This window comes from Acartia tonsa, chromosome 11 (genome assembly GCF_053477335.1).
Source record: "Acartia tonsa isolate MP-2025a chromosome 11, ASM5347733v1, whole genome shotgun sequence".
In the NCBI taxonomy this organism is placed as follows: Eukaryota; Metazoa; Arthropoda; class Copepoda; order Calanoida; family Acartiidae; genus Acartia; species Acartia tonsa.
In genome coordinates, this window is record NC_137270.1 from 37,188,504 (window position 1) to 37,330,990 (window position 142,487).

General features: G+C 34.3%; 7 protein-coding genes and 1 long non-coding RNA gene across 8 annotated transcripts; 5 read left to right on the plus strand and 3 right to left on the minus strand.

The window, feature by feature from the left end:
* Positions 1–7,209: 7,209 nt before the first annotated feature.
* Positions 7,210–42,497, minus strand: LOC145331773 (pleckstrin homology domain-containing family H member 1-like). Its single transcript, XM_080176611.1, has 15 exons — positions 42,302–42,497; positions 39,411–39,479; positions 39,017–39,149; positions 37,621–37,727; positions 36,837–36,886; positions 36,144–36,264; positions 35,404–35,515; positions 34,847–34,906; positions 33,093–33,251; positions 32,156–32,255; positions 30,949–31,050; positions 27,499–27,610; positions 25,618–25,751; positions 8,756–8,838; positions 7,210–7,885 (listed from the first exon to the last, which is right to left on the minus strand). Exons 1-15 carry the CDS (start codon positions 42,313–42,315, stop codon positions 7,832–7,834), a joined length of 1,410 nt encoding a protein of 469 aa, XP_080032737.1. The 5' UTR covers positions 42,316–42,497; the 3' UTR covers positions 7,210–7,831.
* On the plus strand, positions 16,486–18,243 carry LOC145331767 (uncharacterized). Its single transcript, XM_080176608.1, has 2 exons — positions 16,486–16,611; positions 17,306–18,243. The coding sequence occupies exons 1-2, from the start codon at positions 16,515–16,517 to the stop codon at positions 18,226–18,228; spliced, it is 1,020 nt and encodes a 339-aa protein (XP_080032734.1). The 5' UTR covers positions 16,486–16,514; the 3' UTR covers positions 18,229–18,243.
* Positions 18,361–19,410, plus strand: LOC145331768 (uncharacterized). The gene is made up of 2 exons (XM_080176609.1): positions 18,361–18,762; positions 19,210–19,410. The coding sequence occupies exons 1-2, from the start codon at positions 18,361–18,363 to the stop codon at positions 19,408–19,410; spliced, it is 603 nt and encodes a 200-aa protein (XP_080032735.1).
* Positions 19,922–22,629, plus strand: LOC145331766 (uncharacterized). Its single transcript, XM_080176607.1, has 4 exons — positions 19,922–20,116; positions 20,422–20,524; positions 20,716–21,821; positions 22,005–22,629. Exons 1-4 carry the CDS (start codon positions 19,927–19,929, stop codon positions 22,529–22,531), a joined length of 1,926 nt encoding a protein of 641 aa, XP_080032733.1. The 5' UTR covers positions 19,922–19,926; the 3' UTR covers positions 22,532–22,629.
* LOC145332199 (uncharacterized) lies at positions 22,767–25,249 on the plus strand. Its single transcript, XM_080177159.1, has 2 exons — positions 22,767–23,487; positions 23,707–25,249. The coding sequence occupies exons 1-2, from the start codon at positions 23,282–23,284 to the stop codon at positions 24,818–24,820; spliced, it is 1,320 nt and encodes a 439-aa protein (XP_080033285.1). The 5' UTR covers positions 22,767–23,281; the 3' UTR covers positions 24,821–25,249.
* A 595-nt stretch (positions 42,498–43,092) lies between the features above and the next one.
* LOC145331772 (uncharacterized) lies at positions 43,093–82,252 on the minus strand. Its single transcript, XM_080176610.1, has 32 exons — positions 82,152–82,252; positions 81,686–81,802; positions 80,121–80,176; positions 78,871–79,007; positions 77,384–77,473; positions 76,952–77,008; positions 76,504–76,542; positions 76,059–76,119; positions 74,516–74,613; positions 73,643–73,672; positions 71,339–71,405; positions 70,182–70,360; positions 68,641–68,700; positions 66,791–66,987; positions 65,953–66,025; positions 61,458–61,541; positions 61,062–61,124; positions 60,585–60,695; positions 59,313–59,387; positions 58,422–58,550; positions 57,722–57,911; positions 56,402–56,474; positions 53,564–53,704; positions 51,597–51,668; positions 50,386–50,513; positions 48,805–48,884; positions 48,397–48,515; positions 47,277–47,418; positions 46,410–46,517; positions 45,260–45,383; positions 44,310–44,388; positions 43,093–43,279 (listed from the first exon to the last, which is right to left on the minus strand). Exons 1-32 carry the CDS (start codon positions 82,244–82,246, stop codon positions 43,108–43,110), a joined length of 3,246 nt encoding a protein of 1,081 aa, XP_080032736.1. The 5' UTR covers positions 82,247–82,252; the 3' UTR covers positions 43,093–43,107.
* Positions 82,253–82,431: 179 nt separating this feature from the next.
* LOC145331273 (myosin-I heavy chain-like) lies at positions 82,432–108,076 on the minus strand. Its single transcript, XM_080175892.1, has 26 exons — positions 107,981–108,076; positions 106,170–106,258; positions 100,637–100,740; positions 100,355–100,464; positions 99,724–99,781; positions 99,143–99,187; positions 98,363–98,470; positions 97,559–97,622; positions 97,180–97,251; positions 96,790–96,837; positions 93,264–93,386; positions 92,845–92,909; positions 92,101–92,215; positions 91,732–91,797; positions 91,151–91,241; positions 90,018–90,163; positions 89,008–89,066; positions 87,404–87,476; positions 86,986–87,051; positions 86,101–86,169; positions 85,848–85,952; positions 84,853–84,892; positions 84,277–84,384; positions 83,605–83,698; positions 82,944–83,009; positions 82,432–82,543 (listed from the first exon to the last, which is right to left on the minus strand). Exons 1-26 carry the CDS (start codon positions 107,994–107,996, stop codon positions 82,432–82,434), a joined length of 2,112 nt encoding a protein of 703 aa, XP_080032018.1. The 5' UTR covers positions 107,997–108,076.
* Positions 108,077–135,668: 27,592 nt separating this feature from the next.
* Positions 135,669–137,615, plus strand: LOC145332218 (uncharacterized). Its single transcript, XR_013884086.1, has 3 exons — positions 135,669–135,734; positions 136,068–136,146; positions 136,691–137,615. It is a non-coding gene; the product is annotated as an uncharacterized LOC145332218 (long non-coding RNA).
* Positions 137,616–142,487: the final 4,872 nt, after the last annotated feature.

The following is a 142,487-nucleotide window of genomic DNA, read 5'->3' on the forward strand; positions in this document are numbered from 1 at the left end:
ACAATCCTAGATAGAGAGTAGCTGCGTTGCTATAAGTGTAAACTTCAGAGAGGGAGGGGACATTGGGATGTTTATTACACTAGTCCCCAAAGTTTGAAGATGATTAAAGTCTCTCCACAGATTATGACGTCATACGATAAAATAACCAATGACAGGCCAGCATAAATTTTCTATTGGACAATTATAGTATATACTGGACTCTCATTGGCTTTCTATCGTATGACGTCATAATCTGTGGAGGGACTTTAATCATATTCCAAAGTTTTTTGACTTTTTCTTATTCGTTGGAAACTTTGGGGTCTTTTATTGAATTTGTATTGGTTGGCTTGATAAGTTGAGTGTCCAAACGTTTCAACCACTAACTTTAATCTACAGAGCTGGATCTTTGAATCATTTTATTGTTGAGCCAGATCGGGGTGAGCCGAATTTCAGCAAATCACAGCGCGGCATTTCATAAAATGCTGTGCTCTCATTGGTGGAAAGTGATTTAAAGATCCAGCTCTGAAGAGATAATTTTGTTTGTCATCATTTAGGATGTGCATCAATTTATCAGTCATTATCTTATTCCTTTAGATCTCTAAAAAATACCAGAATAGTAATGGTGCATTGCAGAATTGATATATTAGATATTAGATGGTCATACTGGCCCCATAATCCGTCAAACTTACAAAGAAATTCTAGCATTGAACACGTATGTTATTTGTTGGTTATGTGCAATTATTCTAATAATACGACGAAATTTTTGATGATTTAATTTACCGAAAGCTAACTTTATTATAATAAATTCAACTAATAGCTCACTCATTACATATGTTTTGTCATAATCTTCACATTATACGAGCAGTTAAATTTTTCAACTTACCTAAACAAATTGCTTTATCATAAACGCGAATTAGATCCTGGAAAGAAAAAGAAGTAGCGGGTTTCATCGCATTTTCACAGGAGCTTTTCTCCTATTTCTCCTGAGGGGCTAATTTCCCAACCCTACTGGGGCAATCATTAACATTTACCTAACCTAAAATAACCTATCAAAAGCTACTGTCAAAATACGACGAAACCCGCTACTTCGTTTTCTTTCCATGATCCTACGAATACAAGGAAGTATTGTGTTGACGTTATATTTTAAAGGTTTATATCGTCAAAGTGGCATTAAATGTAAGTGGCATGGCAATGACTGAAATAGACGTCCAAGGATTTTATTTTAATAGTTGACCAAATAATGCCATTTCTCTCGGTCATGTGGGAAGGATGACGCAAATTTCAGATCTGAGACTTATCATAAAATCTACTAGGAGGACCCGGAGGGATTAGTAACGTGCGAAGTGCACCGAAAACCTAATTTTAATTATTCATTTTTACAGTTTTCGATATTGAAATGGGGGTGATAGAAAAGACCTAAAATCGCATTTCTTGCAATGGAAAACTTAATCGGCCAAGCCGTTTGTGAGATTGTAAAGGAAATATCCACAGAAACTAAATTACATTCAGATACTTTTAATCTTTTTTTTCTCTTGTTCTTTTAAAAGAAATCCTCGAACCATTAAAAATTGAATAAACATGATAGGATAAAAATAATGTTTGAAAAACATGTTTATTGACGTCTTTTTTTATATAAAATTGCTCTTAACCATAAAAGGATCAAATTGCCCCCCTCCCCCTTATCAAGCCCATGAACTATTTTTAACCTTACCTAAAGAAAATATGTTAGACTGGCTGGTTTTTGGCTATTTTCATATTTCCCCATATCTTTGGTGTTTAAGGTTCGATTTTCAAACTGTTTTGGGATGACAGTAACAAAACAATTTTTTTCCATTGTTCTGAGCATCCAGTATGTAATTTACTTTGACCGTCGGTCTGTCAGTCACCATACAAAATAAATTAACGTTTCGTGTTGATTTTCTCAAATAAATGTATTCTTGATTTTAACAAATTCTCTTTAAATCTTTATGGATGTTGTCATCCTTGTTGATTTTTTGAATGAAATGATTCAAGTTGCACTTGAATTTACTTATCAAGGATCAAAAAGGATAAGACAATGGCAGATAAATTGATGTACATCCACAATTTTGTTACCCAAAGTTTTGGACCAACGGATAAGAAAACGTTATTAAACATTTTGTGGACTAGTGCCCATTGTCCCCTATCTCTAGATATTTATACAGACCATTTGAGAGTTCCAAACCAAAGTAATGGGAAATTGCCTTTTTTTTATTGGTTGAAAAACATCTTACGAAAAGCGTTTTGTGTTTATTTACATGTTATCCCCTCCTTAATTGCCAGGGAAAGTATAATGAGCGATAAATAATATTCTCCTCAAAGAATTATGTGACAAATTATCCTGTAGGTAGCTCATAAACTTTAGAGGGCATTTTCATGTTCTCAAATAAAGTGAAACACGCAGCGGGCTAAAATAACGCGTCCGCCCTTTACCTCATCCTCTGGATGAACGAACTGATTTTCGTAGTACTGATTCCTATTACAACAAGGTACAAAAATACGAGCGAAGCATCCCTATTATCAAGTCCTAAAAATGTAAGTATGTCCTTAAGCAGTATTCTGTATTTAAGAATTTTTGCAATATATTTATGTACAATTTTGTCAAAATTTGCACATTTATATTTTGCTTATTTAGTTCTGACACTCTACCCAGGGACAAGGGAATGGTATTCTGACACTCTACCCAGGGACAAGGGAATGGTATTCTGACACTCTACCCAGGGACAAGGGAATGGTATTCTGACACTCTACCCAGGGACAAGGGAATGGTATTCTGACACTCTACCCAGGGACAAGGGAATGATATTCTGACACTCTACCCAGGGACAAGGGAACGATATTCTGACACTCTACCCAGGGACAAGGGAATGATATTCTGACACTCTACCCAGGGACAAGGGAATGGTATTCTGACACTCTACCCAGGGACAAGGGAATGGTATTCTGACACTCTACCCAGGGACAAGGGAATGGTATTCTGACACTCTACCCAGGGACAAGGGAATGGTATTCTGACACTCTACCCAGGGACAAGGGAATGGTATTCTGACACTCTACCCAGGGACAACGGAATGATATTCTGACACTCTACCCAGGGACAAGGGAATTATATTCTGACACTCTACCCAGGGACAAGGGAATGATATTCTGACACTCTACCCAGGGACAAGGGAATGATATTCTGACACTACCCAGGGACAAGGGAATGATATTCTGACAAACAACTCTAAAGAAAAATTTCCCCACAACCCCCTTCCCCTTTTTTTCCCACACCTCTTCACTTACATGACAAAAACAAACTATATCACCAGATACCCCATAAGGTTTCGTGATTTTTTTTATAGAATTGTTGGTTAGACTGGACACCCCTGCATGACTCAACCGGTCCAAGAGTTAATGCTCGTTTGTCCTACCGTATCAGAGCTTCGCTTTTTATGGATTTTGTCATCCTTGTCATTTAGTTCCTGTTACAAACGGACAGTATACCAAAGAAGGTGGGTTGTCAAAATGTATCCAAATTATTAAATAATAATAAAAAATATAGGATAAGCATTTTTTATTTATCTATATTAAATAATACCAGAACAAAACGAGATAAAAATTACATAACATAATTATTTAAGTCAGATTTTAGTGAAAAATCGTATAATTAAGTAAATTACTATTATTAACCCTGTTGTCAAAAAATCATAATAAGATGAAGCTATGAAAAAAAAACACTATACAAAATATTCAAAATGACTAAAAATACAATAGTTAATAATAATTGAAAAAAAAACTTAATAAAAATAGGTTTATTTACAATAGATTATAATACACAAGATTTTATCATTTTTAGGGAAACATTTTTGTGTTTTGATATAATATCTAGTTTTATCTAGAATAAAATGTAGAAATCGATTAATGAAATTAAAAAGTTACAACATGGTTGAAAACTAAAAGTATATCTACATTTTATATACTATACTAATGTCAGAAAATAAGATTAAAAATAATGATAAAAATCCAAAAAATGTATCACGTAATATTCGATTATTTGTAAAACAATTTTGTGCTTTTGATTTTAAATTAAAAGCTTGCTTTTTAAATACAGGGATTTTAAGTTAAAATCACATAGAAAATTTAAAATACAATAACATGCTAGGTAGTCAAATAAAACATACAAAAAAATACATAAAAAAATAACCAACAAAAAATAATTTTGAGATCAAAACTAATAACCAGGCAAGAGTCAATTTTAAGCTTTTATGTTAAACTAAAAAAGGCAAAAAATCTAATTTTGATTTTATTAAGTCAAAAATTGCTTGACAAGTGATGCATTGATTATATTAATGATTAAGGAGATCGAACTCAAGTACTTAGGGTTTAAAAATATAATGCATAATGTTTCTTTTTATGTTAGTTCTAAAAATCTATTAATATTTCTTTAATAAGTACAATCAAATGTGTATAAAACGCTTAAAACAGAATATAATATCTTAAAACATGAAATTTTGAATACTGTTTCGTAAAAAATTAAAAATAATTTCTTATGCTTAAAAATGTTTAAAAAGGAGAAAAACAGATTTCCAAGATTTTTAAAAGCGAAGCTTTTCTATAATTAGGGTCGGTCCGTCCGTCCGTCCGTCCGAGATAGATAGCTTTTATTCGTTAATTTAGGCATGTTAGAATTGTCCTATCGATTTCAAACTTTGCATGATTATTCCTGTAGTAGTTAGGTACGATTTAGAAAGCGTAGCAACTCTATAATCATTACCAGAATGTCCGTACGTCCATTTAAAACATGTTGATTTTTCTAATTTTTTAACAGCAAATTTTTATGTAATCTAATTATCCGTTTGATCTGATTTTTGGTATATTGATTCCTGGGACAACAAAGAACAATATTTTAAGCGAAGCAACTCTATAATCAAATCCTAAAAATGTAAGTATGTCCATAAACTCAATAAACATTATCCTGTATCAAGAAGTTTTTCAACAAATTTACTTACAATTTTGCTTCGACTCTTATACTTTTATATTCTGATAATTCAGTTTAGACATTATGCAAGTGTTAATGTCCGTTTGTCCTAACGTTTCAGTGCTTCGCTTTTATGGATGTTGTCATCCTTGTTTTACAAAAATTTTAGATTTTATTTATAAAAATGACAATTAATTTCTAACAGTCTTATGACTATAATACTACAATGATTTAACTGTTTTTAAATTACTTTATTAAGTACAAAGTTGAAAAATTAAAAATGGTTTCAAAATCTTAAAAATGTATTATTAATTAGCAAAAGTTTTAAATATTTAGCTCATTATAATTCTATTACAAAAGCAAGCATTTTGAATATTTTACTCACGTTAATTTAAATTTGATTATATTTCATTGATAGGATGAAGTTATAAAATTGGGTAACAATCTAAATATGATCATATATTACTGAAATAAATCAAATGCTCAAATAAGGTCCAAAAATAAGTAAATACATATGTGCGCAAAAATGCGAACATTTTAAAAATTCAACCTGCGCGGCTTGTGTTAATAGTTAAAAGTAGAAAAATGATTTGCATACCGTTAAAATCATCATAAACTCTAGTATTTGGAAATATAAGTATCATTTTTGTGCTTTTTATAGTTTAGGAGATACGTTGAAAAAAGTGAGAAAGGATGAAAAGTTTTAAGTCAGTTGGCACATTTTACCACATAGTTCCTATACTATAAGTAGCACAGGAATGGTTCTTATATTCCCTTAAACTAGAGTTTATTTGAGCATTTACTCTACTTCAGGAATATATGCATGATCATACTGAAATAATTTCTTAATAAAAATTATTCCCGTGTCACATGAATAAAATTAAAATGCAGCACGTTTTAATTTTGATGGAATTTTTTGTACTATCTAACCTTTTAAAATTTTATATTAAATCTACATATTCATAAAAATGTTGAGCTATTTTTGGTTAAGAAATTCTAAGAATGTGGTGAACACCGCACCCAACCTCCATTTTCTAACCAGGCAGCGAATTGGTCATTTAACAGAAAGTTCCTTTGAGCGCTTTTTCTCTATTGCACGCCCTCTTTGGATATTTATTTCTTGGTTATTAAGGATATTATTATTTGTGGGACTTATTAACCTTCCCGGTTCTAATATGATGTATAAGCAAGGTGGCTAGTCGTTTTGCCGTAAACATTCTTGAATTAATTAAAGTTAATTAAAGGTGTTTTTTTAGGGGGTAGGGCAATAAGCGTTTTACTTGCAAAAAAAGGTTATTTTATTAAAAATCAATGAATTAATTAGTATATAGATTACAGAAAATTGAAAATTAAAGGCAATTTCATTTCAAGTCTTACAAACTTTTTAATCTAAAGATTATTTTACAATTCACAGTTTTGGCAGTTTAAATTTTTTTTTTTAAGAGATAGAATTGTTTGATTGCTTTAAAACTTTATATTGCAACTCTTATTATCTTTTAAAGCACTATTCTAGTCATCCAAGCATTTTTTTAAAAAATGGTTTAAAAAAGCTTTAAAAAAATGTATGAAGCAAATATTTTTTTTTCTTTAAAAGTTGATTATGATGGGGTAACAAGGTTCGAGTATAAAATATTAGTGACAGAAATTAAACGATTTTACCCATACCAAATTCCCTTTATTCCAAAAAAAACTTTTTCAGAAGAAAATAAAAACATGAAATGGCTAAAATCGCTCAATGTCAATGTCACTAAATGTATATTTTAAATAATGCTCGTATTAAAAATTCTATTATTGATAATTACACAAATATAAAGATATCAAATCGTGTCAATATGCCAAACAAAAGTTGCAGGAAAAGAACAATGGAAAATAATTAATATGCCAACGTCCTCTTCCTGCTAAAAACGTCACTCAGTATTAATTGCATCGCTTGTTAACATTTCTAAATTGCACTCGGGTAGATAATTACACTTTTTGGAGATTGAGTTTCTTGTTTTTTAAGCCTTTTAACACCATATTTTTCGCCAACTAAAGGGAACTATACATGAACAAGAGCAAGAGATGAGAAATAATAGTTTTTAAAAACTTTTCACTTTTTTCGACTTAAGGTTTGTAACATTATTTTTTTCGTTAATAAAGCAATGATTAAAAGAAAAAAGTATATTCTGAAAGAAAATACTTCGCTTCTTTGCTAGAAGGTACTAAAAATCACTTGCTCTCATTCATGCATAGTCCCCTTCAACAGATTTATGATTTAGAACAGTTTTAATGAAAAATGAAAAATTTATGTAATTTGACTCTGGGAAAAGTTAGAGGCATGACATATTTAATTCCTTTTAAGATTGATTCATTCAAGATCTAAATTTCCAACAGGGCATTAACTTTTGAACATTTCAAATATGTAAAAATTGCTTTTAAAGAAGCTATAAAGTAATATTACTTATTTCAAATACCTTTATCAATTCTAAATCGAACTACACATTAAGATCTTATTTTACAATGGTTTAACAAAGTTTTTTTTTATTCTTAAGAAATGTAAAATCTTGTTCTTATTAAAAGATATGAAAGGATTTTAAACCTAATTCGTTGGAAATTTTTTTATATTTATGTGAGAAGACATGATTACAATATTTTTAATTAGTTTTCTATTCACCATTTCAACAGACAAATATTTTTAAAATTTTTCAGTTTTTAATTGGGTTTATTTTTCGGCATAATATGTAGGTATGTATTTCATCAAAGTAATCCGTAGAGCATTTTAGAGTATTGTAAATTCATTTTTTTTCTTTTTTGGTAGCGAAGCTACTCAGCAAGTTGTATGCGTGTGTGTTGTTAATGGTAATTACTAACTCCCATTAACATTTTCTTGCCATGTTATTGGTCCGGCATTGCAGAGTCTGGAACTGGGAACCTGTTGCTCACAACAACCTGAAATAAAACAAGAATAGTTTTCGTGAAAACTGATGCCTTTTTGATTTGAAAAAAAAAAGATTACTGTCCTTTTACATAAAGACATACAAACCTTAGAAACGTAACGAACTCACACACACATTTTGGGTAACATCATAAAAGAAGTCCCCATTGCCAGAGAAATGACAATAAAGCATTGAATATTTGTTTGAATTAGTGGAAGAAGTGAACACTAGATGCCTTTTTTTTTTACAAAAATGCATAAAAAATATTTGTATCGTTTTGAAGTTGACTGTGTGTACATCAAGATCTCCCAAATGTCAAGACTGTGCCATTTTCAGGAAAACTGTGAAAGTTTAAGATTATTTGTAACTGGGTGGATAAATCGTATTGTGAGAAATGACAAAAAAGTACGATACGAGATATTTTTCTAATGCCCAAATCTAGGTAGACATCAAGCGACTATAATGATAAAAACAACTCTTTTCATCGCACTATTTAAAAGGAAATTTCATTCTTTATTTTCAAACATTTAAATATCCAAAAATATAACTTTTCCGGTTTCCCTTAAACAAGCATTCGATGTCGATAATATATACAAGATTTAATTAAAAGAAAAAAAATTGAAAAGGGGACTATGCACGAACAAGAGCAAAGGATTTTAAGCACAATTCCAGCAGCGTATTTTTGTGTGAATATACTGTGAGTATCTATAAAAAAAATTATGGTGAACTTTATTTTTTTAGTCGATATAATTTCCTATATTAAACATAAACCTAGTTAAATTCAATAAAAAATTACATAGTTTCGCTGCTGGAAGGTACTTAAAAGTCACTTGCTCTCGTTCGTACACAGTCCCTTTTCTCATAATTCTAGAAGCCATTATACCTGGTTATATTCTCTGATAAGGTTGGCTATTTGGAACGCTTGTGTTGTATTTAATATTACTTTACTTTGTTTCTTGTCATTTCCTAAAATAAAAAAAGTTTTCTATGTGCTAAAACAGTAGGGTAAGTTTGTATTCACGGAGACTTTTTAAAAATTAGCTAGGTACCCCAAAAAGTTTAATTTAAGGGATTTAAAGGAATTAAAAAATGGATAATAAATTGACGTACAGTACATCCCAAAAGTACAGTGCAGTTTAATGAAAAGCTAAGAATTCTTTTACTAAATCGTGAGATTCTTGTATGTTTAAAACTAGCCAAATATGAATATTTAATTATAAATGAATGAATCGTCTATTCAATTTAAAACTTAACTATTCCTAGTCAAAAACATACACAATGCACATAGGGGCAACAAGGGGCATCAATTCACCACCCCCAAATCAAGTTTTAATCCTTCTATGAGCATTATCATACCCAATGTACATCAGATTTCAAAGGAATCGTAAAAATACGCTTTTTAAGTAAGCTTTCTAAAGCCTGAAAGTCAAGAAATGCAAAAATTTTCTTACAGAAAAAGGCATATATTTTGTGTTTCACCAACAATTTTAAAAGTATTATAAAATCTCTTAGAATCAACGTAATTAGACAAAATAACTTCTGGTGAGTCATATATTACATGTATTTTGACAATATAAAAGAAAAAAACACAAATTAAAGATATTAGTCCTAAATAATTCTAGTTGAAGTCAAGATTTTAGTTTATTTTTGTTTGTTTTAAAATCAACATTTAAGTAGACAGTATCAGGAAACATGTTTTCACCGGGTGCCACCGGCTAAAAAAGCGATATTTGATTACCAAAAGACATATTATAATCGCCAGTACTGGTTTCATTTACCCCCCCGCGCCCCCGTAGGGGTTTTTTGCCTGTTTTCTGAAGGTGGGTGCACAAAAACTTTGTAAGAAAATGCTTTTAAAGGCGCTTTTAAAGTCAAAATTTAATAACATAGTTGTTTTATTTCATTAAATCCCTGCTTTATTTTACCTCTAAAATATATGGTTTTTTTCAAGTTTGATATTGCTGCGCTAATTTATTAGATAATTCTTCCTGTCAATATTGTAACAACCCGAAATTAGAATTTTAATAAGGGATATATAATTACTTGCATGTTGCACCATATTTTCCCCAACTAAAATGAAATGGTCTTTCCAGCATGCTAATATAACGATATCCCCTCCCCTCATACTGGACGTAAGAACTGACCAATAAATGAGGACTAAATTAGCAACCTAAATTGACAACAAAATTTACCCAGTTATAATATCCACGTATATTATGTCTATTATTTTAGAGTGTTTAGATAAATTGGAAACACTATAAAAGCTATTCAGTATGTAATTTACTATTAAATTTAAGCCTTTGCTCTTTAATGGACCATATTCGCAATTTATCACAGTAGATTTTTTGTGCTTCGTTACTTATGAATTGTATCATCCTTATTGTTTTCCTTAGAGGTTGAGATAGATAGATAGTTGGATGATGGATAGATGGATAGATAGATAGATGGATTGATAGATGGATAAATAAATGGATAGATAGATAGATATATAAATGAATAGATAGATGGATAGATAGATTGATAGATAGATGGATTTTGCAATTTACCACACTAGATAGATGGATAGATGATAGATATTGCACTAAATGGTGGGGATTGCACTTAGGGAGGGGCTAAGCCTAAATCAACACCTCTTTATGTTCGAAGTTTTAATGTAACTAAATAATTGTTTCTAAGGATTATTACCATTATCAATGATCTAAAGGGATAAGACAAAGGTCAATATAATTGATGTACATTCCCAATTATAAAACACAAAATTACCTCTTGTATAGATAAAAATTAGTATTCAAAACATTTTAACACACAACTGTAAATCTTTGGCGACTAGTGTTATAAACAGCCAAATGTCCTAAAGGCTAAGTTAATATCCAAATAACGTGGTGTTCTTATAATTAATTGAAATTTGAATTAGCAAGTGTTATGTGTCTGTCTATTGGTAATGCTTTGTTTTTAAATTATGTAATTACTTGGTCTTCATTTTAAAATCTGCAGTTTTATTTAGGAAGGGAGGGGACATTGGGCTGTTTATTACACTAGTCCCCAAAGTTTTAAAATAAAATTTTTATATTTTTTGGCCTAAAAACTTTAGGAAGTTTTATTGATTTTTTATTGCTTGGTTCATTAAGTAGAGTGTTGAAATATTTTAATCACTAATTGTCATCTACAGTAATCAATTTTGTAATATAATTTGATGTATCAATATTATGTAGTAGGTATATACAATATACAATGATACATATATTAATCGGTCATTGTTTTTTCCCTTAGATCCCTGTTTGTTAATTAACCCTTAACAGTTGGGCCCCTTGTCGCACATTTATCGGTCGGGGGGGAGGGAGGGGGTTCTTTTTGCAGGTCCCCTGATTGATAATGAATTTCCGACTACAAGTGATTTAAAGTCAATTTTCGCTTACTTCGCTCTTTTATTCAACAACCTTTGTTTTTAGGTCCTTTTTTACTTAAAAATTTCAAAAAGCTGTTATTTTCTTTTTTTTGAAGCTACAAATACAATTTTTTTCAGAAAATGTTTATCTTTATGTAAATTTTATATTATTAATCTCAAAACATAAATTTTGGCGGCTGCAGCTGTACCTGGCAGTTGCCAGGCGCCGCAGTCGGCGGGTGGCGGGAAAACGGCGGCGGATCTTTAGGAAATTTTAATACGTTATGTAGACATACAAGAAAAGCTTAAATTTAAAATTTGAAGTCTCTAAGTCAAAAACTGCGGTCACAGGAGGCTTTTAAAGATTTCTAGAGACCTGGAGGATCAGGACCTTCAAGATCATACCTGGAACCTAAAATTGACTTGAATACCTATATTTTACATAGGGGTTTATGATATTTTAGTAAGATAAAAGGCTTTGTTTAAGTCAGAAAAAATGTTTTGCTTTTTATCTGGATGAACCTGTCAGGTTTGCTGGCATGCAGTGCCCGCCAGGCTGGAGATATTCAAAAATTCCAACTCTCAGTTATAGTTAAGCCATAGTTAAGAAGTCACTCATTTATAGCCCTCTATCTTCACACACAGAAAATATGATAGAAAAAAACGGAGGGGAGGAGGGGGGGGGGGGAAACGACCCCCTCCCCCTAACTGTTAAGGGTTAATATACAGATAAACAGTAAACAAGAATCATAATTTCATTATAAATATAGATATTAGTTTATAAAAATTGATGTCAATCATGCCTACATTTATAATGGATTAATTATCACTGAACAAACTTGTAGCTGACTAAAATAAGGATTTCCCATCCACCCCCTTTACACCATCCCCTCCCCTTCTACCGAAATGAATTCCCAGGCCCAAACAACCCCTAATTTGACACTTTGAACACTAAAATCGGACTACAATTGACATAGATACACTTTAAAGGGCCCATAAAGCTAGTGATAGAGTAGCTGCGCTACTGAAAAATTTTCATACTACTCTGATAAGTTAAGAAATGCATTCCCTGACCTCAAACATTCTAATTTGACATTTTGAACAAGAAATTCGGGCTCTAAATAATTAAATCCCCTTTTTGGCTGATATGCCCCAATGTGCAATGTTTTGAAGTTGTTTACAGATTACTGATTTGTTATGACATCCCCTCTACTTACAATCATTAGAGGAAGCGCGGTTATACCGCAGTTTGATCTATGGCACAACCCTGTTAAGGTCCATTAAGTCCATTTGTTTCCCTCTTCAATTATTTAATTAAGAGGATGCGCAGTTTTCTGCAGTTCGGTAAAAAATACTATATATTCCGGACGGTAACGTCCGAGAGTCCGAAGATTGAATTTATTACGTTCATACACGAAACCGGACATTTTCTCTCTCCGTTTTTCGTAACGGGAGAGAGGATTATTATACCCCTAGGGGAAGGCTTCATATTCTCCCTTAGGGAAGGCAATTTACTTTGCGTTCCCCCCACACCTTGGCACAAAGGGGACGAGGGGAAAATACACTCGAGGAGACGGAGTGAGCGCCCACGGACTTACATATACACACGCACACATATACTCTACGGACAGACGTACATCACAGAGGGTCGGTTTACTGATTACATATCCGCGGGAAAGCACAGAGCGAGGGTTGTGAATTAAGGCCACGGGACACTCAACTGAAGGGAAGGGGGGGAACACACACATACTCTCGCACGGACACTCACACACACACACATACACACACACACACCCACTTACATACATCTCTCGGACTCGCTTAGTCATACATTTGAAGAACTAGTGAACGCATAACTGCTCTACAAGCGATATGGCCTTTCGGCGACAATTAAATCGCGAATTCCAGTTTTTATGTAATTAAGTTAATATGTTATAGTAAAGGATATGACTATTCCTTTATAACGTTTGTTATGACGTCCTATTTTTGTCATGTTTATGTAGATTATATCCAGTGCATGTGATATAACGATTTCAGCCAGAATATTCGGCGGTCTTTTATAATGAAAACGTTTTTTATTTGATTTTTGAGATTTTTTGTTTTCCCAGGTGGTCGGTTCGAGCATTAAGATCCCCCCCCCCCAGAGGACTGTCACAATTTTTCGGGGCGGTACTTCGAAAAGATTAAGGATCATAGGACCACCAGAAAACAATAAATCTTGTCATACTTGGGTTGAATTAAAATGTTAGTGAAATAATCCTCTGCTTTAATTCATCCCTGTTTAAATCATTTCATATGCAACTTGGAAAACTTCTTTCTAAATACGTAGTATTATCGATAATCCTTGATAAAGGTCGTCATATCAATATGCTATATTAGTGTTTCTTCTCTAATGACCCCTCTATGGGGATAGAGCTCACAAATCCTATTTTTTATGACATTGCAAATAAAGTAAAAAATTACTGATTTGTTATGACATCCCCTCTACTTACAATCATTAGAGGAAGCGCGGTTATACCGCAGTTTGATCTATGGCACAACCCTGTTAAGGTCCATTAAGTCCATTTGTTTCCCTCTTCAATTATTTAATTAAGAGGATGCGCAGTTTTCTGCAGTTCGGTAAAAAATACTATATATTCCGGACGGTAACGTCCGAGAGTCCGAAGATTGAATTTATTACGTTCATACACGAAACCGGACATTTTCTCTCTCCGTTTTTCGTAACGGGAGAGAGGATTATTATACCCCTAGGGGAAGGCTTCATATTCTCCCTTAGGGAAGGCAATTTACTTTGCGTTCCCCCCACACCTTGGCACAAAGGGGACGAGGGGAAAATACACTCGAGGAGACGGAGTGAGCGCCCACGGACTTACATATACACACGCACACATATACTCTACGGACAGACGTACATCACAGAGGGTCGGTTTACTGATTACATATCCGCGGGAAAGCACAGAGCGAGGGTTGTGAATTAAGGCCACGGGACACTCAACTGAAGGGAAGGGGGGGAACACACACATACTCTCGCACGGACACTCACACACACACACATACACACACACACACCCACTTACATACATCTCTCGGACTCGCTTAGTCATACATTTGAAGAACTAGTGAACGCATAACTGCTCTACAAGCGATATGGCCTTTCGGCGACAATTAAATCGCGAATTCCAGTTTTTATGTAATTAAGTTAATATGTTATAGTAAAGGATATGACTATTCCTTTATAACGTTTGTTATGACGTCCTATTTTTGTCATGTTTATGTAGATTATATCCAGTGCATGTGATATAACGATTTCAGCCAGAATATTCGGCGGTCTTTTATAATGAAAACGTTTTTTATTTGATTTTTGAGATTTTTTGTTTTCCCAGGTGGTCGGTTCGAGCATTAAGATCCCCCCCCCCCAGAGGACTGTCACAATTTTTCGGGGCGGTACTTCGAAAAGATTAAGGATCATAGGACCACCAGAAAACAATAAATCTTGTCATACTTGGGTTGAATTAAAATGTTAGTGAAATAATCCTCTGCTTTAATTCATCCCTGTTTAAATCATTTCATATGCAACTTGGAAAACTTCTTTCTAAATACGTAGTATTATCGATAATCCTTGATAAAGGTCGTCATATCAATATGCTATATTAGTGTTTCTTCTCTAATGACCCCTCTATGGGGATAGAGCTCACAAATCCTATTTTTTATGACATTGCAAATAAAGTAAAAAATTACTGATTTGTTATGACATCCCCTCTACTTACAATCATTAGAGGAAGCGCGGTTATACCGCAGTTTGATCTATGGCACAACCCTGTTAAGGTCCATTAAGTCCATTTGTTTCCCTCTTCAATTATTTAATTAAGAGGATGCGCAGTTTTCTGCAGTTCGGTAAAAAATACTATATATTCCGGACGGTAACGTCCGAGAGTCCGAAGATTGAATTTATTACGTTCATACACGAAACCGGACATTTTCTCTCTCCGTTTTTCGTAACGGGAGAGAGGATTATTATACCCCTAGGGGAAGGCTTCATATTCTCCCTTAGGGAAGGCAATTTACTTTGCGTTCCCCCCACACCTTGGCACAAAGGGGACGAGGGGAAAATACACTCGAGGAGACGGAGTGAGCGCCCACGGACTTACATATACACACGCACACATATACTCTACGGACAGACGTACATCACAGAGGGTCGGTTTACTGATTACATATCCGCGGGAAAGCACAGAGCGAGGGTTGTGAATTAAGGCCACGGGACACTCAACTGAAGGGAAGGGGGGGAACACACACATACTCTCGCACGGACACTCACACACACACACATACACACACACACACCCACTTACATACATCTCTCGGACTCGCTTAGTCATACATTTGAAGAACTAGTGAACGCATAACTGCTCTACAAGCGATATGGCCTTTCGGCGACAATTAAATCGCGAATTCCAGTTTTTATGTAATTAAGTTAATATGTTATAGTAAAGGATATGACTATTCCTTTATAACGTTTGTTATGACGTCCTATTTTTGTCATGTTTATGTAGATTATATCCAGTGCATGTGATATAACGATTTCAGCCAGAATATTCGGCGGTTTTTTATAATGAAAACGTTTTTTATTTGCCTTCCCACCCTCCCTACTAGCTACATAATTCCTTCTTTGTTATTTTTAAGCCTTTTTCCACGCTTGGTTTTAATTTACGTCAAGTTATAATATTATACCACGTGGTAATATCTCCTTCGAATTTACGCGGCTTTTTATTCCACACGTTTTTTAAATAAAACGTTTGCAAATTACGTCGAACCATCATTTTATTCTTTCTTATTTATATATTAAACAACTAAAATTAAGAATTATTTATGCTATAGATTTACAAATGTTTTTTCGACCATATTGGAATTTTCCACGTGCTTTTTTATTCGAAACGCAGTTAAGAAAGAATGCCGCGTTTTCGATTTTAAAAAATTTTTTCCCCAGCTATCGGGGCTTAATATACAGACTTAGTAACATAATCGCCCCTTCAGAGGCGCTTACACATTCGCCCACGATTTCTTTTGGCTAACAGCACTATATAAAGAATTCTTTATTTTACTTTGTTGGCATGTTTTTAGCCAGTATTCTAACAGACGTAGTTTTTTATTCAATACAATTATTCTTTTTTACGCTCAGCGCCTTTTTTACGTCATTCGCCTTGTTTTTATGTCTTTTATTTCAGAATTAATTCATACTTTCGGATTGTAATTGACTATGGCTGATCCCCAACTGCCTGCCAACTTTTTGGATCAAGGAGAGACCGAGAATGACGACGTAACAGACGCCGCTCTGAATGCTCTTCGCAATATGGGTAAAATATTTTTCTTATTTTATCTTTCAGCCAAGGATTTATGGCTCAGCTTGTCTAAAAAATCCTTTAATTATTGCCAGTTTTCTGTTTCGATTTCTGGTATGTTATTTCTGTTAACACGACTTTTACTGTAAATGTTTCAATGTTGCTACTTTTAGTCGGAGTTATTTTTCCAATTTTTTAAAAGAATTTAAAGAATTTTTACATACGCCCTTTAATCTTCTTCTATTTTTTATCGGGCCGTCTCATTTTCTTATCGCACGACCGCGCTAGCTTTACAGAATTTCCATAAGTTTTTGCTACGGCCACGTGTATACAAGATATTTTAAAGCCATTTTATATAGAACTCTTTATTTTAGTTCTTTTTACGTCGTTAAAATCATAGATAGTTTTTTATAATATATTATATACGCCCCCAATGAGCAAGCTTTCATTTGTTGGCGGCGCCAGCTATTTAATGTTCTGTTTTTTCATTTTTTCGAACAGATATTTTACGGTTTACATTTTTATTCACCCTTTTTTCGGCGGTACAGCCAGTCAATCCGGCTAGGATTTCAAACCCTCAGGGTGAGATGTTACACACGTTTCTCCTTTGCAAGGTTTAAGATATTTTTAATTTGCAGTAGGTTAAGAAATATTTTTCCTGTCTGCTGGATATCTATGATTTCTCTAATCTATTTATATTTCTTTTTAGAGATTCCCGCCAATATCAATGATCCGACGGGGAACGGCGGTAATAACGGCACGGCTACGACTCAGAATCCTTCTGACACCCCCCCAGCCAATCCACGCAAATCAAGATCCCCGGAGAAAACTCCTCCAAAGAAAAGATCTAGGCGTGAGTCAGAATCGTCTAGGCGTTCACATAAATCCAATGCTTCCAAGAAGCCTAAAGCCAACGGGGAAAAGCCGTCAGCCACATCTGCTCCAGACGAGGACAAGATCCAGATGCTACAGGCACAAATGGATTCTATCCAAGAATTAATACAGAAGATGGCTGCATCTAATGATCCCTCCACTTCTAAACGGAAAGCCGAGGAACAAGCTTATGTACCCAACAAGAAAAGGAGACAAGAATTTATCCCTCCCGAATCTGAGGATGACTCTGAGAAAGATGTCGAGTCTTCGGACGAGACAATTGACTGGGGCGGCGCCGCCCAGCCGACATCTCTGCGGAAAGAGACGGCGGCACCCGCGTCCAAGATGGCAACCAAGCCCTGGCTGAGGGATGCATCCGATTCAGAAGAGGACTCCCAGGACTATTTTAATCGCCGGCCACAGTTCGAACCTGGCACAAAGGCTAGATCCAATCAAATCCACCCACAGTACAACGCCAGATATGATCCAGCATACGTGATGATGGGTTGTCCCCGCATGCGAAATATTCAAGGTTCGCTGGTTAAATATCGTGCCCCGGATTTTTGCACCATTTCTTACCAGGGAAAATATGTTTGTATAAAATATTTCTCTTCGGATTTTTATTTCCTTTCTTACTTCTACACTAATTTTTATAAGTATAATACTATAGGGCAGCCTCTTTCTTTCGTGGTCGGCCCCTTTGCTCCCTACAAGTCCTATTTTAAGCAAAGGCTTTTACATAGGTACGATTTTAAATAATTTTTCTTACATCTCATACATGTCAGATTCGCGTCGGTTTTAATTTCTTGTTAACGAAAGTTTATGTACTTTATTTTGACAGGCGTTTATATTTAACTTATTCTGTTTTTACCTAACGCCTAAGCCTTTTTTATGTTATTGTATATAAGACATATTTTATCGCTGCAGGGGCTTCAACAGGAAAGGATTAGTAAATACGGGATGTATCACAATTTACCCGTCGCAGGCCGGAGTGAACTAGTGTTTTTGCAATCCTGTCTCGTCGAGTCTTTAAATATTGAGCAAGCATTACAAGAAAATGCTCGACGCCTATATTCTCTGATGGCCCCTGTCAAAATGAGGCCTGAAATTCATTCAGCTCTCGATGATTCCTTAAACGCGATAGATGCTTTGCGCAAGCTACAACGAAACATGAACATCATGTTCCAGCCAAACGCAAGATTCTCTACGGCAACACAATTTGCAAGCCAAGCTGGTTTTGGAGGAATGCAAATGAACAGCAAAGAGATTAAGCTTTGGGAGTCACTCTGCAAGGTATCTTAAAAAATTTTTTATCTTTGCCCGCAGACCATAGGTCACGCCACGCAAAAAATTTTTTCCTCAAACAAGAAATATCTTTTGCCTGACTATCAATTTTGTTCGGTTAAACTTAATAATTTTTATTTCCGATTTTTCGCGCCCTGGGCCACGCGTCCGTTTATCTTTTTAGTACGGCTACAATAATTTTTTTACTTTCTACTAGCTAAGCCTTCTCATTCTTTCGTTTTATATTAGCTAAGCCTTTTCTTTCATGCATCTGGATCAATTTCCAAACTAGATAGTCGCGTAAAGAATTCATGCCTATCATTTTTTCTTACAGTGTCTTTTGTTGTCAACACAGGAATTACGATTTTGTCACACCCTCTCCTTCCTTTTCCTCTCTTTTTATATTCTTCCTTGGCGGCGATTATATGCATTTAACGCTATTATTCATATTTATAGGAGTCAAAAGAGAGGGAAGAAGAAGAAAAAAGAAGCAAACAGTCTACCAGTAACTCCAACTTCAAAGGCAAAGGCAACGGTAAACGTCAATACAAGAAGTTCTATTGTGACTATTGTCAAGAAACTTCGCATACGATCGAGAGGTGCCGCCACAGAATAAAGGAGGAGCGTGCCGCCAAGCCCCGGTCGGATAAAAAATGACTAGTTCAGCCTTCCGAACAAATTTCTAAGCCTTCCACCTCATTTTCTGCTACAAACCAAAACAAAATCTCTCCTCCCGTTCACGCTGATTCTCGCCAGGAAATCTCTGCCATTTTACAAATTCAGCCTGCAACAAACAATTTTGAAAATAAAACTTTATCCGAACCACCATTTATACCGTTGGCCACCCCACCAAGTACTTCCTTCTCTCACTCGGCCAAAGCCGAAAAAAGATTTCAGTCCAGTTCACTTCTTGCCCAGACACAGAAACCGTCTACTATTTCAGACTCCGATCAGGTTCTCCCTAGTTCTGCTACCACTTCTACAGCGCCCGACGTCATTCAAGACCATTCCGATCAAGATTTCGAGGATTTCATAGACGCGAAAATTAAAGAAATCACAGACAAAGGGTTTTCCCCTCTTCCCAGGGGCATCGGCCAGCCTCAAGCCGTCGAATTTTACAAAACCATTTTGTCAGCCAACAATGAAGTCCTCTCCATCCTAAAACACGGCTATATGCCCCGATGGAAACATTCTCCACCACCTCCATCGTCCATGGCCAACAATAAGTCAGCAGCGTCCGAGATGCCTTTCGTCAGGGATACTGTGCAGGAATGGCTAGAGAAAGGATATGTGATGAAACTATCCGAACCTGCCACAGTCAACGCTCCCTTATCTGTCGCCTCGAAATATGACGTTATGACAGGTACTTTTTTAGTACAGATTAATCCTATATTTCCGCCCGTACGGTTTTTCTTAGCAAGACTATAGCTTTAGTAAGCATAAATGATTTTTTCCTCTAAATCGGTTTTTATTTAAAATTACACGAACAAATAACAGCTATTTTCACAATTACAACTACCTTTTTCCGGCTCCGTCTAAATTTCATTCTTTTAAGCGCCTTTATTGCTATCCGACATCGTTTGACGCTCCTTAACTTTCATCTATAGGGTTGCTTCACAATTGTTCCAGGTTTCACTACTTTCGTTATATCCTTATTTAATTTTACAGGCCAACACAAGAAACGTCTCTGCATAGATCTAAGCAGGAGCACAAACTTGTATGTGGAAACAAAATCGTGTCCTCTCAGCGACCTGTCGACATTTTTACCCAGGTGTGTTACAAATTTTTTCGGGCAACCGGGTATTTTACACAGCTGTCTTTTTATATAAGGCTTAGTCCGGCCGACGTCATTCGCAATCTTTTGTATTCGTTTACCCATATTTTTAACTCGAATATTCGTACAGACATGTCGTGCGTTGCAATGAACCTGTTCCTTATGATTTTCAGTTTATATTTGTTTAGGATCGAGAGGGGCAGTTTCATTGCAACGCACGACATTAGAGCGATGTATCTCCACGTTTCCTTACATGAGGAAGCGTGGAGATACTTCGGTTTTTCAATCACCAATGTTGCCGGCATCGTCGAGCATTACTGTTTCATTGTAGTACCCTTTGGGTACTGCAATGCGACAGCAATCATGGCCAGCTTGCTCCGACCTATCGAGATACATCTACACTCAGTGAGTGTGGATGTGTCTTGGTATGTCGACGACGGCGGCAACATCGGTGTGTCGATAAGACGTTGCTCGAAATACCTGCAATACACTTTTTTCGTGATGTCATGCAGTGCGTGGGAGATCGCCGAGGACAAGACAGTGCTACCTTCACAAAGAGTCAGATACCTAGGCTTTGTCATTGACACTCTCAGCATGAGAATTTGGGCACCTGCCCGCAAGATATCCAAGCTCTTATCCGATATCGACGACATTGTTTCAGCAGGACAATCCGGCACAGCTATTCCGTGTCGGCAAACAGCCAGCCTGCTTGGTACCAACGCCCACTTACTACAATCCCACGGAGAAATACTGAAAATTGTTTCCAGAGAGTCACAACACCAGCTGGGAAAAGTCGTCATTGCGTCAGGGTGGAACGCCGTTATGAATGTCTCCCCCAGAATGATCGAAGAATTGTCTTTGTGCAAGATTTACTTGAATTCATATAACGGCAAACCTATCAGATACGAGTCCAAACATACCACCATCGTAAAACCTGCCCACAAGACCTATCTACTAGAGAACTGGGATCCTAACAACGATGCCAGAGAGCTCATAACCATGGTTAGCGACGCTAGCGACAAATCTGCATATATCTTTCAAGCAGACACTTTTCAAATTGTCGCGGAGTTTCCGTTCAACGACAACGAAGCGCAAGCGTCCTCGACTCTACGCGAGTTAAGCGCTATATACAAGCTGCTTACCGTCAACGAGGATTTTCTAAGAAACAACAAAGGACGTTTAATCCTATGGTTAACAGACTCCCAGTCCTTGTGCCATATCATGAGACGCGGGTCCAGAGTGCGCCAGCTCCAAGGAATGGTTTTAAAAATCTTTGAGCTCCAACACAAATGGGGTAAGATTCACATCTTTTTCTAGGCGCGCTCCCGTGTTCGTCTTTTCTAGCGGTTTTTTACATTAATATATAAATAGGCTATTATTAAATTTAGATTCTTCTAAGTCAGACACAATATTCGAGTTTTCTCCTAGCTATCTTTAACCCTATTTTTCTATATTATAATTATTTCTGTTTTTTCAGACGTACGGATTTTCTGCTTCTGGTCTGAACGGTCCGACGACAATCTATCTATCGCGGACATGGGCTCCAAGAAGTCTAACACCGACGAGTGGTCTCTGGACGACGCTTCTTATGCTCAAGTCCTGTCAAAATTTGGCCTGACACCGACGCTTGACGCCTTTGCGTCACAAAGCAATACAAAGTGTGCTCGTTACTTTAGCAAGTTACCTGAAACTAATACAGCAGGCGTCAATTTCTTTAACCAGACAATCAACATTAGTGATATTTTATATGTTTGTCCTCCTATTAGTTGTATTTCTAGAGCTTGGCGCGTGCTAACTAAACTCTCAGGTCTTACATCTATAATAGTTGTACCTTATTGGAGGTCACACGCTTTCTTTGCGGACTTTTTGGAGAAAGACCAGTTTAAGCCTTGTATAAAATCCCATTTTATTTTTGACGCTTCTTTTATTTCTAAGTCAGATTCATGTATGTTTAACGGATCCACTAAATTCGCCACTTTGGCCATGTTAGTAATAGTGGATTAATATATTTCATAGGCTAGTAACGGAAAATCACGCTGGTTTGTTTCTGTGATACTTTAGCAATTTACATTCTATATTTTGCTACATATAAGTTTTTTGTTTTATTCTTATTCTACGAGCTTCTTCTCCGCGTGCTTAATTCCGTTATTCTCCTATGATTCTAATTTTTATTTGTGTTATTTTTATATTCACATACTATGCCAGTTACTGTACAGGATATTATTCTCGACCAGTTTATTTATTTTTCATTTGCCATACGGTTTTTTTCGGAAATACCCAGTTATATACAGCTTTGCTGTCCATGGCCCCTTTTTTCGAGACTGATATTTTCTATATGCCAGTGTTATATCTCTGTTTAATGTTTATAAGAATATTATGTTTCTTTAAGTTTTATTTCGACCCAGCCGTTTCAGGCCGCGTATATACACCCCGAGTTTTTCGACAGGCCCGTAATTTTCAACGTTTCACTGCCATTCTTTTACTTTTAAAATAACAGTACTTCACTGGTTATAATTCCTAATTAGAATCATACGAATTTTTACATTATTTTTACTTTTCTTCCAAACGACCTTTATCGGTCAAATCTTTACGTTTCTGCATAGATTATTTGACGCTTTTTTATTTCTTTTTAGCTATTATAACCATTATTTTTCTTTACTAAATTACGTAATTAATACTCGGTTTTATTTCCACGAATATTTCTTTTTCGTTTGGGTCTTTTTATCTTTTGTTATCTTTCATATATTCATATATATGCATTTAATTTTCTTTTTTCAGAAAATGGGTCTAGCCGCAAAAACTAAAAATGTACCCACTGATAAAGGCAGATATTCTCGGCTGCTTCAGAAAAAAGTCTCAGGTTCCAGCCACACACAAATTCCAAGCGCTTCGAAACCGGTCCGAACAATGACTGCTCTTCAAGAATTAGGCTTGGCCGGAAAGAAGGAATTACAAGCAAGGTACAGGCCGTTTTTTATTTTCGCTCTAACTTTTCGGCCAGTCATTTTTTATTATCGTTCGCCTTTACCGACAACATTAAACCATATGCACGTTATTGTCGCACCACAATTTTAGTTACAGCGTTTCTTACCATTTAAAAAATTACAATCCCATAAGCGATCCTAGCCATTCACTTTTTACAAAAACTGATTACATTCTACCTCCCATTCTGTTTTCAGGTTAGCCGGCGCCGCTAGGGCCGAAGGCACCAGAAAGAGCCACAACAGGATCATCAAGGATCTGACGTCGTTCATCGCAGAACAAGGCCTGGAACCACTCGATTTGGACGAAGCCGCCGTCATGAGCTTCCTAATGAAGGTATATCAGGACGAGAGACCCTTTGGATACACGTCTGCCGTGAAGGGGGCCATATACGCCTATTTGGCAGCTATGGGATTGTCCGCAGAAATCTGGTCTCTCGCCACGGACCGCGTATACCAGGGCGTCGTGCGCTTAGCCGCTTCGCGCAGGAAACGCCGCCCCCGCGTTCAACAGTTGCCAGGCTATATCATCAGAAGAACGATTGAATGGGTCATTCCCTGCTGGCCAAGAACCACGCAAGAATTGGACAGGATCCCTCTACGAAATTTTCGCACGGTAATACTTCTCCTGTTGCAGTTCTATACCCTCAGCCGCATAAGCGATGCGAGAAAGCTGAGGGCTTGTGACTTGAAATTAGTCGAACTGGACGGCGTCCCTGCCATCGAAATCCTTTTCCGTTCGATGAAAAATGACCAACTCCACATTGGCAGCACGGCTCACATCGTCAAAGAAGGCGGCGCAGCTTGCCCTTATACATTATTCAAACTGTACTATGCCAGGACTGCTTATTATTTTCGAGATAATAAAATAGAGGACCTCAATTTTCTCTTCCCAAGATTAAGAATGGCTAAAATCACCCGGGTACTCATTCCCGACGGCCGACACGCTGTCTCTCAGAACACGTTAGTCACCAACATCAAAGCGTTGGCCAAGAAGATCGGCTTCTCCGGGGTTGTGTCTGGGAAGTCCGCCAAGATTGGCGGTACTTCCGCGGCCTTTGCCAGCGGATTGTCCGACGCGGACGTCCGCGACAAGGGCCGCTGGCGCAGCCTCGAGTCAGCCCAACACTACAGACGAGTCAGCGATTCTCACAAATTGAAGTTGGCCAAGGCTTTTTCTATTCAACGCAGCACAGTCATGGATACCCGCAACCCGAGAGTCTTTGATCCGGACGTCCACTTCGTGTTCGGTGACGATGAAGCTGCGGACGAAGACGTGCTACTCGACCAACGCCTTTTTCCAAATTTATAATCTTGTGTTTAATAATAGATTTGGTTAATCATGCAATATTTGTTTATTATTTCTGCTACTCTACAAGTTTTGTCGATGATATTACAATACTTTGAACAGGGATGTATTAAGTATGGGATTTTTTCCTACATTTCTGGTACTTCGAAAAGATTAAGGATCATAGGACCACCAGAAAACAATAAATCTTGTCATACTTGGGTTGAATTAAAATGTTAGTGAAATAATCCTCTGCTTTAATTCATCCCTGTTTAAATCATTTCATATGCAACTTGGAAAACTTCTTTCTAAATACGTAGTATTATCGATAATCCTTGATAAAGGTCGTCATATCAATATGCTATATTAGTGTTTCTTCTCTAATGACCCCTCTATGGGGATAGAGCTCACAAATCCTATTTTTTATGACATTGCAAATAAAGTAAAAAAATTGACAACACATAGGTTTTTATCATTTCGGCGGAGAGGAAATTAACATTTGCACTTTTTTTTGCATCTATTCACTCAACTATACAACAAGTTCCCAGAGATCTAAAGGGATAAGACAATGGATGATAAATTGATGTATAATATATGTTCAATCATGATAAACAAAGCCACCATTCTGAAGCTTACATTTAGTTGTTGAAACGTTATGAACTTAAACAATCAAAATTAAGTAAAAGTAAAAGAGACAACGAATGAGAAATGTTATTAGGGGAACTAGTGTAATAAACAACTCAATGTCCCCTCCCTCCCTGATAATTTACAGTCCAATATCCATAGTAACTGAGCTCATTTGTGTCTAAAAGTATTCATACCTGTGATTAATAGCAGATGGTTAATGCTAGGTGTATAGTCTATAACAGTATCATATTCATAGCTTGTCAGAACGTTTCTAGTTCTTGCTTCTAGTAAGTGCACTCCACGTTGGTCTACTCCCAACCAAAGGCTCCTTAAATAAATAGCGAAATTAGAGAATTATATATTAATAGTTATTTATCATATCATTAATCGTAGAAAGCTTTTCGCAGATATCAAAAGAAAAAAATTTAAAATTGTCTGGTTCTAATCCAGCGGATATTAATCGGTTTCGAAGCCATCCTAAAAATAAATATTATTCTTGGTTGAGATAAAAATTAGTACAGCAACAACAAGCGGTGTAAAGCCGCCGTTTTATATGCAGTTCCGCTACGGCTCCATTATATAAGATTTTAACAAAAAAAACAAATCCTTTTATAAAAGTTACAGGATGTCTGTCTGTTATACAAGTTATACTTAGGATAAAGTCACAATATAACCAAAATTGAAAAATTTATTTTAGTGAAGCCATCTAGCAAATAAACAATAATTTATTAGTTGTTGTGATATACTTATTATATCCTAGTAATAATGTAACAAGGATGTAAATTTAAATTTCACTAATGCGAAGCCATTTAACGAATTATCACTATTTATCAAGGAGCTGATTCTGAATTAAAATGAAAATAACATAGGACAAGCTTTCTAATCAAGTTAACTTAAGATTTCTAGACTTACGACGAACGTAAATACATAGAATAACAAGGATGACAACATCCATAAAAAGCCCTGAAATGGTAGAAAAAACGAACATTAACATTTGAAATGTCAAAATTGTATAAGCAGAATATAAATGTATAAATCGAAACAAAATTGTAAGTAAATTTCTTAAATACAGGATAATGTTTATAACATTGTACTATATTTTAATCGGCATGTTTTAAATGGACTTTCTGATAAAGACTGTAGAGCTGCTACACTTCCTAAATGGTACCTAAGTGTTAAAGAAATCATAATGCAAAGTTTGAAATCGATAAGACAATTCCGACATGTCTACATTAACGAAAAGAGCTAACTGTCCCGGACGGACGGACGAACTTACATACCTACCTTAATTATAAAAAATCTTCGCTTTTAACAATGCTTTTAATCCTAGTGTTTATGTTCTAGAAAACAAGTTTATAGAAGCTTAAAGAATATCTATAATTACATCCTGATCTATCACAAGTAATTATCGGAATAACAGATTAAAGCATGGATACAGTAATAGCACAAGGACAATGTAAGATTTTAAATTGTACCCTGACCCCAATATCAATGAAGAAATTCCCATAAAAAGTTGTAGAAGGAAGAAAGTAAGATGGATATTTTCTAGCATGGCTTTGAAACCATAATTAATATCCGCTGAATTAGAACCGAATCTAAGCCTTAGGCATCTCAGGGCTAACAAACCTGGTTTTAATTTTATCAATGAACATTTTTTTATCCGTGGAAGGCTGTTTATAAAACGATGATTTCATGTTCAAATGTTTACAATTTTAATACCTATCATTTTTAAAATTAAAATCCTAAGAACCAGCCAAACCCTTAAAACTTGACAAATGAGGTCATTCTTTTCGTGTATTTTACGTAGTTAGGTGTAATCGTTTAGTCAAATGCTCTTATTAAGAACAGTTTGACTTGATAAGAGCATATGACTAAAAGGACCCAACTTTACGGAATACACGAGAAAAAATTACCCTCATCGTGCGCAAACAACAAAACAGCTGATCAAAAAAGGTGACTCTGTGCAAGTTCAAACGAGATAAAATGTCGTCGTTTTTATTTTACGCGAAATGTTTTCTATCAAACATATTTTCAGCTATTAAAAACCCCCCTCGGATAAAAAAAATGTGGCTTACCTCGGCCAATTGGAGGTAAATGTTTGGTTCACATCAAAAAGGGTGGCTCTGTGCAGGGGCCAACATTGTATCAGGTTCAGGAAAGCTTGTTTAGCCTCTTCAACGCTCATACCTAAAATTAAACAATTTACATAATTTTTAAATATGTTTGAAATTTAAGTTCTAATGGAGTATAGGGGTCATTTTTTCACGTAGCGCATCCCCCAATCTCGGCCCGACACCGCTTCGTAACTTTAAAAAATTCCTACTGATAACATGTCGTCAGGTGCGTGACATAAATAGTTAGAATAGGAGTAATGCCTTGGCCCATAAAAGGAGCAACTAAATAAACTTCAAGTAAATATGAATGGGGAAAAAGGTTATAAAAATGCCATAGTTAATATTTTAATTTGTAACAAATTAAAATATAAAACATTAATTAATCTTCATTGAATGTACTAAAAGTTTAAATTCCAATTATACCAGGATTCTCAGAAAATCCAAAGATTTAATCTTAAATTTAAACCAAGTTACTGGTGTCTCTCAAAATCCGCGAAAAATTTAGAAAGTGTATTAGATATTTAGGCAGAGTTGTCGATCCGGATCCGCACTTTTTTGAGTCCAAGGATCCGGATCCGCAAAAAAATGCGGATCCGGATCCATGGACTAAAAAAAATGCGGAAAAAATGGAAAAATCTACCTAAATTTATATAAAATAGTCACTTACAAAGACATTCTCGTGATGAGAGCCAATCTTTAAGGTTTAGGTTCAGACTTAAAAATTAAAAGTATTTTTGACTTCGAGATTTTGATCCGGATCCGCATACAATCAATGCGGATCCGCAACACTGTATTTAGGGATAGGATCTTGCCCGTATATTCTTCTATTCTATATTCTACAGCTGAATTTAGGAGGGATGTAAGGATTGCAAATTAACTAAACCTGAGGTACTCTTCATTCCTAATTAATTAAAGGGGGGAGGCGGATGTGCCACTTTTTGAAACCAGAAGTAGAACGTGCATCATCTCAGCCCATAAAAGAGTTACAGCCTTAAAATTCGGCACAGCAGTTGCTTTTGTGGAGAACAATATAGAACTGTAAAGAAACGGCGGCGGAACCATCGCTCCTGCCGAAAACCGCCGTTTCCCGCCGATTTTTTTTTGCCTTTTTTCGCCAAATTAGACAGTTCTCAATCATCTGAGATAGACTTTTTTCACATAAAATTTTCCCTTATATTTTCACTTGACACTTGAAATATTTCAAACATGTCAATATTAAAAAAAAATAGTTTATCTGAGATGAAAATTGTCTATTATGGAGAGAAAAGGCAAACAAAATTTTGGCGGGAAACAGCGGTTTTCGCGGCAGTTTCGCCGCCGTTTTTTCACAGTTCCATATTGTTTTTCACAAAAGCAACTGCTGTGCCGAATTTTAAAGCTGTAACTCTTTTATGGGCTGAGATCATGAACGTTTTACTTATGGTTTCAAAAAAACTAAAACACATCAAAGTGAATTTCATCAGTAATTTTATTTGGTTGATTATTACACTAGTCCTGAAAGTTTAATTTAACAACCTGGGGACACTAATGAATTTTGATTGGTTTGTTCATTAGGTTAAGTGTCCAAACGTTTCAACCACTGCACTAATTGCAATCTACAGAAAGGGTAATTTTGTGGCACATCCGCCTCTCTCCTTTTTATATGAAGCTGTATATAAATTTTAAGGATGTTTTTATTGAATATACACTTGGAGGAGGAGGAGACTTCTCATTTTTAATTTAAGTTTAAATAAGAAAAGTTAAAGAACTTGAGGGGAGTGGTTTTTTATTTCTAGGGGTTATTTTTCTTGGAAGGGTGGTGAAACCCTCCCTTAATATAGTAATAAACCCTCCAAAGACCTAAGAGAAGCTATATTGTACAGGATAGTTATTCTTCAATATGAGTTTAAATTAGAGGAAACAGATATAAGTCTGTAAACATTATTATTCTTGTACAATTAAAACTTTTAATCGATAAGAAATCGTTCTTGTTTAGTTATAAAAGTGTAATCTCAACTTACTGTCACAAAAATTGGTCGCAATTTTTAAAATTATTTTATAAACGTGATTTATTAATTAATAGCAAAATTTCTAGGTAATTAATTACCAAAAAATCTTCGTATTTTATTTTTTCCATTTGATAATTTCTAATCTGGTATATACCAGCAGCAAAAAACTAAAAATTTGTTGATATGTTTGATAGGATTAATTCAATGAAAACTAATGCCTTTTTTGAACAAAAATAGATAAACTTCTATCCTTTTATAAGCCTCTAAAAACGTACTGAAATTTTTTTATGAAACTATTAAGCAAAAATAATTGTTAATCCGAAAACAGGCGAAGATACGTTTTCATTTAGTACCTAACATACTTTCTAAAAATTTAGCAGATGGACATCCAAGTACTGCACATGAAATTGTTTTTAATGTCGAAAAAAATTAAAATCCGATGAAAAAGTAACGTTTATAAATAGGTAGGTAGGTAAAGATCTTTGATCAACGAAAATATCAATAAATATGGATGACGAAGGTGTCATTTGTTCAACTGTCCATCTAAATATTTATCCATGTAAGTTACATAACCTCTAACGGTACTCATCATAATTCTTTAAAAACTTTGTAACAAATAATCTGGTTATTACCAGCTGCATAGTTAATTAAAATTCGCAGAATAAAAGTTTTAAGATATAAAGAAAGAATGAGAACTAAATTCTAATTTGGTAAAGCTTAAGGAAGAAAAAATTTAACTCATGAACAATAAAAAAGTATCTATTAAACTAAATACCTACCCGTTTCTGTTTTCATTTAAAATTTTCGAGGATAATTATTTAGGGATTTAAAGGGACAATGGCCGATAAATTGATTCCCACTGAATTTACACAAAATAACTCTTTCTGTAGATTACAATTAGTGAAACGTTTGGACACTCAACTTAATGAACCAACTATTAAAAGTTCAATGAAAGTCCACAAGGTTGTTAAGCCAAGGAATAAGGAGACGTTATTATGTAACTTTGAAGACTAGTGTAATAAACAGCCCCATGCCCCCCCCCTCCCCCTTCCTGCTATCTAAGACTGTTAATGATAAATTGCTGCGTCGTCTTTGTATATACAAATTTACAACCTGTCCTATTAGTCCATTATTATTATTTCAAGCCTATCAGTAAATTGAACCAGAGAGAGAGGGAGGGGACAATGGGCTATTAATTATACTAGTTTCCAAAGTTTTATAGAAACGCTTTCTTATTCGTTGGCTTTCCAACTTAGGACTTTAGAAAAATTTGATTGGTATATTGATAAAATTGATTTTTTTGAAGCGTTTCAACCTCTAGTTTTAATCTTCTCGGTAATTTTGTGTATCATTGGGGTTGTACATCAATTTATCGGCCAATGTGTCTTATCCCTTAAGATATCTGAAACGTTACAAAAATTACCTATTAAAGACTGATGATGCATTGCAACATGATCTTTATGTATATTGACCAACATTCTTGGTGGTAGGCAATGCTGCATTACTTGTCTGTAATCACCTTCTCCTAAACAATTCATTCTTGTTTTATTCAACAATTTTAAAGAACTAGTGATTGCTTCCCTAGCATCTAGGGGCTTTGTATTCAAAAGGTTAGATAGAGGGAATCAAAGACTGAAACCTTACAAGGGTTAAGTCTAAATTAAAATAGCCTAAAAATATCCCAGGACCTATGTGAAGCTTTCCTAAAAAAGAGAACTTAATCATTTTAGTAGTTATAGAAATCAAACAAAAAACCTTAGTACTTTATATAATAAGACTACCAGCTTAGCCCCCTGAGGCCTCTAGTGGCACATTAAATATTTTTTAAAAAATAACATGTCTATGTTGCGTTCAAGTCAACGTAAAAAAAATCGATTTGGTATTCGTGTCACCCTCCCCCAAAATAGTTTTAAACCTTCCCGGAACCTACGATAAACTACGCTGTTAAGGAGAACCCGATCGGTTCAGTGGTTAGCAAGATCCTTCAGTACAGACAAACAGACATCCTATTACTTTATTATAAGGATTTCTTAGTATTTTAAACTTTACAAGGTACAAATATTAAAGTTTATTAAAATTTGTTTTCTTGGTAATAATAACCATTTAGAAAGAATAAAATAATTAATTAATGTTAGTTTGATATAAACAAGGCATTTGACAACTAGAAAACTTCGTTTCCAGATTGGCTTCGAAACCGAATAATATCCGTTGGATAAGGACCGGTTATCTGCCATTCTGAAAAATCATGTATTGTATCGTATTAAAGACAATTTTCTACGAATATTGAGAAAAAAAATTACTACCAGTTTGGATAGCCCGGGCCTTCGGTTACTCGGAAACCTGTTTATAATACGATGCGATAAATAACTACTCTAGTTTAACATACGGGAGAATTATATAATAAAACAGAAAATCTATAAATCCACTATCTATTAAAGCAAGTAATGTAATAGTTACTTAGTTTTGCAAGCCCAGGTTTGATTTTAATAGTTTTTCTTTAAATAGTCGTGAAAAAATGTCTGTAATACGATGCTATTTTTAGGTATGTCCGAGAACCAGTTCTTATCCACCGGATATTATTCGGTTTCAAAGCAATACTGAAAACACTCAAAGACCTAGACATGGCCTACCTGTAAAATCTGAGAGCTCAATCTGGGCTCTAAGTGCACAGAGCATAACAGCCTCCATGTCAGTCACTGGAAACCTGTCGGAACGAAGGTCACACAAGGCCTGAACAAAAAAGATTATATTACGGGTGGCCACCAAGATTTTTTAACATTTACTTAATCTAACCTAAAATAACCTATCAAAAGCTACTGTGAAAAATAAAATACGACGAAACCCGATACTTCCTTTTCTTTCCATGATCCCAAAATCGAATACCACCAAATCAAAATTCAAGAATTGAATTAATGTATAAAACCTAACCAACTTATAAGATTAAAACCAGATTGTTAGTCCCGAGATGCCGAAGGCACGGACTAACAAAACTGGTTTTAATACTATGAATGTACAATTGTATATGGATATAATACGATACGATACATGATTTTAGATGGCTTAGAACTGGTTCTAATCCAGCGGATAATAGTCAGTTTCGAAGCCATACTGGTATAAAGTAGGGTTGTCAATCCGGAATCCGCCCAATTTTTGGGCCAATTTTGGAATCCGAATCCGGATCCGGAATCCGTTTTTTATTAGCGGATTCCGGATTCTTAATTGGTATGCTAAAATTAGCGTCTTGAGTTTTTTCTTTCAACTATCGCTTTTTGAAGGCAAAGATTATCATCATTACATATAAAATTTTTCAAAATCTGGTTCGATTCTCGGAAGTGAATTATAGAGAACACCAAGAACATTAATTTTTAGGACATATGTAGCACTTAATTTTTTAAATTTTTAAAAAAAGCCTTTAAAAATACTGCTAGAATCCGGAATCCGAATCCGGAATCCGTAAAAAATAAGAATCCGGAATCCGCCACTTTTTTTGACGGATTCTTTTAAGAATCCGGAATCCGAATCCGGCCCAAAAATTCGACGGATTGCCATCACTAGTATAAAGTTTACCTGATAATACAATAATTCCTTTTCCACGGGATCTCTGATGTCAATATATTCATCCAGGAACAAATGTTTCTTGAACAAGAACATGTGATGTTTGCTCTGGCGGGACAGGGTACCTCCGGCCGCCTGGTATTTGTCCCATTTAGACATCACATCTGCAACCTGGATTAGTTAACACATATTAGTTTTAACAGGGATGACAACATCCATAAAAGGAAGCTCAATAAAATAATATGTGGTGAGTTATTTATATATCAGAACAACTAAATTATAAAGTAGTTACTCAATGATTTAGGGACACCCATACATTAGCTGATTCACCAATTAGGATACACAAAGAAGTAAAAAAAAGTGTAGATTTTCTTTACTAAGAAATTGTTTTAACTGATATTTACAAACTTAAGAAAGTGAGTGTCTAAAACCATAATATAAAAATTAAGTGAAGCATGAGAGATCTAATTAATTTTAATCGCTTGATTAAACATGTTAGAGACGCATTAAATTATCCTTTATCAATTTAGTATAAAAAAGAATATAACAATTGCAATCCAAGAATTTATCAAAATAGAATAAAACGCAAATTCTAACAAGAGTCAAGACTAGTTTAGACAATTTTCCACGAATACTAAAAAAATCATAATTAATATCAATACCAGTTTTTTAACCCGCGCCTTCAACTCTTTGGGTCTAACAAAACTGGTTTAATCTCATATTTTTTTCTAAATAGTTAGAATGTGAGAAATATTATGGCTGAAAACAGACGTAACTCATTAACATGCACAATTAGGACTTCAAGACTAAGGTGGTGTAATAAAAGGATAGGTTGTCTAAAGGGTGTTTGACTATCAAATCATGCACATCATTAAGCAAGATTAGGTTGAGATATACAACAAAACAAGATCTTGTGGACTATCCTGTCCTCATATCATATACTAACCGAGCCTATAAATTCAATGGAAGGGTGTGTCCGCACCCCCCACACGCTACCATGGTGCCCATGCCCCTAAATGGTAGGGACGAACCAATAGTCAAACAAATGAAATTGAAACATCATCGTTAAACAAAAAATCCTATTTTTTGCGATTAGTACATACACTCTCAAAATATTTGTACAATGACGTAATAGTAAATTGCACCTAGTATTTGACAGAAAAGTTTTTGTTTTCGTGTAGGTTCTTATCTAATTTATTACAAAAGTTGTGTATTTATTTTACTTGCATTCACTAGCAGACGCCAAATTTATAAACTAAAATACATCCTAGTGAATTTCATCAGTAATTTTATTTGGTTGATTATTACACTAGTCCTTAAAGTTTTATTTAACAACTTTGGGGACTTTAATGACTTTTGACTGGTTTGTTCATTAGGTTAAGTGTCTAAACGTTTCAACCACTAATTATAATACAGAAAGGGTAATTTTGTGTTTTATCATTAGAGATGGACATCAATTTATCGGCCAATGTTTTATTCCTTAAGATTCCTGGAATTTCATAATTGAGAGAGAGAGGAGACAATGGGCTGTTTATTACACTAGTCCCCAAAGTTTTATAATAATGTTGTCTTATTCGTTGTTTTAACAACTTTGGGGACTTGAGTGAATTTTGATTAGTCGATCCATTAAGTTGAGATATCAAACGTTTCAACCTTTAATTTTAATCTACAGAAGAGGTCATTTTGTGTGTCATCATTGGGGATGTACATCAATCTATCGGCCATAGTCTTATCCCTTTACATCCTCTACAACTAATGATACTAACCTTTTCATCTCCTAAAAGTGATCTTTCTTGCTGTCCCAACACTTCATAAATAGCGTAACCCTAAAATATTTTATCAATTAATTCTTTATTTAATCCTAGCGGATTCGAACCTAGAGGCCTCTAAGAGCACTATATATTCATTAAAAATGCCTTATATAAGAAAAAATTATTTGTTAATTACTGGTAATCATGTTTTAAACTCAAAGCCTGTTGTTCTAAATCCATTGCAAACATTAGATTATATCAGATTTATTATTTTTGGGTGTACTTTACGTACATTTCATACAGGCCATTGATATAAGTAAGACAAAAAATTGAAAATAAAAAACAATTGGTATTAAACTATATATAAAACTCGAGACATTGGGCTGTTTATTACACTAGTCCCTAAAGTTTTATAAGGAGTCCAAACGTTTCAGCCAATAATTGTATTATACAGAAGGGGTAATTTTATATATTATCATTATTGGAGATGTACATCAATTTATCAGCCATTGTCTTATCCTTTTTGATCCCTGTAAAAATCATATTGAAGTCCAATCCTTAAAAAAGGTTACCTGAGCTCCTTCCCTGAGTCCGATCCTTTGGATAACAAGTTTAAGTACTTCATCCGCTGTGGATGAAGGATCGAACTCTACTGTGTGAAATTGACCGTCCATAAAGTGAAACCTTAAAAGATAACAGAATTAAATGCAAGCAAGTAAAACCTTTAAATAAAAGTTCTATATTTAGACTGTCCTAAAAAAAAACTTTAGGGTATCTAAAATGTTATCCTATTTAACAAAGTAATAAGGTTTTTAGTCTGTAGCTTAAGAGCTTAATTTCTACCTAACTGATTGTTTTTTTTAGTTAAACTTCTATGAGGTCCCGTGATTGTTTTAGGATATCTCATTTAAGTCTTGGGATGATATTAAACTATTTGTAGACCCTTTGAATACAGAGCACCTACATACATACTAGAGGCAAAGCCGCAAGTTAATCTGAAAAATAGCATTAGCATCAAATTACAATATTAAACCAAAAATGTATATATTGGTTGTTAATTTAAAATGATCCCATCCAACAGGGTGTGAGTTGCATGAAAACTTTTAGCGTTTCCCTAAAAGTGCCTTTTTGAACACATCACGCCCCCCCCCCCCCCCAAATGTAAAAAATACCTAGCATTCATAAGTCTCGTGCTCATTGTGCATAAAATGTTTTCTTTCAATTTTTTAACACTATTAATAAAAGGGAGAGGAGGAGGGGGGGGGGTATTGCTCCAAAGGCAATTCGAGGGAACGCACTCATAAGATTTTACCTGGCATAAATAAGTCGTCTGTTGATTGTGCATAAAATTTCTTGTTTTGAGGGTGGCCATTGTCGCCTCCGTGTGCCCAGAGTTTTGTGTAAACACTTCTCTGCAAAGCGTGCGTATTTTCCCTGAGTTTTAAAATTGTTGATTTTTTAAAATCAAATATTTATAAACAAAGAAGCTTTCAAATTTTTAAGGCTAAAGTTCAAGGGGTTTAAAGAAGTAAATGGAAAAGTAGAGAATAGTTGTACCAAAGAAAAAAAATCTAATGGCCGAAAATGATAAAAAAAAAGTACCTAACTAGGAAAACAGCTGGTTTGGTAGCACCAATACCTATCGCCCCTTCTTTATTTTGAATTTAGAGTGCCACCATGGGAGCTAGGATTGATATATCAACTTCTAGTCTTGACTACCCTCTCACTAAGACATCTGACTCATACACATTCGCTTTAGAGGTGCCTATCTCTTATACAGTCTATCTGAGCCAAGATCTAGTAGCACCCTATCTCTAGTGAACTCTACCAGATCTCACTTCAGCGTAAGCGTACTTGAGATTGGCGCTTATCAAGCTAGTATATGATAGTCAGATGCTTTAGTTAGAGGATAGTCAAGACCAGGGGGGGGGGGGCGGTGTTACCAAACCAAACCAACTTAACTATAGCCGGAACACATTGTATGCTGTGTTTAAATCAACATTTTCCTCTTCAGTGACAAAATCAGCGGAACATTTCTTTAAATGTGACAGCAAATATTTCCTGAATTTATTATTACATTCAACCTTTATTTACCTATGAATGTGAGTTAATGTAAATTAAATCTTTAATTATAGCATGTAGTTCAGTTGTCTCAATATCAAGACTTGAAATTCATTCCAGAGTTATGAATTTATTTTTTTAGCAAATCACAAATTTGGTTAATAATTTTTTTCATTGTTACATGCAATTTTTCTGAAATAGTATCTAAAAAAATCGCAACTTTTTTTTGTATTTTTGGGGTTACTTAAACACGAGTAGTAATTATTTCCTTCTCATTTGTTACTCACATTTGACATATAATATTATACGCTCGAGTTAATTGGTTGAAATCTTTGACCGTAGCTAAACACTTGGCACATCTGCTTGTCGTCGGGGATGTGATAGGTTCGAAACTTTGCAGTCAAAAACTATAGTCTTAGAGACGTTAAAAATGGTCCCTACTTTTACTATGTCCGATGCGCGACATTAATAAGTTGAGTAGGGGGAATGCTATGCAAAGTTAAAACTTCTCAAACAAAGGTCGTGCAATCAAAGGGTTGGTTGTTCTTTGGATGTTACTTAACCTTATATCCTTAGGTTAGGTTAGAGTATCGCATCCCATTACAAGTAGATGATGCTTGGATTCTCTAGATAATAGCTTAAAAACCGAAGGAGAATTTACGAGGTTAAGTATTGATCACAATTATAATTCAAATTTTAGTCGCTAGGGGTTTGTAATTGGTTGAATGTATTTCCTGACAAGCTTGTCCACAGGAAGAATGATACTACAGGCCAGGGCTAGCAGGGACCAGTGACGCAGATTTACTCGACTATTTGGTTCTGGGTGATCTGTTGTCTACAAAGGAAAAGATTAATTAACAGGAGCATTTGTTAAATTAAAGAATAGATTTATTGGAAAAAAATCAAAAACCTTTTTCCCGTGTTTTTTATTTTTTATGGTATTTATATTTCGTATGATGACTGAAAGAATGACGCTCAAAGTAAACTACATACTGGATGCTCAAAACAACGGGAAATTTAATTTTGATATTTATATCTAAAATACTTTAATAACGAACCAAAAATACCAAAGATATATGGAAATTTGTAAGAATTTTATAAGCTCCTTAATGATGGGAATGTTGACAAAAAGTTTCAGCTGTGTATCTTGAATAGGAACCGAGAAAATGACGTTTCCCTCACTTTGTCTTTTACAGACGGACATTTGGAATTATAGAGTAACATCGCTACTAAGGAACGTTGAATTATTTCAAAGAACCTGTTTTCATAACAAAGTATTTTAAATCCCTTAAAATTTTAGCTACCGAGAAATGGTTCAAATTAAAATTTTCAAATAAAGGTTTTCCCCAAACAAATTAAAATTTGAATTTAATATTTTTCTAGTAACAAAATATTTTTTTACATCTAACGGTTTTTGAATAAAATTGTGAACAAAGAATGTTTCCTATTTGCGTTTTAGTAAGAATTTATATTTAGATTTTTATTAGGATTAAGGTATAACCAACAAGCGAAATAAATCTAAAACAAGGATGACAACATCCATAAGTAGCGAAGCTCAAAAAAATATGAATTTAATAAACAAATCTTTATAAAACTTGGTGAACATATGTAGAATGTAAAATTAACTAATCCCTGAAAATTTCAGAACTTTATCTTGAAAAGGACTTGAGAAAATCACGTTTCCCCCAATTCATTAATTACGGAGAGACGGACGGACATTCAGAATTATAGAGTAGCTTCGCTACTAATAAGGACATTCGGAGTCATAGAGTAGCTTCGCTACTAATAATATTTGGAGGCAAATAAAAAGTGTTGCCCCCAACGACAGTTGAAAAATACGAATAGATTTCATGATTTTATCCCGAATTAATATCGTTTTTTTGCATAAGCTGGATTTTTGTTAGCAGAGCTACTATAAAATTTGTAAATGACCAACATACCGAAAGCCATGCTACCATTAGAAACTTTTACTGAATTTTGATTCGTTAGTTATTACATTGAGTGTTCAAGCGTTTCAACCACTAATTTTAATCTACAAAAGGGGTAATTTTGTGTGTCATCATTGGGGATATACATAAATTTATCGGCAATTATCTAATCCCTTTAGATCCCTTGTATCAATACCTGTTTTATAAGCTGAAGAAAGACTTCATTGACTAGGCAGTCCTTCTTCATAGCTCTATCAAGAACAGTTTGAATCAAAACAACATGGCTGTCATCCTCATCCTTAACGCGAGGTCCACCTCCATTCTCCTCCCTAGAATAGTTATTTATCGCATCGTATTAAAGACAGCTATCCGCGGATATTAAAATGGAAAATTATAAGATGGAGCCGCTAGGGTCCGAAACTTAGGGTAACAAAAATAGTTTTAATATTATGATAGTAGGTACATTTTATATTAGTAGAAAACTCGATAGAATACGATACGATACATGATTATTCAGTATGGCTTAAAACCGGTTATAAACAAGCGGATATTAATCGGTTTGGAAGCCATACTACTGGATAATGGATTACCTGTTTGCAGCTACAACCAGACCAGCATAGGTTAATATCAAGTTGAATATTTGTAAAGCTGATTGTTCATCCTATTTTTATATTAGATGATAAAATCTTTGTATATTGCTATTAATATTGCTAACCGCTGGACCGATGTGGTTCTACTTTATAGTATTGCTCTTTTCTAGGTTCAGGTAAGGTTTATAACTAGTTCAGGGGGGATGTCACCTTTACCCTTCAAAGAGGAATGACCCCTGGAAAAATATGTTGTATGCTTTGAAAAAAACTCTAAAATTAAGAGTGGGGGGTCTTCTTAATTGAAACCGAGGGAAGGAGCGGAAATTATGCTGCTTATTAAACAATAATCCCCAAAGTCTTATAATAACTTTTTCATATTCGTTAGCTTAACAACCTAGGTAACTTTTAGTGAATTCTGATTGGTTAGTTCATTTAGATAAGTGTCCAAACGTTTCAATCACTAATTGTAATCTATAGAAGGAGTAATTTTGGGTATCATCATTGGAGATGCACATCAATTTATCGGCCATTGTCTTATCCCCTTAGATCCCTGGGAGGGTCTACTTAAATTGCGCCAATTAATTGAAAATCAACGAATAGAACGTTAAATTGCTTGTTTATTTATGTTAAGTAAATGTTAAATAAGGACACTTTTATTTTAAAACTGTACATTGCAATTAGATGATAAACTTTGTTGTTAATAATTTGGAGTAATATTATAGTGGTGTGTGGGAGGAGTAATATTCATATTTCTTTTAATAGCAAATATAAAAAAGCAAAAACAAGAATGACAACATCCAAAAGTAGCAAAGCTATTTTTTTGAACTATAAAGCATTGTCATAAAAAAAACATTAAACTTTAAAAAATTAATCACAAAACCTTCTAAAAATGTCTAATGCTCTTTGCTAAAGCATTATGATTGCTAATATGGAAAACGTGAAAAACTAGGAATTGATCTAGCACCCCAACCAAGTTATTTATTCCCTAAAAATTTCAACCGTCTTTTCAAATTTCAAACTTATAGAAGCTGCACTCTTTTCTTTGCTTAATTCGTTTTAGTATATTCTTATACTACTAATTAGGGAAAGTTTTTAAATTTATGTAAATTAATCCAAGATTAAAAGCAAGGAATAGTTAATATGATAATGGATGATAAATTAATCTTTGCAATATTATGGGGTGCTAATTCGACCTCAAAAGCTTGCAAACAATTTTGAGCATATTGGAATGTTGTTTCCAGTATGGCTGAGAACCGATTAATCGGTTTCGAAGCAATACTGAAAAATCATTCCCATATAAACAACCCCTTAAATAGTGGATGTAAATATTCATTTATTTCCCGGAGGTAGTCATTTTTAGAAGATTTTCAATTTTTTTTGGAAGATTTTTGAATTTTTATTAATTATTAAAAGAAACTTGATATCAGGGATATAAATGATCATAGCCGGGAAATAAATGAAAATTAAAAACCAAAATTAAACCAAATTTTAGCATAAAAAATGAGTTTTTTGTCTAAATGAGAATGATATTCCTGTCCAGTTTTTTGTTTAGGAATGAATATTTCTTACCCGAGGGAATAAATGATGGACCGATAGGTCATCATTTATTCCCTCGGGTAAGAAATATTCATTCCTAAACAAAAAACTTGTGAATAAATGATGAACTCGTGAATAAATGATGACCTATCGGTCCATCATTTATTCCCTCGGGTAAGAAATATTCATTCCTAAACAAAAAACTGGACAGGAATACCCCATTTATAGCATCGAATTACAGACAATTTTCCACGAATATTAAAATAAAAATCATTACTACCGGTTTTGTTAACGAAGCCTTTGGTCCCTCAGTGCTAACAAAGATGGTTTTAAGCTTATAATTTTTTTATTTTAATATCCGCGGAAAGCTGGATATAAATCAATTACTCCCTCCCTGGATTTATATATTACTTATTCAAGGTTTCACAGCTTATCATAACTTATATTCATGAGGGTTCTAAAGGGATAAGACAATCCTTATACTAAAGTAACAGGATGTTTGTCTGTGTATCTGTGTGTCTCGAAGGATCTCGCTAACCGCTGAACCGATCGGGTTCTCCTTAACAGGGTAGCTTCTCATAAGTCCCGGGAAGGTTTATAACTATTTTTTTGGGGGGTGGGACACCGCCAACCCCCCCAAAAATGAAAAATAACCCCCCCCCCAAAAAAAAATCTTTTTTTTACATTTCTAAACTAAAATTAAAAATGATGGGGGGGGGGGCACCCCCCCCTAAAAAAAAATTTCCACCCCCCAAAATATTTTTTTTACTTTTTCTTTTAAAATCTAAAATATGAAATTGGGTTATCAAATTCGACTCCCCCCTCCTCAAGTGCCCCTAGAGGCCTCTAGGGGCGTAGCCACTAGTGGCCGATAAATTGATTTGGTTATCAATAAAGCTCATGAGTGTATATTATCCATAATTCAAAAAAGGAAAATATTTCTTATTCTTACTATATATAAATAAGGAAAAAAATTATATAGAGGATTAGAGTAAAACACTAGAGGAGAAAGGGTCAAATAACTGTATTTGTCCATCGCAACCACCTTGTGCAATCTTTCTATTTGGCCATTGAAAATCAACTAATGGTGTCGCTTATATCAATACAGCCAAGTAGCAGAAAATAGAAACAGACGAGGGAAGGTAGTTGTCTGTAAATACATCTATACCATAGATATGTTTATAGAGGGATAGGGAAAACGAAATTTAACTGTGTTGGAAAAGCTTCGAAAAGGAGAAAATATTAGTCTTAGAGATCTTTGTCAGTTAGTCTTTTGTTTAAAGGTCAATGGCTACAATTAAGCAATTATAATATACAGGCTTTAAGAAAATATTTTAAAAAAATTTAATCATCTTTCCTGATCCGTCATAGTAGAAAGTGTTTGTGTGAGAGTGCTTTTACTAAAAGCCCAGAAAGTGTGAGGGAAGCCTTTGTACACTTCGCCCTGTTCGTTTGTTAACGCTTCTGACCGCAATTTCTCCAATTTTCTGGCGTTCAGCTTACGTAGCGTATTCTAGTAATTGATCAAATACAAAGTTATACCAAATATTGTTTTTATTTCAGCGGCTAACAAACAAGGTGGATCTGTCTGTTAGTTTGAAACTTAAAGGTTAAAGGTCGACTGTCTTATAACCATAACATTTGACTCAACCAGAGTTATCCTATCATATAAAGTAGTAAGTTGTTTTGTCTGTAGCGAAGGATCTCGCTAATCGCTTCATGATTGTTATAGGCTATTTCATTTTTATACCTATATAAGTCTGGGTATGATGATTTTATGCTATTTTTTAAAAATCTTCCATATTCCTACGAATATAGAGACCCTAGATGCTCTATCGCAGTCACTATTATATAGGTAAACTAATCTAAATATTGGGTTTAGTTTTTGCTGCAGTTCATAATAAAGAATCGTCGTTGTTTTTGAAAAGAAAAAAAGGACAATAATGATAACCTCCTAGTTTTATTAAACCATAACAATTATATAACTTTCAGAAAAATTGTTTAATTTAGCTATAAAATAATATTTAAAATTCCCAAAAATAGTTTAAAACCTACATGAAAAATAAATTAGATTTTTGGTTCAGTGGTTAGCAAGATACTTCAGGACAGACATGCACACAGACAGACAGACATATAATATCCTGCTACTTTTATATAAGGATTAACGTAAGTCATAATACTTTGATTTTAATGTCGTATTTGATCCCTTAATAAATCCTTTGCCCTCGTCAATAGGTTTCTTAAGAAGATTGCTCTGAATGAGGGCACGCCTACAGTTGACCAGCTGGCTGTTCAGTCGGGTACGATCCTCGTTGGTTATCTGCTTTACTTTCCTAAAAAAAAAGTTCACATACAGTGATCCAACACAATGGATAAGACAATGGCCAATAAATTGATGTAAATCCCTGATAATGACATACAAAATTACCCTTTCTGTAGATGAAATTAATGATTGAAATGTTGGGGCACTCAATTAAATGAACCAACCGGTATTATCCTCTTAGGATTTTTTTAGATTTTGAAAATTTTGTTAAGGAAACTGAAATAGGGGGGGGGGGAGGAAACAGAAAAAAGAGTAGGGTTAGGTATTTAAAATTGGGCTTTTAAAAGTACACCTTATTTCTTAAATAACACAAAAATGTCAAAAGAATGTTTAAATAGTAAAGGTTTATATATCTTCCACTACAAACTGTATTTGAAAAAAGTTATACTTTCAAAGCAAAAATTGTTTACCTACAGAATTAAAGTTCGAAAAAGTTTTATTGCAGAAAACTTTTTTGTTTGTTCAATTTAAATCCTACAAAAAATGTACTAAAATATTTTAATCAATATCTTTTGATAAAATTTTTAAAAACAATTTTAATCTAGCTGAAGCATTTGTACTTATTCTAATCTACTAATAACAATTTTTTTTCTGTAAATATTTTAATCCTTGTTTAACTACATTACAATATAATAGCTAGCGACTACGTCCAAGGTCCAAAAAGGGCTCTAGGGGTATTTTAGGTAGGGGATAGAAGTCGCCCTCACCTTCCAATTAAATTTTCACAAGTATTTTTTTGAGGCGATTCTCTTCGAAGGGTAAATGTACCCTATCCAACAATAATTATAACCCTTTCTGGACCCATGAGAAGCTTCACTGTAAATGAAAAACATATCAATATAGACACACATAAAAACGAGCAGACATCGTGTTACTTTTATATAAGGATATAATTTAACAAATAATGACCTGAGCAAAATCAAATTCTTAATGATCCTATTAATGAAATGTCCTACTCTATGACTACTTAGATTCAAACACTAAGAAACAATGGCTACACACACAGACACGCACACACACACAGGGAATGTTTTTTATACCTGTTAAGCGGAGCATCTGCTTCTCTGATCCAATTTGCCAGAGCTGGATAGTAGCTAGCAACCAAGCTTCCAATCTCACCTAAATACAAACTCTTTAAGGTTTTCCCGATAATGCGAAAAATCTGAAAGGGAATTAAAGATTCTTATTGGCTGATATAGATAGTGTAGATTATTTTTAGTGCAGTTTAGTGTCTCTATTAGCGTAACACACACAAAAACGGACAAAAATACATTTTAGGTACCGTAAATTGAGAAGTCCCCAGGCCATAGAAATGACGAGAAAGCATAAATTTTTTAATTAGTGGAAGAAGTAAACACCAGATGCTTTTTTGCAAAAAGATATAAAAGGTTTATAATCATTATACCTACCTAACATTTCCTATTAATTTAAGTAGTAAAGTTATTTTTTTTGTAAATACAAATCTCGGAACTGAATAAGCTATATTTTAAAGGCCAGGATAGATTTAGGCTTTTTTGGTTTTAGATTTATTCTTGGGATGGTTTAAAGCCTTTTTTCCCCTGCTCCTTCACCCCTCGAATATAGAACCCATGGTTACTATTGATGAAGACACTAAATATTTATTCATACTATTATACTAAACAACTGTTGAATGAAGAATAGTAGCTTATAATTTCAATTAATCCTGCAAAATTGCTGATAAAAACAAACAAACATGGATGACAACACCCATAAGTAGCAAAGCTTAAAAATTATGAATTGACATCGTGAAAAAGTAGTCGAGAAAATCACAAAAACAAAAAAATCTAGGAATCGATCTAGCACGCCGGCCAATATGTGAATATTAATGAAACTTGGTGGAAATTTGTATAATGTGAACTTATTCAATCCCTGAAAATTTCAGCTGTCTATCTTTATAAAAATAACACTTTCCCATTACTTACTAACGTACAGACAAAGTAATTATAGAGAACAAATTAAAATTACTTACCTTTACTAGATGTCTCCAGAGTGAAAACCCTCTGCCTATCTTTATCAGTTACATTGTGAAGGCTAATGGTGATGAAATTTTCACTCGGGTCCAACAAGATCGACTCTATGTCGTTGTAGGGGAACTAGAAAGTTTTTAATATGCAAAATTAAATAGTTTAACACCATTTAATATAAAAATACTAAAAAAGTATTTTAAGTATTATATCCTAATAATAAAGTAACAGGATGTCTTTTTGTCTATACCGACGGATCACGCTAACCGCTGAATTGTAATGGTTCTCCTTATCAGGGAAGCTACTGATGGGTCCCGGGAAGGTTTATATCTAATTAAGGGGAGAGAACCAATACTCTCCTAAGAGTAATCGCCCCTAGAAATTAATTTTTAAAATTAACATAAAGAATTGGGTTTACTAATTCAACTTCTCTCTCCGCAAGTGCCCCAAAAGGCCTTTAGGAGCCTAGCAACTAGTAATAATATTGAAATGTACGAGGCTTAGAAACCAATAACCATAATTCGTAAGAAATATCTATATTAAAATTGATTATTGAGAAATATTCGTTTGAAAACTAAATAAAGTGTGATATTAAAAACATATTATCTAAAATTAAACGTATATACCTAGCAGTTCTATAACAATCAATATAAACTTAATTAAGACAATCCAAAGTTGCGAAATAATTCCCAAATGTTTGTCAATGAAAAGAATCGGGCTAATAGATACGTTATTTCTTTCATACAAACAAAAAATATTGATAAGTAGGTGTCTGATTTTCCTTCCATATTGAAGCATAGTTTCGGACCCTTTTAATTATTAAACGTATATGTACAATACACATATATCAGGAGGGACAAGACATTGGGCTGTCTATTACACTAGATCAAAAAGTTTTTAATAATGTTATCTTATTGGTTAGCTTAACAAATTTAGGGGCTTTGATAGAATTTTTATTGGTTGGTTTATTAAGTTGAGTGTCCAAACGTTTAAACCACTAATTGTAATCTACAGAAAGGAAAATGTTGTAAATAATCATTGAGAATATACATAAATTTATTGGCCATTGTCTTATCCATTTAGATTCCTGATTGTTTGTGGACCCTTTCAATTATTAAACAAATGGGATTATCAATGATATATTGCATATTATCCCTGGAAAAGCACGGTAGCACTGGCGTCCTGTTTCAGCAACAAGATACTCTTTGCATTGATACCAAGAACAAGGTTTGTGCCATGTGTCCAGTAACCACGATATTGTACCTAAATAGATAGATATATGCGTTCAGTAATCACGATATGATACCTAAACAAACAAGATATATGTAGTTAGTTTGACCGAAAAGTATCGCTACGAAACTGATTAATATACGCTGGATTAGAACCAGTTCTCAGCCACACGGAAAAATAATGTATAGCATCAATATTATAATAAAAATCATAAAATTAATTCCAGTTTTGTTAGAATAGAAATGCAATAAACATATTTAAAATATATCATATGTTAGAGCATGTATATCAAACGCTATTTTAATATCAAACTAACACAAATTACATTGGCAAGGAAGATTTAGAAGATGTTATAATACATTATTTGATTCCTTTATTTCATCTGCTTAAGTAAGAGGATGTCTCTTATCTGAACTTTAAGCTCGCTAAAAGTATTCAGCTATTTATTCTATGCTATTTTACATAGGATTAGGTCTACCTCGCAAAAGGAAATACTTTAACCTCTAATATTAAGAAGATAGGACAATAGGCTGTTTATTACACCAGTCCCCAAAATAATATAATAACTTTTTCTTATTCGTTGGCTTAACAACTTTGGGGGCTTTAGTGAATTTTAATTGGTTGGTTCGTTAAGATAGGTGTTCAAATGTTTCAAGAACCAATTTTAATCAACAGAAGGTGTAATTTGTGCGTTACTACGGGGGAGATGTAAATCAATTTATATGCCATTGTCCTATCCCTTTTAAGATCCCTATCTAATCCCACACCCCACAAAAAAAATATTTTATTTACCGTGAACAATGTAGAACCATAGAGGGGGTACTGCATGACACAGCGCAGGTACCAGACCTTCGCCTCCATCTCTGTCTTCTGTGAGCCGTAGTGGGCGTGGGCCTCCATCAATATGGGGATCCAGTCAGCGTCACTACTGAACCTAAACAGTAGATTTTTAGGTGCTTTCCCTCAAAAAGCCTGGCGAGCACAACTCCTTCCAAGCACGTCCAAGCTTAGGCGTCCTTGACAACTCTCCCCGTATTTCATAAATTAAAAGGGCAATATAACCTAACCTAAACTTAATTAAAAGAAACAAAAACATTTTATAGAAAGAAAATAAATTATGTTAGAAGAAGATGGCAACGAGCTAAACAAAATTCTTCTAGTAAAATTTTGTCATTTGTTATTAATAATAACCTAGGTATGTTTTTTGAAAATGAGGAAAAAATATATTATACCAGGACACTTTCGTTATGAAACTATATCATACTGTAGTTTGTAGCAATTTGTTTTCAATCAAAAACAAATTTTTAGTGTACAATAGAAAGAAAGTATATTAACAGAAATATATTTTCCTGTTACAAAAAAAACAAGATTAGGTAGGAGGTTTTCATGAAATCTGATGTCATTTTTAAATGAAAAAAGAACACACTACTCGCTTTTGTAAAGACTCCGAAGTGAAATAGATCAATTAGTTTTAATTGAACGATTCCAAAACTGTAAAAAAACATCATCAGGCGTACTTTAAGTATCTCTGATATACCCCCCTCTTTTTGTTTACTTAATCGGACGGACAGACCTTAGTTACAGATTAGCTTCCACCACTATTAATGTTGATTCATCGGTACAAAAAATATCCAACACTCCTATGTGTGACACACAGACAATTTTTAGGAGACGAAGCTTTTTTTGGTGCCTTTAAAAAATGACGTCATACAATACAAATTACTAAGGATAGACAAATACACAGAATAAATTACAAATGACAGGCCAGTATACATTTTCATTGACCAAATTCAGGTCAGTATGACGTCATTTTTTATAGGCCCTGACGTGGAAGCATTAAAGATGATTGGTGAAAGAAGTGAAAACCATAGGTATGCATTTAAAAAAAAAACATACAAAAATAATGACAAACCTTGAAGATCTTATTCTCTGTGGAATAAACATATCAACTTTGCTGTAGAGTTCTGTGTTGCCATGATGAGGGTCTCCAATTATAACCTGTGCCTGCAGACCTGCCAACTGTAGGGCAACCTGAATAAATAAATCCTGATGTTAAATTGGTTCAGAGTATTTTAATAAGCAAAAGAAAAAAAGATATCTTTTATACTACTGAACCGATTGGGTTCTCCATTTAACAACCTTGAAGAGTGGGACTTATGTTAAATTTGATTGATTGGTTCATGTAGTTCAGTGTCCAAACGTTTCAACCACTAATTGTAATCTAATCTACAGAAAGAACAATTTTGTGTATCGTCATTGGGAATGTGCATCAATTTATCGGCCTTTGTCTTATCCCTTTAGATCCCTGATAGAAACGAACCTTTTCTGAAACTGGTAACTCATCACATCTGACTACACTGTGAACAGCTTGGGCAAACAGAAGGCTAACTTCAACAATGTCTAAACAATAGGAATTCATAAATATTTAAACCAGACCTTGTAGGGTTTTTGGGACCTTCCTCTTTTAATAATCTAAGAACAAATTGAGATATAAACAAACTTGAATAATTGCACTTAAATCAAGGTTTATAAAGAAGGAAACTCAATTATTTTACAAAAACTTTCCTAACAATAGCATATTCTATTCTCAATCTTTGTTATCCTTCTTTTGTTTATATCTTTAATTAAAACACAAAAGATATTTTTTAAAAGCGAAGGGTAGGTCCGTCCGTCCGTCCGAGATAGATAGCTTTTATTCGTTAATTTAGGCATGTTAGAATTGTCCTATCGATTTCAAACTTTGCATGAGTATTCCCGTAGTAGTTAGGTACGATTTAGAAAGCGTAGCAACTCTATTATCAATACCAGAATGTCCGTACGTCCATTTTAAACATGTTGATTTTTTTACTTTTTTAACAACAAATTTTCAAGTGTTTTAATTATCCGTTTGATCTGATTTTTGGTATATTGATTCCTGGGACAACAAAGAACAATATTATAAGCGAAGCAACTCTATAATCAAGTCCAAAAATGTAAGTATGTCCATAAACATTATCCTGTTTTTAAGCAGTTTTTCAACAAATTTACCTACAATTTTGATTCGACATTTATACATTTATGTTCCGATTTTTCAGTTCAGATACTATACAAGTGTTAATGTCCGTTTGTCCTACCGTTTCATTGCTTCGCTTTTATGGATGTTGTCATCCTTGTTAATTTAAGCTCACAAAGACAAGGACTTCAGGAAAAAAAACTTTTTGTCAGGAAATAAAACTTTTTGAAATTTTATAATGCAAAAAATATTGGAGGAGGTAAGATTAAATCTTGATCATGTTGTCAAAAAAAACAGTTATTAATATCCATAAGTTTAACATACATGCGGGTTTATATGAAAACGATGTAGCGGGTTTGGTCATATTTTCACAGTAGCTTTTGATAGGTTAGTTTAGGTTGGGTAAATGTTAATGATTGCCCCGCAGTGTTCGAGCTCCCACAGGGCCTAGAAGTCGGAGAAAAGCTATTGTGAAAATAAGACGATCCCCACTACTTTGTTTTCTTTCCATGATCCGGATAATTTTATCTTTCATTGTCCCATCCTTTAGATCCCTGATCATATTGTTTCCATTTTGCGCAAAAAAAAGATTATTGTAATAATAGTTATTTTTGCATCGTATTATAAACAGCTTTCCGCGGATATAAAAGTACAACTAAAACCGATTTTGTTAGCCCTGGGATGCTAAAATTTTAGTGAGGCAAACTGATTTTATTGAGGCAAAAATTTGTCTTTAAGAATTCACCTCTGGTTTTAATTTTAGGATTGTACAACGTACATTTATAAATTCGTAGAAAACTGGATATAATACAATACGATACATGATTTTTTAGTTTGGCTTAGAACCGGTTCTAATCTAGAGGATATCAATCGGTTTCAACTCCATACTGGAAAAGGATTTTATTTTACCTGATGGAATTTCTTTTGTGTTGCGGAACAGCCGCTTCCTGAATATAAACCGGTTATCACTGGACTGAGTCAGCTTCTTGCCGCTAGCAGACGACTGGCTGGATTTCCGGCTGTTGGCCTGGGTTCGATCCTGGTAACAGGTTACAGTTTTATTTCTGCATATTTGATTTAGAATTTTGTCTTCATTTGGGGAAGAAAAAAGTGTTGTAGTTTAATTTAATCACCCATATCCCTCTCTCAGTATAATATATTGAAATGGAATCAATATTTTTTTTACTTGCAGTGTGTTTATTTGTTGTTGAAGCTCTTAAAGATAGAATCATCTGATTAAGATGAAATATAGTTATCAATTGAACTGTGTTTTAAAAATTAATCAAAATAAATCTCAATTTTGAAATTTGAAAACCAAACTTTTAAAATCAACATACCCTTAAACTTTTGTTTTCATTTTTCGATAAAAATTGTAACTGTATTTTTACAAATTTTTCAAAACATTGAGAGGTCATAAAATATTTTATGCATTTAATATATTTTCTAGGTAAATAATTCGACGTAGATATTGATAACAATGCTTTCATTCATTGTATAAAGTTATTAAAAAATAAACAAAAATGACAACATTCAAAAAGAGAATATTGTCAAAATAATTTAACTTTTTTATAAAAGTAACAGGATGTTTATGAGTCTGTCTGTGTGTACCGAGGGATTTTGCTAACTGATATGAATCTCCTTTACAATGTAGCTTCTCATAGGTCCTGGATATGTTTAAAATTATTTTGAGGGAGGATACCCCCCCCCCCCCCCAGAAAAAAAGGATTAAGTAAAAACGAGTAGGTCCGTCTGTTTTAATATTCGTAGGGAGGAAATGGGATTTTGTTCAAAGGATCAAAAGGGAAAAGACAATGGCCGATAAATTGGTGTAAAACCCCTATGATAATACACAAAATTACCACTTTTGTAGGTTGCAATTAGTGGTTTAAACTTTTGTACATTTAACTTATTAAAGCGACCATTAACAAAAGTCCCAAAAGTTGTTAATCCAACCAAAAAGAAAACGTTATTATAAAACTTTGGGGACTAGTGTAACGAACAGTCCAATTTCCCCTCCCTCTCTGGATTTGATCAGATGCATTATGTTCAAAACAAGGACCTATGTGAAGCTTCTTCTCTGTAACCTTCTTTGTCCGTACGTACAATAAAACTAGGACTGTTCCTGTAGTTGTTCAATCTCCCACGAACTGATGATGTCATACAAATAACAATGAGCTGGTATATGCGCTTCTCTGGCAGGTTATATACACAATCAATATTTTTATGAAGATTTTAAAATATAAAAAAATTCTTTGGCGGTTCCCTCAGATGGCATTTTTCTTTAGGAAAAAATCGTATTTTAATGCTTTTTTAAGCTAGGTTACAGGTTGGTAAAACTACACAGGGATAGAGCTCTTTAAAGAATAAAAATCATAAAGGAAATAGGGTTTGGTTGGTTAAAAATGAGGTTTACGTGAAGGCACCGAGTTTATGTTTGTTGAGTTGTGAATAATATTTACAATTTTTTAATATGAAAGGAAATAGTACTTCATAAAATAGTATGATTTGAAGACAGGTGGGCAGAAATCCGCAGAATATGTTGTTTAAACAAACAATTTAAATTTATTCAACTCTATTGATGTACATACAATCTATTTAGAAATCCAGTCGAAGCAACTTACTCACAATGCGACCACTGCCTTTTTGATATTAATATTGAAAATAACGTACTACAAAAAAATTACAATAAACACAATAACGTACATTTTTTGAAAAAATAACGTACCATAAAACACATATACATCTATAATACAAAGTAGTACGATGTCTGACTGTCAGTCTGTCTGTCTGAAGCTTAAGATCTCAGTAACCACTGAACCGATTGGGCTCTACTCTTCAGGGAATATACCTACTGGTCCTGGGATGGTTTTAGGCTATTTTCTTGGGGGGTGGGACACCCCCACCCCCCTCCCAAAATTAAAAAATTACCCCCCTAAAAAAAATTTCATTAAAACTGAAATAAAAAAAGTTAAATAACACCTCTTGATTAAACCTCTTGTGGAAAGCCCCTAGAGGCTAGGGGCGAAGCCGCTAGTATATCTATAATACAAAGTAAAACGATGTCTTTCCGCTAGTATTTATAGAAAGTAATAGTTATTTCTCGCATCGTATTATAAACAGCTTTCCGCGGATATAGAATGTACAATTAAAAGATTAAAACTAGTTTTTTTAGCCCCGAGGTGCCGGAGGCACCGGCTAAACGATATTTCTTAAAACACAATTTAAAAAACTCAGCTAAAGTACTACTGGATATTTTCCAGGGATCTAGAGAGATTCAGGAAGTAAAGGGAGGGGACAATGGATCGAATATCCAATTTTTAGGGGTCTAAGACTTTGGGTACTGGCTTAAAGAGAATGTGCAAGAATTTAGCAGGTTCTGACTGACTTTGGTTACTAGCGCATCATTGCCGCTAACTCGCTTAGTTAGTTTGAATATAGCAGACGAATATCAATAAAATTAATTTCTAGCTGACGGCGGGTTTCAACATTTTTTTTCTCCAAAAAATATTATTTCATTCATAGATAAAAACTTTGTTGTGATATTTGTGTAATAAACAATCTAAGAACCCTTAAATTCAATTCTTGTTTATGGTGGTATTTTAAAATTTAGAAATATGGGTTAAATGAGTTCTATTACAGAATGGTTACATCAGTCTAATGTACTGGTAATCTAATTTTCAAATGAATGTTTTTTTTCTTATTTTATAGTTTTTCTAGATTCGATTAACATACCCTTTACAATTTTCTTCAAATTTTCTGGAATAATCTGGATTTCATGAGCGAAAAGTCTTAAATTGAATTAATTGCCATTGTCCCCTCCCTTACTCCCTGAGAGAGATAAGACAATGGCCGATGAATTGATGTACATCCCAAATGATGACACACAAAATTACCACTTCTGTAGTTTAAAATTAGTGGCTGAAACGTATAAACGCTCAATTTAATAAACCAACTAATCAAAATTCAGTTAAAGTCCCCAAAGATGTTAAGCCAACGAATACGAAAATGTTACTACAAAACTTGTTGGACAAGTGTAAAAAACCGTCAATCTCTCTTTAGTTCAAAAAAAATTATAAAGATTGTGTTCCTATTGACTCCAGTCTCATACAGAGCCCATCCTTCCGTGTTCTGGAGGCCAATTTTCTCGGCCAGCTTGGCTACAGAGTTCTCAGCTGTATCACAAGGATGTACGTCGATGGCCTTGGTCCGCCCATCCAGAAAGAAGAATCTAAAAACATAATAAAGATTAGTTTGTGAAATGCATTTTTTCAAATGTTTCAACCATTAATTTTAATCTACAGAAAGGGTAATTTCGTGTATCATCATTGGGGATATACATTAATATATCGGTCGTTGTCTTATTCCTTTAGAACCCTCAATTTGTGTATATAGTCAATCTACATTCTACATGTACAAAAGGAGATCCATTTAATTTGTACTTAGAAATATGTGTAAAAATTGTAGGGAATTGAACAATAAGACAACGGATAATAAATTGATATAGTTCCCCAATGATTATAAACAAAATTACCATTTCTGTAGATTAAAATTATCGGATGAAAATTTGGACAATGTGGAGCCCAAATTTCAATAAAAGTAACATAGGACCTAAGCTTTTGAGCCAATGAATAAGAAAATGGGGGTAAAAAATTAAGTCCAATGTTCCCCAATCCCTGTAAAAACTATATTTAAGAAAAACATCCAAATAAAATATCCTAATAATTATATCAAAAGATTTTTTATTTGAATCCGCTTCCTATGAAATATTAATCCTAATTTGAATTTGAAGAACCTAAAAGTATTTTAAGGAAAAGGTACCTACATAGATGACAATATTTCTCTGAAAGGAGGGTAATTTTATTTCGTAAAGTTGGATGTTAGCGTTTAGTCAAATGCGCTTATTAAGTCAAACTGTCTTAATTTTTTACCAAATGAATACGAACTGTTCATGATTAAGATTTGTTAAGACTTAAGAAGCGCATTTGACTAACAACTTTACGGAAAATACAACCCCTTTTTCCTAACAATAATTCAAATTTACCACAATCAAAATTTCAACTTGAGAATTAGGGGGAAGGTCATTTATATCTTGATAAGACAATGGTCGTTAAATTAATGTACATCCCAAATGATTATACACCAAATAACCACTTTTGTGTAGAACAATTAGTGGTTGAAACGTTTGGAGACTCAACTTAATGAACAAGCCAATCAAAATTGACCAAAGTCCCCAAAGTTGTTAAGCAAATAATAAGAAAACGTCATTATAAAACTTTGGGGGCCTATGTAATAAACAGCCCATTGTCCTCTCTCTCATTGCATTTAAATTATATTATTCTATTCGTGTATATAAGATTTCAAGAAGAGTTGAAAGAAAATATTTTAATAAGAAATCACATGTGTCTAATTCTTAAAAGAAATACATATAAATTTCACCAGAATCTTTCTTATAAATATTAATTATATTTTACAATTGGAGAATATTAAACATAGGTATCACATGTCAATACATATGTGTCCAGTATGGCCACGAAACCGATTAATAACCACTGAATTTGAATCGATTCTCAGCCATACTGAAAATTCATATATAACATCGTATTACAGGCAATTTTCCCATAATATTAAAATAAAAATTAATACCAATTCAAAAAACTCATATTCCCTAGAATACCTAATCATTTTCTTTCTCACCCGTTAGTCGCTTTAGGCATTTAAGGCCACTTTCTAAAGGAAGTAAGGGATTGGGGGTTAAAGCTAGAGTAAAAGATACCATCCTATTGTATTACTGTAGTAAATTTTTTTGTCTGTATTAAAGGAGGATTTGCAGTGAGGTTCTGAGATGGTTTTAGGATATTTAATTTTATATATTTTTAGTCTGGGTATGGTTTTAGGCTATTTTTCTGCCCTTCCATAATCCTTCGAATATAGAACCTCTAAAAGCTAGGAGTGCATACGCTTGTATTAATATACTTGAGCTATTCTTAGTGTATTGTATAAATCATGGTATTATAAACCAGCAAAAACTTGTTTTAATAATAAAAGCATAAAAATAGAAAACATAAAAATGCTAATTTTATTTTAATTAGAAATCTAAATTTATATTTCATGGTATATTAGGTATTTATATCACCTTACAGCTTTATGATTTTCAGAAATTGTAAAAATAAGACATTAATATATTAAAGTAGAGCATTGGAGAAAAAAAGGAAGGGGTCATTTTATTCGCGAATTTTCCCTAAAGTTGTTGGTCAAATGACCTTATTTAGAACAATTTTACTTTTTAAGAGCATTCGACTAAAAGGTTTACGGAAAATACGCGAAAAAAATGACTCCCTTCATAATGAAATAAGTAAAACGGTAAATAAATCTTATCATTAAAGGAGTTAAAATCTTTTTATTTTATGTACTAAAGTACTCTGTTGTTGAAACAAAAGGATTACAAAATACATAAAAGCGAAGCTCTGAAACGGTAATACATACGAACATTAACACTTGTAGAGTGTTAGAACTGAATCGGCAGAAACAATGGCCATGTATAAGTCGAAACAATATTTTAAGTAAATTTGTTGCAAAACTGCTGAAATACAGGATATTTACTGTTTTAGGACATACTTGAATTTTTAGGATTTGATTATAAAGATGCTTTGCTTATAACATAGTTCTTTGTTGTCCTAGGAAACAGTATTCGAAAAATCAGATAAATAGGGTATTATATCACATCAATTTTTTGTCAAAAATAAAAATCTGCATGTTTAACATGGACGTACGCACTTTCTGGTAACGATTATAGAGTTGCTGCACTTCTAAATGGCACCTGACTGTCAAAGGAATCATCTTATAAAGTTTGAAATTGATAGGACATTTTTAACATGCCTAAATTAACGGTAAGAGCTAACCGTTGCTTTGAAATTAGATATACTACCTGCAAACAATTGTACCAAGGCGTTTCATGGCAGCTATTTCTACTGAGCTTGGCGGCAACTTTCGAACATTTACTGAAAAAAAACAATATGTACTTTATCAAAGAGACAGGAGACAATGGGCTGTTATCAGTATTACACTAGTCCCCAAAATTCTAAAATAACGCTTTCTTTTTCGTTGTAACAACTTTGGGGACTTTATGAATTATATATTTACTCATGGATTTCAGAATAATTTCAACTCACATGTACTTCAAATGTTTTAAAACTTATTAATACGAACAATGAATTAATACGTTGATTTGAATCTGTAACTGCTCTGTTTGGGAATATCAACTTCTAAAGGGATAAGACGTTTAATAATGGATGTTTAATAAAAGAACACACCAATTATAATAAAATAGTTATATCTTTCATCGTATTATAAACCGCTTTCCGCGGATATAGAATGTACAATTATTAGATTAAAACCAGGTGCCGAAGGCACGGGCTAAAAAAACTGGTTTTAATCTTATGATTGTACATTTCTATATTCGTAGAAAGCGGTTTATAATACGATGCTAGACAAAGTTTTTTTCGTGTGGATGAGAACCGATTCCTATCCACCGTATTCGATGAATACGAGAAACTCCTTCTGTAGGTTAAAATTATTGACACTATCTATAATACAAAGTAGAACGATGTCTGTCTGTCTGTCTGTTTGTAGCGAAGGATCTCGCTAACCGCTGAACCGATCGGGTTCTCCTTTACAGGGTAGCTTCTTATAGGTCCCGGGAAGGTTTATAACTATTTTTTTTTTTTTGGGGGGGGGGACACTAAAAAATGAAAAATACCCCGGCCCCCCCCCCTAAAGAATTTTTTTTACATTCATTTTTAAAATCTAAATTACGAAAATTTGGTTTTATCAAACCTCTTAGGGCCAAGCCCCTAGAGGCTAGGGGCGAAGCCGCTAGTAACTTATAAGTTTGTACCAACAAATCTATACAGAATTTTAAAAAGTTACCAAAGTTTTTAATCTGACGAATAATAACCTGACTAAAATTTTTTTGAACCAGTTTGTTTTACAGTCCTTTGTTTCATCCCTCCCTGCCTCATATCGGTTGTTATTTCCAGGGCTCGGCAGGCGCGCGTCAGCTGCGTGTAAGCCACAGTGAAATCGTCGTATGATAATTTTAAATTCCACTAATGTCTAAACCTGTTCCTAGACAGACAATCCTTCTTTTCCGAATTTTATCTTTTACACACAAGCGGGTTTGAATTTGAGGCTTATGCACGGCTGAGGCGCGGCTGCCGAGCCTTGGTCAATTAAAAAAATTGGCTACCTTTAATTCTGGTTGAATTATCGGCGCACCACTGAACATACTGTTGGATCTTGCCATCAGTATGAATATTATCATGCAGGAAGCTCACAAAATATTTGTACAAGGATTTGCTGGTGGGAAATGCCACGACAATCAAACACATCAGGAGCCACAGGTTTTCAATTTGTAGGGGGCTTGGGTTACGGGTTACCTAAAATAAATTTTTTTATGAAATTTATCAGAATCACTTGTGTAATAAGTTCAAATCCTTGCCTAGCAAATATTGTACTTCAATAGGTATATCATTTCAAAAGTAATTTCTAAATTTTTAGATTGGAGAGGTTTGTTTATTTCAAATAATACATAACTAATAAAAGTTAAATTATAATATAGTGTCAATTTTGAAAAGAAAATAACTCCAAATTGTTCATTTTTCCCTGGAAATCCTTAAACCTCGAAAATAGTTATTTATCGCAACGTATTATAGACAGCTTTGTGTGGATATAAAATTAGAATTATAAGATTAAAACCGGTGTTGTTAGCCCCGGGCTAAATGCTAGACTAACAAAACTGGTATTAATCTTATGATTCTTATTTTAATATTCGTGAAAAATTGTATGTAATCGATGTTATACATGATATTTCATAATGAATTAGAACCGGTTCTAATCCACCGGATATAATATTAATCAGTATCAAAGCCATACTGGACAAATATTACCTGTCTCATAATTTGAACATAAATCTCGTCCCTAAGTTCATCTCTATCCAAGCCAAGTTGAATAATTTGTTGTATTACTGACACCTCGGAGTCTCCCTTGTATTCTGCCTTGGCAAACTTGTTCAATTCCTAAACAATAACAATGATTGAAAATGGGGATCATGGAAAGAAAACGAAGTATCGGGTTTCGTCCTATTTTCACAGTTGCCTTTCTCCTATTTATAGCCCCTGCGGGGGGCTCTAACCATGCGGAGCAATAATTGACGTTTAATAAACCTATCTAAAATAACCTATCAACAGCTACTGTAAAAAATACAAAACTCGCTACTTCGTTTTCTTTCCATGATCAAATAAAGGTTCTATAATTTGCTGCATTACCAAACTTCAGAAAAAAATAATGATTTTATAATGTTAATATTATTTGCTAATTAAATTGGCAAATAAATAATAAAATATAGATTTATTTGACCATGATATAATTCGTTTCCCGCTAACGCTAATTAACGTTCTGCAAATTAATAGTAAAACATTTTAAATTGGCAAATAATTTAATGATTTCCAAAAGGTAGAGAAACAACAGTAATGCGACAAAGTTTATCTAACCTTATCTATCTATAAAGGATTGGAAATTTTACAAGGAGGGGGTGGGGGTTGCTCTAACCAGTACATAGCAGAGATTAAATAACTGTATGTCCCAACCCCAAAGCACCTGTGCCAACTTTCAATTGGGTCTTTGAAATTCAACCAATAGCGTCGGGAATATTAATACAGCCAAGTCGCTACAAAAGAGCAAGAAGCAATTTGCCAGCAGATGAAATAGTTCCCCAACAGGGGGCTCCAGGTAGTTGTCTGGTCCCACATTTTATTTATAGATTTATTTAAAAAGGTTACCTTGAAAATATTGCAGGCAAGGCTGACATTCTCTGGATCAAACATGTGAATATGTGATGTTGGTATGGAATTACCCTAAAAACAATAGAAAAATTAATCTCAATAACATAAACTTAAGGTGTTTTACTTTTCATAAAAGGGGTAAAATATCAAAGAGAGAGGGAACAATGGGCTGTTTATTACACAACTTAGTCCCCAAAGTTTTATGAAAACATTTTCATATTGTTTTTATTTCTTAGGCTTAACAACTTTGGGAACTTTTTGAATTTTCTATTGGTTGGTTCATTAACTGTCCAAGCGTTACAACTTCTAATTTTAATCTTGGGGTAATTTTGTGTATCATTATTGGGGATGTACATTGTCATTGTCTTATCCCATTAGATCCCTGCGAAAACATATATTATACATATGAAATGAAGTAAATAAAACGAAGGAAAGAGAAAGAGATTACATAATAATAGTGTCTTAAGTGTTATTTTAAATTACACATTTTTTGAAATATTTAGCAAATATCTAAATTGTAGGTACTTTTTAATTAAATATAGGTTGTGATTTCTTTGTTCAATTCTACATGTTCCAAAGACTTCATGCAGTAAAGAACAAGATATTGGTTAAATCTAGATATAAAATAGCAGAGATGCAAAATCAAATAGGTATAATAGAAGAATAAAAATATTTTTATTCAGAAACTTTGCAAAATTCTATTATTAAAAACATTCGAGATATTTTTTATTTGTACTTAGCTAGGACGCAATTGGTTGGTTTATTAGGTTGAGTGTCCAAACGTTTCAACCACTGATTGTAATGAGATCTAATCATCATTGGGGATGTAAATCAATTTATTAGCCATTGTCTTATCCCTTTAGATCCCTGTTAAGACACATTGTTTAAATAAGTTCATTTTGGACTTTAGGCTAGCATTTGATTTTTAAAATATTTTAGTTATATTTTAGAAACACTTCTTATAGGCTAGGGTAATCCTTATAGTAAAGTAACAGGATGTTTATCTGTCTGTCTCTCTAGAATTTTTTTACCGAAACATCTCGATAACCACTGAACCGATGTATGCTCCTTTACAGTGTAACTTTTCATATGTCCCCGAAAGGTTTATAGCTATTTTGGGGGAGGCCTCTAATGGCATAGCCGCTAGTCCTTAAAAAAGCACCACAAAAATGAAAGTTCTCTTTTAAGGCCTAAGATTATGTAAATAAAGACAAATATTAAAATGTTTAACATTTCAAGCTTACTTCTATAAAAGTTTCATGTTCCTACCTTATAATAAGAGACCATTTCATCAATTTTGAGCATATCACTAGTTTTGCTTCTCTTGATAGTACCCACAATAGTTCCGCTAGGCGATCTTTCATGCTCATTGAAAAAGTTCTACAACATTTTTCCTTTAATTTATTTAGAAGATTTTAGAAAAGGTTGTAATGGAAATAAACAGATGTACTTTAGTAGGATATTATCCTATCCATGGGGAGGGAGGAGACAATTGACTGTGTATTACACTACCAAAAAGTTTTATTATTCGTTGCCTTAACAATTTTGGAGACTTTTATTGAATTTTGATTGGTTGGATCATTAAGATGAGTGTAAAAACGTTTTAACCACTAATTTTGTGTTTCACATGTTTCATAATTGGGGATAAACATCAATTTATCAGCCATTGTCTTATACCTTTAAATCCCTAGTTAATCAAAGCTAATATGATTTTTTTCTTCAAAATAAACATTAAAGGATAAATTCCTGAGCAAATTCAATGAGATTATGTCTTTCTTCCTTCTTTTGTTCAGCTTCCTCCTCTGCTTCCTATAATAAAATTCATTGTTATTTATCACATTATATCTTAGACAGCTTTCCGCAAATATAAAAATGTACAATTAAAACCAGTTTTGTTAGCCCCGAGATGACAAAGGCACGGGCTCACAAAACTGGGTTTAATCTTGTGATTGTATATTTTTATATTCGTAGAAAACTGGATATAATACTATGCTATATTTTTCAGTGTGATTTTTTCACTTGTATTCTAAACTATATCTGTAAATTTTTGTCTATCTGAACCGATTTGGCTCTACCTAACAAATAATATTTCTAATTTAAAGCTTCACAAATATAAGTTTCTAGGTTATCCAGAATTAATACCTGAATTCTTTCTAGTTCTCTTCTGACTCGTTGCAGTCTGTATTGTTCCCTTTCATCATGAATAACAGGGGGTGGAGCATACACCTAGATATAGATAGATAGATAGTCTGTATTGTACACTTTCATCATGAATAACAGGAGGTGGAGCATACACCTAGATATAGATAGATAGATAGTCTGTATTGTTCCCTTTCATCATGAATAACAGGAGGTGGAGCATACACCTAGATATAGATAGATAGATAGTCTGTATTGTTCCCTTTCATCATGAATAACAGGGAGTGGAGCATACACCTAGATATAGATAGATAGATAGTCTGTATTGTACACTTTCATCATGAATAACAGGGGGTGGAGCATACACCTAGATATAGATAGATAGATAGTCTGTATTGTACACTTTCATCATGAATAACAGGAGGTGGAGCATACACCTAGATATAGATAGATAGATAGTCTGTATTGTTCCCTTTCATCATGAATAACAGGGAGTGGAGCATACACCTAGATATAGATAGATAGATAGTCTGTATTGTACACTTTCATCATGAATAACAGGGAGGTGGGGCATACACCTAGATATAGATAGATAGATAGTTTGTATTGTTCCCTTTCATCATGAATAACAGGGGGTGGAGCATACACCTAGATATAGATAGATAGATAGTCTGTATTGTTCCCTTTCATCATGAATAACAGGGGGTGGGGCATACACCTAGATATAGATAGATAGATAGTCTGTATTGTTCCCTTTCATCATGAATAACAGGGAGGTGGGGCATACACCTAGATATAGATAGATAGATAGTTTGTATTGTTCCCTTTCATCATGAATAACAGGGGGTGGAGCATACACCTAGATATAGATAGATAGATAAACTCAATAGATAATCAAGAATTCATAAGTTTATAAATTGAATCAGTTCTTTATCTTTGGGTGGTTTTATTTTATTTTCCGTCAGAGAGAGAGGGGACAGTGGGCTGTTTATTATACAAGTTCCCAAAGTTTTATATGAGTTTTATTCGATGGCTTAACAACATTATGGACTTTAAAAATTTTTGATTTATTGATGAATTAAGTTCATTGTTCAAAAGTTTTAAAATAGTTGTAACTTGTAAACCTTCCCAGGACCTATGTGAAGCTTCCCTGTAAAGAAGAACCATATCGGTTCAGCGGTAAGCAAGATCCTTCGGTACACACATAAAGATCCTGTCACTTTTTTATAAGGATACATATTAAGGCAAACAAGGCTTTGTAAATGCACATCAGTACCATAAGGTTGAAGAAATAATATTTAAAACGCCAAAACGTTTTTAAAATGATCAGCTTCTAGATAAAGACAATCTATTATTTCCAAAAAATAGATGCATACCTATTGTACAAAATGTATGTTAAATTTAAAGAAAAGGTCAAAAGAAACAATATCAAATTCAATATATTGAATACATAAATATAGATTTCTTGATTCTTGTACGTGATATATTCAGGATTGAATAAAACATTAGCACAGCCACTATGCAATTAGGGCCTGTCTGTCTTCAAATATAATTTCCTCCCGAGCCAATCGCACGTGACTTGTACAATAGAGCAACAGGCTGTCTCTCTGTTTGTCCGTTTGTATCAAGGGGGGGGGGGTAGATATACCACACTTTTCTGGGATCTTGCCAGATCAAGTATCAACTGTGGGGAATACCAAAGGATGACTCCATGCAAAATTTGAGCCTGATCCGGCCAAAACCGGCCGTGATTTTTATAAAAAACCGGTTTTTTTCCGGTTTTTAGAGGGTATCTCTAAATCGATTCAGCTGGAGCAAAACCAGTTGGAGGTAAAAAAAGTTTTACTTCACATGAAATTTAGCCAATGTAATTGCCTACAAAAATGTACTTTATCATCAACATGATTGGACAACTCTTTCCCCTCCTAAATGTCCACTAAAATCTCGGAAACGGCAAAAATCGCCAAAAATCACGCCTTCGGCGCCGAATAACGGCTAAACGGTCAGCCGGAGGCGAATCAAACAAAAGTAAAGAAATGTCCACCTAAAAAAGTTGTTCAACACCAAAGAGATGCTTAAAGTCTTTAAAACGACTCCTTCCCTTACTTTAAGGGGAAAAACTGAAAAAACGTGATTTTCAAAAGTATGCCCACTTCGTGGGTGTGGGGGGCACTGAACCCGTCATCCCGGGGTCACCAAATATAAAGTCTAGGCGGCCCACAATGCTGAATTTTCACCAAGTGAAAGTCTTGTGTCATTATCTCTTATGAGAAAAAAGTTATTAATTAATTAAAATTTCAAATTGTGATTTTTTGATGGATTTCTTTGATGAAATGACAGGCCGGTCAATTTTTAGGCAATTTTTTGCGGTTTTTGGCCCGTCACGCCCAAACAGTTTGAGATAATCTCACGGGACCTTTTGCCCAACCTAAGTCTGGATATTTGTGAGGTCTAGGAAAAAAATCAGACTTACGCAAAAGATTATAATAATAATCTTTACACAGAAAAATGGCACAAGGTTAGGGTTTGAGGGGGCAAAATGAGCCGACCAGCGATTTTTGACAGCGCGCAGCGCCGTCGTGCTTCATCCAATCCGGGATTTTTTTTTCTTAGACCTCACAAATAACCAGACTTAGGTTGGCCAAAAGGTCCCGTGAGATTATCTCAAACCATTTGGGCGTGGCGGGCCGAAAACCGCAAAAAATGGCCTAAAAATTGACCGGCCTGTCATTTCATCAAAGAAATCCATCGAAAAATCACAATTTGAAATTTTAATTAATTAATAACTTTTTTCTCATAAGAAATAATGACACAAGACTTTCACTTGGTGAAAATTCAGCATTGTGGGCCGCCTACACTTTATATTTGGTGACCCTGGGGTGACGGGTTCAGTGCCCCCCACACCCACGAAGTGGTCATACTTTTGAAAATCCGGCTGACCGTTTAGTCGTTATTCGCCGCTGAAGGCGTGATTTTTGGCGATTTTTGCCGTTTCCGAGGTTTCAATGGACATTTAGGAGGGGAAAGAGTTGTCCAATCAAGTTGATGATGAAGTACATTTTTGTAGGCAATTGCTTTGGCTAAATTTCATGTGAATTAAAATTTTTTGTATCTTTAACCGGTTTTGCTCCAGCTGAATCGAATTACAGATACCCTCTAAAAACCGGAAAAAACCGGTTTTTTATAAAAATCACGGCCGGTTTTGGCCGGATTAGGCTCAAATTTTGCATGGAGTCATCCTTTGATATTCCCCACAGTTGATACTTGATCTGGCAAGATCCCAGAAAAGTGTGGTATATCTAGGGGGGGGGGGGGGGTATAACACCACCTTCCCAAGAAAGATCACCCCTAGACAAAAAATTATCACCCCCCCCCCATCTCAACCAAAGAAAATTTAATTCAAACGAAAATAAAAATGGGGAGGCTTTAAGGGCACAGCTGCAAGAATGGAAAATAGCTATTTTTTCGAAAGCTATCACTTTTTTTCATGAACAAACATAGGAACAATCACGCTTGAAAGGTAATTAACGTTATATTTTTCTATTTTTCTTTAACTACATATTTTTTCTTAAATATTTTTAGGTTATTTTCACTGTGTCATTTATGTAGAAATATGTCCTTGTTTCCACAGAGATATAATATTAATTCTTCAAGCACTTCAAGTGTCGGAAATATTAAAATACTGTAACGAAATAAAGATATACGGACAAGTATGTCATTGTCCGTAAATAACGCTACAAAAACACTTACAGATAAGGGAGGACAGAAAAGAAAATGGAGTAGCTGCTTCATTATTTTTGAACTAAATAGAAAATGGGGGGTGGGGGCCTCTGTGTTCAACTAAGCATTGCCAGTTATTTATCGTGAAGGCAATGTTTGAACACTGCTAGTTTTTGCAACCCAATCAAAATTTATGAAAAGCTTAGCATCATGAAAAGAAAACGAAGTAGCGGGTTTCGTTTTTTTCACAGTTGTTATTGATAGGTTATTTTAGGTTAGGTAAATGATAAAGATTTCCTCTACCCGCAGCTTAGAGCTCACCATAGGGGCTTGATATAGAAGAAAAGCTAGGTAAGCTGTGTAAATACGGCGAAAACCGCTACTTCGTTTTAAATCCATGGCCTAAAGCTTCAAAGCTTTAAAGACAACGAATGAGAGAAGGTGTAGATTTTAAAACTTTGTGGATAATATATGATTTACAGTCCAATGTCCCCTCCTTCTGGGACAAAGGAGACTGGACTTTGCAAATTGTAGAAAAAAGATAGATAAGAGAGAAGGGTTTAAAATAAGTTTAATTTTGCGTTGTGACTGATGGACGTACGGTCATTCCCCAATTATTAGATAGTTGCGCTATTAATAAAAAGAATCCCAAGTATAATTGAAGATTAATAAAAAGAACATTCTTTAGAAATTATATTTTTAGATTTTAATATTTATTTAATGCTAATATAATTTTCAATTTTGCTACCCGCGGAAAATAATACGAAGTATCTATTACCTTTCTCTTATCAAGTCCTGGGGAATCTTCTATGCCGTCTCCATTGTTATACCCGTCCATTCGGTTCATGCTTCTAAATACATTAATAGTTATTTATCGCATCATATTATAAACAGCTTTCCGCGGATATAATATGTACAATCATAAGATTAAAACCAGTTTTATTAGCCCCGGGGGACCGAAGTTCTTGGCTGACAAAACTGGTATTCATTTTATGATATTTATATTTAATAGGTAATTCTGGAAAATTGTCTGTTATACGATGCTTTACATGATTTTTCAATGTGGCTGAGAAAAAATTCTAAACCAGTGGATATTAATCGGTTTCGAACCGATACGGGAATAGTTATTTCTCGCATCGTATTATAAACAGCTTTCCTCGAATATAAGAATTGTACAATCATAAGATTAAAACCAGTTTTGTAAGCCCCGGGTGACCGAAGGTCTTGCCTAACAAAACTGGTTTTAATTTTATGATATTTATATTTAATAGGTATTTATGGAAAATTGTCTGTAATACGATGCCATACATGATTTTTAAATGAGGCTGAAAAAAAGTTCTAAACCAGCGGATATTAATCGGTATCGAAGCAATACGGGAATTCTTATTAAATAGTAGCTACTCTAATATAATTTAAGAACATTTTAAAGGCAATTTGTCAACTACAATCATTTTTTTGTATTAAATATGATTCTGTAGTTTTAGTTTTAGGTACATCAATTTCATACCAACTATTCTGAAATGTATAAATTTATTTAGCATACATTCACTGACGGAAGACTAAACGAACATTGTTTAGCTACAGATTAGCTTCGCTACTTAGAACAAAAGATTCACCTGTTAATTTTATCATTTTCTTCGTTTCTACACTCCCCAAATCCATATTGTTCATCCCCGCCGCCTCCACCATTCAGGGGGGGCGGTGGTGGGGGTAGGATTGCCCCTGGAGGCGGAGGCACACCATATTCGGAGGGCGGGGTGCGCCCACTCCCACCCACTGGGTCTGGACGTGGCTTTATGCTCTCGTATATTGGTTCCTGTGCGTTTGGCAAGTTTTGTTATTTTCATATTCAACTTTTTCAAAAATATGTCATACGCGCGATGAGAGGCTAATTAAGGGTACAATTTTGTACTATACAAGTGCCTTACTTTTGAAGATTATTGGATCATGACCAATTTAAAGGTGGGCAAAAAATGCGAACTTTAAAAAAAAACATTTTTCTACAATTAACACAAGCCTCGCAGTTTGAATTTTAAAAAAAACCTACGCAGTTTTTGCTCCTTTTCAACTGGTCATAGTCAATAAATCTTAAAAAATAAATCACTTAGGAAAAGCAATAATTTTGTTCCCTGAAAAAACACACTGTATATTTCAAAACTGAATTATATTATACTTCGTTCATTGAGTACAACAAATCTTTAAGATTTCCCTCAATGCTCCGGAAGGGAGGGAACATTGTACTTAAAATTACACTAGTAACAAGCCTCGGGGCTTACAAAACAATATATAAATTTTTCATTTTTATATTCGCGAAAAGATGTCTATAATAAGATGCGATAAAAAACTATTCTATATTTTTTCTCTTTTTATATATTTTTTAAAACTTATCCCCTTGTCCCTGTGACTCATAATACAAGGGGAGGTCAAAAGGTACATTTGAAAATTTAAAAAAAAAGTAATCCTGTTAAAACAGAAATAGAGGTGATATTTGGTTGAAAATTACACTAGTACTTAAAGTTTAAATTTTATTCATTAGCTCAAAAACGTTGAGCACTTTTATTGAATTTTTATTGGTTTGTGTCGAACTGACAGTTATAGTTACAAGTTTAAAATGTACTTTTTGACCTACATTAATTTTACCTTTGGAACTGTTTGGATGAAGTACAAAACTGACAACTTACATTTTGTACATATATTTCCAATTATATGTGTACAAAATATACTGCCTCAGTATAGTACAAAAATGGAAAATTAATGTAGGTCAAAAGTACATTTTAGATTTTAGTAATTCAGAAACTCATGAAACTTCATGGATAAAACAAACACAATAGACAATAAATAAATATACCTATGTATATTTTTTATTATGAAAAAAAAACTTCCCCTTTCTGTATATTAAAATTATTGGTAGAAAAGTTCTGACACTGTCAGTTTGGAACAAACTAATAAGAACTCAATAAAAGTTTTTCAGCTATACTATTCAGGCGTATAAAACTTTGAGTACCAGTGTAATTTTCAGTCGAATGTCCCCTTCCTCACACTTTAAAAAGGATTACTGCTAAAGCAAGTCAAATGTGATATTTTAATCTACCGCCAATAATTTAAAATATACATATAAAACTAGCGGCCCCCTGGAGTCCTCTAGAGACTCCTAAATGTTTTTTTTCAATCTATATTAAGATCAGCTGCTTACCAAAAATATCCTCTCGGCGGTGCTTTATATTTTTCAGATTTTTGGTGATTTTTCTTGGGAGGGTGGTGGTACCCTCCCCCAAATAGCTATAAACCTTTCCAGGACATATGAGAAGCTACACTTTACCATATCAGTTCAGCGGTTAGCGAGATCCTTCGGTACACACAGACAAGCAAACAGACAGACAGGCAGAATTCCTTTAACTTCATTATAAGGATATCGAGTTTTAAAAAGATGGTTTTATCAATAAAAAAAATGAAATAACAGCAAACTTTCCTTCTTTTTATTAGAAGACTTTTTCCGCTTGAGTGTGTCCATTGCTTTCTTTGTTTCCTATAACATAATAAAACAATTTGTATTAGTATAATGGATATATTATTACTTGGATCTTACACCAGATTTTCATGTTCTATAATAAATTGAACTCTGTAGCGGGCTACTATAACGATCTCCCCCATCCCCCTCTTTATCCCATCCCCTACTTTCCTACTGGATAAACGACTGACCAATAAATGCGAGGGGATTTAACAACCTAAATTGACGACAATTTTCTCCTGTCATAATATCCACATATATTCTGCATCCATTGTATTAGTATTGAAACAACTTTATAAGTTATTAATCGATTTGTTTGGTCGTCTGCCAATCCAACTGAACATAATGTTTAAAGGTTAATCGACTGTTATCCTATTACATAAAGGAGTAAGATTTTTTTATCTAAAGCTAGAGATTTTATAACTAAAAAACAAATTTGGTCCTGTATTTTAGGTAAGCTTCATGTAGGTCCTGTGATATTTTTAGGCTGTTTTATTTTCATATTTAAGTCTAGGGATGGATTTATGATATTTTTATATCTCCTTTTGCATTTTTGAATAAAGAGCCCCTAAATGCCAGGAGTGTAGTTGATAGTTTAAGATACACAAATAAAAATTTTTGAAAAGATTTCTTTGTCCTACTATTTCTGTAATTTACTTGTTTCGTCAGTCTTACGTTTACACTAAGTATTGGGATAGTTTCTATTAATAAAGAATTTGTCTTAGCTGCCGTTTGATATCTTATTTCTTTGGATGATTTAATCTTAATATGAGCATCATATACATAATGCACCCTTTTCGTCTGTATATACTAAACTTCGCTACTTATTTATGGTTGTTATAATCCTCATAAATTGTACATTGTAAAACATAATTATTATAAATAGACCAAAAAAATCTTTGAAAATCAGACTACAACACAAAATATATCATAATCAGCTGTAAAAGCGACTAAAGCATGCCTAAAATAAGTTAGGCCACCATGAATATTTTGCACTAGAAGATGCACCATGAAGATTTTAATTTTGACAAGAAAAATCACAGGCCTAGCTTTATAAGTAACGGAATAAATTGCATTTCCCACACGTTACAGACGGACAGACATAGTTAATTATAGAGCTTTGCTACTACAAAAACAAAGGACAAGAAGACTATTAAAGGAAGATAAAATAGAAATGTAAACTTAATAAAATAACTTAATTTAGTGAACTATTAGGAAATTATATTTTCATGTAGATAGATTGAGGAAAAATTCCCTAATTCTTAATTTTTAGTAATGAAGCTACTCTATAATTCTCTAGGTATGTCTATCCGTGTCAGTCAGTCCGTAACGCTATGGATGAAATTAGAATTTCTCATCTGTTTTTTAAGATAGAAAACTGAAATTTCATGTCACCATTCCCATCATTATGGTGCATAATTAGCTATAAAACATCCATGGTGTCAGACTGCTTTTTAGTAGGTTTTTGGCTATTTTTATATTTGAAAGGTAGATTGTACCTGGTCATAATGTGCCGCGCCAGAAAAGGCATACCCATTCTGAATGGGGGGAGGGGGTGGGGGACAGTTTGGCTCCGGCAGGGAGGGTTTCTGCAAGTTCTGCACTATGCTCTGGTGTTCTGGTGGGGGGAGGGGAGGGGGTGACCCGCTCGTACTTAGTCGACTTGAATCATCATCAGCTAAAATTTTTAAAAAATATTGCGTAATGCTTTATATTAATTAATTCTGTCACTATTTTCATAAACTACTTTGGCCTTATTTTGTATTAGCTTTAGATCAGTTAAGATAAGTTTGTCCTATTAATGTTAATTGGGAGAAAAATCTTTTTCCAGACATAAATCCTTAAAATCCCTCAATTAGACTAAACTGTTGACATTTCCCTTTTTAACACAACAATACGTCAAGCTTAAAAGAATTTAATTATATCACAAAAGTTATTCAGTAATCTTTATTCTTCATTTGGCATTAATTATAAGTTGTCAAAGCTGTCATTTTCGTTATATTGTTAAAATAATTCTTTTAAAATGCCAAGGATATAGGGGAAGGTCATCAGAAAATCATTTTTCTTGGCTCTCTTGAACTACTAGAATCAACCCAGCTTTTCTTAATTTACTTTTTTTTAGACTTTGGGTACTAGTGCAGAATCATTCTACCTAATAATCATTCGGGAATAGTCCCTTTGCGTAACATCGCCCCATTAGGGGCGATTCGTCGTATTTTCAAAATGGCTTTTTATAGATTATTTTAGGTTAGGTTAGGTTATATTGGGTTAGATGTTTGCCCCACAGGTTTAGGCCATTGGCCCCGCAGGGTTAGAGCCCCCCGCAGGGGCTAAAAAAAGGAGAAAAGCTACTGTGAAAAATACGAAGAATCGCTCCCATAAGGTGCTATGTTACGAAAGGGACTATACCCAATCATTCTAGTAGATCAGAAAATAACCCAAAACAAATAGCAATTTAAAATAAACAAATAAAAAAATACAGGGGGTAATTTTTTTCGCGTATTTCTGTAAAGTTGGCTGTAACTTTGAGTCAACTGCTCTTATTAGAACATTTTGACTTGTTAAGCGTATTTGACTAAATGTTAACACACAACTTTATGGATAATACGCGAAAAAATGACCCCCTTTTAGTTTATTCTAATTTAAAGGGTAGTACCTGATTGTGGAGAAACATCTGTGTCTCCACTCACAATACTCTCTTGTATGCTGTAACGATCCATCTCCTAATAAAATAATTACATTAGTCCCCAAAGTTTTAGTTTGGGTACCTTGTTGTGGAGAAAAATCCGTGTCTCCACTCACAATATGTAATTGTACAATAAGTATTGGCAAATTAAATAACTTACTAGACGTCCTATCAAGTTAAAGATCTCGAAAACTGCTGGTCTGAATAGGTATTACTATTAAAGGAATCCTTTTCTTGAGGTGGTTTAAGCTACTTTATTACCTCCACCGCCTTTCCCCAGCGGTGGCTATGGACAAACCAATATAATATTATAATTAAACAGCCATAAATAGTTCAGTTAGAATAATACTAAAGCTTTTGATTGAATCAATTCCTTTTTAAATTAGACAGGTTGTTGTGACTTAATTGAAAAGTGAGTATTACCGACCGACTCACCAATTTTAAATGAAAATGTTATAAAAATATTCCTATCTCACACATATAGCAATCAAAGAAATATTCCAAAATTAGGAGAAAAAAAGCAATTACTAAACAGACAAAAACATTGTTTTTTTTCCTTCTATATTTATTGCAAATGATAGAAAGTAGATTAAAATAATCTATTGAGAAAAAAACTTATTATTATTGAAAGAGTTATAAATTATTTTAATTAAAAATGTCGGTTGCAATGGTTATTTTAAAAGTATCTAAGGAAAAAGCCTTTGAGTAAACAAGGATGACAACATCCATAAAAGCAAATGGTAGGACAAACGAACGTTTGCTTATAAAATTTTATTTTGGTGTCCTAGGAATTAGTATTTCAAGAATTAGCTCAATCGGATAATTATCTCTCATTGAAATTTGTTGTTAAAAAGCTAACAATAAACATGTCCTAAAGAAACACACGAACTTTCTGGTCACGATTAGAGTTTCTATGCTTTCAAAATACTACAGGAATCACCATGCTAAGTTTGAAATCGAAAAAACAACTTTTAAGATTTCTAAAATATCGAAAAAGGGCTTACCGTTACGGGCGTTCGGACCCTAATTAAAGAATTAAATACTTCGCTTTTAAAAAGTGGACTTGAAGAAAAACTCATTTAAAATATAAAGTAAGTAATTAAGAAACAAGGATGACAACATCCATAAGTAGCGAAGCACAAAAAATCGTCGATGGGAATACGTACAGGTAGATTTAAAAGGTTTTTACTAAAATCAAGAATAGATTTATTGGATAAAATAGACATGAAACCTTGTTTTATTTTGCATGATGACGATGGTCAAAGTAAATTATATTAAAAAAATTAAATTAACAATGGGAAAAATTATTTTGATACTGATATCCCATAAAAGTTTGAAAATTGCATCAAAATAAACAAAGATATGGGGAATTATGTAAAACATATAAAAATAGCCAAAAAACTGATAAAAGGCAGTCTGGCCGTCATGGTTGTTTTATTAAAACGACAAAAAATTTGATTTTTAAATCCTTAACTTAAAAATTTGGAAAATCGTACCATATACACTGAAGATATGGAAAAAAGTGTTAAATATATAAAAATAGCCTAAAACCTGCCAAAAAGGCAGTCTGGCCGTCATGGTTATTTTGTTTAAAAGACGGGAAATTTAATTTTGATATCTATAACTGAAAAATTTTGAAAATCGGACTATAAACACTGAAGATATGGAGAAAAATGTTAAATATATAAAAAACAGCCTAAAACCTGCTAAAAATGCAGTCTGGCCGTCATGATAGTTTTCTTTAAAAGACGGGAAATTTAATTTGATATCTATAACTGAAAAATTTTTGAAAATCGGACCATAAACACTGAAGATATGGAGAAAAATGTGAAAAAAATAAAAATAGCCTAAAACCTGCTAAAAAGGCATTCTGGCCTTCATGGTTGTTCCTTTAAACGACGGACAATTTAATTTTGATATCTGTAACTGAAAAAATTTTGAAAATCGGACCATAAACACTGAAGATATGGATAAAAATGTGAAAAATATAAAAATAGCCTAAAACCTGCTAAAAATCGGTCCGAACGCCAATGCTGTTTTATAGTCAATTGTGCTCCTTAATGATGGGAATGTTGTCAAAAAATTTCAGCATTCTATCTTTTATAGGAGCTGAGTAAATCCCATTTCCCCCATAGCGTTACGGACGGACGGACTGACTGACGGACGGACGGACGGACAAAGTGAATTATAGAGTAGCTTCGCTACTAATAAAAACAACACAATAAAGCTAAAAAATTCTGAAGCATTTTATTAAATTTAAAAATGTAAACTTACACTTATTAAACATTCTTCTAATTGTAGTCCCTTAATTTGGTTTATAAATATATTAAATAATGTGATATAGAAAAAAAAATCTGTAAAAAGCCTAAAAAAAATCCTCGAAATTTTATGAAATTTCTACTGTGATTGTTGTTAAACAGAATCAAATTCTAAAAATTTCTGGATGTTTCTCATTCTTATATGAGATAAAAGTGCACATTATTTTGAATATTAAAGGTACAGATATATATTATTATACAACTTTCAATTGCATACACGGAAATCGTTAATGTAATAAACGCCCCCGTAGATATTTTTTTGCAACACATATATGTTAATTTCATGAAAGGGGTCTTTTTTACGCGTATTTTCCTTAAAGCTGTGTGAAACCGATTAGTCAAATGCGCTTATTATGTCAAACTGTTCTTAACTATGGTCATTTTCTATAAAAACATTTCATCATAATTAAGAACAGTTTGACTTAATAAGCACATTGGACTAACCGGTTAAACACAACTTTATGGAAAATGCGCGCAAAAATGACCCCCTAAGTAAGGTTTAAAACCTACTTAAACTAATCCTGTAAACTAACCTTAAACCGGTCTGTGCTCACTGACACTACCATTAATATAAGTATATGTTTTCCAGTATGGCTTCGGAACCGATTAACATCCGCTGGTTTAGAAACGGTCCTAAACCATACTGAAACATCATGTATAGCATCGTATTATATCCAGTTTTCTACGACTATGAAAATGGACAATCATATTAAAATTAAAATTGTTTTGTTAGCCCGTGACTTCGGCATCTCGGGGCTAACAAAATCTTATAATTGTATATTTTTATATCCGCGGAAAGCTGTTAACAATACGATGCGATAACTCTTACCTGTTGTAAATCAGTCATCTGTCTGTCCAGGTCATCCAGAATATTTCCAGTTGTTATCTGGACATCCTGCATGTCATCATGGCCGTTCAGTCCAGAACCTTATAAATAGGTATATAAATAGAGTATCTTCAATAATCCTTATATTAAAGTATTAGGATCTATTTGTATATTTGTTTGTTTGTTTGTTTGTGCCCAAGGATCTCGCTAACAGCTAAACCGATAAGGTTCTCCTTTACACGGTAGCTTCTCATAAATAAACATGAATAAAAAACAGCTGATCTTAACAAAGACAAATCATTTCTCATATTAGATACCGATGTAAAATATAAAAAAAAACATTTAAATTGCCACTAGAGGCCGCTATTACATAAATTAAGTATATCTAATTGTCAGAAGGGCTGCTATCTCTCACCCTATATTTATATTATATAACTAGCAGCTACGCCATTTGATGAAGGGGGAGTGAATTTGATTGCCCAATTTTTTATTTTAGATTTAAAAAGAAAAAGTAAAAAAAAATTAGGAGGTATTCATGAAATATGCTCACATTTATTTAATTATTTATCTTTAAATACAATCCAGTAATTTGATGACATTTCAAGAAGTTGGCACTTTTATTTAAAAATCCTTTTCAATGTAGAAAGAAAAACAAACTTATAAATAAATGATAATTTAACAAGAAAAATATTACAGAATTTTATGTAAATAAAGTTTTTATTCACCATTAACAGTTTAGTATATTCCTAATTTGAATGCTTTTATAACTTTTTTTTATGAAAAAAACAAATCATTAAAACGTAAAATAGGTGCTTTCCCACAAAGAACCTGTTAAGCATTGAAACCCCCCTTACCTACTTTTTTTATAAATTGAAAAAAAGGGGAAGATGGTAGTTTTTTTCTAACATTGTGTTATTTAACTCTTCGGAACCTTATCTGAAAAACCCTAAAACCCTGCAGGGCCACCTAATGCCAAATATGACCTAACCTTACCAGAACTACTTAGTATTGGACAAACTAAAGAATTTTTAAAAAATTAGTGGGGCGGGGGTTCGGAGGAGGCTACTTGTGCTCAACAAGTCACTTTTAGTGAAAATGCCGAAAAAGAGAAAAGTTAAGATCAATCAATACTGTTTAGGTAATTTAATAATGTTTATTACACTAGTCCCCAGAGTTCTATAATAACGTTTTCTTATTCGTTGGCTCAACACAAGAATAAGGTAAAGCCAACAAGCGAAATAAATATAAAATCATAGTTGGGGCGCAAATGTAAGGTCGTCAATTCTACTAAGTGTTGACCCCCAACAACAGCTGAAAACACGTATCGTGATTTTTTTCGAATTAATTTCGTTGTTGGAATAAGCTGGACTCTACAACTTTGGAGCTTTTGAACGGATCTTGATTGGTTGGTTTATGAAGTTGAGTGTCCAAACGTTTCAACCACTTATTGTAATCTATAGAAGGAGTAATTGTGTATACTAACATTAGGGATGTACATCAATTTATCGGCCATTGTCTTATCCCTTCAGATCCCTGATAATCTTACCTATAGATTCTGGAACGGTATGAACAGAACCATTAGACTCAGATCTTACTGACTCGGGACCCTAAAAATATAAAACCTTCAAATTAGGAAATTTCATTTTTTTTTTTAAATTCTAATAGGTAATATATCATTCTAGTTCTAAATTACATTAGAATATAACACATGTATTGTATCGTTTAATAGATACCTACTTGTCCAGGAAAAACATAAAATAAAATCATAGATTTTAATAGACAAGAAAGACTTAAACATATATTTTTATGTTTACCTTATGCAATTATTTACCTTTAGAGATAGCAACAGAAAAAATCACATTTCCCCCAAAGCGTTATGGACACTGTCCATTGGACAGACTATCTGCCGAACATACAATGTGAATTTTAGAGTAACTAAAAACTTTTCTAAAGTTTGTCTTAATGTAGCTTGTAGAAATATAATACTTTACCTCAACAGAAAGGAAGTTAAAGAGTTGATCGAGATCCATCTAATTCAAATAAGTACATTATTTCGATTTTTATGAGTTTGCAAATAGTTAGTAATATACCTACCTATAAAATATACAAGACATAAAACAATATCCTTTAGTCTAAAGTCTAGGAATTTCAATTTTCTACCATGTAGTTTAAAAAATATCAAGACTTGAAAATCACATTCTTGTGATATATGCAATTTATATAGCTGGCTTATTGTTACAAAAACAGCATGACGACTAATTTAGTGATGTCTAATTGTTTGTTATTTATCGTAATACAAAATTATATAAGTTCGATGGTATACTTGTAAGTTCTGTAACTTAAAAGCATTTTGAACCAGTACCTATCCATTTTAAAATAATTTAACGTGTTTAAATGAATGATAAAATATAAAGAAATAGAATAAAAATTAATGTATTCCTGAGTGCTATCTTCTACAGATATGGCAGAGTTTATCTTGTCTGCAAGGGCAGTCAACTAAAATAAAAAAGAAATCTATAATCAAAATTTTATTTAATTACCTACAATGTAAATGTAATCAGTAGGTTATACTCTATTAGAAAGAAGAATCTTCAACTGACTATCAAAGGCCTCGAGAAAGTCAAACAAACAATTTGTAAATAGATATCATTAATAAGAAACACACAAAACCTACGTAACAGGATACTCCTTATTACTCTTTTTTGTCTATTGGATGTAAAAACTGATGTATTTGGAGATCTCAAATATGTTGCTGCTTTCAGAATAAGCTTCTTATAATGAGCGGTAAGTTTTGTCTTATTTATGCTACTTAAGACAGAAATGTCTATAAACTTGATTTTTGTTAAAAACTTCACTTCTAAATAAGTTTACCTTATCAATTTCTTGTTGGGCATCAGTTTGATCTAAATCTGCCAGCCCCTGGAAGCTTTCATAGTTATCTTCTTCTATCTCTCTTTCAGCCTAGATTAATAGAAGCTAGCTTTATATCAGGGATCTTAAGGGATAAGACAAAGCCCATTAAATTGATGTACATCCCCAATGAAGATTCTTTAAAAGGAGTGGATACAAAACGGCGAAAAACATAACGGCGAATGTTACAAAACGGCGAAATTACAAAAAGGAGAATGGTAAAAAATAGCGAAATTTGTAATTTCGCCGTTTTATATCCACTCCCTCTAAATCATTCCTTTTGTAGATTACTATTAGTGGTTGAAAAATTTAAACACTCAACCTAATAAATTCAATAAAAGTCCCAAAAGTTATTAGGCAAATGAATAAGAAGACGTATAATAAACTTTTGGGGATTCTAGTGCAATAAACAGATCAATGATCGCTCCCTCCCTGCAAATAAAAACTGTTAAGTTAGAGAATATACGAAGCCTCTCTAGGCTAGTATCACAGCCGGTGTTAAAGTAATAATTCTTACAGGGATCTAAAGGGATATGACAATGGCCGATAAATTGATATAAATCCCCAATAATGATACACAAAATTACACCTTCTGTAGAGTGCAATCAGTCAGGGAGTAAGGGAGGGGACAATGGGCAATTAATTCAATTTAAGAGTTTTTGAGGAAAGGCCATGAAAACCAGAATAATCCCGAAAATATGGTGGAAATTGTAAGGTGATTGTTGATTAAATCTAGAAAACCATAAACTAAGAAAAAAGTTCCAAGAAAAAAAGCAATCATTTGAAAATAAGATTACCAGTATTACAGACTGACATAACCATTTTGTAATTAATTACTAGAAATATCTCCCTGGATCTCTTCAGATGACAGGGAAAGAGAAAAGAGATTTGGGGGCAAGTGATGTAAACACGGAAAAAAGGGGCAGGCAGGCGTGTAGCTGGATTGGCAAGTATATGACCCGCACGCCTTCCTGCCCCTTTTTATCCTGTTTATTTCCCCCACCTCCCTTCTCCATTTCCCTTTCTCGTCTACTTTTAAAAAGGAGGTGGGGATGAAGGGAGTGAAATATAGTATGGGAGGGGGGCCGTGTATTTATATTTGAACTACTCTCTGTCTGCAAAACTATATATATTCAAAATTAACATAGCATGTAACGGCATTTCTTGCGCAAGTCCCCAAACTCAGTCAGAAACTGCTAAATTCTTGCACATTCCCTTTAAGCCAGTCCCCAAAGTCTGAGACTCCTAAAGATTGAATATTCGATCCATTGTCCTCTCCCTTACTCCCTGGCAATCAGTAGATGAACCGTTTAAACAATCAACTTAAAGAACCAACCATTCAAAAAGTTGCTAATTCACTGCATAAGAAAGCGTTATTTTAAGACTTTGGGGACTAGTGTAATGAACACTCCAATATTCCCCCCCCCCCCCATCCCTGAATTTCTTACCTTTGCTGCAGCTTCTTTGGCGGCTCTCTCAGCCTCCAATCTCTGTCTTTCTTCCTCCAGTTTCTCCTGGCGTCTTCTCTCGGCCTCGACCCTGCGTGCCTCGCGCAAAGCAGCGGCAACTTCGCGCGCAAACATTCCTAAATGCGCATATTCAAATTAATATTAGATTTCTACAATGTTAGTTTATCCATTTTTATTTGTGTTTAGTAAATATTAATATTTTCATGATTTCATACAAACGGTGTAATTTATAAGACTCTAACATTTTGTAAAACTTATTCTGCTATTCGCCGACTTAAAATATTAAGGGTTCATAATTAATATTGTTTGGGTTGTACAAAATAGCAGTAAGTGTAACGTTTCCATTCTTATTCCTGATCTACATAACTGGTGATAATGGTCTAGGGATATAAATTATTAAGGGGGGGGGGGGAAGATTTGACACATTTGCGTAAACCTGGCACCTAGGCTTTATCTTTGGACTGAGAGGATAGGTTATTAGTAATAAAATCATTCTTATATGATGAATTTCACGAAGTTTTAAGATTTTTTAGATAGGCCTCCAGGTTCCGGAGCTCCAGGCCTCCAGGTGCTCTCTGTACAGTGTACAGGTAAAAATGAAAAGAAAAAAAAATTTAAGTTACAAATCAACTTATAAAACAAAATATGCATCTTTTTTCTTCAAATATGTGAATAATATTAAAAAAGATGCATATTTCATTTTATAAGTTGACCTGTAACTTTAAAAAAATTTTTTTTTTCATTTTTACCTGTACAGAGACCACCTGGAGGCCTGGAGCTCCGGAACCTGGAGGCCTATCCAAAAAATCTTAAAACTTCGTGAAATTCATCATATAAGAATGATTTTATCACTAATAACCTATCCTCTCAGTCCAAAGATAAAGCCTAGGTGCCAGGTTTACGCAAATGTGTCAAAACTTCCCCCCCCCCCCCCCTTAACTATTCATTTTTTGCATTCCTTGTGACATACTAGCAGCCCTTAGCAGCCTTAAGAGATACGACAATCGTCTATAAATTGATGTACATCAACAATAATGATACAAAATACCCCTTCTGTAGAATACAATTTATGGTTGAAACTTTTAGACAATCAACTTAATAAACCAATCAGTCAAAATTCAAAAAAAGTCCCAAAAGTTGTTAAGCAAACAAATAATAAGAGGTTATTATAAAACTTTGGTGACTAGTGTAATAAACAGCCCTATGTTCCATACCTCCCTGCAACCTACCTCTAAGATATGACTGTATAACAATGGCCGCTCTCCGCTTCTGAATAAACTCAAACCTGAATAAAAAACTTTGTTTAAATATCAGACATTGATGGCTTCGACTGCTATAGAATCAATGTTACTTGCACACAATAAGAAGTCTAAAATCACACAACACTTTCAAGATAATTCGTCTTTTTCAAAAAAAAAATGCTCAGCTCTCCCAAAAAAAATTTTAAAATTTTAAATTTAAAATTGAAAAGAGGGTAATCCTTCTCCTACCTTTCGTCAAGGGCCCTAGGATGTTAGTACTTCAAATAATTTACACATAAAATTAAAATATTTTTATATCATAATGATTGAATAACTCTGCCTTTAAGAAAAAGATGGACCCACGTACTAAGAAGCTATTTATGTAAATTAAACTAGGATAATTCCACTGTTAACATCTATTGAAAATGAGTAGGTATTGAATAAAATATAAAATAATTAAGATGGTTTATATATGATCATCAATAGTTTTATTCATAATTGATAATTCATATAATTAACAAGGATAGTAATTTTCATAAACAACGAAAATAAGAAAGAAAAAACGTATTGACAAACTAATTTGTTAAGTAGATGCTCATAAAACAAGAAATTCATTAAAGAAATAAAATCATGAATATTTATAGAGCTGAGGTCATACATGATGCAGCAAGTCCCTCGTAACCTGTTTTTTATTCTCTTTTATTTTGAGTTTTCCTATTAAATAATAAAAAAAAAATTTGGCAGCAAACTGCTGAAAAGCCAGTTCTACAGAAGCTTGGCCCCAAGATGCTACTCAAGATCACAAATCCAATATTTTCTTGTCGTTTGGTCTTCAGTTCACCTTTAACCCATAAAACGGTAAGTAGCCAAATCTTTATATTTTCTAAGATTGCCTAGATGTTAAGAGATTAATAAGCGTTTAAAACAGTTTGCTCGGGACACCCTGTTGTTCATAGTCAGTCAAATGTCAGTCGCAGAATAGATGCAAGTTGTTCAGAGGTATATTCACTTAAAATTCGAAGCGTTTGTTTTTCACATGGTGATACGGAAGTTAAGTCATTGTCACAAAGTAGCAACCCTATTTCTAAATCCTTTTATTTCAGCATATTCAACAATTTTTTGTCTGTTTTTCATAAAAATCATCCAATCCAAAACTATAAATCCATCAAAACAACATTGATGAAAACTTTAACTAATAAGTTTATTTTATAGGAATTATTTTATTTTTAAATATTTGGCCAGAATTGTCAGTAAAACAATGAACTGAACATATAACTTTAATAAACTATTTCAGATTTTCCATATAAACAATTTTATTTATTTAATTTTAAACATCTTCTAAAACCGTAAATTAACATATCAGGATGTTGCTTATTTCTCTTATTTGTCTATTGGATGAATAAACTAATGTATTATGGAGATCTCAAATAAGTTGCTTTTTTCAAACCAAGCTTTTTATAATGACCGGGTGAGTTGAGTTTTTGTCTTATTTATACATATCAACTGCCATCCTGACATACCATAGTCATATAGTAGCTGCACGCAGCACTTACCTAAGTTTCCAGGCAAAGAAGTAATCCTGAATCCTCTTGGCGGCTGTTATCACTTTCTTGTACTGCTCGTGGGCTACCCAACCTTTCCACCGAGATTGGATAAGTACTGCGCTCATTCTGTGTAGATTAAACCGGTTTTATTAAAACTTAGTAGGATATCTTTTGATTTGCAAAGATAAAAAAGGAACCACATGAAGAAAGTCATCAATTATTTGTTAAAATTGATTGTGCATTAGAAAGTGACTACTTTATAGTTGTGATTTAACCCATATATTACAAGAATATCTGATTTTTTTTTTTTTTAGTATTTTAGTAGCTTGTTTTTTTTAACTATTTCTAGAATTACCAAAAATACAGAATGAAATAAATGATAAGGCAGGTTTTCCGAGGATGCTTTTAAAAGAACATTTTAATAATAGACACTAATACAAAATATAAAAGCTTTGAATTATAATAAAACAAGTTCCTCAATATATTATTTCTTCTTTCTTCTAGAGGCCCAGCCACACTGCTTCGCAAGAAAACCTTTGTTTTGCCAACCTGCCAATCAGCTGCAGGCATACCACAATTTCTACAGTTTTTATTCAATGGAATATCATTTCAATAAATCTATAAATATAGATGTATATCCCCCTGCTGGGGACCTTTTTTGACAGCAAGCTAATTGCTTTCTGCTCTTTTGTAGCGACTTGGCTGTGTTCATATTTCCGACTCTATTGGTTGAATTCAAAGACTAAACATACAACTTATAATATTCCATTAAATTTCCTTAAGATATATCTGACTCCATCTTTCTCATCTTTTGGTATTCTGAATCTCTGCTTGATATCAAGACATGTGTATCTCAACTTGAAATCACTGAAAATACATATCATTAATGTATAATAATAGTTTTATATTTTAATGGAATTGGATTAATTTCCGCTGGATTTAACATGTTCCTCAATGAATTTATTATTACTTAGATCTTACACCAGATTAGCATGTACTATAATAAGGTGAAACTTGTAGCTTTCTAAAATAAACCCCCCCCCCCCCCGTCCACTCCCTCTAACCAATCCCCTCTCCATCTTGCCTACTGCTGAACCGATTTGGTTCTTCTTTACAATGTTACTTCTCATAGGTCATGGGAAGGTATAATACTATTTTGGGGGAGGGTACCAAAAACTAAAATTGACAATTTGTGCCCCTAGAGGCCGATAGTAGGTTATAAAGTAGCTACTCTTATAAAAATGCATCAAAGTATGATGATACTTACTGAAAAGGATAATGAACTGGAAATCCTTGTTTCTTAATTCTGATAATTTCAAGCATCCCCAGATATCTAAACGTCAAAATAGTTTAATCAGTCTTAGAAGATTTATTTTTTTATTTTCGAAGATTTTTAAAAGCGAAGCTTTTCTAAAATTATGACCAGTCCGTCCGTTTGGGACGGTTAGCACTTTTGTTAATTCAGACATTTTAGAATTGTCCTGTCGATTTTAAACTTTGCATGATGGTTCCTATAACATTTAGGTACGATTTACGAAGCGTAGCAACTCTATAAAGTCCATAGATACATTTAAAACATGTTGCTTTTTAACAACATTTTTTTATTTGATATATTTATCTTATTCATCTGATTTTTAGAACACTGATTCCTATTAAAATAAGGATTTAAGGAACTATGTTATAAATAATCGAAGCATCTCTATAATAAGTCCTAAAAATGTAAATATGTCCTGAAACAGCATCCTGTACTTAGGCAGTTTTGCAACAAATTCACTTATTTCACTTATGTTTGTTTATACTTATACATGAATGTTCTGCTTTGTCAGTGCTCACTCTACTTTAATGTTCATTTGTCCTGCCGTTTCAGAACTCCGCTTTCATGGATGTTGTAATCCTTATTTAGAAAAAAAAGAGAAATAGGTACAAACCTTAATTGTTCTAAAACAATGTCTGGTACATATTTCATGGCAGATTTATCATGGTTTGGCTTTATACATCGTACATACCAAGGATTAGTACTTCCTAAAATTATAAAATATTAGTTATAAAATATGTTCTTTGACTGTTTTTATGTCGTTAATGTGCTTATGTTTGGTATGTTTCCCTCTCTGTACCTAACATAACTGTCTATGATCCCCCCAACCCTCCTCTGATCAATGATAGTGAATTTCTAAGTGAAATAAAACAGTTCATTATATTTATCATCTTCCATTGGGTAAACAACAGGTTAACCCACACGACCGTGGCTCAACACGTAGCGCATCCGCTCGTCGTCGGGGAGGTGATAGGTTCGAATCTAGGCCTGACACTGCGTCATGACTTGATGTTAAAAATGGTTCCAATGTCAGATGCGCGACATAAATAGTTAGATTTGGGGGGAATGTCTTGGCCAATACACAGGCGCAACTCATTACAAGACAAAGTTCGTTCAGTCTATGGATTGGTTGTCTTTTGGATGTTTCTTAACCTAATATTCTTGGGTGTTGAGAGTATCGCATCCTTTTTACAAGCGGATGATGTTCTGGATTCTCTAGATGATCACTTGAAAATCGAAGGTGAATCCCGCCCTTCAGGGTAAAGTAAGGTAAATAAAAAGTTACCTAATACTGTGACTAGAACTTGTAATTGGAGCCGGAAAGCATCGCTGACAGTCGGTTTGGCTCGGTTTGTCATCCGTTTCACCGTCCCTTTGCTAAATGAACCATCACCTAAGATAATAAAAGAATAAGATAAAAGGATAGCAATTCAATTGGAAAAAGTTCTACAAAGGGAGAAGTAGTTAGTGCTTGTATTGTGTAAAATCCGTAAGTTAGCTTCAGTCGAAAGCGATTTTTAGGTCTAACAGTTCTTAATACTAATTAAACTCATATCTAATAACAATTAGACTTAATAATCGCTTTTGACTGAAGCTAACTCACGGATTTTACGCAATACAAGCACAAACTACTTCCCGCTTAAATGTTTAGGTACTTAAAATCAGCTGTAACCAAAAACTGGATCAATGTGAAAAATTTTGCTAATTTTAGCAGATTTTTCCTAAGATGTTAGGGAGCAACACATCGTAGTAAAGACGACTTTTTTAGCTTTTTATTATTATAGGGTTATTTCGCTTACTGGCTTGGCTGGCTATACCTTATTACTGGCTTAAAATACTTGTGAATAGAAGAACATCCTACCTTTAACATCACCAAGTTGAGCAACTTTGGAAAGCAGATCCCTGTTGAAATTAAAATATTAATCCATTCTAAAATTTAATTTTTAGGAAATTTTAGGAACCCATGTCATTTTAAATGCCTATAACTATTTTGTTATTGAAGTTAAAGGTTTCAAATTTTGGGTAATGGGTCTACTTATAGCAGGCTTACAGCAGTTAGATCGGTGTATTTCTTGCAGGCTTCCTTTGAGAGGCTTCGGGAGCTACCACAAGTAGCTTTAATATCATCTGTAATCAAATATATTTTTATATTTGACATCAATTGATAAGTCTTAAATATATGCTCTATAGGTAGTATGAATAAAATAAGGAATCCTTTAAAAAATATGAAACCTAAAAAAGTTTAAAAGCACTTATAAGTCTTGGCTTTATTTGATATTTAAAAAAACAGACTTATAAAACAATATAGTTTTGCTTATATCTTTTAACGTTATAAAAAAAAGTCATTTTTGGTTGTTAATAATTCTAAGATATTTGTATTTAAAGAGAAAAATAACTTCTTAGAATTTTTTAATTGCAATTTTATTAATTAAATTGAAAACCTACATCCGTCTATGTATCCATTAATTAGTTCCAGTAACAATCATTTTCTTCGTGAATAACAATTATTTATCGCATCAAGATATAAATATCTTTAAGCGGATATGAAAATGTATAATTAAAAGATTAAACCCAGTTTTTTTAGCCCCGAGATGCCAAAGAGGCACGGACTAAACCAACTGGTTTTAATCTTTTGATTGTTTTTCATATTTATAGTAAACCGGAAATAACACGATACGCTACATGGTTAGTGCTTATGCTTTAAAAACCTAAGTCATAATTTTAACATGTATCGTATAATTATATATCAACTAAAATAGCTAACCTTTACGGACGGACATATGGACCGACCCAAAATATAGAAAAGCTTCGCATTTTAAAAAAATCAGTCGTACTTTTGAATGGATTAATATCATTCCTGAATTCGCAGAGTTCTTGAACAAAGCAGGACTCAGATTTGAGCAGAGCGTCAAAGAACACATCCTGTTGACTATCACGATTCTTTGACACAAAACCTTTCACCTGAACAAAAAATCATAAAAGTTCCCAAGGTAGTTAATCAACGAATGAGAAAACGTTAGTATAAAACTTTGGGGACTAGTATAATAGAGCAGCCCATTATTCTCTCCTTCCCTCCCGACAAAAATTACACGAGAAATATAATGTTTACCTTGTATACTACAGTACCAGCATAGTGTCTAATACTGAATTCTGTGTCCCACTTTCGCCTGTCGTCTCCCTAAAACAACATAATAGTTATTTATCGCATTGTATATAAACATCTTTCCTCGGATATAAAAATGTCCAATTATAAGATTTGGCATCTCGGGGCTACAAAAACTCGTTTTCATCTTGTGATTGTACATTTATATATATATTCGTAGAAAACTGGATATAATACGAGGCTATTTATAATTTTTCAGTATGTCTGAGAACCGGTCCGAATCCTGCGGATATTAATCAGTTTCTAAGTCTTGCTGGAAATCATCGTCTTGGAATTTTGGGCAAAATATGTTTTAGTTTTACAGCTGTAATCTTTTAATTTTTTAATGTAGCAGGATTGCTGGATTGCTTATCGTATAAATATTGCAGCTTTTCGTAATAAAAATTTCCGTGACTTCATCTACATTGAAGAAAAGACTTGATAGTCATTATTAAATCAAACTTTGGACTAACAATTCAAACCTTTTACTATGACCTTACTCTGTGGTTTTTAAAAGTATACAAACAATAAACGACTAAAACAGACTAAACTATTTATATAGTAGCTTCGCTACTATATATCCAACCAAATCTCAGGGATCTAAAGGGATAAGACAATGGCCATTAAACTGTTGGACATTCCCAATTATGATACACAAATTTTCCCTTCTGTAGATTAAAATTAGGGGTTGAAACGTTTGAACACTCAACTTAATAAAATAACCAATCAAAAGACAAGTTGTTAAGCAACGAACAAGAGAAAACGTTTTTATTAAACTTTGAGGACTAGTGTTATAAACAGGCCATTGTCCCCTCTCTCTCTCTCTGCCAAATCTAAAATGGTTAAAATTACCTTTACATAATCTTCATGGCTACCAAATTCTGTGTGAAGATTTGCTAAATATCTCTCGTCATTTCCCTACAAAATAAATATGTTATTAACCACTTCGTACATCTATTTAGACATGCTTTTTTTCATGTATGTATTTTTATTGGAAGCAATGCACTAACGCCATTTGTGGATATCACTTTAAGTAACATCCAACATACAACCAACCCTTTTATTGTACCACCTTTGGCTGAAAGTCCTTACTGTGCATAGTAATGAGTAGCGCCTGTTTTGGGCCAATGCATTTCCCCTACTCTTAACTATTTATGTCGTGCATCTGAAATAGCAGCAGTAGGACCCATTTTTAACATCTTAAGTTATGACGCGGTCTTAAGCCTAGATTTGAACCTATCACCTCCTTTCATCCATAAATACAACTTACCTGAGGCATATGACACTGTTCTGACAATAACTTTAGAATACACTTCGGTGGTTTTTCTATCATTTCCAAACATCTAAAATTAAGATAAAAATCTATAATACAAAGTAGAACGGTGTCTGTCTGTTTGTTTGTTTGTATAGAAGAGTCTCGCTAACCGATTGGGTTCTTCTTAACAGGGTAGCTTCTCATAGGTCCCGGGAAGGTTTATAATTATTTTGAAGGGGGGGGGGGGGGTGCCAAAACCCTACCAAGATAAATCGCTATTAGAAAAAAAACTCCCCCCTCCTCAAGTGCGCCTAGAGGCTCCTAGGCTAGTTCTTATATAAATATTCAAATGATCATGAGATTAAAAGCAGTGTTTGTATAAAAGTATGAAAAGGAAAAGCATCGTGTTATGCAGCGTGAATAGGGAATAACTAGAATTTGGCGCCTAAGTAAATAAAAGCGAGTCAATTGGGAGAATAAAACTAATAGTACTTAAGGATGATTAATTTAAACCCCCAGTTTTGATATAAAAATACCAATTATGTACTACATAGATTACTTTATTTGTGGAAAAATTTGGACATAAGAGTTAGACCAAGTTTTTAAGGCAATAAAAAGGCAAAATTATGATGTAGAGTCGAATATTCCCATCTTGATCTTTTCAAAACTTTTAAAAACAAAATAAACCTGAGAATAAATTCAAACTAAATGGATTATTCCTTCCAATAAGAAACCAAACAAAATAATACTATTGTGCGCTTTACAAGTAATTAAGAACCTTACAAATTAAAGGTGTTAATCGTTACCTAAGACTAATTTTAAATATGTATTACTTAAACTTAAAATTTAAATGAAGTACAAAGAGAAAAACAGTTTACATAATGTCAAAAAGAAAAAACAAAACATTATAAAAGTCATTCATTTTTTAGTTGAAATTCAATTTAATGAGAAATCATAAAAGAACTTAATTGCATAAATAGATGTATTACAGTAAAAGACAGGTTGCCAATTAAGCATTCTTTAATAATCCATAAACAGAAGAAGATTCTAAAGGTTTAGAAATAAAGTAAATTAGGTATTTAAAACAACAGAACAAAATTTTCAAATGTGATTTATGTATTTTAATGAACCAAGGTTTTGGTAACATAGATTCATAGAATGTAGGTATTGTTTCTTATTATTAAAGCGAACATGTTCGTCATGTTGATTTTTTCAATATGTTATAATAGCAGTGTTTCTAATATGGAACTAATTGGTCAGTTGGTTCATCCAGTAGAAGGGGAATCAAAGGGGTAGAGGGGGTATCTTAGCTGGCAGAAAGTATCACCGATTAATTTGCTGCATACGTGATACGAGTATAATAGTTATTTATTGCATCGTATTTTAAACAGCTTTCCCCCGGATAATAAAAATGTACAATTATAAGATTAAAGCCAGTTTTTTTCCCCCGAGATGCCGAAGTTACGAGCTAAAAAACTGGTTTTAATCTTATTATTGTACCTTTTTAAAACTGGATATAATACAATGCTATACATAAGTTTTCAATATGGCTTAGAACCGGTTCTACTCCACCGGATATTAATTAATTTCTATGCGATGCTGAAAAATAAAATTCTTACCTTGTATTATCTGTGAAGGTAATATGAGCAAAATTTATTTCTTCTTCCTTGTAAATTTCCTAAAAAAAAAGGGAAAAGCAAATAAACACCTTCCAATATTTCAGACTTAAACAAAACATTTGACGCAGTGTGTTTTAAGTTTTAACTAATGTAAAAACATGTTAAAACCAGGGATCTTAAGGGATAAGACAATGGCCGAAAAATTAATAAAAATCCCCAATGATAACACAAAATTACCCTTTCTGTAATTACAGTAAGTGGTTGAAATGTTTGGACACTCAGCTTAATAAGCCATCCAAATCAAAATTCAACAACAGTCCCCAAAGTATTAAATCAACGAATAAGAAAACGTTATTATAAAACTTTGGGGGCCATTGTAATAAACAGCCCTATCTGCCCTCCCTTCCTGTGTTAAACCACCTCGAAATAATTCCTTGTACTATTACACGGGAACAAGAATAAATTCAAACACAATTTGCGAAGGTTTAAAACTTGTATTTCCATGATATATGGAAAAATATCCCAATCAAACAGAAAATGCGACAACTAGTAAATGTTAATTGTTCTAAAAAATACAACTAAGAACTTAATTCGCTCCATCAATTTTAATGAACCAATTACGTGTAAAACTACTGACTCGATCTTATTTGTTATGTTTCCCCTTCTTATTAAATTAGGTATATACCTTACCGCTTCCGCTTGTATTGGGATGCGATACTTTTAACACCAAAGTAACATCTAACAGACAACCAACCCTTTGATTGCACGACCTTTGTCCGAGAAGTCCAAACTATGCATGGTAATGAATTGCGCCTGTGTATGGGCCAGGGCATTCTCACTACTCTTAACTATTTTTGTCGCGCACCTGATATTGCAGCAGCAGAAACCATTCTTAACGTCTTTATTTATGACACGGTGTCAGGCCGTAATTCGAACCTACCCGGCGGCAAGCGGATTCGCTAGGTGTTGAGCCACGGTCGCGGATTTTCTAATTAAGATTATTTACTAACCTGTTCAATCTTGAAAACATAATGATTAAAGAACATGTGAAGCTTCTCATTGGTATAGTTGATGCACAGCTGTTCAAAGCTGTTCGTCTCGAAATTTTCGAATCCAAAAATGTCCAGGATACCGATGAATTTGGTCTGGTCAGATCCTAAGAATTGTGTATTGCGTCATAATCTTAGATATTAGATGTGATTCAATGAGATACGCTAATATGAAGAGTGAAGACAAGACACTTTAATTTAATAAATCTGCTTCATTCTACAAAATTTGAATAAAATATTTATGGGATAGAAGTTGTCAAGGATAGTTCTCAACCTTAAAAGAAATAAACATATCTTTTTCTAGGTTTATATAATATGGTTGGATAAAAGCTTTAGTTCTTGAGCATACAGCCCAAAATATGTTTTCTATCCATCTCCATCTATCTAGTCTAGATATCGAGATATCTTGCTAGTTGCTATCTATCTTTGTACCTGGATTTGAACATTTATTAATTGATATGATCAACCAGCCAATCAAAAGATCTTTAGTATAAAGAACAAAAAAACATTGTCTATCCAGCTCTCTAGATATCTTGTTACCTATCTATCATCTATCTTTATACCAGGATTTGTACACTTATTAATATAATCGACCAGTCAAGCAAATGTACTTGAGTATAAAGCTGAAGACATACATTTTCAACATTTCCCTCTATCTTGATATCCAGATAGCTACTAGCTATCTTTCTATCTATCTTTTTACCTGGATTCGTACATTTATTGATATGATCGACCAGCCAAGCAAAAGTTCTTGAGTAAAGCTGAAGACATACATTTTCTATCCATCTATCTAGATATCCAGATAACTACTTGCTGTCTATCTATCTATCTATCTTTTTACATTTATTGATATGATCGACAAGGCAAGCAAAAGTTCTTGAGTATAAAGCTCAATACATACATTTTCTATCTATCTCTCTAAATATCCAGATATCTTGCTATCTATCTATCTATCTTCATACCTGGATTTGTACATTTATTGATATGATCGACCAGCCAAGCAAATGTACTTGAGTATAATGCTCACTCAAAGAATACATTTTCTATCCATCTATCCAGATAACTACTTGCTATCTTTCTATCTATCTTTTTACCTGGATTTGTACATTTATTGATATGATCGACCAGCCAAGCAAAAGTTCTTGAGTATAAAGCTTTGGCCATAGCATGTCGATGCTCTCTTGCTTCCTATTTTTAATTTGTAATATTTCATTCCGAGAATATGTGATAACCTATTTTATAACGTAATAAGCTTTTTTTGTCTGTAGCAAAGGATCTCAATAACCGCTAAACCGATATGGTTCTCCTTTATAGTGAAGCTTCTTATAGGTCCAGGGAAGGTTCATAACTTGTTTAGGTCGGGAATCTCCCATCCCCCAGAAAAAAAATTACATCTGCAAACTTTTCTTTCTCTTCTTGAAACTAATTCAAAATAAGGTAGAGTCACCTTCCCAATTTTCCCATCTTAATTGCCCCTAGAGGCTCCAGAAAACAGATGATTTTTTAATTTTAAATTCTTAAACACAAAAAAATCTATTAACGTCATCAATGTATAAGCAATCGACTACATTCCTACGGTCAGTCCGTCGATCTTACTGATATATACCAGTTGCTGAGTAACTCAGACATTTTCAAATCTTGAAAGTTTAATATTTCTAGGTAGATATGAAATATTTTCCTTAAGTTTGAGAGGAATTTCTGTAACATTTCCACTTATGTTTATCTGTCTCACTAAGGCAACCTAGAAAAAATTAAAATTCAATTAATAGGAATTTATACAGGTATTTTAGGTACATATCGCACTGCATGGATTGGTTAGCCATAGTTGGGAAGTGTTTTATAATGACGTTTTCTTTTCATAATCTAAAAACTTTGGGGACTAAATGAATTTTGATTGGTTGATTATTTAAGTTGTAATCTACAGAAGGGATAATTTTGTGCGTCATCATTGTGGATCAGTATAACTATCTATCATTACCTAATCAATCAATATATCTATCATTACCTAATCAATCAATATATCTATCTATCTTTGGCACTGTACCTGAACTAGCTGATCATAATCAACCGCCAGGAGAGAGGCAATAGTCTTGAGTATCCGTTCATCACCAGGAGTAAGACTAGCGTTGTCAGAACCGTCCTCATCACCGTGTTCACCCCTGAAAGAAAGTTTCATCATAAAGACAATAAAAAATTATAATACATACTACCTAGTTCCTAGGTACTTACTACTCAGGAAAAAATTGGGATTGCTTGAGTAATTTTTATTTCATAATAATGCAAATTATGTCTTCCAAACAGTTAGCTGTCTACCTCCGGTATGAAACTTGAGTTAAGGTTAACAAAGTGCAAATAAGATTTTAATTAGTTTGAACCATAAATAGTCATAAATAATTCAATTAATAGCTTTTTAACAATATTTCATATTCATTAACACCGCATCATAACTAAAGACGTTTAAAATGGTTCATACTGCTACTTTGTCAGGTACGCGACATTAATAGTTAGAGTAGGGGGAATGACTAAGTCCAAAACAGGTGGAACTCATTACCATGCACAGTTAGGACTTCTCAGACAAAGGTCATGCAATTTAAAGGTTTATAGTCTGATGTATTTTACTTTACCAAATACCCCGGGTGTTTGGACAGAAAATGAAACATTTGGCATCCCATAATTATCCTTGGTTGTTGGACCTGGCGTTTGAGTGTCATGGACAGCATCTCCGCATGTATGAGGTAAAAGATGTAAGTAGGTAGGTAACCTGTAAGTAAATATGGCTTAAACTTACTTGTATTTTAGATTTCCCAGCCAAAGAATTGCTGATAACACCCCAAACAGGGAATCCGAGCTTTCCTGGAAAAAAAAAGATTTATTAGAGCTTGAGTTTCCTAGGTACCTAGTTGAGTTTTGCTTTCTATGTTCCTAGGCATTAGAATACACCAGTTAGGATTGGTTTGGTTGTTCATTATCAAAGTTGCAATTAAAGAAATTTATTTAATGCTTAGATAGGTACCTATAGAAAATCAAAATAATGATTTTTTTTAAAAAGGAAAAGTAGACTTTTTTGATTAGGTAGGTATAAACAGAAAAGTCTTATTTCCAATATCTTTAAGCTATAATAGGCTCAATTTCGCAATATGAAAATTAAATTTAGATAAAGACAATATTATCTTCAGTAGTCCTCTCCCTGATACACACTGCTCTCACCTTATTGACTTGAACAATTTCTAAGGCTAGGCGAAGACGGTCAAACCGTTCCGCATCATCCACGCCTTCTAGATCCACACACCCAGACTGGTTCAAGTAGGCGTAGTCGTTGGGCGTCAATATCTAAATAGATGAGTTCTTGTTGGTTGTTCAGCGATTCCATATTTTTATTTATTAAAATGTAGGGGCTGCATGTGAAGAAAAAATATATTCTAATAATAGGTTGGATTTGTGTCTCTATGTTCTTGTATTTTGAAATATCTTTAAAAATGCTAGAGTTTTATGACTTTAGTTTTCATATATTTACTTAGTTGTTCTTATCAAGACTAAGTTATTAACACAAAATATCCCTCCCCCCCCCCTCACCAAAAAGAGAGAAATAATCCCTCCTCTAAAAATAATATCTTCTGCTAATATAAACATTTTACACCCATGTCAAAGATGCAATGATGAGTTGTATAGTAGCTGCACTCAGGAAAAGTAAGAACATTTTATACTTTTTGCACACATAACTGTCTGACCCATTATTATCAGGGATATAAAGGGATGAGACAATGGCCCATAAATAAATGTACATTCTCAATAATGGTAAACAAAAAATTAGCGGTTGAAACGTTTGAACTTTATGGAACAACAAATCAAAATTCACTAAAGTACCCAAAGAGAACTATCCACGAACCAGAGTAAGTGATTCTAAGCATCTTCCAGCATTGATCCATAGTTTTTTTTTAGTGAATATACTAGGTTTATGTTTAATATTTGCTTTATCGACTAAAAAGTTAGTTTTCACCATGGTTTTATATGAAAAAAACTTGGAAATGTAAATCAATTTTTAAAGCAATATCATCAAATGCTTTGTTGAGTTCAAAGGACAAAATAAAATAACACTGCAGAAAAGCATCAAATGTTGTAAATTGCAAAAGTACATTAATTAAACCGTTTACAAGTTACCAACCCTTTTTTCTAAATATACATTTTTAATCACAATAATATATGTACTTTTGTGTCAAAGCTTTTAAACAACAGTTTGAACTCATCAAAACATTCGATGATATTGCACCAAACAATGCTTAATATTTCAAAGTTTTTTTTTCATATAAAACCATGGTGAAACCTAACTTTTTATTCGATAAAGCAAATATTAAACATAAACCTAGGTAGTATATTTACTAAAAAAATATTATGGGTCAATGCTGGAAGATGCTTAGAATCACTTGCTCTTGTTCGTGGATAGGCCTCTTTGTAAAGCCAACGAATAAGAAAACGTTATTATAAAACTTTGGGGACTAGTGTAATAAACAGCCCATTGTCCCCTCTCTCTCTCTGCATCTTTATAGACTGGTTTTACAGTAGTGCACCAAATTACAATAACAATAATAATTCTGCACTGGCAAGCCTGTTACCGTGATGTGGCTGTGTTATAATAAAGACCAGAGTCCAATCTTTGGAAGGATGCAACAAAAAAGTTTTGTCCAATTTTCTAACAATCTTTTTAATATTCTTACTGCACATCTCTTTAGTCTTATCTTAATACATACTACATACAAAAAAAATTGTGCAGCTATTCAAGCTGTTTTTTAAGCATTTTTAAAGGATTTTTAAAGAATCAACTGCAAAGTTAAGAATAAGAATAATAACACACATCAATTTTTATTGGGATTTTATTATTTTAAGGAAACTTATATTAAAGGTAGTTTTAAAGCTAGAATAATGAATTTTAAATCAAATTTGTGCAAAAATACCCAATAGTTAATAATTTCCAGTATGGCTTTCAAAAACGATTAATTACCACTGGACTAGAACAGGTTCTCAGCCATACGGAAAAATCATGTGTAGCTTAGTATTAAAGAAAATTTCCCATAAATATTAAAATAAAACTCATAAAATTAATACCTGTTTTGTTAACCCAGGCCTTCAGCCCACTAGGCCTTACAAAACTGGTTTTATTCTTGTGAGTTTCATTTTAATATACGGGAAAGCTGTCAATAATACGATGCGATAAAAAACTACTCTCATATCATTATTCTTAAAATGCAATAAATAACTGAAGTTAGTACAGTTACTGATATAAAGAATTGAGTTTTAAAGATTTAACTTTAGTGTGAGTTGCAAAATTGAGTTCAAATTCCAATTTTGTGAAGCCCGTGTTCTATTTCTAATTCCCATATATTTGCCAGGGAAACAGAGATAGGCCAATGAACATTAAAAAGCTCTCCCCCCTAATCTTAATAGGTGGTGGGTAGTATTGAGGCAAAGTAAAAGCTATAGAATAATATAATCGACTTTGTTATCCCCTAATTTATTCAGAAACATGACACAACAGAATTTAATCTGTAAAGGTAACATATATAGGTTGATTTTTCCAATTTAAATTCTTATTTATAAATAAAATCATCCAAGGTATAGAATAAGCTTCCATAAAAAGTGCAAGCATATTAGGGGAGTCTTTTGAGAGATTTTTTGCTACACACAAAAAATCTTCATACAATAAGTACACATTCTGTAACAAATGTTTATTAAAAGTAAATTCTTTTCGAACCCTGATAAATATGTCAATCCATGTTTTAACTCCTGCCTAGTTAATAAAATTTCTTCACCCTTACAGTCTGAATAAAGCTAAGGTAAGGTAATATAAATAGTCCCATTTTCTCTGTTCTATATAAGGAATTTCTAGTATATTTCAAATAAGAAGGGCAACACCACGGTCCACCATACTCATCTAAAATATCTATAAATTCTACTGTTACACCATAATAATCAACTCAAGTAACCATCTAACCAGTAAAAGTTTACAGGGAGTGGTGGGGATATTGTGCTGCATATTACACTAGTCCCTAAATTTTTATTATTACGTTTTCTTATTCGTTGGGTCAAAATTTTTTAGAGTGATGTTGTTTTAGATTGATTGGTTTACTAAGTTGAGTGTCCAAACGTTTCATTCAACAACTTATTGTAATCTAAAAAAGAGGTAATTTTGTGTATTATTTAGTGATGGGAATCCGGATCCGGAATCCGAATCCGGAATCCGGAATCCGCCCAATTTTCGGCCAATTTTGGAATCCGAATCCGGATCCGGAATCCGTTTTTTATAGCGGATTCCGGATTCTAAATTGGTAGGCTAAAATTGCCGTCTTTTTTCTTACAACTCCCTCTGTTTGAAGGCAAAGATCAAAAAAAAAATTTCTACATAACAAATTTCAATAATTACTAATGTGATGTAAATGTTTTAGTTATGCTGGAAGTCAACACTTTAAACAAATCAAGGCTTCAACCAAGTAACATAGTGATAAATTAACGAAAAAAGCTATCCCTCTGTGACGGACGGCCTTTTAAAATACTGCTAGAATCCGGAATCTGAATCCGGAATCCGCAAGAATCCGTCACTTTTTTTGACGGATTCCTTCAGAATCCGGAATCCGAATCCGGCCCAAAAATTCGACGGATTCCCATCCCTAGTATTACTATTTGGGATGAACATCAATCTATCGGCAATAGTCTTATCCCTTTACATCCCTGAAAAGTTTACCTGAAACTGTTCTGCAAAGTTTTTGTCTCGTGCCGCAGCTGCAGTCAACTAAAAAAGATGCAAATTAAAAGGTGAACAATAGAGGACAACAATAGTTTGTATTCTTTCATTTATAAGCTTAAATATAGAAAAACTACAATGCTTTCACTCCTTTTTAAAAATAAGTTAGAAACAAGGTCCGGAGGTAAGGAGGGCCTAGAAAAATAGCTTAAACCCCTCACAAGACTTACAAATCTTAGAACAAAATATGCTAAAACCATCACAGGACCTATGTGAAGCTTACCTAAAATAGTATTAGTGAACCCAATCGGTTAAGTGGTTATTTACCTAGATCTTATTAAGCTTTAGACAAAGAACACTTACTTTTTTATATAATAGGATATGTATTACCTGGTAAAAAACGTGATAATTTCGTTCCTTGGCCGACTGATGAATTATTCTCGATTGTTCCAACAAATAATCCTAAAATTTAAATATTTTTCAGTGGGCTTGAACATAATTTTTAAAAGTTTGAAATTGAATTACTTAACATATCTAGGATAATATTAGTGTATTATTTAGATGGAGCCACTTTTTAATCCTTACAAAGTAAAGGGTATTTGAAAATTCTTAGCTACCTAGGAGAAAATTATTCATATTTTGCCGTTGAAAGGAAGATTGCTTAAAGTGCCATTTTCATCTGTTAATAAAAAAAGAAGCTACAACCAAATCCTACTTTGGATTGTTACTGCACAAATAAAAAGCATAGCCACTCATCAAGTTACTTTACCTGTATGACACAGCCAGCAATTTTGAATTCATCATCAAAACAGACTTGCATAAATCTACCAAACCTAAAATATTAGCAAAATAGAATCAAGTTTAAAGGAAGCCTTAACTTAAATAACAAAAAAGTTGTAGGCATTTTAAAATAACATTTTAGGTGCTAATTTTGAAAGTTTTCAAATTTGGGATATTGGGTCTACTTGTGGCAGCAGTTCAGCAGTTAAAGCTGTGTATTTCTTGCAGGGTTCCTTTAAAGAGAGATTTTAATGATATGTTTTGGGGAAGGAGTTTAGCGAAAATTTTATTCTTAGACTCTTGGGTCCTACTAGTTTTTTTTCAATTTAGCTCCGAATACGAATTTCTTATTTCCGCTGAATTAAAACTGGTTCTTAACCGTCCATACTTCACTGAAAACTTATTGTATTAGGTAATAAATTATAATATAAAATGGAAATATGTCTTTCAGTATTTTCGGTTAAAAATAATGCAAAGAAAAGAAAAGAAAATGACAACAAAATAAATGTTGATAATAATTTTCCAATGTTTCAATCTAGCAATTTCATTAATTTGATAAGAGTAGAAATAATATTTAATTTGTGAAGGAAAACGAACCCAAAAATAAAATGCGAGACAGATAAGCAAAATTAAGTGCATTTTGTCTTATCATAAAAGTTTTTATTTGTGGAAAATTGACCGAATTCTTGTACTGGACACTTACAGTGTCGATTTAAAATTTCCATGATTTTTTGTAAAATATTGCAATTTTAATGAGAAAAGGTAACTCCATCATTGCAAAACCTTTACTGACCTGGAAGAATTGTCATTTCTGATAGTTTTGGCATTGCCAAATGATTCAAGAATATTGTTGGCCTCCAGGATTTGTTGTTGCACCCACGTTGAGATATTTGCTGTCACTCTAAATTAATAATTTTAAGTAAGAGATATTCCCTTAACCGCGACCCTGGCTGTGGTGATAGATTCGAATCTCGGCGCGACACCGCGTTATAACTAAAAACTTTAAAAATACTTCCTACTGCTGCTATGTCAGACGCGCGACAAAAATAGAGTATAGCAAATTCATTAGCACACAAATAGAAGCAAATGATTAAAAGGCACAGTTAGATCTTCTCAGACAAAGGTCGTGCAATCAAAAAAAATCGGGGGGGGGGGGGTATTTTTAATTTTTTGGGGGGTTGGGGGTGTCCCACCCCTCCAAGAAAATAGTTATAAACCTTCCCGGGACTTATGAGAAGATACCCTGTAAAGGAGAACCCGATCGGGTTCAGCGGTTAGCGAGATCCTTCGCTACAAACCGACAAACAGACATCTAAATGTTATATGTATAAAAAAAATTCAAATTGAAAAAAAAATCCTAAGAGGACAATAATACCTTCTTTATGTTTAAATGGTATTTATGCTGCAATGTTTATAAACATAATGGCGTTTGTTATAAATATAAAAGACACAAGGACAAAAATATAAAATGTAGGCAAAGCATTTTTAAACAAGTTAGTTTGATAGTTTAAACAAGCTTAAATGAATTTTGAACATTTAAAAACATTAAGAATTTTAAAGCAATTAGAAAAACCTCGATGTTCTATATGCTTTAGGATTAGAATGTAACCAAATTGATCTTAAAATATTAACATTAAAAAAAAATCTAGAAATTAAATTTATACCTAATTTAAGATCTTCATGGGTATGAAAGACTTATAAAATAGTAACACTTCAAATTTTTAAAACAATAAAAGAATTAAATTTTAGAAAATAGTAGGTAATAATTCCATTAAATGAATTAAATTATTTTATTCTTTTTAATTTTCAATAATAAAAATTATTTACACTAAGAAAATGTTACATATCACAAATAACATTTCCTCTAGTGCTATAATGGAGCTTTAAAAATGTATTGTTTTTTTTTCTGTTAATGGGCTGTTTCTTACACTAGTCCCCAAAGTTTTACAATAAAGTTTTCTTATTCGTTGGCTTAACAACATTGGGGACTTTTGCTGAATTTTGATTGGTTAGTTTATTAGGTAAGTTGGGTGTTCAACCTTTTCAACTATAACTTTAATCTACAGAAGGGGTAACATTCTGTATCATCATTTGAGATTTACATCAATTATCGGACATTGTCTTATCCCTTTAGATCCCTGGTTAAAGACTTACTTGCACAAGTATTCTAGGATAAATTTTGTATTTTCTGTTTTACCGGCACCGCTTTCACCTAAAGTAAACAATTGTATTGTATTATAGACAGCTATCCGCGGATATAAAAATGTACAATTATGAGAATAAAACCAAATCTAACAAAACTGGTAGGTAGGTATTAACTTTTTTTTAATATTCGTGGAAAACTCGATATAATACGATACAATTCATGATTTGAGTATGGTTGAGAGCCGGTTATAATCCAGCGGATATTAATCGGTTTCGAAGCCATACTGGAAAATATATGCATAAAAATGTATATTTTGCAAAGATTAAAGATTAAACTAGGTAATGGTTCAAATCTCTTTTTTATGCATAGCCTATTATCACAACTTCAATATATAATTTAGTTGCATAGGTAGGTAATAGATTCCTTAGGTGTATATCACAATAAAAATAGGCAAATTTTTTTAATAAAAAGAATCATTAGGATATAAGTCAAAATTGAACATGATATTTTATGAAAATTTAAAAAAGTAACAGATCGATAGAAACTTAAAAGCAGTTCATATACATTTCTTGCATAGATAGACAGGTATCCGTGGATAGTAAAATGATTTACTAATGACCCCTCTTAGACGTTATATACCTGAAATGACTAGAGATTGGTTTATAGCTTCTGACTTGAGATGATTGTAGGAAGACTCTGCAATAGCAAACACATGGGGCTCCAAGCTTCCAAATTTGGCACCATGATATCTATAAAACAAATATAAATATATATCTAAATTGATATATGTTGTACCAGAATTTCATGTACTCGGATAAATGATGATGCACGCAGCTGGCTAAAATTATGATACCCCACACCCACCTACTTTACGCCATCCCCTCCCCTCATCCTAGAAAGACGAACTAACCAATAAAATACCTTAAAACATTGCCCGCTTCAAATATCGGAAGTTCTCTGTATGGATTAACAGCCACTAGGATAGGCCCTGTGTAGGTGTAGATTTCTCCACGTTCAAATCGAACCTGTAAATATTTAAAATCAAGCTATTTATATAACCTCCAGGGGCTGTGATTCAGCCAATTAATTATATTTGAAATTGTCGAAAATTAAATATTTTGTTGGCGTAAACTTCTATTTTGATGTAGCTGAAAGGAAGTGGGTAAGAAGGGGGGAGAAATGAAGAAAGAAGGTTGTGGGGAAATTTTCACATAGAATTGTTTGTCTGAATCACATTTCCTAGTCCCTGTATAACATTAAAATTGGATGTGTGTTGTTTTTATGACTCGAATAACAAATATGCCAAATGTCTAAACTGACCAAGCTATACTTGCTTGATTCACTTCACTAAAAGAAGCCGTAAGCCCACTGAAAATAAAAAAAGTGATCTTTTAAACTGTGATTAAAATGTCAAGGGACAGGCAAAAAATGTCGGAACAATCCTGCTGAGCATAGAGGAGCTGTGGTCGGACTGAGAATAAAGATTAATAGCTGTCTGGGGAGGCTAAAATAGACCCAGGATAAAGACATTATAATTTTTCTCAGTGACGTGAAGCTGTGCTGGGGGGCTAAGAATACTCCCGGGGGCCTGAAAATCCCTAATTTTCAACTTTGATTCTAAAATAATACCCAAAACGATAAATTAATACCCATTATAATAATATGTCATTTTATGTATTTTAAATTTGTCTGAATGTTATGTTTTTATTTTAATTATGTAATGCACTAAAAGATATAAGAAAAAAAAGAGAAAAAACAAACAAAACAAAAAGTAAAAAAAAAAAGTTTTTTTAAAACCAGGAAAAAAAAGAGTATAAAAAAAAGAAGAAAAAAGAAAAAAAAGTATAAAAAAAAGAAAAAAAAAGTATAAAAAAAAGAAAAGAAAAAGTATAAAAAAAAGAAAAGAAAAAGTAAAAAAATAAAAAAAAAAACGAAAGAAAACAGTGCATATTATCTTACTTGTTTTATTTTAATTATTGTGATCAAAAAGTTTTGTGATTTATCTGTACTTGAATCTCACGGTGATCCTTCGCAGGGCCACCCTTTAAGGTTTCTTTGAAGCCTCGCCTAAGGGGAGACTAAAGTACACATTAAGTTTTATTTGTAAAAATGGCACCCAAAAACCCATGTATTGACTGCAAAAAAGAAGTCAAAACCAAATCCATCAGCTGCTGTATTTGCCAAAGATGGGTCCATGGCGACTGTGTTGGTCCAGAAACTTATAATCTTGTTGTTGCAATGACTGAGAGGTCTGGTTTCCATTGCTGGAGCTGCGAAGGCTGTACAAGTGCATACAAACAGCTGAGCAATGCTTGTGCCGCCAATACCAGAGAAATAAATGAACTAAAACAAACCGTGGAAGATCTTAAATCCAAGACCAAGAAAAACGAAGATGACATTAATGCCACTAATGCAAATGTTGCATCTATTAAAAATGACCTGAAAGAAAGGAAAGAAGAAGCTCTATCATATTCTGAAAACACTGCTGATCAAGTGTTGAGAGAAATAACTGACCGAAATTCAAGGAAAAAAAACCTTGTCTTTTATGGTATACCTGAAGCTAATTCTGAACTGCCAGGACATATAAAAAAATGCCAGGATAAATTGGAAGTCCTAGAAGTTTTGTCTGAAGTTGATTGTGCTGTTGATATTGATACCAACGTTAAATTTGCTGCAAGGCTGGGTAAAGTATCTGAGGAAACCAACGAACCAAGACCTCTATTAGTAGGGTTTGATACTGAAGAAATAAAAAACGAAATTATTGGAGCTGCCTATAAACTTAAATATTCTGAAATGAGTGATGTATCTATTGCACCTGATCTTACTGCCAAACAAAGAAAAGAAGAATCTCGTCTCAGAACTGAAGCCAATAAAAGAAACGAAGAAATGGATCCTGAAGATGCAAAAAACTGGACATGGAGGATAGTGGGGCCACGTGGAGAACAAAAGCTTATAAAACAACGGAAGAAGGAGCAGGAGCCACAAAAAGCACAGATAAGGCAAAAGAGAAAGAGGCCAACAAGGACAGCCAATCTAGACAAGGACGAGAGCGAAGAAAGCCAGGAGGACATTCTTCTCCCAGCAAAGAAACAATAAAAATACTGTATTCCAATGTTCGTGGTTTACAATCTAAACTACAAGAACTTAGCTGCCAAGCATATGAACTTAAACCTGACATTATATTATTATGTGAAACATGGTGCAATAATTTTACCTCTAGTGATATTTTAAACATTCCTGGTTATTGTATTGATAATTCATTGAGAAAAGACAGAGTAGATACAGCTCATGGAATTGGTGGTGGATTAATTGTGTACGTTAAAATTGGCCTGACAGTTTTAGAACATGACTTTAATAGTGATTTTAATCAATACAACTCTTTTAAACTTTACAGTAATGACGGAGGCCATGTGAAATTTGTTACAGTGTACAAATCCCCAAACAGTGACAATGAAAACATTGACAAATTATGTGAACTAGTCCAAACAATGGATAATAATACATTTATGATTGGTGACTTTAACTTTCCTGGCATCAGGTGGAATGATAAAATGGCGGATAGTAAAGGCAGAAAATTTCTCAACACAATCATTGAGAACAACATCCACCAAGCTGTTGAAGAGCCAACCCATATCAAAGGTAACATTTTAGACCTTGTTCTGACAAAAAACCCTGAGCTAATTGTTGATTTGAGTGTATTGGACAACCTCAGTAAAAGTGACCACAATATGATATTACTTGAAATTCAAACCAATGTCTCTAAAAACACTACCAACGAGAAGATTTTTGATTGGAACAAAACAGATTTCAATGGAATAAAAAATGGCATGAGCGAAGTGAATTGGAAAAATGAATTTCATAATAAATCTGCCTCTGAAATGTGGGCTACCCTGAAAAGTAAAATTGATAATCTGCAAGAAAAGTTTGTACCCAGAAAAAACCGTAGGTCTCCAGGGAAACCTCCATGGATGAATAAGCACATTCTTACAGTGATAAGAAAAAAAAGAAGACTGTACAAAGTCAGTAAAAGTGACCAAACTAAGTATAATGACTATGTAGCGCAAGAAAAACAAATAAGAAATGCAGTGAGAAAGGCCAAAAAAAGTTATGAGAAACACATCTCAAAAACATCAAACAGCAGTGATAAAAAGTTCTACTCTTACGTTAAAAGTCGTACTAAAGTTAAGACAAGTATTGGTCCACTCAAAGATGAGAATGGTGAAACTCATTCAGTACCAAAACAAATGGCAGAAATACTAAATAACTTTTTTAGTGGTGTATTCACAAGAGAAGACACAAATAACATCCCAGAACCAGAAGCTCATGAATTTAATGAGAGACTTGAATTTGTAAACTTTACTCGAGAAAAGGTGATGGCAAAGATAGACAAACTCAAAAATGGCTCTGCTCCTGGCAATGATAAAATTGAGGTTGTACTTTTAAAGGCTGTAAAATCTGAAATTGCTGAACCTTTAACTATGATTTATACCAAATCTTTCCAAACAAACGACATTCCTGCTGATTGGAAAGATTCTAACATCACACCTGTCTTCAAGAAAGGATCCAAAAGCAATCCTTCAAATCACAGACCTCTTGCAATGACTCCAATTCCATGTAAAATAATGGAATCTATTATAAAAGACGACATTGTTGCCCACCTTGAAGAACAGAACCTGATCAGATCTAGTCAACATGGATTTACCAAGAATAGAAGTTGTGCAACTAATCTTCTTGAATTTTTTGAAAAGGTTTGTCAAATTTTTGATGAAGGTGATTCTGTTGATCTTATCTACCTTGACTATGCTAAAGCATTTGACAAAGTTCCCTTCCAAAGGCTAATTGTTATACTTAAAGCTCATGGCATCAATGGCAACCTTTTGAAATGGATTGAAAACTGGATTTCTGGCCGCAGACAGAGAGTTGTCCTAAATGGTGTGTTCTCAGAATGGATTGAAGTTCTTTCAGGTGTACCACAGGGAAGTATCCTTGGTCCAATCCTGTTCATAATTTTCATCAATGATATTGATTGTAAAATACTTATAGATTTGATGAAAAAGTTTGCAGACGACACCAAAGGAGCCCACAAAATAACCAGTGATGAGGACACAAAGATTATTCAAACAACACTTGATAATCTTTTCAATTGGAGTATTCAGTGGGGCATGGAATTCAATAAAAGTAAATGCAAAGTTATGCATATTGGACGTAAAAACCCTAAATTTGAGTACTTTATTGACAATGTTAAACTCCAGAAAATTGACAGTGAAAAAGATCTTGGTATTCTAACCTCCAGCACATTAAAACCATCGCAACAATGTCAAGAAGCTGCAAGAAAAGCCAACTTTGTTCTCAACCAGACCCTGAAAGCTTTTCATTACAGAGATAAAACAGTGTTTCTTCAACTGTATAAACGCTATATTCGGCCCCACCTGGAATTTTCTACAGTAACTTGGAACCCCTGGACTGCTGCAGATGTTGAAATACTAGAACAAGTCCAGAAGAGAGCTGTAAACTCTATCTGTGGCTTAAATAGCTCAAATTATGTTGATAAACTGAAGGAACTAAAAATCACATCATTGGAGGACAGACGTACCAGATTTGACATGATCCAAGTCTACAAAATTCTCAACAAAGTTGACAAAGTTGAAGAAAACATCTGGTTTACAAGAGCAAATGTTAATTTGGGAAGAGTCACTAGACTAGCTGCCAACCCACTCAACCTGAAGAAAAAACGGGTAAACACAGATGTCTACAAAAACTTTTTTTCCAATAGGGTCATCGACCTATGGAACAATCTACCAGATAACGTAAAATCTGCAAGAAACCTGTACATTTTCAAGAAAGAATATGATAAACTTTAAAGACTTTTAACAAAACCGTTAATGTGAAGAATATTCTATTAGTTGTACTTATATCTGTGATAAAATTAACATGTTTTGATGATGCCCTAATATTCTCGATATGCTCCAGTAGGGGCCATGAGAATTATATAAACATAAACATAAACAAGGAATATCTTACCTACTAAAACTTAAATTCAGAGATTACGTACCGAATTGATTTGACAATTTACGATTAGGCTTCCTCCCCATTGTGATAAAAAACCTACTAATTATTTCGTGTTCATATATCCCTTCCATTCCCCCACAATAATTTTAAGCTTCCAAAGACATAAACTAGTTTGGGAAAAGTTGTCTTGGTTTCGAAACCCTTCTGTTAAGTAGCCATTGTAGACTTTGAACAAAATTTCAGTCGGATTTTAAAATTCAGCCTGTGGTCAAAGAAATTAATTTCTGTTTGAATTATGTCACTGTGTAGTTGTACCTATTGGATTTGTCTGTGTCATTATTTCAAAGTTAGTAGATTTTGACCGAAATTTTTTGAAGATTTTTTTTAATTTAGAAAATTAACACGTATTTCTCTTCTCTCTCTCACTTTGACTAGAACTACGTACCTGCAGATTTCTGTTGACCCCATTCTCGTTCATGTCCGAGATTGTTGTCATGTCGGGCACGCCCTCCTCCGCCCGAATACCCGCCATACCTAGAAAAATATATATAGAACAAAATGATCTTTAAGTGGCCATAGGATGTATCATAAAGAAAAGCACACATCATGTCACTATATGATCGCCGAACCTAACAAATGTTAGTGGTCAAATCGATCACTTTTACTTTACCTATATCAGTACCTAAGTAAAGTGGTCATTCTTTGGTCATAATGATTATAGGTTTAGCAGGTTATTCTATCCATATAATAGACATTAGACATACATAAACAAACAAAGGGGTCATAAGTTTAAAGATAAGTATCTTAAGTTATAATACCTATTCAAATTAATTTTTATCCTACAAACAGAGCACAACAAATATCTAAAATTACTTCAGCAATGGCATGTGCACTAGTCCATAAAAATCTTAAAAAAAGACCTTACTTAAAAGTTCTACGTTTATGGAAGTTCTCGTTGGCTTTTCATGTGATGGGAGGGGGTAGAAAATTAGCCCCCTCCCCCCGCCCCCCATTAGAGAAGTATCCTTTGCTATAAAAACAAAGATGACAACATCCATAATAGTTTTGCTCTGAAACGGTAGGATGAACTAACATTAACACTTGCAGAGTGTCATACCTGAAAAACCAGGGTGTCGGAGCCGTATAATTTTTATGCGGCTCCGGCTCCGCGGAGCCGTATTTGGAAATACGGCTCCAGCTCCGGCTCTGGCTCCGGCTCCAGCTCCGGCTCCTACCTTAAAATTAATATATCAATTTTTTTTCATTATTGAATTTGATAAAATAAAATAAATAATATAAAATATTTTGCTTTTATTTGATTAAATAAAGCTATATAAAAGTAGAAGGATGTGTGTCTATTTGTTAAGCAACAATAGTTTTTCAGTTTATTATATGGAAATAGACCGTTGCCAAATTATAATATTACTTTAAAAAATCATTTTTAGCAAGTCCGGAGCCGGAGCCGTTTTTAACGAAAAATACGGCTCCGGATCCGGCTCCGGCTCCACCAAAAATGTTGCTGCTCCCGGCTCCCGGCTCCGGCTCCGAAACCCTGTGAAAAACCATAATAAAAATATACCTTGTTGTAATTGGAATCAGTAATCAAAAAAATCAGATGAATTATTAGGTTATATAGGTAGGTTTATCACATAAAACATTTTTGTTGAAAAGGTTAAAAATCAACATATATGTTTATTTTATGGACGTATTGACATTCTAATAACAATTTTTGAGTTGCTAAGCTTTCTAAATCGTACCTAACAATTAAATGAATCATCATGCAAAGTTTCAAATCGATAGGACAATTTTAACATGTCTATATTAACAAAAAGAGCTAATCGTTCCGGACGAACTGACCCAACCTAATTATAGAAAAGCTCTGCTGTTAAAAATATTCTGAAATAAACTTGATATTACGGCTGGGCGTCCCCTCTAGTAATATGAGAATAACTTGGTGTTTTTCTTTATTGCTAATCCTTCTTGGCAAGTGTTTAATACAATTTATTTAATGGATAAATAAAATATTTTAAGAAGTTAGTGGCTGCACCCCTAGCATTTTGGGGCTCTATATTCGAAGGGACTTGTAAGGGCTGAAAAATAGCCTTCGCTACAGAAAAAAGCTTATTACTTTATATAATAGAATTATGCATACAAAACTAGTTTGATATTAGTGCATCATATCTCATGACTGGGGAAATGGTAATGGGAGACACAAGCTAAAAATGGGGGGAAAAGGGGTGTAGATGGGATTCATACCTGAAACGTCAAACATCTCGGTCTATCGCCAAAGTCTCATCTCTCTTCTAACATTATAATAATAAGTCTATTTCATTTCTATATACTATCTGAAATTTTAAATATTTTACTATTTGGTACTTTCTCTGAAAGTGCCATTGAGAACTCCACCCCCCCCCCCCCCCCATTAATGGGGTGCGATAGGTTTTCTATGTCTGACCCCTGCGGGGGCTTTTACTTTAAGTAACAAGCAAACAAAATAATACCCCCCACACCCCCTTTATTTTCAAACTATTTAAAATAAGGAGGAGCAACAGGATGTCTGTCTGAAAGCTTGTATCGTAGGTTCTCCCAAACCGCGCTTTACCGACATAGTTCTCATTTACAATGAGGCTTCTCTTAGGCCCAGCAACCTTCTCCCCCCAGAGAATCGCTTCTAGAACTTTACTCTTGAACATTTTTTCCACTTTTTCTTTTTAAAAGTAAAATATTAAGTGAATGGTCGATTCCACCCCTCTTCCCTCAAGTGCCCCGAGAGGCCAATCCAATACTAAAATTTACAAGTATGGGGGGGGGGGGGAGGGTTATGAAATTCCTAGTTGTTGAAAAATTTATGTCTAAACATTTACTGTATCAATATAATAGAAAAATTATTTTCTTCTAATTAAAATGAAAGGTTGTACATTTAAGATATGTTTACTAATTTGCATGATATATAAAAAATTCATTAAAAGTTTAAATACAAAAGGTCCTTATCACATTTCATTAATTTCTATTAATATTTGTTATCATTCTTTCAATATATATACATCCTTCAATTCTGTAATGGAATAGATAATCTAAACTAAACTGAACTTAAAAAGCTTTGACAGAAAATCTAGGGTGCAATTTTTTTGTAGTAAGAGTAAAAAATTCATTTTCTAAAATTTACCAAACTCAAAAAAACAATGCAGCTTCCAGAAGCTGCAATTGAATTGTCATTTGCCTCTAAAAAAACTAATTTGAGGGAGGGTACCATACTTCCAAGAGAAATCGCCCCTAGAAAAAATTTCCCACTAAATCAATTATTTTAAACATGATTTCGTTTCAAAATTTAAATTGAATATGGAAGGAACTTACCCTCTTCCTCCACCCTCAGGTGCCCCTAGAGGCCTCTAGGGGGCGGAGTCGCTAGTTATGAATTAAAGAAACATTAACCTGAATAAGCAGTACTTGTGAGTAAACCCAAAAGTTACCAATTAAATTTTGAAGTAATAAAAAAACATAAATAATATAGGTACATCGTTTATTATGTCCATAAGTAGCGCAGCATTATACAATTCTAGGTAAATTCGTTCAGATGCAAGTTTCAAAAGTAATAAACACAGTCGATCAGCATTACTAAGAGAGTAGGTATTATATATAAGCGCTACAAATACAAATAAAGGTCTTCATTTATGACATAACTCTAAGGTTTTTATTTTTTGATAGGGGTAAAATGAGGGGGTTTCAAAGGTTTTTTACCCCAACCTTGGGGACGAATATGATTTTAATCGCAAATTAAAAGTCTGTTTACTTCATTAAACATTTTTTTACTCAATAAGAAGTTAAGAACCTAAATATTTAGAGGGTTAACTAAAAATAACTATTTTTATTCGCGGAAAATAACCTTTAAACACTGCTCAAATTAATACAATTATCACTTTATAAAATTATTTTATATGGTAACAATTATTTTAACAAAATATATTAAACATATTTTTGTTTTGTTTTCACTAATATAATATCAAAAATCACTATTTATAACAAATCAATCAATATATGTTAATCCCGAAAACGCGTCTATGACGCTTTTAACAGCCGTACAGGGGGGATTTTTAGATCTAATTCACTTCAATGATCGTAATCAAAACAAAAAACTGACTCATATAATATTTATCATACATATTAAACTGTGTATTTCCCTTTTTGTGATGTTTCCCGTCCCTCCCCCCACCCCATCACCCCTGAGTTCTATTCCCTTTTCTTCTAATTGAGGGAAAGCCGGATTGGGGGGTAGAATAGGCCTCCCTAATGAAAGGGAGAATAATAAAGGTGTTGTGTACTATAATTGTGAGGGGAGGTGGGGGGAGGGGCTTGGGTGTTTACTATAGTAATCAGCTGTTTAGGGTAATCCAAATTATATCAATATTCTAATTGCAAAATATTTTTTATTTATAATATTTTTAATTCATATTGTTTGAAGTTTAGAGATTTTAAAAAAGCAAGATTAAGTTTCAAACAAAATAGAAGAAATATTTTTTTAACAACCCTAAAATCAATATTTGGGGTTGCAAATAATTTCCGCAAACTCAACTGTACTAATACTACACACACGGGCACGCACACACGACGACCCAGTTTTGCAAAGATTGGGACATAGGGAGATGGTAAAATGTCAATCAATAAGTTGTTTTGTGTCCTGCCCCCCAATTTAAGCCTTTTATCAGTCTGTAATAAATTGCTGTTGATATAAAATTCAAGTTTTGAACATTTTAAATGTGCAAAATAGTCAAAATTGCAATTTATAGTTCAATATTCTTATTCTTTAAGTAAAATAATTAAATATTTATTCTGAATTAGCTTTAATTGTTATTTTTTGTCGATTTTCCCTTTACAAAGGTAATAAAAATCGATTAATTAATTGGTCCAAATTTTGTTAATGGAATTAAGAAAAAATATTGAAGAGATAACTCTAGATGTCGTCTTAATAAAAGCAGGCTTTTATAAAAATCCTTTCTCGTATTCATTTGAATCCGGTGGATAAGAACCGGTTCTCATTAATACGAAAAAAACTATGTCTAGCATCGTATTATATCCAGTTTTCTACGAATATAGACATGTACAATCATAAGATTAAAACCAGTTTTTTTAGCCGGTGCCTCCGGCACCTCGGGGCTAAAAAACTAGTTTTAATCTTATAATTGTACATTCTATATCCGCGGAAAGCCGTTTATAATACGATACGAGAAATAACTATTCTAGTATGGCTTCGAAACTGATTAATATCTGCTGGATTAGAACTGAAGCCATACTGAAAAATCAAGTATAGCATCTAATAACGGAAATTTTCGAGGAATATCAAAATAAAAATCAATTAAATTAGTAAAAGTCATGTTAGAATAAGGCCTTCTACCATAGAAAGAAAACAAGGATGACAATATCAACAAAGTGAAGCTCTGAAACGGTTGGACAAACGGACATTAAAACTTGTATAGTGTCAGAACTGAATTTAATCAGAATATAAATGAATAGGAGACAAAGCCAAATTGTGAGTAAATTTGTTGAAAAACTTCTTGATACAGGATAATGCTTATGGGCATACTTACATTTTAGGACTTGATTATGGAGTTGCTTTGCTTATAATATTGTACTTTGTTATCCCAGGAATCAGTATACCAAAAATCATAACAATCGGATAATTAGATCATATAAGAACAATTGGATAATAAAATCACATAAAAATTTGTTGTTAAAAAAGTAAAAAATCAATATGTTTAAAATGGACGTACGGACATTCTGGTAATGATTATAGAGTTGCTACGCTTTCTAAATCGTGCCTTACTACTACACAGGAATCACCATGCAAAGTTTGAAATCGATAGGACAATTCTAACATGCCTAAATTAACAAAAAAAAGTTATCTGTCTCGGACGGACCGATCCTAATTATAAAAAAGCTTCGCTTTAAAAAAAGATATTTTTCTTCTTATGTTTCTATCAGTCCAATCAATCAAAAAACTTAAAAGATGTTTTTCTTCTGTACATTATCTGACAACAACCATGCAATTTTACATCTTAACCTCTAAAAATAACAAGGATGACATTATATCTGTGAGTAGCGAGGCACAAAAAATCAGTAATGGAAATACGGACGGTCAAAGTGATCCAAATTGCAGATTTTTATTGTTCATAAATCAAGAATAAATTCTAAAAGAAACCATGAAACCTTTTACATATGCTTGTTATACATGTTAAATATTTATATTTTTGTAACATTACTGACTGGCTGATTGGTAAAGGAAATCTTATCCAAAAAATATCAACCGCCTATATTGAATAGCAGCCGAGAAAATCACATTTCTCCCATAAAGGGCTGACAGAAAAAGTAGAGTATAGAGTAGATTCACTACTAAATCTATTGTAACAAGGTTGACGGCATCCATAAGTAGCAAAGCATAACATAATCATAATCAGACAAACGGACAAAGTGTGTTATAGACCAGATGTTCAATTTTCAGAAAAATAGAAAGAGAGAATATTAAATAAATCAATTTTTTTAATTCAGGAAACTTTTATAAAACAAGGATTACAACATCCACAAAAGCGAAGCTCTTAAACGGTAGGACAAACGCATTGACACTTGTAGAATGTCAGAACTGAATAAGCAGAATATAAATGTACATATAAAAGTCAAAACAACATTGTAAGTAAATTTGTTGTAAAGCTGCTTAAAAACAGGATAATGTTTAAGGACATACTTAATTTTTTAGGATCTGATTATAGAGATGCTTCGCTTATAACAGTTTACTTTGTTGTTCTAGGAATCAGTATTCCAAAAATCAGATCAATCGGATTATTATATCACAACCGTAATAACACCGAACTTTTACATGGTACTATCTATACAATCTTTTCCCCTGATGCTATTTTGGCCCGTTCTTGCTTCGCTACTAAGTGATATTGTCATTCATTTTTAAAAGCGAAGCTTTTCCATAATTAGGGTCGGTCCGTCCGTAGTCCGTCCGTAACTGGATAGCTTTTATACGTTAATTTAGGCATGTAAGATTTGTCCTATCGATTTCAAATTTTGCATGGTGATTCATGTAGTAGTTAGGTACGATTTAGAAAGCTCTATAATCATTACCAGAATGTCCATACGTCCATTTTAAACATGTTGATTTTTTTACTTTTTTAACGACTAATTTTTATGTGATCTAATTATTCGATTGATCTTTTTTTGGTATATTGATTCCTGGGACAACAATATACAATATTATAAGCGAAGCAACTCTATAATCAAGTCCTAAAAATGTAAGTATGACCATAAACATTATCCTCTATCAAGCAGTTTTTTAACAAATTTACTTATACATTTATATTCTGATTATTCAGTTCTGACACTATACAAGTGTTAATGTCCGTTTGTCCTATTGTTTCAGTGCTTCGCTTTTATGGATGTTGTCATCCTTGTTTTTAAAAAAAATGATTTATCGAATATTCTCTCTTTCTTTTTTTTCTGAAAATTGAACATCTAGTCTATAACACACTTTGTCCGTTTGTCTATTATATATATTTTTTCTATTGGTTGGTGTATTTGCCTCAAAGTTACTTGTTGAGTAGAGAAACTCCTCTATTATTTTTTAAACAAACAGAAAAATTGGGGGGAATAGTTTTTTTTTCGGTCAGGTTAGTTTAGGTTATTTTTGGTACTGGGTAGCTCCATAGGGTTAGGCCCTCCCGCAGTGTCTAGGCATTTAAAATCTATTCTATAAGAGGAATAAAGGGGTATAGTGCTCGAAGGGCACTTTTAGGGTCATCACCGAATGTTTTGCTTAGGTTTGAAAATACCCAAGACCTGTGTAGAGTTGCATTGTTCCTTATACTGAAACATATCTAGAGGTAAAGGCACAAGCTGCAGGTGTGGTATTCGGCAACTGCGAGCCATGCCTATGGCACCCCTGACTGGGGTTCGGGGAAGGGCCAAAGGCCCTCCCCCGAGTCCTGGGGAAGGGGTCTGCTGACCCCCTCCCTATGCCTAAAATTAATGATTGAATCTGACAGCCTTATTATGGTTAAGCTGCATTGTTAATTCCCCCCACCCTTCCCAGGGATGGGGGATCATTATTGCCCAAACTGACTATTGTATATGTATTATATTGCTTTTATTTATGATTATCTATTCCTATCTGTGTAGCTATTGTTTGTTGTATATAACTTTAGTAATCCTTAGACCTTCAATAAAGGAACAACTGAATAGATGCTGTTTATTATTTAGTGATTGCTAGAGAAGCGTAGCTTCTCTATAGTATAGGTGTCCACGTCTGTTCACACTGCCGTAGTCATTTTGAACTCTGGTGTCTGCCATTTATCCTAGGCGGATACCACAACTTTTGGTGACAGCTGTGTGAGATTACGGCAAACCACAAGTGTAGAGCAGACGCGCAGCTGAGGCTAAGGTACTCCCAGCAGTGAAACTGGCAAAACTGACACAAGCAACCTGAATTACCCACCCTGGATAGCAAGGTCTAACTCTGCATCCGGCAGTTGTGGAAGCGAAACAGCGAAACTTGACGGAGAACCGCGAGAAGCGCCGACATCTAACGGAGAATTGAGCGCTCAAGGGCTGAAACAGGCCTGTGGACGGGCTGAAACAGGCCAACTAAGTGCAAACGGCTGAAAATAGGCCAACATTTACTGCAAGAGATAGCAGGATTCGAACCAGCGGCGCTGCAGGACGGGACATTCCCTGCCGCCAACAGCCGGATTCGGATACACGGCGCTGCAGGACGGGACATTCCCTGCCGCCGACAGACTGAAACAAGCCAAGGATTCGAACCAGCGGCGCCGCAGGACGGGACATTCCCTGCCGCCACTAGCCGGATTCGGATCTACATTCCCTGCCGCCGATAGGCTGAAACACGCCAAATAGCTGCGAGCTGCGAGCCAACATACGAGTGTAGTGTACCAAGCAGAGGAAACTACATCAACTCCAAGTATCCTGAGAGGCTACAGCGCAGCCACCCATCTAGAAAAGCAGATATTATATCACATTGTAGGGATTACCACCCTAGTGTGATGGCTGAACAATAGATTTATGAGCAAAGATTGGTAAACAATTTGTTGTGTATTGTGATAAAACTAAAAATAGAACAGGCTTGGTAAGCAAATCTGTTATGTATTGTGATAAGGCCAAAAATAGAATCTAGATGTAATATAACAATGTATTGATAAACAATCTAACCACCCAAGCCTCCAGCACAACAAATACACCCCTTATTCCAGAGGAAAGGGAGGGGCCCACCATCCATTGAAGAAAATACAATCAAGGTGACATAACAATAAGCCCAGGATTAAGGAGAAAGGGCACCATTACCTCATCACACAGTTACCTCAAACCCACAGCACTCCCCCTTCCTCACAGGGGGAACGGACGGTTTTACCCCGTCCCCTCACGCGCTTCCCCCCCTCCTACCCACACTTGACTAAGTCCGCCCACGGTGTGGAGCTAGCGACCGGGAGAACAGAGCGCCATTTACGGGTCGCGCAACAGAGTTCGGGACATATCACAAAATTCAACGGACAAAGCGGACCAATGAGAGAGCGAGTTGAGGGATAAGTGCGCGTTTTACCTGTGTGCGCGGATTTGACGGTGCGTAAGCGCGCTGCAAGGAAAGGATATTTCACACACACACACTTAGGAGCGGAGCTACTCCATAGCATCTAACAGAGATATTTTTAGAAAATAAGAATTACAAGCTTTTCCCTCCTATCTATAGTGTGATAAAGGAAAACCCAATCAGTTCCTGACAGCAGTTCAGACCCTCAACAGCTATCTACCCCTACCAGCCTACTCTACAAACTCAGAAAAAAACTAGTGACAAGTACATCTAAGTTATATCTCTGTAGTTAAACTACCAACCTAGTGATAAACAGTGTTGGCTGCTAGGCTAGAAAGCCTCAAGTGTAAACCATTTATAATATTGACTTATAACTTTGTGTCCCGCCGCTGAACCGTTGACCCGATGGAGCAGCCGCAAGCGCCAGGAGGCGACCAAGCCCAAGGATGGCTCCAGTATGACCCCCAGCCGGCTCCAGCCGAGTACCGCAAGCTGATGCTGAGTAACCTGCCGGAGTATAGAGGACCGCCCAAGCAATCCTGGAGTTCCCACATCCGCAGACTCGAGATGTCATGGGCGGCTTACCGCGTGCCGCCCCATGACACCCTCAACCGCCGCAACGCCCTTTTACTGTCACTGGTAGGGCAAGCGGCAGAAATGGCTTCTCATCTGTTTGGCGAGGCAGGCCAAGCCTTGACATACGAACAAGTCAAGGCCGAGTGTGAAATGTTATTTCGTCCAGCCTTTGAATCCCAGACTTTGAAGCAAGCCTTCAGGGATTACAGGCAACACTCGACAGAACCTATACAAGCATACATATCCACAAAGTGTGCCTTGTATAGGGAGGCCTACAGCCATGAGGATCTCGAGTTATTAATCGATGAATTAAATCGTGGCATTCGTAACGCTAATGTGAAACGTGAAATGATGAGTCATGAGATCGCCTCTGTACCTGAGTACACGAGGCGAGCCATGTTCACCGTCACAATGATTACCAAGCAGCTGAAGGAGGGTGTGTGCCTAGTGGACGCCACCGACGGGCTTACGGGATCAGCCAGCGTCCAGTTGCCCAACTACAACGAGTCGGAGCCAATGGAGATTGGCGCCTTGGCTCCGGGTCTCCACCAGATGGGGAAGGTCGCCCCAGATGACAAGACTTCAGGCCGCTGTTACCGCTGCCAAGGGAAAGGCCACCGAGCCGAGACTGTCCGACGCCTATGGAAGTCAGCCTGGAGGAGAGATGCACCCAGCCACGCCGTGACCGTCCTGCCAAGTGCGAGCGTTGCCACTATGCTGGCCATACGGCGGCCGAGTGCAGAGCCGACTGGGACCAGGTAGCCGGCCGGAGGCGCACTGCAGACAAGGGCGCTCCCCCAGGAAAGCCCAGCAGAGTAGCCAACATGGAAGGGAGCGCGCCCCCAGCACCACCGCAGCAGGCAGCCGCCCCCAACGCAGCGGGCTGAGCCGATGGAATGCCGCAGTTTGGAACCGTTCCAGCTAGGATCAACGTACTGGGAGGCGCGGCTGAACCCAACCGGGTTGGCCTGGGCTTCAGCCTCAACCACCTGGGGCCGGAGTTTGTGCAACCCAACAACATTGCCGAGCCAGAAGTTCTGAGGCCCCAGCCCTTTAGCCTAAACATGATGGGACCTGCCCGACCGAGCCTACCCAGCAAGAGTGGAGGGGCGCTACCCAGCGTCACTGAGACGGTGTACGGGGAGGCCCTGGCGGCCGTTGAACGAGAGAGGCAGGAGGCGCTAGCCAGCGCATCAGAGTCTATGTATGGGGCGCCACCCGGCGCCGCCACCTGCGATGACTGGGGGGTGCTATCCAGCACCTCCAACCTGGTGCCTGGGGCGACAACCGTCGCCGCCACCGAGATACCTGGATCCTGGAACGAGCCAGCAGTCCCAGAGGAAGGGGTGACACCCGTCACCCCCAGTCAGCCAGCGCCACCAGCCTGTAGGGAGAGCCCAGCCATACACCATCCAGCGCCCCCTGCCAGCCGAGGGAACCCAGCTGCCCAGCACTTCCAGTCGAGCCAGGATAAGTTAAATTTAACAAATGTATTGTATCCAAATTATTGTAAAACCCCAACCTTGCCTGTGCCTCCTGCACCAGAGGCTGGGGAGATTGAAACTTGGGGATATAAGGACTTGCCTGTGCCACATGCACCTGAGTTCCTAGGGCAGGGGAGGGACGTGAGTCAGGGCGAGCCTGTGCCACACGCACTTCAGCCCCATGCCACTGGGCATGCCATGGACAAGGGAAGGGACCCCTTGGGGCTAGGGGAGCCGACACCCAGGCAGGCGCCAGTCGCCTGTCAGTCTGTCATTGGGGAGGGTATCGGGGTGCCCCGGACACACAAAGATAACGCTCAATGGAAATTTGTATCTAGCCAGGAGAAGCCCAGCCGTGTCCAGCCCCAAGAAGCAGCCGTGACCCGAGCCGAAGATCCCCAGCCGCGTGCGCGAGGTAGATGGCTGTCTGGTAGTTTCTCACACTGGTGGATGGTTCTGTGGGGACTACTGCTGGCAGCCGTGTGGCCTACAACTAGCTACGTCCTGGTAGGGTGGGACTGCGCCAACCCCACCCATGTCACAGCCTACAATAAGGAGAAGATGTGTAGCACGGAACCGCTACACCAGGAGGTGCCCCTGGGCCATGAAGTACATGTCCTGCAGCAAGTCAAGATTAGGGAAACAACAGGATACAGTTGTCAGCTCACCGTGTCCCAGTGGACATTCAGGTGTGGGGTATGGGGTCACCTCAAGGTGACCTCGGTCCCCACCCTCATGAGGCCAACCAAGATTGATCCAGAAACGTGCCGAGACCTGGCCAGGAACCGAGTCTACACGCTGCCAGGCAAGACCCAGCCACTGACGTTCCAGCTGAACCATCCCCTGTTCTTCACCCTCGACATGGTGGGCGCCTTGGTCAACAGCCCCAAGGGGGTGGGTTGTGAAGGGGAGGACGTCCACTTCAAGGGCCAGCTGTACCGCAATGAATTAGTGCTCCAGGAACGACGGCTGCTGGTCAAGGAAGAGACCTACGTAGTAGAGGATGGACGGGTGGAGTCCCAATCTGACCACCTGACCCTAGAATGTCCCCATTCTGAGCTGTCTTGCATCACTGGGGAAGCAACCTACGTGTGGGACCACCTGGGGAGAGATTGCCCCTTGAGGCTGATCCGCAGCCTCCAGCCTAGCCTAGTGATGGATGCGTTCCTGGTTGACCATCAAGCCCAGTTCTTCATCAACATGACCACCCCCACCTCAATAGTGAACTGCGACTTTGAGGCCCATGCCACCAACCACCCAGCATTGTTCGTGGCAGCTGACCCGGCCGCGGCAGCGCTGCCCAGGGTATCGGCCAGGGATGTGGATGTCCCCCTGCAGGCCCAGATACATGCAGGCTACATTGGATTTACCCTGGAGACACGCATGAAAAGCACAGCGGCAGAAGAAGTAGCGGCCAATTGCTGGAAGCTCCAGCAACTAGACCCGGCCCACCCGGTGCGTGTCCAGGGGAGCACGTTCTCTGTGCTGAGGGGAGATGTCCTGCTCCAGCTTACCTGCCAACGCAACAAATACGTTGTCCGTGAAAGCAATGAATGTTGGGACAAAGTACCAGTGGAACCCACAGGATTTGTAGACGCCGTGACACGGGTGTATAGCGGCCACGCCACCAAGATTCCCTGCTCCTCCACCTACCCCCTGACTGTGCACGCGGAGGAAGGCTGGATAGAGCTAACCCCCGCACCTAAGAAGAGGCCACCCCCGCTGGATACGCCCAAGCAGCTGCTGACAGAACCCTTGGATGACTTTAGTTCGGGAGGCTTGTATTCGCAGGCTGAGTTGAACGACTGGCAGCAGCTGCTAGCGTTCCCAGCGTATAAAGCCGCCATGCTGACCGGCCTGTCCTATGGCTCATGCGTTCAGCAAGGTAGCTGTTCGGCCACCGGCGACCATGGGATCGTGTCCTACAATATCGACCGACTGGCGGAGGAAGGAGAGGCCGCCCTGGATGTCTGGGCTGGGTTCAGACAAGCTATTCACGAGTGGGGAGATGGCGCAGCCATACTGTGTTTGCTGTTGTTGATCCTCAAACTGCTGGGGGATCTGACCATCATTTCCCTGGCAGCCGCACAAGGAGGTGTACGGGCCGCCATGAATGCGATGTCACAAGTGTTCCTGTACCATCCAACCTTGTACAGGAAGGCCTTGGCCAGAGCCCGGCTCACCCATGCCAAGTCCCGGGACTTTTCAGTAGACTGGGATGCCATTCCCATTGGCCGGGAAGCCGCCGAGGAAATGGTGTCCATGCAATCAGCCGATAGCGGGCATGACCGCCCAGGCAGGCCTGGACTGCCCTCTGGAAGACCCCGCGGCCCCTCGGGAGGCCAGGCTGCCGCCCAGACGGTCAACTTGGCAGCCAGTGCCCCAGCCGCTGCCAACAACAACCAGAATGCCCCGCTGCTGACCGGCCCCACAGCAGCTGTGCCCCACGCCAACCTGACACCTGCCGGCGCCGAGCTACGTGTCCAACCAAAGCCAGCCTCTACCTTCTATCCCACGTTGGGAGCCCATCAGCCCTGAAAATCACCACTAGGATTCCATTGAATCATTATCATTTGTATATATCTTAGCCCTAAGGAGCGGGCCGAAGGCCTCAACCACTGTCGGAAGTCTGGCAGGGAGACTCCCTCCCAGCCTTCCGAGGGGAGAGTTGTGGTATTCGGCAACCGCGAGCCATGCCTATGGCACCCCTGACTGGGGTTCGGGGAAGGGCCAAAGGCCCTCCCCCGAGTCCTGGGGAAGGGGTCTGCCGACCCCCTCCCTATGCCTAAAATTAATGATTGAATCTGACAGCCTTATTATGGTTAAGCTGCATTGTTAATTCCCCCCACCCTTCCCAGGGATGGGGGATCATTATTGCCCAAACTGACTATTGTATATGTATTATATTGCTTTTATTTATGATTATCTATTCCTATCTGTGTAGCTATTGTTTGTTGTATATAACTTTAGTAATCCTTAGACCTTCAATAAAGGAACAACTGAATAGATGCTGTTTATTATTTAGTGATTGCTAGAGAGCGTAGCTTCTCTATAGTATAGGTGTCCACGTCTGTTCACACTGCCGTAGTCATTTTGAACTCTGGTGTCTGCCATTTATCCTAGGCGGATACCACACAGGCACCACGGAAGGACGTTACTCAGTTTCAACTGTAGAGTAGCTTCCCTTCTATTCCCAATAACACAGAGTTTATATTCACAAGTTAATTGATAACAAAGTTTTACCAATACTAAATTCAATATCTACAAAATTAGGATGGGTTAAATACAATAATAGGAAGGTTCCTTCCCTTTATATATTTTCCTAAAGTGGATATGTTTACAAACACATTATTATTATAGGGAGCGCAGCCATTCTTACTATAGGTCTATCTGCTACACATGTACATAACCTTAAATCCATTGTGGATGCCCATACCTGACAAGGGATGTGCTGAAAATGGATTGCCTATTTCTTCCCTAATTTCCAAAGTTGTATAGCCGATAACCTATTTATTGCAAACGCTATTTCAGCTACTCCGGTCAAAGGGAAAAGCGATATAATGTATAAACGGTTTATACATTATACATTCAAAATTTTGATTTTTCAAAATTTGATTTTTTTTGAAGTTTGAAGCTTTTTTAGCTAGCAGTAAATATTGAGATAAGACGCGGAAGCTAGGTAAACTTTCGGAAACTAAAATTCAGTACATCTGACAAGGGCTTAATTAAATGACAGGTAAGATGATAGATATGTAAGGGCTAGATGATCAATTCATTTAATTGGACCTTTGTAAACATAGTGTAGGAACAATTTGACCACATTGTGCTCTTTGAGTGGATCATATTGGGATGACTAAAGCTATCATACTTTTTTTTAATTCATAAAATTGGAGAATGTTAGTGGGGGAGGGGGAGGGTGTGTGTGTTCCAATAAATTATCATAGAATATTCCAATATCTTTTTTAGGAAGTACTTTTCAGCTGAATGAAGTATTAGAATCATTCCACATGTCTCATAAACTTTTATCATATAATTAAGGAGGGGGACAAAGTGTCTCAAAAATCAGACATGTGACGTCATAATGATGAGGGAGATGAAAGGAAAAGTGGACAAGAAAACCCATAATAAAGAGATGGATAATCCCTCATTTATATGACGTCACATGGCTGATTTTGAGACACTTTGGCTCCCTGCATAATTAATATTTTATATGTTCCAAATTTTGTCAATTTAAATAAATAAAAATTGTGCTTTGTAAAAAAGTAACGGGATATGTGTCTGTATTTCTGCTAAGACACATAAATGAGTTATTTAAGCAAATAAAATTTAGCATAAATGGATATTTAAATCCCAAGGTATTAAATGATCGAGCGATATTGCAACAAAAACGAATGTGTTACTTTATCCTTTAGTCCCCATTAAAGAACGGCTATAATAGATTAAGCAGAAAAGATAGTTATTCACTATAGGTTTATTGTGATAATCAATAAATTATTATACTTGGATGTTGCACCAGATTTCTATATATATAACTAGCGGCTACGCCCCTAGAGGCCTTTAGGGCACTTGAGGAGGGGAGAGTCGAATTTGATAACTCAATTTCTTATTTTAGATTTTAATAGAAAAAGTAAAAAAAATATTTTATTTTTTTTTTGGGGGGGGGTGTCCCACCCCTCAAGAAAATAGTAATAAACCTTCCTGGGACTTATGAGAAGCTACCCTGTTAAGAAGAACCCGATCGGTTCAGCGGTTAGCTTTTAGATTTTAAAAGAAAAAGTAAAATAAATATTTTGGTGGGAAGAATTTTTTTGTTTTTTTTGGGGGGGTGGGGTGCCCCCCATCATTTTTAATTTTAGTTAAAAAATGTAAAAGAAATTTTTTTTTTTTTTGGGGGGGGGTTAGGGGTGTCACACCCCCCAAGAAAATAGTTATAAACCTTCCCGGGACTTATGAGAAGCTACCCTGTTAAGGAGAACTCGATCGGTTCAGCGGTTAGCGAGATCCTTCGAGACACACAGATACACAGACAAACAAACAGACAAACATCCTGTTACTTTAGTATAAGGACTAGCGGCTACGCCCCTAGAGGCCTCTAGGGGCACTTGAGGATGGGGGAGTCGAATTTAATTACCCAATTTCTTATTTTAGATTTTAAAAGAAAGATTTAAAAAAATTTTTTTTAGCGGATGGAAACTTTGCATGGTGATTCCTTTAGCAGTTTTGTACGATTTAGAAAGCGTAGCAACTCTATAATCATTTCCAGAATGTCCGTACGTCCATTTTAAACATGTTGATTTTTCTACTTTTCAAGTCCTAAAAATGTAAGTATGTCCATAAACATTATCCTGTATCAAGCAGTTTTTCAACAAATTTACTTACAATTTTGCTTCGACTCTTATACTTTTATATTCTAAATAATTCAGTTCAGACTCTATACAAGTGTGAATGTCCGTTTGTCCCACCGTTTCAGTGCTTCGCTTTTATGGATGTTGTCATCCTTGTTTTTATAGGAGCAGTTGGCTGTAGCAGTAGGTAGCTTGTAGCGGTGCCTATTTTTTTTAACAAATTCTATATAGGAGGGTTGACTTCCCCCTACATCAAAGGGCGAATCCCCTAGAGGCTAGGGGCGAATCAGCTAGTATCTTAATAAAGTGATACTCGCAGCTGGCTAAAATAACGATACCTCCCACCCACCCACTTTACCACAACCTACTTTACCACTTCCTACTGGATGAACGAATTGATTAATAAATGAGGAGCATTGAATTTGAAGCAACCTAAATTGACGACAAATTTTCCCACGTCAATATATATATATATATATCCACGTACTCTATATCCATTACTGGCATGCGATATTGTCATCCTTGTTTTCTGTCAAGAGAATACGTTCTCTCAACTATTCTACGTGATTATTGGCATGAAATACGAGAGGATAGGTATAGTATAGACATGCCGGCTGGAAAGATCGAGAGAGAGAGGGAGGGAGAGAGAGAAGGAGAGATAAAAAATGTTTATTTACCTTTAACATGCAGTGTGAAATTCCTTCTTTTTCTCCCCTTTCACTCTTTTCCCTCTCTCTCCCAAAAACCGCAAATCCTCGAGTCAAAGTTTTTTCAAAAAAGTATTTTTGTAAAACAGTAGCAGGTTGTCTATGTCTCTATGTGTAGCAAAGGATCTCGGTTACTGCTTCCTTAACGTGCATCTTCATAGAAAAAAATACCATTTTATCCAATTTTCTTTCTTTTTAAAACTAGAATTTAAATTGGATGGTCGATTCCTCCTCCCACCATATAGAGGCCTCAAACATAATCAACTTGTTTTCAGTAAGATTTATTGTAGACCTGGCCTAGGAATATTAAGGGTTAAGAAAATTTAAAAGTTTTGATACCATACAATTTTATAGGTTTCTCATCCCAAAATGAAAAAAAATACAGTTTCCAGATCTTACACAATAATTCATCTAAATAGCTTAATCATACAATACAATCCTTATAATAAAGTAACAGGATGTTTGATTGTTTGTCTGTACCTAAGAATCTCACTAACTGCGGAATCGATCGAGTTCTCCTTAACCGGGTAGCTTCTCATAGGTCCCGGGAATGTTTATAACTATTTTTGGGGAGGGTAACACTAACCATCCCAGAGAAATCGACAAAAATTTAAAAAAAAAAACGCCGCTCTACGGACATATTTGCAATTAGATAAAAACATAACTAATACCATCTATCGGCGAAAAAAATATTTTTTGTAAAAAGCTGATTTTAAAATAGATTGAAAAGAAACAATTTTACGTGTCCTTAGAGGCCTCTAGGGGCGTAACCGCTAGTATTAGATAACTGCCTTTTAGTTTACGAGATACGAAAGGCAAAAAGCCAATTTACCAGACTAAGTTGTATACACAACTTGTTGCGTGGCCTCGCATGACACTTTGACAATCCAAGATAATCTTGAGAAATTTGAATATTTTTGTTTGGGGCAAAGTTACATTGAGAAAATCACATCGTCTTTATACTATTACTCAATGTCAGGAAGAAAGACAAAAATTCTATAAGAAAAATTCAAAATTGTGCCTGTTTTTCACGGACTGTTATTACCAAAGTATCTGAAGTTTTATAATAACGTTTTCTTATTCGTTGAATACCTTGGGTATTTTTCTTGAATTTTGATTGGTTGGTTCATTACGTAAAGTGTCCAAATGTTTCAACCAATAGTTTTGATATGCAGAATTGGTAATTTTGTTTAACATGCATAATTGAGGGTGTACAATGGTACATCAACTTATCGTCCGTTGCCCAATCCCTTATGATTAATGCTTTTTTTATGCCTTATTTGTACAAATGTTTAAACCAGAATCGAACCCGATACGTTACCTTACAAGACTTATTTAGGTTTTAGTTTCTTAAAAAATATAAAAGAACATCCATAAAATATAAGCTTAATTAACAAAGCATAAATTTATAGAGTAGTAATGCATCATACAAATTATCAAAACCTAAAGTCGCTTTGATTTATTGAAAATTGTTAAATAGACATTTATGTTCAAATCACAAAAGGAATAATATAATTTAGTGTCAAAATAAATTTTGAAAATCAAATTTATGATTATAGGTCATACCCATCTATAAATATACAGTAGTAAGGTTATTTTTTTGTCCGCCGAAGCTTAGATCTCGGGAAACTGAAGGTCCTAATTGATTTTACTATTTAGTTAAGTTTTATGAATGTTTTGATTGGTTTCAGGCTATTTTTCTAACCGCCTTGGCTATTCCCTAGAGGCTACGGACGAAGCAAATAGTTAGTTATATTATTTGTAAAAAAAGCTTCACATGCAAAAAAAAAAAAGAAATTGAGAATACTTTTCCTAACTTTCATGCCATGTGATTTATGTTTTCTCTCTCATTCATACTCTTTCTATCTCTCTCTCTCTTTCACTCTCTCTCTCTCTCTCTCTCTCTCTCTCTCTCTCTCTCACTCTCTCTCTCTCTCTCTCTCTCTCTCTTTCTCCTATATCTCTTTTTTAGCTCTTATGATTTGATTTAAATTAGGTTTAGTTAGAAGGTAACTCCATAAGGACAAGGTTTTAAAAAGGAATAGATGGATGGATAGGACAATGGATGATAAATTAATATTGGTCCATATTTAATGTATTGTGGAAGGGGAAGGAGGCTGTTGTTTAGTTTAATTTCCATTGTCCTCTTCCTCCCTAAAGTTTCTTATTTCACTCAATACGTGGTTTTTCAATTGGGAGTTACGTTCGTTAGTCCGTTCTTTAGCAAAAGCGAGGTTTTTCTATACTTAGGGTAAGTACGTCCGTGTGTCTTTCCGTACGTAAGTCTAAAATGGATTACTCTCATTTTCAATGTAGGCATGATAGAATCGTCCTATCAATTAAAAAATTTGCATGATGATTTAAAAGCGTAACAACTTTATATCCGTTGCCAGAAAGTCCGTATGTCCTTTAAAAGCATGATTACTTTTAAATTTTCAATTTCTGTAAGATATAATCATCCTATTCAGCTGCTTTTTGGAGTACTGATACCCAGGACAACAAGGTACAATATTATAAGCGAAGCATCTCTCTAATCAAGTCCTAGATATGTACGTATGTCCATTAGCACTAACCTGTATCTTAAGTTAATTTTCAAAAACATATACAATTTTGTTTAGACTTCTAGATTAATGTTCAGCCCTTTATGTTCTGACGCTCTACAAACGTAAATGTTTTTTGTCCTTCCATCACATTTTAAAGCTCTGCTTTTGTGGATGTGGATATCAGGGCTCGTCAGCCGCATGTAAGCCTAAGTGAAATCGACATTCTATAAATTTAAAATTCAGCTGGATGTCTAAACCTATCCCTAAACAGACAGAATTTCTTTTTGTTGCACACAGGCGGGTTTAAATTTGAGGCTTATGTGCGGCTGCCGAGCCATGGTGGATATTTTTAATTACATTTTGTGCTATTCTATGCATATTTTATCGTCATTTCAAATTTTCTTAATTTTATTATTCTAATATAATACTTTTGTTATCATCAATTGACAAGAATGATTCAAAATAACAGTAGCAAAGTTTAAAGATAAAATTGATTTAAATATCGTTCTTAAAGTTTTTTCGGTGCTTGCTTACATGTGAAGACCGGAGCACCGAAACCCCCCCCCCCCGCTTAGTTTTGACAAAAATCAAAAATAAGGGGGGGGTAGTTTTTTAACCCCCCGCTTAGTTTTGACAAAAATCAAAAATAAGGGGGGGGAAATTTTTAACCCCCCCCTTAATTTTGAAGAAAATCAAAAATAAGGGGGGGGTAGTTTTTTCACTGTACACACGCCAGAAAGTTGAGTGAGGTAAATCAAGTAAATCCAGTATACCAGAGCGGAAACCTTATTACAGGGATATTCATGTTTTGGGGCATAATTTCCTTATTTATTGACTTTGGCCAGTAAAAGGTTTTAATTTTGCGCAAAATTAAACCCCCCCCCCTCCCCCCCCCGAAAAGAAAATAGTCAGGGCAGGGGCGTCCAAGCTTTTTATTTTGGGGGGGTAAAAATTTTTGAAGGGGGGGGGGGTAATTCGTTTTTTTTTGGGGGGGGGGGTAAAATGGCGCGCGAAGCGCGCCGCAAATTTTTTTTACCCCCCCCAAAATTTTTACCCCGGGGATAAAATTTGATTGGGGGGAGTAATTACCCCCCCTGAAATCTGTTGGCAGGGTTAAATTTAGTTTACCCCCCCCCAAAATTTACCCCCGGGGTAAAATTTTTGGGGGGAGTAATTTAAATTTTATTAAATATATAGTGTTAAAAATGCGCGCGAAGCGCGCAAAATTTTTTTTATTAGATATTTTTTATTTTGGAGGGGGGTTTTTACCCCCCAAAATTGTTTGAGGGGGTAAATACCCCCTCCTAAATGGTTGGGAGTGCCTATGGCACACCCAGGGTAGGGGTAAATTTTAAATGGGGGGGGGGGGGGTAAAATGAAAAAAAAAATTTGGGGGGGACCCCCTTGGACGTCTATGAGTCAGGAAGAGGAATTAGTACCCAAATAAACCTTTAAGCAAAGTTTAGCAGGCTAGCTGACAAATTAAGAATTAATTCCACAATTAATAGAAGCTTTACAAAGTGTCTCAAAAAATCAGACACGTGATGTTATAAAAATGAGGGATGAGAGGAGAAGTGGGAAAAAACCCTAAAATAGAGATGGATAGTTCCTCATTTTTATGACGCCACAATGCTGATTTTTGAGACACTTTGTAAAGCTTCCAATTAATAAAAAAATGAAAAATGAAGCTCTTTATAGTGCATATAAAAAATGACGTCATACAATACAAATGGCAGATTACCAATGGAAGACCAGTATATATTTTAAAATGACCAATTGTAGGCCAGTATAAAGTCATTTTTTGTATAAAATTATACTTACTAAAGGTAAGAATTAAAAAATAAAAAATAATGAGAAAAGTGCAATCTAAGTAAATATATTGTCTGCAAAACACAAGGAATAGTACATCCAACAATGGTGAAAAATATTAGTGAACAAATAAGAAAATTAAATTTATTTACAGTAATCTTTTTTCTATTTCTCTTAATGTTTGACCGTAAATCTTGCTTATATAATTTTCAAACAATTTCGCTGTTATTATAAGTAATCCTTGTTTTTAGTAGCGAAGCTACTCTATAATTTGAAATGTCCGTATGTCCGTCTGTCTTAGTTTGAGGGAAACGTGATTTTCTCGGCTCCTATAAAAGATAAAAGGCTGAAATTTTTTGACAACATTCCCATTATTAAGGAGCACAATTAACTATAAAACATCAATGGCGGTCGGACCGCTTTTTAGCAGGTTTTAGGCTATTTTTGTATTTTTTACATTTTTCTCCATATCTTTGGTGTTTTTGGTCCGATTTCCAGATTTTTCAGTTACAGATATCAAAATTAAATTTCCTGTCGTTTAATGAATATAACTATGACGGTCAGACGGCCTTTAAGCAGGTCTTAAGCTATTTTTGTATTTTTAATACCTTTGGTGTTTATGGTCCGATTTCAAAAATTTTTTCAGTTATAGATATCAAAATTAAATTTCCTGTTGTTTAAAGAAAACAACCATGACGGTCAGACTGCTTTTTTGCAGGTTTTTGGCTATTTTTAAATTTTTCCCTTATTTTTCCATATCTCTAATGTATATAGTCCGATTTTCCAAATTTTTAAAGTTAAGGATATAAAAATTAAATTTCCTGTCTTTTTAAGAAAACAACCATGGCGGTCCGGTTGCCTTTTATCAGGTTTTTGGCTATTTTTATATGTTTTACATATTTCCCCATTTCTTTGGTGTTTTGGTTCAATTTTAAAACTTTTTTAGGATGTCAGTATCAAAATAATTTTCCCATTGTTATGAGCATCTTTTATGTAGTTTACTTTGACCGTCATCATTATACAAAATAAGTGCTTATTTTCTCCAATAAATCTATTCCTGATTTAAATAAATACACTTTAAATCTACTTGTATGTATTCCCATCAATGATTTATTGTGCTTCGCTACTTATGTATGTTGTCATCCTTGTTTTAATCTTCTTAATCTTATACAAAAACGAAACTAATTCTAAAGTAAATCACGAAACCTATACATGATTTACAGCTGTTCGTTGGGTGGCAACACATAGTAAAATTGATGACCTTTTTTCTGCACCACAAATATTATTTTATATTTATTTCGCTTGTTTGCTATACCTTATTCCTGACGATTCCCACCGATAGCAATTCTTACATAGCCTAAACAATCGAACAAAAACATTTTTAAAATATAGAAAATCAAGTTCAAGAGCAGCTCATTATTGTGTAAAAAGTGCAATTTAATTTTAAATTCTTTAGTAATTAACAAATCATTGAATTTAACACAAATATTTATTTCAACTGTAAGTTTTAATTTTACAGTATGGCTTCAAAACTGATTAATATCCGCTAGATAAGAATCGGTTCTCAGTCATAATGAAAATTAATAAATAGAATCATATTACTGACAATTTTCTACGAACATAAAATAAAAATCATAAAATTATCTTATAATTTTTCAATTTAATAGTCGCGGAAAGCTGTCTATAACACGGTGCGATAAATCCTATTATATAAAGTAGTAAGGTGTTTTTGTCTGTAGCGAACCACGCTACCATTGAACCACTGATACGGTTTTCCTTTACAGCGAAGTTTCTCATAGGTTTAGCGAAGGTTAATAGATAAAATTAAACACCGTGTCAAAACTAAAGCCGTTAAAAATGGTTTCGCGGCTGGCATGTACGAAATTGATAGTTGTAGTAGGGGAAATGCATTTGCGCAAAACAGGCTTAATTGATCACAGCAAGAAAAGTTAGGACTTCCAGATGAAAGTCTTGAAATAAATAGGCTGTTTGACTGAAGGATGGTATTAGCCAGTCACGGTATCAAGAACGTCACTAGCAAAAATGTAGCCTCGGAAAGCCTTTGTGAACGGGATCTTATTTTATGTATCTCTAAACCAAATCTTGCTTAATGATGTGCACAATCCTATTATATAAAGTAGTAAGGATTTTTAATGAACCGATTAAGTTCTCCATTTTTAGGGAACGTTTATAATGGTCCCAGAATGGTTTTAGTTAAATTTTATTTATTTATAAGACTTGGGATGGTTTTAAGCTATTTTCTGTCCTTCTTTACTCCTTTGAATATAGAGTTCCTAGATTCTAGTATACAGCTTCTCTCCCAAATTGGCTATACTGCGAATTGCTTTGTTGTTCTTGTTTGTTAAGTGATTTTGTGTTTGCTCTTATGAAAGGCTGTTTCGGGCAAGGATGGGAAGTGTTATCCATTAAACCAGATAGAGATAGGGGACAATGGGCTATTAATTACACCAGTCCCCAAAGTTTATGATAATTTCTTATTCGTTGACTTTACAACTTTGGGGACTTTAGTAAATTTCTATTGGTTGAATCATTAAATTGAGTGTTCAAACGTGTTCAACGACTAATTTTAATCTAGAGAAGGGGTAATTTCGTGTTTCATCGTTGGGAATGTACATAAATTTATCGGCCATTGTCTTGTCCATTTAGATACCTGTCATTAAGCCTAAGTAGCTGGGTGTTTGTGTGTATGTAAGTTATTACAAACAATTGATTCGGGAATCTTAGTTTTGAACCTGGGCAGGTTTAAGCCTATTTATCGAAAGAGGCATATTTTATTTTTTACCACACCCCTACATTTCTTATTATCTTTTAATAATTAAATCTTTAATTAAATAGTTTTAAAAGCGAAAAGTTTAGCAAAAATGTAATCTTCATATGTGACATCCCTGCCTTAGCCATAGTGCAAATAAACATGCATTGCATTGCAGGAGTTAAACAGTACGTACATCAAATTCCAGCGTATTTTAAATCTAAATCCCTTTAAATTTGGACTAATATAGTAAAATTGAGATATTTTATTGGGAGTATTTTTAGGGGTAGTTAACTGATAATACATGAGAAAACCTAACTGATTTTATTTCCAATAAATTACTTTCAAGTAAATTTACAATTTCTGTTTAACTGGGTTACCCCACAAAATTAGAGCCCCACCACCCCTAGAGGTTACTAACATAAAAAATAGATCCCACCTTTTCCTTTGCTGGTTTGATATTTGATATCTGACAAAAAATAATTTAATTTTAATGAAAAAATGTAGTGTCGTTGTGACTTGAATCTTTATGTAAATAAGCAGAGATCTTAAAGGATAAGAAAATTGAAGTTAAATTTATGTACATCCTCAATTACGATTAACCAAATTTACCCCTACCCTATATTTAAAATATTGATGGAAAAGTATAGACACTGAAGAATGCATATCAATATTCAAGTCCCCAAAGTTTTAAAGCCCCGTTTAAAGCCAACAAGACTTTATGAAACTTTGGAACCAGCATAATTTACAGTTCAATGGCCCAATAGATCTATAACTTTATTCATGGTCCCTCCCTTAAAGAATTATAATCTGTATGTTTTTTTTCTCCTATAAAAAATAGGTTCTTTAGCAAAATTGACAGAAAGTCTATTGTAAGCTAGCAAAGAGAAAAATTGATGATCTTTTGGTAAAATTTGTTTAGTATTTGTCTAAGTCTTAACAAATTAGCATTTGATTTTGTCCATAAAAATCACAGCAATAATAAAGAAACTATTCAATAAGAAAATATGATGCAACAAGAAAAAGAACAACATCCATAAGTGAAGCTCAATACAAAGTAACATTATAAAGGAAGAACAAACGAACAATAATTCTTGTAGAGTGTCAAAACTTGCCAGAACAGAACATTAATTTGTAAGTCTAAACAAAATTGAACACAAATTTGTTGCAAAATTGCGTAAATACAGGATACTGTATTAAGACTTACTTTCAATATTAGGATTTGATTAAAGAGATGATTCTCTATTATATCAAACAAAAAGAGGTCTTTAAAAAGTTAATAATCATTATGCTTTAAATGGACGTACGGACTTTCTGGTAACGAATATAGAGTTGCTACGCTCTCTAAATCGTACCTAACCGTTATAGGAATCATCATACAAATTGGAAATCGATAGGACAATTCTAGCATGCAAAAATTAAAGAAAGGAATAACCGTTACATACGGACGACCGACCCTAAATATAGAAAAGATTGGTTTTTCAAAGACAACTACATTAATTTATATTAAAGTTTAAATCGTCGCTAGATCTAAAACTCTTAAAATATATTCATAAGATTTAGGTATAATTTTCTCAATAATTCCAATATTGCATTATTTAATTATTAGAAGATTTTAATATATAACTAAAATTTTTAGAATTCAAAATTTATAAGCATTTATATGATTAAGTATTATTAAAATTCGTTTTTATTCTAAATAATTCTTAATGTTCGGTTTTCCTATCGTTTGATTTTAGAGCTTCGCTTTTATGGATGCTGTGAGTATTGGTGCAAAAAATATGACGTAACAAAAAAAATTAGCCAATGAGAGTCCACTATAAATTTAACCATTGGTCAATAACGGCCTCTCATTGGCTAATTTTTTTTGTTACGTCATATTTTTTGCACCAATACTCACAGCATCCTTTTATGAATATTCTCAGTTTTCTTTGATAATTTTTGGATCATGGAAAGGAAATGAAGTAGCAGGTTTCGTCGTATTTTCACAGTAGCTTGATTTTTTAAAGATTAAGTTAGGTTAGGCAAATGATTGCCCCGCTGGGGCTAGAAATAGGAGAAAAGCTACTGTGAAAATACGACGAAACCCGCTACTTCGTTTTCTTTCCATGATCCAGATTTTCTAAAAAATATATCCCTTTTTTTGCTATATTTTTCTTAGATAATTGGAAGAAAATCTTTGTAAAAATCTCAGAGAAAATGTTTTTTTCCCTAGAATCACTTATATTCTAGTTCCAACAAATTTTTTTTCAAACTACTTTAAAAATTTATTTTGTGATGAAATTGCTCCTTGATTATACAAACAAAAAGTACAGGAAATTGCAAAGTTTGAAATGAATAAGTCGATTCTAACATGCCTAGATTAAGGACTAAAGGGATTAAGGGCAATCATCTAACCCAACTTAATCTAACCTAGGCTAAAATATCCTATAAAAACTAATTTGAAAATACGACAAAACGCCCCTTAAGAGACATTGACCCAAAGGTTCACTGCCGCCTAACAATAAACTGATGTTGATCTTGTTTTAAACTTTAGAAGATTTTTATAAAATTGATAAAAAAAAGTTTAGATTGATAGAAAATCTTTTATATTTGATTTCTTTCAAATTTTCATCGAAATCCTATTTCTAAAGCGAAGCTTTTCTATAATTAAGGTCAGAACATCCGTCATGGATAGCTCTTATAAATAATTAATGTAACCTAGATTTGGCCTATCCATTCTAAACTTTGCATAATGATTCTAGCAACAATTAGGTACGATTAAGAAAGCACAGCAAATCATTACATTTTTCATGTATATTTTGACTAAGACGATCTTTAGCTTTAAAAAAAATATTCTTTATTAAATTTCAATTATCCCATTTAATTTTTGGAATTTCCTTAACCCCCTGAGAGTTTCTTCCAGGTGGGTGGGGGGGGGGGGAGGTGGAGGTGTTAGCCCCAGAGGTAAATCGTATGCAGGTTAGAGAGGAGAATGAAGGGATTACTATGATTGATACAAAAATAGACACACATAACAAATAATTCATGCAATTTTGTCATCAACCACTCTAGGCTACATATTAAAGAAGTTGAAGTTAAGATAGATCATAAAAGTTCGGATTGATTTTAAACTGCATGTAGTAGGTCAATAAAATCAGAGAATAGTTATTAATAGGTTTCAAAGCTATATTGCAAAAAGGAATTATACATATTTTTTTAACAATATTATCCTTTAATGTTGCAAATATGCATATTAAGTAAGTAATCCATTTCATATTCTTAACTTATTTGTTTCATAGTACATTGTAGAAATATACGTGAATATTTTCATGCAAATACTTTCAAATAAGACAGTCGTATATTAAGATATATCTTTTATAACTATTTATCTACCCATCTACCTATCTATCTACCTACCTACCTATCTATCTATCTAACTATCTATTTATCTATCTATCTATCTATCTATCTATCTATCTATCTATCTATCTATCTATCTATCTATCTATCTATCTATCTATCTATATATATATAATATATATCTAAAACAAGGTTATGAAAAGATATGAAATAATAATTAAAACTTATTTATGATTAGGAGTATATCTTTAATTACCGTATTGTATAATTAAGATAATATAGTAAAGGGAATAGAAAGTGTTCCATATTCCAGCCGATAACTATATACAACTATTTAGCAAATTTTAACAAATTTTAGTCACTCTTCAAGTCCATATTATAATCTTATTTTATTAAGTAGTTAGCCTTTTTTTGTAGTTAAGAATCTCGCAAGCCACTGAACCGATATGGTTCTCCTTAATTGTGAAGTCTCTTAAAGGTACTGAGATAGTTTTAGGCTATTTTTCTGCTCTTCTATTTTCCTATTGTCATAGAGCCCCTACATACTAGGGGCACAGCCATTGGTGATATTTATAAAACATCTAGAAGATATTCTTTTTGCATTATTTTGATTGTTTGTAGTAACACCATAATAAAATCTTATGATATGGATCTTAATCCTTTGTACATAGTTTGATTAGTTGGTCTAAAGCCATCAAACATAAACTAGCCAATTTTTATAAACAAACATGGACGTCCAAGCTTTTTATTTTGAGGGGTAAAATGAGGGGTTTCAAATGTTTGTGGGGGGGGGGGGGGTAATATGTATTTTAAAACTTTTGAGTGGGGTAAAATAAGGGGTTTTAAAAGTTTGAGGGGGTTAATTAACCCATTACCCCACTCCTTGGACTTCCAAAGTCATGTTAGGAACAACCAGAAAATCAATCCTTTAATTACACTATCTTTGACCGGAAGTCCTAATGATTTTATTTATGTACCGTGGAAAAAAACTATGTTCATGATAACTTATTAATAATTTTTAGTAGAAAAGCTACTTTACAATTCACTTTGTCTGTCCGTTCGTCACTCCGTCAGTCAGTCCGTCCGTAATGCTACAGGGGAAATGAGATTTACTGTTATTAATTGTTCTGTGTTGTGATTAAAAAACTATGAACTTATCTAATTAATTAATTTTTCTTTATTTTTTAGATATAAAATGTTTATTTCTGGATTTTTAAGATCAGTTGACCATCCCTACATAGTCAACAAGGAACATTAAATCTGTTTTTAAAAACTTTTCATAGCTTTTCTAATCTAACTTATGATGCCTCGTCAAAATTGGAATCATTGCTATCACGAAAAATCACGAAACCTTAATCAAATTGTAGATGTTCTAATGGATATAGAATACGTGGATATTGAGAGAGATTCTCTCATACTCTTGATATGATGTTTTTCACGGCTAGGTATTATAACAAAACCCCCATCTTGTCCCCTGACCATGGAAGAACCAACATCTGAGGACTTTATTTGCAACCTAAATTGAGGAAAAAAATTCCCAGTTACAATATCATGCATTCTATATACATTGCTGTTCTTCTATTTTTAAAGGTAAAAAGCAGCCTTTTGAAGGTTTGTTAGAGTGAAAAATCCTACATTATAATATATTTCCCAGATCGTATCATCGTTAAAATTAGATTAACCAAATATGTGTAAATCATTTATCCCTAATATTGAATTTTAAAGAATTTTTTTTTATCTGAACAAAATAAAAACAGATTAAAATAATTTTGCAGGGTGGCCGCCGTGAGAATAATTCAAAACGCATGAAAGGTCTTACTTTCAAATCTTTCATGCATCACAAGGAAATTTTTTGGTTTCAAAGATCTTTTTAGATGTTTGATAATTTGATTTTTAAAAGTTTGTGCAAATAAAAATTTGCCAGAAAAGACCTTCTTTATGAAATCATAGGAAATCTTGTAGATCTATGGAAGGATTGTAACTTTTTAGATAGAGGGTATCTTAGACCACCAGAGAGAAATCACCCCTAGGAAAAAATTACCTTCAAAATTTTGTTTCTTTATCTTTTTGAGACTTAAAAGAAAAACTAACTTGCCTCTGTATTTTTTTTAAATTTTGAAACAAAGTATTTGATATTAATTAACACTTTATTGAAACCAAGAAAATTTGACCTGTAGGAGTTGCAGCCACTATTTCTAATCATTGGCAGTGCAGTGGTCATGGTCACCGCTTTCAGTGTCAGATCAATATTTAGGTATGATTATTTTAGTTGACCACCTAATAAAAAACCCCCATAAATTAACACTAGAAGAGTGTGAGTTCTGAATTAGCAGAATTTTAAAGCATAAATCTAAACAAAATTGTAAGTAAATTTATTGAAAAACTGCTTAAGTACAGGATGCTGTTTTAGAACTTGATTGTAGAGATGCTTCACACACAATATTGGACCTTGTTGTAATAAGAATCATCATCCAAGAATCATATGAATAGGATAATTCTAACATACATTTTAAATGGACACAAGTACTTTCTGGTAACAATTATAGAATTGCTAAGCTTCTTAAATCGTACCTTATTAGAATAATCAACAAATTTTGAAATTGATTGACACTGTAATTATAGAAAAGATTTGCTTTTAAAAATTGATGCCAAAATAACCAAAATTAAGGATGTAAAGTATAACATTCAAAATAAACTTAGGATAAAACTCTTGAAGAGAATAAAAGAAGCCTATATTTTAGTTTAGAAAAAAAATATATAAATAAATTGAATTCTATTTTCATGATTTTATCATTTAGACAAACAGATGTTAACTGGAAGAAGGAGAAGGACCCTGCCTACCCAATGAATCATTATGATGGCAAGCAATACAAGCTGATCAATCTACCTGGGCTTGATTACTCAAAATATGGCACTGAAAGACCTAAATATACAGAATAAACAGCAATACTTGCTAAATTAGATGTCAAAAAGTAGAAATATGATTATAATTTATTTTACCTAGTATCTACCCTATATACAGGGTGTTTTTTTTAATAGGACAAAAGTATTGCTTAATTGAATTTTAAAAATGCATGCATTTTTACACACTCTTTAAATTGGTCATGATTCAAAAATCTTCCAAAAATAGGGACTTTGGAAAAACCGGCTTTTAAGGCATAATTTGTTGAAATTGCTAAATATTTTTTTATTATACAAATTGCCCCAACCGAATAAAGAAATTAAGATATAGATTATTAATTTCTGTTGATGACAAGGGGGTTATATTAAGCAATACTTTTGTCCTATTAAAAGAAAACACCCTATATAAATCAATGAGGACCAAAAATGTTGTTAGATTGATGAGCACAGAATATTTAGGCTGTAAATCTTACAAATAATTTACCTATTTATCTATCTATTTCGGCATATTTAGTAATTCTACTTATATTTATTTACTGCTTCCAAAATATTTTTAAAAAGGAGCAAAATATATAAGTTATTGAAATTACAATACTTGTTGATAAAGCTTAAAACGGACCAAAAAATTTACAAATTTTTAATATAAAAGTTAAATGTTGTTATTCAAACTTGAAATTAAATATATGCAAAAACTTTGGCATTTAGTTATTTATAAACTATAAATGTAGTGTTTTAATTTACATTAATTTTCATTTCTGTCATCTATACAATATAGTTTAATTATAAAAAGTGTTATGTTTTAGAAATGGAATATTTTATTTCTAGTTATAAAAATAAATGTAAATAATAATTTTCTTAATTAATTAATCATCCAATATTACTATTTTCAAGTTTTAGTATTTAGAATATATTTTGTATTGATTGTCAGTGTCTGTCAGTATTCATCCTAATATATAAAGTAGTAAGTTTTTTGTCTGAAGCTTAAGATTTCAACCATGAAGTATTTTTTTGGGTTGAAGGGGGTGAGGGGTTTTACATAAGTTTGCTCAAGTTTCCTTTCAAATGTGTTTACTTCCTATAAAATATTAATTATTTAACATTTGAGAAAATATTGTTTTTTTGTAGGTTAAATATAACTTCAAGTTTAACTTTTTGCTATTAATAAATAATTAAAGCAAATAAAACTTGAAATATAAAAATTGGTTAGATTCGCTTTTTTTTGTTTTGTAGCACAAGCAATCCCACCTTTATTTCTTATTTGTTTTCAAAAACATGTTTTCTACTCTTTGGAGAAACATATAAAAAAACTTAAGGGTATCTCCTAAAAGTTTAAATAATTTATAATTCCAAATTTGTAAAATTATCTGATGTAATGGAAAGATACATTTGCTGATCTTTCCCAGACAGTGTGACATATGGACGTTTTAGTTATCTAGTGAACAAGATAATCAATAAAGAAAAAATTGTTAGTGGTATGATTACATGCTATTTCGCCCAGGGATCTAAATGGATAAGACCATCACTGATAAACGGATGTATATCCTCAATGATGATACACAAAATTACAATCTGTAGATTACAATTAGTGGTTTAAACGTTTGAACACTAAACTAAATGAACAAACCAATCAAAAAACATTAAAAGTTTCCAAAGTTGTTGCCAACAAATAAGAAAAGGTCATAATAAAACGTTGGGGACTAGTACAATAAAGAGTCCGAAGTCTCCTGCCTCCCTGTATTTTGCCAATAAAACTCTAGAACCATAAAAATTGCGAAAGGTGGACACGCTGTGAATTATTTATAAAATTCTCAAGGATGCAGGGATAGACAAATGTCAAATAAAACATACTTTTACTAAAGGTAAGTTTCAATTTTGTGACATTGAGAAAAGTCAAACTAATATTTCATGAAATTATGTAAAAATTAAGCTAAAGACGATTCCTAAAATTTTAGGCAAATAACATAGAATTTAAAATTATGGATGGTTCTGTAATTTAGAAGCTTAAGTAATTTTAGAGTTAGATATAAAAGTTTGAAAGAGGTTCGAGGTTGATAATCAAACATTTTACAATCGAAGGGTTAGTTGTCAACACGTAGCGCATCCGCTCGTCGTCGGGTAGGTGATAGGTTCGAATCTCAGTCCGACACCGCGTCATAACTAAAGACGTAAAAAATGGTTCCTAGTGCTGCTGTGTCATATGCACGAGATAAATAGTAAGATATGAGGAAATGCCTTGGCCCAAAACAGGCGCAACTCTTTACTATGCACAGTTAAGACTTCTCAGACAAAGGTCTTGCAATCAAAGGGTTGGTTGTCTGATGGGTGATGATACCCTAGGCGATTGGTCGCGTTGCATTGCAACTTACATGACGTGGAGAGGACTTGTACCCGTAGCGTCACCACGCCCCTTGAGTCGATAGTCAATAGTTGTCTGTTGGATGTTACTATGCTCAATGCTCATACCCCTGAATTATAAAACTTAATTTGGACAAAATGTGAACATACTCTTACTTAATTAATAGCTGCGCTTTTTAGATTCCCCTATTCTTGATCATGGCAAAGTTAATAATTTGATGTTTCTTCATTACCACAAATAATACATTAACAAATTTGGATATGTGTAGTCAAATGCTCTCAGTAAGTCAAACTGTTCTTAATTATTTCAAATGTATATATATATATATTTTATTGTAAAACAACGTTTTTTACTTCAATTTTATTTATCTTTATATATATATGAAATGGTCTATAATTAAGAACAGTTTGACTTAATAAGAGCATTTGACTACAACCCAACACTCAGTTTACAGAATTATTAAAAAAATAAAACTCTTTGCAGTAGAAATATTGTTTTGGGAATTGTCAATAAATCGCAAAATATCATCATTCATGGTAAGTCTTCTTCTTGTTCTTAAAATTATTCAATAACAAGAAAGACATATGGACGTAGTAACACTAACAACACTGACTTATGAAGAAACATTAGAGTAAAACACTAGAGGTTGAAGGGGTTAAATAGCAGTATTTATTCTTGCTGATGACCCTGTGCCGACTTCTAATTGAGTCTTTGAAAATGAACTAATAGTATGGGGAATATTAACACAGCAAAGTCGCTACAAAAGACTAGAAAACAATTTTCTAGCAGACGATAAAGGTCCCTAACAGGGGGATCCAGGCAGTCGTCTGGTTATACATAATTGATATAAATTTATTGAAAAAACAGGTAATTATGCGGTATTTACAGAACACCAATAATTTGAGTTACTGGGTACGGAGACTTTTTTTTTTAGCTAATAGAGTTATAATTATCTTAGAATGCTGGAGACAAATTTTACGCACGTTCCAATGTTCCAAACTTTTTTAGTAGCTTCTGTGACACAATTACAAAAATTGCAATAAAACCACTCAAACACATAGCACCTACAAGTTACCATTCAAATTTTTTAAAGGAAAAATGGATATATTATTACTTGGATGTTGCATCAGATTTCCATGTACTCTGATAAAGTGATATTCACAGCTTGGTAAAATAAGGATATGAAGTTATATAGCTTTCTATGTATTTCTATTTATTTGGTGTTTAATTCATTTTTTTGTAGGATAATGCAGACTATTTGAGGCTAAAATATACAGTAGTTTCTTTATTGGGTTACAAAGGAGCTAAAAATAGAATTAATAAACTAGCTACTTTGTAAAGTTGAATTCGAATAATACCAAGTTCTGAGATAGACAGCAATCCATATTTAGGCATCTATAACTGTTGATTGCAGTTAATCAAATAAAGTAGCTTAAAGCTACAATTTTATTTAGTGATTCACTCAAAGAAATATATTCCAGTATAGCTTCTAAACCGATTAAAATTAGCTGGATTAGAACTGGTTGTCAGTCATACTGAAAACTCATGTATAGTATCGTATCAAAGACAATTTCCAAACAAATATCAAAATTAAATAATAAGATTAACAAACGATTTTTCACCCGAGTCGTCGGCCCCTTGAAGTTAACAAAACTGGTTGTAATGTTATAATTTTAATATCCGCAGAAAGCTGTGTAAAATATAAAAACGATAGATAACTATTACAACTATGATATGAACAGTATGTTTTTCTCCTTAAAAGGGGGGAGGGGTTGGTCGACCCACTCTCCCCTCCCAAGAAAAATCGCAAAAACATTACTAACTTCATCCAGCGACCAAGAAAATTCTGGAATAGCCATATTTCCAAATTTCTCCTGCATAATTCAGACCAATGGTAAGTTTGAATAAAGTAGCACGCACTGCAAAGGTAAAATAATAGATAAAATAATTAAGGACACAGTGTTTGATAATAATAATGATAATGGTTAGCTTCAACACAATATGAGAAGCTCTTTAAGGTGTCTAAAAATTGACGTTATACAATACAAATGACCAATGATAGGCCAACACCCAGACTAAATTACCAACGGCAGGCTAGTATACATTGGTGGGTCTGTTTGACGTCATGCAAAACATTTCACCAAAAAAAAACAATAGTGTTTATTTAGTAATGAATCAATGAACCCAATTTTTTTGTCAATTTTTTTTGAACATGCCTATTAACAATGGAGAAGCTCCGATACTAAAGTTCTCTATCCATTATTTATAAACTCCAAAGGTAAGTGAAGGAGTGCGTGGCGTAGAGTAAGAATCATTTAGTTGGTTATTAACTTAGTTACACAGGACATGCTACTAGTAGCTTACTATCAGGGATAGAGAGATATACATATTTAGTTATTAACTTAGTTACACAGGACATGCTACTAGTAGCTTACTATCAGGGATACAGAGATATGTATAATTATTTATGGTTATAGACCATTTAAATTTTAGATTTAAGTCTTCGAATTGTTTTAAGCTATTTTTCCCCTTTCCTATTATATTTAGCTATAGGGGCGTCCTGGCTCAGTGGTAACACACTGAGCTACGGTGGTGAGAGTTTGAGTTCAATTCTACATGTGTTGACTCTAATTTCTCTTCAAAATAATAATCACGCAACTTCCCCTGGTTGTGTAAGAAGGGGATTATTGAGTAAGTTTAAATACTCAATAGTCACGTACATAATATCAGTACTACCCTTATCCCAAGCTCTTCTGAGGAGAGCGTCATTCATTACAGTGACTTAATTTGGGACACCGGTCATACTCGGAGAGGGTGAGGTTGCTCTCATGAGATAGTGGTTCAAGTCATAATGTGCTTGAACGTGGAGCTTAATTGCCCTAGTGGCTAGACAAAAGTGTCTTAGCCTTATCCATGACTACCTATGTCCAAACCCTAAGAAACTATGGCTAATTAATCAATCAATTTTACTGAGCCTCTATATGCTAGGGGTGCAGTTGTTAATTTACTAAATAGTACATACTTTTAATGAAAAAAAAATTGTACTAATTGTAATTGGCTTAGCCATTTTAGATACTTCCTTGCTTTTTTATTATTTAAGCAAGGTAAACATTGCAGTTCTAGCATCTGTGCCCCTAGCATATAGGGCAGAAAAATAGCACAAAACCATCTTAAGATTTAGATATATAAAAAATAACGTAAAACCATCCCAGGACATTTACAAAGCTTCCCTCAGTAACTACCAAAATATTAAGCTATAGACAAAATGCCTTACTACTTTATATAATAGAAGATACTTCTTTTTAAAACCTATGAAAGTAATACATTTTGTCATTAAA

What these genes read in the sequence shown, in the direction of transcription:
- LOC145331768 (XM_080176609.1), top strand. Translation starts at nt 18,361, where the DNA reads ATGTTATTGTATATAAGACATATTTTATCGCTGCAGGGGCTTCAACAG. An exon ending in TTTGGGAGTCACTCTGCAAG is followed by an intron (nt 18,763 to 19,209) that starts GTATCTTAAAAA and finishes TCATATTTATAG; the next exon opens with GAGTCAAAAGAGAGGGAAGA.
- LOC145331772 (XM_080176610.1), bottom strand. Translation starts at nt 82,246, where the DNA reads ATGCCTGCAGCTGATTGGCAGGTTGGCAAAACAAAGGTTTTCTTGCGA. An exon ending in AGATGTTTCTCCACAATCAG is followed by an intron (nt 70,361 to 71,338) that starts GTACTACCCTTT and finishes TAAAAATTTTAG; the next exon opens with CTGATGATGATTCAAGTCGA. An exon ending in GAAAATGATAAAATTAACAG is followed by an intron (nt 66,026 to 66,790) that starts GTGAATCTTTTG and finishes TAATGTATTTAG; the next exon opens with AAGCATGAACCGAATGGACG.
- LOC145331273 (XM_080175892.1), bottom strand. An exon ending in CCAATCTCTAGTCATTTCAG is followed by an intron (nt 99,782 to 100,354) that starts GTATATAACGTC and finishes TGTTTACTTTAG; the next exon opens with GTGAAAGCGGTGCCGGTAAA. An exon ending in CTGGTACTGTAGTATACAAG is followed by an intron (nt 85,953 to 86,100) that starts GTAAACATTATA and finishes TTTTTTGTTCAG; the next exon opens with GTGAAAGGTTTTGTGTCAAA.
- LOC145331766 (XM_080176607.1), top strand. Translation starts at nt 19,927, where the DNA reads ATGCCCCGATGGAAACATTCTCCACCACCTCCATCGTCCATGGCCAAC. An exon ending in CTGTCGACATTTTTACCCAG is followed by an intron (nt 20,525 to 20,715) that starts GTGTGTTACAAA and finishes ATATTTGTTTAG; the next exon opens with GATCGAGAGGGGCAGTTTCA. An exon ending in TGAGCTCCAACACAAATGGG is followed by an intron (nt 21,822 to 22,004) that starts GTAAGATTCACA and finishes CTGTTTTTTCAG; the next exon opens with ACGTACGGATTTTCTGCTTC.
- LOC145331773 (XM_080176611.1), bottom strand. An exon ending in TGAGCTCTCAGATTTTACAG is followed by an intron (nt 31,051 to 32,155) that starts GTAGGCCATGTC and finishes TGAATTGTTTAG; the next exon opens with GAGAAGGTGATTACAGACAA. An exon ending in CCATCTGCTATTAATCACAG is followed by an intron (nt 8,839 to 25,617) that starts GTATGAATACTT and finishes TTTTTATTTTAG; the next exon opens with GAAATGACAAGAAACAAAGT.
- LOC145331767 (XM_080176608.1), top strand. Translation starts at nt 16,515, where the DNA reads ATGGCTGATCCCCAACTGCCTGCCAACTTTTTGGATCAAGGAGAGACC. An exon ending in GAATGCTCTTCGCAATATGG is followed by an intron (nt 16,612 to 17,305) that starts GTAAAATATTTT and finishes ATTTCTTTTTAG; the next exon opens with AGATTCCCGCCAATATCAAT.
- LOC145332199 (XM_080177159.1), top strand. Translation starts at nt 23,282, where the DNA reads ATGCATTTAATTTTCTTTTTTCAGAAAATGGGTCTAGCCGCAAAAACT. An exon ending in AAGAAGGAATTACAAGCAAG is followed by an intron (nt 23,488 to 23,706) that starts GTACAGGCCGTT and finishes TTCTGTTTTCAG; the next exon opens with GTTAGCCGGCGCCGCTAGGG.